Below are 144,179 nucleotides of genomic sequence, written 5' to 3'. Positions count from 1 at the left end.
TCAGTTACATAGACGTCGATAAATCCTATTTCCATGAAAGCAGAGTGGCGCAGCGGAAGTGTGCTGGGCCCATAACCCAGAGGTCGATGGGTCGAAACCATCCTCTGCTAACACTTTTTTTCATCACTCTTAGCTAGGTTTTAGTTAACGCAGATCTACAGGTAAAGTTTGCTGTGGCTTTGCATATACATTTATTAAAAAATTAACCCGTAAAAACAAAGTTTTTCACTATAAATCCTTTATATGCGTGGCGGCTAGAGTCCTCTTGTCCTCTGGCTTGAGATGGCTGCCACCTATGGGTCAGATGAATGGCTGCCACCATTAAGAAATTGGTAATTAAATATAATTTATTTTTTCCTAAAAAGTGTAAAATTTTGGAAAAAAATTTCACCTAAATACATTGTCACGCACAACGAGTCTGTGTGCAAAATGTCAGCTCGATTGGATCACGGGAAGTGGGTTAAAAAACGACCGATAGATTTGCATGGTCGTAAGCAAGCAAGCAAGTGAACTTAATATAAAGGATTTAAAAAGAGCTATGGCATTTGTCGCGATAAACACACAAAACAACCCAGCGACGGATTCGAGCCAGTGGTAAAGCGCGCTTTTAGCACGTGAGAAGTAGTGAGATTGATACCCACATTCTCCAAAGCACAAATGGCTAATGCGTGCCTTGATATTAGCATGTCGAAATAGAGGCAACAAATCAACTTATCGAATGTTGAAAAAGTTATCAATATATTCACAAGGTCAGTCAAAAGATCACAAATGCATTTCTTAACCCTCTATTGATGCAAACATTAAATAATATTTTTCAATATCTTTTCGGCTGCTTTTCAGTTACATAGACGTCGATAAATCCCATTTCCATGAAAGCAGAGTGGCGCAGCGGAAGCGTGCTGGGCCCATAACCCAGAGGTCGATGGATCGAAACCATCCTCTGCTAACACTTTTTTTCATCACTCTTAGCTAGGTTTTAGTTATCGCAGATCTACAGGTAAAGTTTGCTGTGGCTTTGCATAGACATTTATTAAAAAATTTAACCCGTAAAAAGAAAGTTTTTCACTATAAATCCTTTATATGCGTGGCGGCTAGAGTCCTCTCGTCCTCTGGCTTGAGATGGTTGCCACCTATGGATCAGATGAATGGCTGCCACCATTAAGCAATTGGTAATGAAATATAATTTATTTTTTCCTATAAAGTGTAAAATTTTGGAGAAAAAATTTTCACCAAAATACATTGTCACGCACAACGAGTCTGTGTGCAAAATGTCAGCTCGATTGGATCACGGGAAGTGGGTTAAAAAACGACCGAAAGATTTGCATGGTCGTAAGCAAGCAAGCAAGCAAGTGAACTTAATATAAAGGATTTAAAAAGTGCTATGGCATTTGTTGCGATAAACACACAAAACAACCCAGCGAGGGATTCGATCCAGTGGTAAAGCGCGCATTTAGCATGTGAGAAGTAGTGAGATTGATACCCACATTCTCCAAAGCACAAATGGGTAATGCGTGCCTTGATATTAGCATGTAGAAATAGAGGCAACAAATCAACTCATCGAATGTTGAAAAAGTTATCAATATATTCACAAGGTCAGTCAAAAGATTACAAATGAATTTCTTAACCCTCTATTGATGCAAACAATAAAGAATATTTTTCAATATCTTTTCGGCTGCTTATCAGTTACATAGACGTCGATAAATCCTATTTCCATGAAAGCAGAGTGGCGCAGCGGAAGCGTGCTGGGCCCATAACCCAGAGGTCGATGGGTCGAAACCATCCTCTGCTAACACTTTTTTTCATCACTCTTAGCTAGCTTTTAGTTATCGCAGATCTACAGGTAAAGTTTGCTGTGGCTTTGCATATACATTTATTAAAAAATTAACCCGTAAAAACAAAGTTTTTCACTATAAATCCTTTATATGCGTGGCGGCTAGAGTCCTCTTGTCCTCTGGCTTGAGATGGCTGCCACCTATGGGTCAGATGAATGGCTGCCACCATTAAGAAATTGGTAATTAAATATAATTTATTTTTTCCTAAAAAGTGTAAAATTTTGGAAAAAAATTTCACCTAAATACATTGTCACGCACAACGAGTCTGTGTGCAAAATGTCAGCTCGATTGGATCACGGGAAGTGGGTTAAAAAACGACCGATAGATTTGCATGGTCGTAAGCAAGCAAGCAAGTGAACTTAATATAAAGGATTTAAAAAGAGCTATGGCATTTGTCGCGATAAACACACAAAACAACCCAGCGACGGATTCGAGCCAGTGGTAAAGCGCGCTTTTAGCACGTGTGAAGTAGTGAGATTGATACCCACATTCTCCAAAGCACAAATGGCTAATGCGTGCCTTGATATTAGCATGTCGAAATAGAGGCAACAAATCAACTTATCGAATGTTGAAAAAGTTATCAATATATTCACAAGGTCAGTCAAAAGATCACAAATGCATTTCTTAACCCTCTATTGATGCAAACATTAAATAATATTTTTCAATATCTTTTCGGCTGCTTTTCAGTTACATAGACGTCGATAAATCCCATTTCCATGAAAGCAGAGTGGCGCAGCGGAAGCGTGCTGGGCCCATAACCCAGAGGTCGATGGATCGAAACCATCCTCTGCTAACACTTTTTTTCATCACTCTTAGCTAGGTTTTAGTTATCGCAGATCTACAGGTAAAGTTTGCTGTGGCTTTGCATAGACATTTATTAAAAAATTTAACCCGTAAAAAGAAAGTTTTTAACTATAAATCCTTTATATGCGTGGCGGCTAGAGTCCTTTCGTCCTCTGGCTTGAGATGGTTGCCACCTATGGATCAGATGAATGGCTGCCACCATTAAGCAATTGGTAATGAAATATAATTTATTTTTTCCTATAAAGTGTAAAATTTTGGAGAAAAAAAATTCACCAAAATACATTGTCACGCACAACGAGTCTGTGTGCAAAATGTCAGCTCGATTGGATCACGGGAAGTGGGTTAAAAAACGACCGAAAGATTTGCATGGTCGTAAGCAAGCAAGCAAGTGAACTTAATATAAAGGATTTAAAAAGTGCTATGGCATTTGTTGCGATAAACACACAAAATAACCCAGCGAGGGATTCGATCCCGTGGTAAAGCTCGCTTTTAGCATGTGAGAAGTAGTGAGATTGATCCCCACATTTTCCAAAGCACAAATGGGTAATAAGTGATTTTTTAATTAGCATGTAGAAATAGAGGCAACAAATCAACTCATCGAATGTTTAAAAAGTTAACAATATATTCACAAGGTCAAACAAAAGATTACAAATGCATTCTTAACCCTCTATTGATGCAAACAATAAAGAATATTTTTCCATATATTTTCGGCTGCTTATCAGTTACATAGACGTCGATAAAACCCATTTCCAGGAAAGCAGAGTGGCGCAGCGGAAGCGTGCTGGGCCCATAACCCAGAGGTCGATGGATCGAAACCATCCTCTGCTAACACGTTTTTTTTCATCACTTTTAGCTAGGTCATAGTTATAGCAGATTTAAAGGTTAAGTTCGCTGTGGCTTTGCATAGATATTTATTAAAAAGTGCAATGGCATTTGTCTCCATAAACACACAAAATAACCCGGCGTGGGATTAGATCCAGTGGTAAAGCGCGCGTTTAGCATGTGAGAAGTAGTGAGATTGATACCCACATTTTCCAAAGGACAAATGGGTAATGCGTGCCTTGATATTAGCATGTAGAAATAGAGGCAACAAATCAACTTATCGAATGTTGAAAAAGATATCAATATATTGACAAGGTCAGTCAAAAGATTACAAATGCATTTCTTAACCCTCTATTGATGCAAACAATAAAGAATATTTTTCAATATATTTTCGGCTGCTTATCAGTTACATAGACGTCGATAAATCCTATTTCTATGAAAGCAGAGTGGCGCAGCGGAAGCGTGCTGGGCCCATAACCAAGAGGTCGATGGATCGAAACCAATCTCTGCTAACACTTTTTTTCATCACTCTTAGCTAGGTTTTAGTTATCGCAGATCTACAGGTAAAGTTTGCTGTGGCTTTGCATAGACATTTATTAAAAAATTAACCCGTAAAAACAAAGTTTTTCACTATAAATCCTTTATATGCGTGGCGGCTAGAGTCCTCTGGTCCTCTGGCTGAGATGACTGCCACCTATGCGTCAGATGAATGGCTGCCACCATTAAGCAATTGGTAATTAAATAAATAAAAACATTTCCTAAAAAGTGTACAATTTTGGAAAAAATTTCACCAAAATACATTGTCACGCACAACGAGTCTGTGTGCAAAATGTCAGCTCGATTGGATCACGGGAAGTGGGTTAAAAAACGACCGATAGATTTGCATGGTCGTAAGCACACAAGCAAGTGAACTTAATATAAAGGATTTAAAAAGTCCTATGGCATTTGTCGCGATAAACACACAAAACAACCCAGCGAGGGATTCGATCCAGTGGTAAAGCACGCGTTTAGCATGTGAGAAGTAGTGAGATTGATACCTACATTCTCCAAAGCACAAATGGGTAATGCGTGCCTTGATATTAGCATGTAGAAATAGAGGCAACAAATCAACTTATCGAATGTTGAAAAAGTTATCAATATATTCACAAGGTCAGCCAAAAGATTACAAATGAATTTCTTAACCCTCTATTGATGCAAACAATAAAGAATATTTTTCAATATCTTTTCGGCTGCTTATCAGTTACATAGACGTCGATAAATCCTATTTCTATGAAAGCAGAGTGCCGCAGCGGAAGCGTGCTGGGCCCATAACCCAGAGGTCGATGGATCGAAACCATCCTCTGCTAAAACTTTTTTTCATCACTCTTAGCTAGGTTTTAGTTATCGCAGATCTACAGGTAAAGTTTGCTGTGGCTTTGCATAGACATTCATTAAAAAATTAACCCGTAAAAACAAAGTTTGTCAATATAAATCCTTTATATGCGTGGCGGCTAGAGTCCTCTGGTCCTCTGGCTGAGATGGCTGCCACCTATGCGTCAGATGAATGGCTGCCACCATTAAGCAATTGGTAATTAAATACAAAAAAAAAATTCCTAAAAAGTGTAAAATTTTGGAAAAGAAATTTCACCAAAATACATTGTCACGCATAACGAGTCTGTGTGCAAAATGTCAGCTCGATTGGATCACGGGAAGTGGGTAAAAAACGACCGAAAGATTTGCATGGTCGTAAGCAAGCAAGCAAGCAAGTGAACTTAATATAAAGGATTTAAAAAGTGCTATGGCATTTGTCGCGATAAACACACAAAACAACCCAGCGAGGGATTCGATCCAGTGGTAAAGCGCGCGTTTAGCATGAGAGAAGTAGTGAGATTGATACCCACATTCTCCAAAGCACAAATGGGTAATGCGTGCCTTGATATTAGCATGTAGAAATAGAGGCAACAAATCAACTTATCGAATGTTGAAAAAGATATCAATATATTGACAAGGTCAGTCAAAAGATTACAAATGCATTTCTTAACCCTCTATTGATGCAAACAATAAAGAATATTTTTCAATATATTTTCGGCTGCTTATCAGTTACATAGACGTCGATAAATCCTATTTCAATGAAAGCAGAGTGGCGCAGCGGAAGCGTGCTGGGCCCATAACCAAGAGGTCGATGGATCGAAACCAATCTCTGCTAACACTTTTTTTCATCACTCTTAGCTAGGTTTTAGTTATCGCAGATCTACAGGTAAAGTTTGCTGTGGCTTTGCATAGACATTTATTAAAAAATTAACCCGTAAAAACAAAGTTTTTCACTATAAATCCTTTATATGCGTGGCGGCTAGAGTCCTCTGGTCCTCTGGCTGAGATGACTGCCACCTATGCGTCAGATGAATGGCTGCCACCATTAAGCATTTGGTAATTAAATAAATAAAAACATTTCCTAAAAAGTGTACAATTTTGGAAAAAATTTCACCAAAATACATTGTCACGCACAACGAGTCTGTGTGCAAAATGTCAGCTCGATTGGATCACGGGAAGTGGGTTAAAAAACGACCGATAGATTTGCATGGTCGTAAGCACACAAGCAAGTGAACTTAATATAAAGGATTTAAAAAGTGCTATGGCATTTGTCGCGATGAACACACAAAACAACCCAGCGAGGGATTCGATCCAGTGGTAAAGCACGCGTTTAGCATGTGAGAATTAGTGAGATTGATACCCACATTCTCCAAAGCACAAATGGCTAATGCGTGCCTTGATATTAGCATGTAGAAATAGAGGCAACAAATCAACTTATCGAATGTTGAAAAAGTTATCAATATATTCACAAGGTCAGTCAAAAGATTACAAATGAATTTCTTAACCCTCTATTGATGCAAACAATAAAGAATATTTTTCAATATATTTTCGGCTGCTTATCTGTTACATAGACGTCGATAAATCCCATTTCCATGAAAGCAGAGTGGCGCAGCGGAAGCGTGCTGGGCCCATAACCCAGAGGTCGATGGATCGAAACCATCCTCTGCTAACACTTTTTTTCATCACTCTTAGCTAGGTTTTAGTTATCGCAGATCTCCAGGTAAAGTTTGCTGTGGCTTTGCATAGACATTTATTAAAAAATTAACCCGTAAAAACAAAGTTTTTCCACTATAAATACTTTATATGCGTGGCGGCTAGAGTCCTCTGGTCCTCTGGCTGAGATGGCTGCTACCTATGCGTCAGATGAATGGCTGCCACCATTAAGCAATTGGTAATTAAATACATAAAAACTATTCCTAAAAAGTGTAAAATTTTGGAGAAAAAAAATTCACCAAAATACATTGTCACGCATAACGAGTCTGTGTGCAAAATGTCAGCTCGATTGGATCACGGGAAGTGGGTAAAAAACGACCGATAGATTTGCATGGTCGTAAGCAAGCAAGCAAGTGAACTTAATATAAAGGATTTAAAAAGTGCTATGGCATTTGTCGCGATGAACACACAAAACAACCCAGCGAGGGATTCGAGCCAGTGGTAAAGCGCGCTTTTAGCATGTGAGAAGTAGTGAGATTGATACCCACATTCTCCAAAGCACAAATGGCTAATGCGTGCCTTGATATTAGCATGTAGAAATAGAGGCAACAAATCAACTTATCGAATGTTGAAAAAGTTATCAATATATTCACAAGGTCAGTCAAAAGATTACAAATGCATTTCTTAACCCTCTATTGATGCAAACAATACAGAATATTTTTCAATATCTTTTCGGCTGCGTATCAGTTACATAGACGTCGATAAAACCCATTTCCACGAAAGCAGAGTGGCGCAGCGGAAGCTTGCTGGGCCCATAACCAAGAGGTCGATGGATTGAAACCAATCTCTGCTAACACTTTTTTTCATCACTCTTAGCTAGGTTTTAGTTTTAGCAGATTTAAAGGTAAAGTTTGCTGTGGCTTTGCATAGACATTTATTAAAAAGTGCTATGGCATTTGTCGCGATAAACACACAAAATAACCCAGCGAGGGATTCGATCCAGTGGTAAAGCGCGCTTTTAGCATGTGAAAAGTAGTGAGATTGATCCCCACATTCTCCAAAGCACAAATGGGTAATGCGTGCCTTTATATTAGCACTAGCAGAAGTACCCGGCGTTGCCCGGGTGAAAAATATATTTGTTAATAACCTTACATATATACACAGATGGGCTGCTACCCCTGCCCCCCCCCCCCAGCCACGATCTTCTCGGCCGCTGTGCAGTAATATGTACGGCCTATAGTGTGGTGGGGTGTCGAGGCCCAGTACCGTGCAGAGCCTCCGGCCTCGCCTAAATTATCCACCCGGCAGAGGCTGGGTACTGGGGCCGTTACCCACCCCCCCCCCCCCGTGCTACAATAATAGTCTAATCGCTATAAATTTATTATCTACCGACCCTATAATAGTAATTGCACACATTGGGGTGGGGGGGGGAGTGAAGAGGACGTGAAACTTTGATGAATTTACCTCAGAGTCGCGTGTTAATGCGTGCGCATATTTTTAACGGGAATTAAAAATGGCGTCCACCCGCAGCGAATGCGTCGCTAGCCGTTGCCAGGGGCAACCGCCGTGGAAAGCCAAACGGACCAATCGTGTCTCGCAAATCCCTCACATTTCGTCCAATGAAACTGCGTATGGTCCGGCGACACACAGACACACACACAGACAGACAGGCAGACAGACAGACAGATTTGCGATTTTATATATATAGACTAGCAGAAGTACCTGGCGTTGCCCCGGTGAAAAATATATTTCTTACTAACCTTACATATATACACAGATGGGCTGCTACCCCTGCCCCCCCCCCCCCCCCAGCCACGATCTCCTCGGCCGCTGTGCAGTAATATGTACGGCCTATAGTGTGGTGGGGTGTCGAGGCCTAGTACCGTGCAGAGCCTCCGGCCTCGCCTAAATTGCCAACCCTGCTGAGGCTGGGTACTGGGGCCGTTACCCCCCCCCCCCCGCGCTACAATAATACTGTCTAATCGCTATAATTTTATTATCTACCGACCCTATAATAGTAATTGCACACATTGGGGTGGGGGGGGGGGGAGTGAAGAGGACGTGAAACTTTGATGAATTTACCTCAGAGTCGCGTGTTAATGCGTGCGCATATTTTTAACGGGAATTCAAAATGGCGTCCACCCCGCAGCGAATGCGTCGCTACCCGTTGCCAGGGGCAACCGCCGTGGAAAACCAAACAGACCAATCGTGTCTCGCAAATCTATCACATTTCGTTCAATGAAACTGCGTATGGTCCGGCGACAGACAGACAGACAGATTTGCGATTTTATATATATAGATGTAGAAATAGAAGCAACAAATCAACTTATCGAATGTTGAAAAAGTAATCAATATATTCACAAGGTCAGTCAAAAGATTACAAATGAATTTTTTAACCCTCGATTGATGCAAACAATAAAGAATATTTTTCAATATCTTTTCGGCTGCTTATCAGTTACATAGACGTCGATAAAACCATTTCCATGAAAGCAGAGTGGCGCAGCGGAAGGTGCTGGGCCCATAACCCAGAGGTCGATGGATCGAAACCATCCTCTGCTAACACGTTTTTTTTTCATCACTCTTAGCTAGGTTATAGTTGTAGCAGATTTAAAGGTTAAGTTTGCTGTGGCTTTGCATAGATATTTATTAAAAAGTGCTATGGCATTTGTCGCCATAAACACACAAAATAACCCGGCGTGGGATTAGATCCAGTGGTAAAGCGTGCGTTTAGCATGTGAGAAGTAGTGAGATTGATCCCCACATTCTCCAAAGCACAAATGGCTAATGCGTGCCTTGATATTAGCATGTAGAAATAGAGGCAACAAATCAACTTATCGAATGTTGAAAAAGTTATCAATATATTCACAAGGTCAGTCAAAAGATTACAAATGAATTTCTTAACCCTCGATTGATGCAAACAATAAAGAATATTTTTCAACACCTTTTCGGCTGCTTATCAGTTACATAGACGTCGATGAAACCTTTAACATGAAAGCAGAGTGGCGCAGCGGAAGCATGCTGGGCCAATAACCCAGAGGTCGATGGATCGAAACCATCTTCTGCTAACCCATTTTTTTCCATCACTCTTAGCTAGGCTTTAGTTATAGCAGATTTAAAGGTTAAGTTTGCTGTGGCTTTGCATAGCTATTTATTAAAAAGTGCTATGGCATTTGTCGCCATAAACACACAAAATAACCCGGCGTGAGATTAGATCCAGTGGTAAAGCACGCGTTTAGCATGTGAGAAGTAGTGAGATTGATCCCCACATTCTCCAAAGCACAAATGGGTAATAAGTGACTTTTTTATTAGCATGTAGAAATAGAGGCAACAAATCGACTCATCGAATGTTGAAAAAGTTATCAATATATTCACAAGGTCAATGAAAAGATTACAAATGAATTTCTTAACCCTCTATTGATGCAAACAATAAAGAATATTTTTCAATATCTTTTCGGCTGCTTATCAGTTACATAGAAGTCGATAAAACCCATTTCCATGAAAGCAGAGTGGCGCAGCGGAAGCGTGCTGGGCCCATAACCCAGAGGTCGATGGATCGAAACCATCCTCTGCTAACACTTTTTTTCATCACTCTTAGCTAGGTTTTAGTTATCGCAGATCTACAGGTAAAGTTTGCTGTGGCTTTGCATAGACATTTATTAAAAAATTTAACCCGTAAAAACAAAGTTTTTCACTATAAATCCTTTATATGCGTGGCGGCTAGAGTCATCTCGTCCTCTGGCTTGAGATGGCTGCTACCTATGGGTCAGATGAATGGCTGCCACCATTAAGCAATTGTTAATTAAATATAATATATTTTTTCCTAAAAGTGTAAAATTTTGGAAAAAAAATTTCACCAAAATACATTGTCACGCACAACGAGTCTGTGTGCAAAATGTCAGCTCGATTGGATCACGGGAAGTGGGTAAAAAACGACCGATAGATTTGCATGGTCGTAAGCAAGCAAGCAAGTGAACTTAATATAAAGGATTTAAAAAGTGCTATGGCATTTGTCGCGATAAACACACAAAATAACCCAGCGAGGGATTCGATCCAGTGGTAAAGCGCGCTTTTAGCATGTGAGAAGTAGTGAGATTGATCCCCACATTTTCCAAAGCACAAATGGGTAATGCGTGCCTTGATATTAGCATGTAGAAATAGAGGCAACAAATCAACTTATCGAATGTTGAAAAAGTTATCAATATATTCACAAGGTCAAACAAAAGATTACAAATGAATTTCTTAACCCTCTATTGATGCAAACAATAAAGAATATGTTTCAATATCTTTTCGGCTGCTTATCAGTTACATAGACGTCGATAAAGCCTATTTTCATGAAAGCAGAGTGGCGCAGCGGAAGCGTGCTGGGCCCATAACCCAGAGGTCGATGGATTGAAACCATCCTCTGCTAACACGTTTTTTTTCATCACTCTTAGCTAGGTCATAGTTATAGCAGATTTAAAGGTTAAGTTTGCTGTGGCTTTGCATAGATATTTATTAAAAAGTGCAATGGCATTTGTCGCCATAAACACACAAAATAACCCGGCGTGGGATTAGATCCAGTGGTAAAGCGCGCGTTTAGCATGTGAGAAGTAGTGAGATTGATACCCACATTTTCCAAAGCACAAATGGGTAATGCGTGCCTTGATATTAGCATGTAGAAATAGAGGCAACAAATCAACTTATCGAATGTTGAAAAAGTTATCAATATATTCACAAGGTCAGTCAAAAGATTACAAATGAATTTCTTAACCCTCTATTGATGCAAACAATAAAGAATATTTTTCAATATATTTCCGGCTGCTTATCAGTTACATAGACGTCGATAAATCCCATTTCCATGAAAGCAGAGTGGCGCAGCGGAAGCGTGCTGGGCCCATAACCCAGAGGTCGATGGATTGAAACCATCCTCTGCTAACACTTTTTTTCATCACTCTTAGCTAGGTTTTAGTTATCGCAGATCTACAGGTAAAGTTTGCTGTGGCTTTGCATAGACATTTATTAAAAAATTAACCCGTAAAAACAAAGTTTTTCACTATAAATCCTTTATATGCGTGGCGGCTAGAGTCCTCTGGTCCTCTGGCTGAGATGGCTGTCACCTATGCGTCAGATGAATGGCTGCCACCATTAAGCAATTGGTAATTAAATAAATAAAAAATTCCTAAAAAGTGTAAAATTTTTGAAAAAAAAATTCATCAAAATACATTGTCACGCATAACGAGTCTGTGTGCAAAATGTCAGCTCGATTGGATCACGGGAAGTGGGTAAAAAACGACCGATAGATTTGCATGGTCGTAAGCAAGCAAGCAAGTGAACTTAATATAAAGGATTTAAAAAGTGCTATGGCATTTGTCGCGATTAACACACAAAACAACCCAGCGAGGGATTCGAGCCAGTGGTAAAGCGCGCTTTTAGCATGTGAGAAGTAGTGAGATTGATACCCACATTCTCCAAAGCACAAATGGATAATGCGTGCCTTGATATTAGCATGTAGAAATAGAGGCAACAAATCAACTTATCGAATGTTGAAAAAGTTATCAATATATTCACAAGGTCAAACAAAATATTACAAATGAATTTCTTAACCCTCTATTGATGCAAACAATAAAGAATATTTTTCAATATCTTTTCGGCTGCTTATCAGTTACATAGACGTCGATAAATCCTATTTCCATGAAAGCAGAGTGGTGCAGCGGAAGCGTGCTGGGCCCATAACCCAGAGGTCGATGGATCGAAACCAATCTCTGCTAACACTTTTTTTCATCACTCTTAGCTAGGTTTTAGTTATCGCAGATCTACAGGTAAAGTTTGCTGTGGCTTTGCATAGACATTTATTAAAAAGTGCTATGGCATTTGTCGCGATAAACACACAAAACAACCCAGCGAGGGATTCGATCCAGTGGTAAAGCGCGCTTTTAGCATGTGAGAAGTAGTGAGATTGATCCCCACATTTTCCAAAGCACAAATGGGTAATGCGTGCCTTGATATTAGCATGTAGAAATAGAGGCAACAAATCAACTTATCGAATGTTGAAAAAGTTATCAATATATTCACAAGGTCAAACAAAAGATTACAAATGAATTTCTTAACCCTCTATTGATGCAAACAATAAAGAATATGTTTCAATATCTTTTCGGCTGCTTATCAGTTACATAGACGTCGATAAAGCCTATTTTCATGAAAGCAGAGTGGCGCAGCGGAAGCGTGCTGGGCCCATAACCCAGAGGTCGATGGATTGAAACCATCCTCTGCTAACACGTTTTTTTTCATCACTCTTAGCTAGGTCATAGTTATAGCAGATTTAAAGGTTAAGTTTGCTGTGGCTTTGCATAGATATTTATTAAAAAGTGCAATGGCATTTGTCGCCATAAACACACAAAATAACCCGGCGTGGGATTAGATCCAGTGGTAAAGCGCGCGTTTAGCATGTGAGAAGTAGTGAGATTGATACCCACATTTTCCAAAGCACAAATGGGTAATGCGTGCCTTGATATTAGCATGTAGAAATAGAGGCAACAAATCAACTTATCGAATGTTGAAAAAGTTATCAATATATTCACAAGGTCAGTCAAAAGATTACAAATGAATTTCTTAACCCTCTATTGATGCAAACAATAAAGAATATTTTTCAATATATTTCCGGCTGCTTATCAGTTACATAGACGTCGATAAATCCCATTTCCATGAAAGCAGAGTGGCGCAGCGGAAGCGTGCTGGGCCCATAACCCAGAGGTCGATGGATTGAAACCATCCTCTGCTAACACTTTTTTTCATCACTCTTAGCTAGGTTTTAGTTATCGCAGATCTACAGGTAAAGTTTGCTGTGGCTTTGCATAGACATTTATTAAAAAATTAACCCGTAAAAACAAAGTTTTTCACTATAAATCCTTTATATGCGTGGCGGCTAGAGTCCTCTGGTCCTCTGGCTGAGATGGCTGTCACCTATGCGTCAGATGAATGGCTGCCACCATTAAGCAATTGGTAATTAAATAAATAAAAAATTCCTAAAAAGTGTAAAATTTTTGAAAAAAAAATTCATCAAAATACATTGTCACGCATAACGAGTCTGTGTGCAAAATGTCAGCTCGATTGGATCACGGGAAGTGGGTAAAAAACGACCGATAGATTTGCATGGTCGTAAGCAAGCAAGCAAGTGAACTTAATATAAAGGATTTAAAAAGTGCTATGGCATTTGTCGCGATTAACACACAAAACAACCCAGCGAGGGATTCGAGCCAGTGGTAAAGCGCGCTTTTAGCATGTGAGAAGTAGTGAGATTGATACCCACATTCTCCAAAGCACAAATGGATAATGCGTGCCTTGATATTAGCATGTAGAAATAGAGGCAACAAATCAACTTATCGAATGTTGAAAAAGTTATCAATATATTCACAAGGTCAAACAAAATATTACAAATGAATTTCTTAACCCTCTATTGATGCAAACAATAAAGAATATTTTTCAATATCTTTTCGGCTGCTTATCAGTTACATAGACGTCGATAAATCCTATTTCCATGAAAGCAGAGTGGTGCAGCGGAAGCGTGCTGGGCCCATAACCCAGAGGTCGATGGATCGAAACCAATCTCTGCTAACACTTTTTTTCATCACTCTTAGCTAGGTTTTAGTTATCGCAGATCTACAGGTAAAGTTTGCTGTGGCTTTGCATAGACATTTATTAAAAAGTGCTATGGCATTTGTCGCGATAAACACACAAAACAACCCAGCGAGGGATTCGATCCAGTGGTAAAGCGCGCTTTTAGCATGTGAGAAGTAGTGAGATTGATCCCCACATTTTCCAAAGCACAAATGGGTAATAAGTGACTTTTTTTATTAGCATGTAGAAATAGAGGCAACAAATCAACTCGTCGAATGTTTAAAAAGTTAACAATATATTCACAAGGTCAAACAAAAGATTACAAATGAATTTCTTAACCCTCTATTGATGCAAACAATAAAGAATATTTTTCCATATATTTTCGGCTGCTTATCAGTTACATAGACGTCGATGAAACTATTTTCATGAAAGCAGAGTGGCGCAGCGGAAGCGTGCTGGGCCCATAACCCAGAGGTCGATGGATCGAAACCATCCTCTGCTAACACTTTTTTTCATCACTCTTAGCTAGGTTTTAGTTATCGCAGATCTACAGGTAAAGTTTGCTGTGGCTTTGCATAGACATTTATTAAAAAATTAACCCGTAAAAACAAAGTTTTTCACTATAAATCCTTTATATGCGTGGCGGCTAGAGTCCTCTGGTCCTCTGGCTGAGATGGCTGTCACCTATGCGTCAGATGAATGGCTGCCACCATTAAGCAATTGGTAATTAAATAAAAAAAAATTCCTAAAAAGTGTAAAATTTTTGAAAAAAAAATTCATCAAAATACATTGTCACGCATAACGAGTCTGTGTGCAAAATGTCAGCTCGATTGGATCACGGGAAGTGGGTAAAAAACGACCGATAGATTTGCATGGTCGTAAGCAAGCAAGCAAGTGAACTTAATATAAAGGATTTAAAAAGTGCTATGGCATTTGTCGCGATAAACACACAAAATAACCCAGCGAGGGATTCGATCCAGTGGTAAAGCGCGCTTTTAGCATGTGAGAAGTAGTGAGATTGATCCCCACATTTTCCAAAGCACAAATGGGTAATGCGTGCCTTGATATTAGCATGTAGAAATAGAGGCAACAAATCAACTCGTCGAATGTTTAAAAAGTTAACAATATATTCACAAGGTCAAACAAAAGATTACAAATGAATTTCTTAACTCTCTATTGATGCAAACAATAAAGAATATTTTTCCATATATTTTCGGCTGCTTATAAGTTACATAGACGTCGATGAAAACATTTTCATGAAAGCAAAGTGGCGCAGCGGAAGCGTGCTGGGCCCATAACCCAGAGGTCGATGGATCGAAACCATCCTCTGCTAACACGTTTTTTTTCATCACTCTTAGCTAGGTCATAGTTATAGCAGATTTAAAGGTTAAGTTTGCTGTGGCTTTGCATAGATATTTATTAAAAAGTGCAATGGCATTTGTCGCCATAAACACACAAAATAACCCGGCGTGGGATTAGATCCAGTGGTAAAGCGCGCGTTTAGCATGTGAGAAGTAGTGAGATTGATACCCACATTTTCCAAAGCACAAATGGGTAATGCGTGCCTTGATATTAGCATGTAGAAATAGAGGCAACAAATCAACTTATCGAATGTTGAAAAAGTTATCAATATATTCACAAGGTCAGTCAAAAGATTACAAATGAATTTCTTAACCCTCTATTGATGCAAACAATAAAGAATATTTTTCAATATATTTCCGGCTGCTTATCAGTTACATAGACGTCGATAAATCCCATTTCCATGAAAGCAGAGTGGCGCAGCGGAAGCGTGCTGGGCCCATAACCCAGAGGTCGATGGATTGAAACCATCCTCTGCTAACACTTTTTTTCATCACTCTTAGCTAGGTTTTAGTTATCGCAGATCTACAGGTAAAGTTTGCTGTGGCTTTGCATAGACATTTATTAAAAAATTAACCCGTAAAAACAAAGTTTTTCACTATAAATCCTTTATATGCGTGGCGGCTAGAGTCCTCTGGTCCTCTGGCTGAGATGGCTGTCACCTTTGCGTCAGATGAATGGCTGCCACCATTAAGCAATTGGTAATTAAATAAAAAAAAAAATCCTAAAAAGTGTAAAATTTTTGAAAAAAAAATTCATCAAAATACATTGTCACGCATAACGAGTCTGTGTGCAAAATGTCAGCTCGATTGGATCACGGGAAGTGGGTAAAAAACGACCGATAGATTTGCATGGTCGTAAGCAAGCAAGCAAGTGAACTTAATATAAAGGATTTAAAAAGTGCTATGGCATTTGTCGCGATTAACACACAAAACAACCCAGCGAGGGATTCGAGCCAGTGGTAAAGCGCGCTTTTAGCATGTGAGAAGTAGTGAGATTGATACCCACATTCTCCAAAGCACAAATGGCTAATGCGTGCCTTGATATTAGCATGTAGAAATAGAGGCAACAAATCAACTTATCGAATGTTGAAAAAGTTAACAATATATTCACAAGGTCAAACAAAAGATTACAAATGAATTTCTTAACTCTCTATTGATGCAAACAATAAAGAATATTTTTCCATATATTTTCGGCTGCTTATATGTTACATAGACGTCGATGAAAACATTTTCATGAAAGCAAAGTGGCGCAGCGGAAGCGTGCTGGGCCCATAACCCAGAGGTCGATGGATCGAAACCATCCTCTGCTAACACGTTTTTTTTCATCACTCTTAGCTAGGTCATAGTTATAGCAGATTTAAAGGTTAAGTTTGCTGTGGCTTTGCATAGATATTTATTAAAAAGTGCAATGGCATTTGTCGCCATAAACACACAAAATAACCCGGCGTGGGATTAGATCCAGTGGTAAAGCGCGCGTTTAGCATGTGAGAAGTAGTGAGATTGATACCCACATTTTCCAAAGCACAAATGGGTAATGCGTGCCTTGATATTAGCATGTAGAAATAGAGGCAACAAATCAACTTATCGAATGTTGAAAAAGTTATCAATATATTCACAAGGTCAGTCAAAAGATTACAAATGAATTTCTTAACCCTCTATTGATGCAAACAATAAAGAATATTTTTCAATATATTTCCGGCTGCTTATCAGTTACATAGACGTCGATAAATCCCATTTCCATGAAAGCAGAGTGGCGCAGCGGAAGCGTGCTGGGCCCATAACCCAGAGGTCGATGGATTGAAACCATCCTCTGCTAACACTTTTTTTCATCACTCTTAGCTAGGTTTTAGTTATCGCAGATCTACAGGTAAAGTTTGCTGTGGCTTTGCATAGACATTTATTAAAAAATTAACCCGTAAAAACAAAGTTTTTCACTATAAATCCTTTATATGCGTGGCGGCTAGAGTCCTCTGGTCCTCTGGCTGAGATGGCTGTCACCTTTGCGTCAGATGAATGGCTGCCACCATTAAGCAATTGGTAATTAAATAAAAAAAAAATCCTAAAAAGTGTAAAATTTTTGAAAAAAAAATTCATCAAAATACATTGTCACGCATAACGAGTCTGTGTGCAAAATGTCAGCTCGATTGGATCACGGGAAGTGGGTAAAAAACGACCGATAGATTTGCATGGTCGTAAGCAAGCAAGCAAGTGAACTTAATATAAAGGATTTAAAAAGTGCTATGGCATTTGTCGCGATTAACACACAAAACAACCCAGCGAGGGATTCGAGCCAGTGGTAAAGCGCGCTTTTAGCATGTGAGAAGTAGTGAGATTGATACCCACATTCTCCAAAGCACAAATGGCTAATGCGTGCCTTGATATTAGCATGTAGAAATAGAGGCAACAAATCAACTTATCGAATGTTGAAAAAGTTATCAATATATTCACAAGGTCAAACAAAAGATTACAAATGAATTTCTTAACCCTCTATTGATGCAAACAATGAAGAATATTTTTCAATATCTTTTCGGCTGCTTATCAGTTACATAGACGTCGATAAATCCTATTTCTATGAAAGCGGAGTGGTGCAGAGGAAGCGTGCTGGGCCCATAACCCAGAGGTCGATGGATCGAAACCAATCTCTGCTAACACTTTTTTTCATCACTCTTAGCTAGGTTTTAGTTATCGCAGATCTACAGGTAAAGTTTGCTGTGGCTTTGCATAGACATTTATTAAAAAGTGCTATGGCATTTGTCGCCATAAACACACAAAACAACCCAGCGAGGGATTCGATCCAGTGGTAAAGCGCGCTTTTAGCATGTGAGAAGTAGTGAGATTGATCCCCACATTTTCCAAAGCACAAATGGGTAATAAGTGACTTTTTTTATTAGCATGTAGAAATAGAGGCAACAAATCAACTCGTCGAATGTTTAAAAAGTTAACAATATATTCACAAGGTCAAACAAAAGATTACAAATGAATTTCTTAACCCTCTATTGATGCAAACAATAAAGAATATTTTTCCATATATTTTCGGCTGCTTATCAGTTACATAGACGTCGATGAAACTATTTTCATGAAAGCAGAGTGGCGCAGCGGAAGCGTGCTGGGCCCATAACCCAGAGTTCGATGGATCGAAACCATCCTATGCTAACACTTTTTTTCATCACTCTTAGCTAGGTTTTAGTTATCGCAGATCTACAGGTAAAGTTTGCTGTGGCTTTGCATAGACATTTATTAAAAAATTAACCCGTAAAAACAAAGTTTTTCACTATAAATCCTTTATATGCGTGGCGGCTAGAGTCCTCTGGTCCTCTGGCTGAGATGGCTGTCACCTATGCGTCAGATGAATGGCTGCCACCATTAAGCAATTGGTAATTAAATAAAAAAAAATTCCTAAAAAGTGTAAAATTTTTGAAAAAAAAATTCATCAAAATACATTGTCACGCATAACGAGTCTGTGTGCAAAATGTCAGCTCGATTGGATCACGGGAAGTGGGTAAAAAACGACCGATAGATTTGCATGGTCGTAAGCAAGCAAGCAAGTGAACTTAATATAAAGGATTTAAAAAGTGCTATGGCATTTGTCGCGATAAACACACAAAACAACCCAGCGAGGGATTCGATCCAGTGGTAAAGCACGCGTTTAGCATGTGAGAAGTAGTGAGATTGATACCCACATTCTCCAAAGCACAAATGGCTAATGCGTGCCATGATATTAGCATGTAGAAATAGAGGCAACAAATCAACTTATCGAATGTTGAAAAAGTTATCAATATATTCACAAGGTCAGTCAAAAGATTACAAATGCATTTCTTAACCCTCTATTGATGCAAACAATACAGAATATTTTTCAATATATTTTCGGCTGCTTATCAGTTACATAGACGTCGATAAAACCCATTTCCACGAAAGCAGAGTGGCGCAGCGGAAGCGTGCTGGGCCCATAACCAAGAGGTCGATGGATTGAAACCAATCTCTGCTAACACTTTTTTTCATCACTCTTAGCTAGGTTTTAGTTATCGCAGATCTACAGGTAAAGTTTGCTGTGGCTTTGCATAGACATTTATTAAAAAGTGCTATGGCATTTGTCGCGATAAACACACAAAATAACCCAGCGAGGGATTCGATCCAGTGGTAAAGCGCGCTTTTAGCATGTGAGAAGTAGTGAGATTGATCCCCACATTTTCCAAAGCACAAATGGGTAATAAGTGACTTTTTTTATTAGCATGTAGAAATAGAGGCAACAAATCAACTCATCGAATGTTTAAAAAGTTAACAATATATTCACAAGGTCAAACAAAAGATTACAAATGAATTGCTTAACCCTCTATTGATGCAAACAATAAAGAATATTTTTCCATATATTTTCGGCTGCTTATAAGTTACATAGACGTCGATGAAACCATTTTCAAGAAAGCAGAGTGGAGCAGCGGAAGCATGCTGGGCCCATAACCCAGAGGTCGATGGATCGAAACCATCCTCTGCTAACACGTTTTTTTTCATCACTCTTAGCTAGGTCATAGTTACAGCAGATTTAAAGGTTAAGTTTGCTGTGGCTTTGCATAGATATTTATTAAAAAGTGCAATGGCATTTGTCGCCATTAACACACAAAATAACCCGGCGTGGGATTAGATCCAGTGGTAAAGCGCGCGTTTAGCATGTGAGAAGTAGTGAGATTGATACCCACATTTTCCAAAGCACAAATGGGTAATAAGTGACTTTTTTTATTAGCATGTAGAAATAGAGGCAACAAATCAACTCATCGAATGTTTAAAAAGTTAACAATATATTCACAAGGTCAAACAAAAGATTACAAATGAATTTCTTAACCCTCTATTGATGCAAACAATAAAGAATATTTTCCATATATTTTCGGCTGCTTATCAGTTACATAGACGTCGATAAAACCTTTTTTCATGAAAGCAGAGTGGCGCAGCGGAAGCGTGCTGGGCCCATAACCCAGAGGTCGATGGATCGAAACCATTCTCTGCTAACACTTTTTTTCATCACTCTTAGCTAGGTTTTAGTTATCGCAGATCTACAGGTAAAGTTTGCTGTGGCTTTGCATAGACATTTATTAAAAAATTTAACCCGTAAAAACAAAGTTTTTCACTATAAATCCTTTATATGCGTGGCGGCTAGAGTCCTCTCGTCCTCTGGCTTGAGATGGTTGCCACCTATGGATCAGATGAATGGCTGCCACCATTAAGCAATTGGTAATGAAATATAATTTATTTTTTCCTATAAAGTGTAAAATTTTGGGAAAAAATTTTCACCAAAATACATTGTCACGCACAACGAGTCTGTGTGCAAAATGTCAGCTCGATTGGATCCCGGGAAGTGGGTTAAAAAACGACGGAAAGATTTGCATGGTCGTAAGCAAGCAAGCAAGCAAGTGAACTTAATATAAAGGATTTAAAAAGTGCTATGGCATTTGTTGCGATAAACACACAAAACAACCCAGCGAGGGATTCGATCCAGTGGTAAAGCGCGCTTTTAGCATGTGAGAAGTAGTGAGATTGATCCCCACATTTTCCAAAGCACAAATGGGTAATAAGTGACTTTTTTATTAGAAATAGAGGTAACAAATCAACTCGTCGAATGTTTAAAAAGTTAACAATATATTCACAAGGTCAAACAAAAGATTACAAATGAATTTCTTAACCCTCTATTGATGCAAACAATAAAGACTATTTTTCCATATATTTTCGGCTGCTTATCAGTTACATAGACGTCGATAAAACCATTTTCATGAAAGCAGATTGGTGCATCGGAAGCGTGTTGGGCCCATAACCCAGAGGTCGATGGATCGAAACCATCCTCTGCTAACACGTTTTTTTCTTCACTCTTAGATAGATAGATCGTGTATTGTCATTGTCACCAGTACAACGAAATTTAAAATGCTCACCAGTCAGGGCATCATTCATAAATTTAAATTAAATAAAACAAGAAAATAAAAATGAAAAATTAAATGAAAGATAATCAATTTATACTATATATAAAAAACAGCCCAAGTATACCCACATACCCACATAAGGTTACATTTTGTCATTGCACATCTCTATTTCACAGTCAATTGAAAATACTATTACTTAATAATTAATTAGCATTATTGAGTGTGGTGATCGCTGTAGGATAAAAGCTCTGTTTGAATCTGTTTGTCCTTGTTTTGACTGATCTGAATCGTCTGCCTGATAGCAACAGCTCAAACAGTGAGTGTCCAGGGTGAGAAGAGTCCTTTATAATGTTCTGTGCTTTTTTGATGCAACGTGAACTGTGTAGTTCTTCCAGTGTGGGGAGATGGCAGCCGGCGATCTTTTGGGCTGTGTTGATGACCCTCTGGAGCGCTTTCCTCTGAGCCACTGTGCAGCTGGTGTACCATACACAGATGCAGCATGTGAGAATGCTCTCGATGGAGGCTCGGTAGAAGGACACCAGCAGTTTCTGTGTGATGGTATTATTCCTGAGAATTCTCAGGAAGTAAAGTCTCTGCTGGGCCTTTTTCAGAAGCTCAGTGCTGTTGGCGCTCCAGGTCAGGCCCTCCCCAATGTGGACTCCCAGGAAGCAGAAGTCTGCCACCCTCTCCACACAGTCCCCGCTGATGATTAGTGGTGGAGTGTCCGTTTTCTTTCTCCTGTAGTCTATTATGAGCTCCTTGGTCTTTGCGGTGTTAAGGAGCAGGTTGTTGCCCCTGCAGTATGCTGTCAGCCGCTCCACCTCGTCCCTGTAGGCAGACTCATCCCCCCCAGAGATGAGCCCCACCACTGTGGTGTCATCAGCAAACTTCACAATGGTGTTGCTATGGTGGACGGCGGCACAGTCATGTGTGTAGAGGGAGTAGAGCAGGGGGCTCAGTACACAGCCCTGGGGCGAGCCGGTACTGAGGCTCAGGGCTGTGGATGTATGACGGCCCACTCTGACCCTCTGTCTGCGGCCCGAGAGGAAACTATGTATCCACATGCAGGTGGAATGTGGAATCCCCAGGTCGCCCAGTTTTTCCACCAGTTTGTGTGGGAGGATGGTGTTGAACGCAGAACTGTAATCCACGAAGAGCATCCGCACATAGCTCCCCTGCTGCTCCAGGTGTGACAGTGCAGCATGTAGTGCTGTGGCCACGGCGTCCTCCGTGGATCGGTTCGCTCTGTAGGCAAACTGGTGGGGGTCAAGGTTTCGGGGCAAGCTTCCTATGATGTGACTCGGACCAGTTTTTCAAAGCACTTCATCACCACTGGCGTGAGTGCTACTGGCCGGTAGTCGTTGTAGCTGGAAATGTGGGTTTTTTTGGGCAGGGGGACTATGGTGGAGGACTTTAGGCAGGGTGGTAAAGTGGACTGTTCCAGAGACAGGTTGAAAATCCTTGTGAAGACTCCAGCCAGCTCGTCAGCACAGTCCCTCAGCACACGTCCCGGGACGCCATCAGGTCCCGCAGCCTTCCTCGGGTTGACGGCCCGCAGCGTGTGCCTCACCTCATGCTCCTCTACTGTGAGGTTTAAGCTGCTGTGGACCGTGAGGTTTGGTGATGCTGTCCTTTGTGGTGTCACCTCAAAGCGGGCAAAGAAGAGATTCAACTCCTAGGTCATAGTTATAGCAGATTTAAAGGTTAAGTTTGCTGTGGCTTTGCATAGATATTTGTCGCCATAAACACACAAAATAACCCGGCGTGGGATTAGATCCAGTGGTAAAGTGCGCGTTTAGCCTGTGAGAAGTAGTGAGATTGATACCCACATTTTCCAAAGCACAAATGGGTAATGCGTGCCTTGATATTAGCATGTAGAAATAGAGGCAACAAATCAACTTATCGAATGTTGAAAAAGTTATCAATATATTCACAAGGTCAAACAAAAGATTAAAAATGCATTTCTTAACCCTCTATTGATGCAAACAATAAAGAATATTTTTCCATATATTTTCGGCTGCTTATCAGTTACATAGACGTCGATAAAACCCATTTCCATGAAAGCAGAGTGGTGCAGTGGAAGCGTGCCGGGCCCATAACCCAGAGGTCGATGGATCTAAACCATCCTCTGCTAACACTTTTTTTCATCACTCCTAGATAGGTTTTAGTTATCGCAGATCTACAGGTAAAGTTTGCTGTGGCTTTGCATAGACATTTATTAAAAAAATTAACCCGTAAAAACAAAGTTTTTCACTATAAATCCTTTATATGCGTGGCGGCTAGAGTCCTCTCGTCCTCTGGCTTGAGATGACTGCCACCTATGGGTCAGATGATTGCATTGCACCATTAAGCAATTGGTAATTAAATATAATTTTTTTTTTCCTAAAAAGTGTAACATTTTGGGAAAAAAACTTCACCAAATACATTGTCACGCACAACGAGTCTGTGTGCAAAATGTCAGCTCGATTGGATCACGGGAAGTGGGTAAAAAACGACCGATAGATTTGCATGGTCGTAAGCAAGCAAGCAAGTGAACTTAATATAAAGGATTTTAAAAGTGCTATGGCATTTGTTGCGATAAACACACAAAATAACCCAGCGAGGGATTCGATCCAGTGGTAAAGCGCGCTTTTAGCATGTGAGAAGTAATGAGATTGATCCCCACATTTTCCAAAGCACAAATGGGTAATAAGTGACTTTTTTATTAGCATGTAGAAATAGAGGAAACAAATCCACTCATCGAATGTTGAAAAAGTTAACAATATATTCACAAGGTCAAACAAAAGATTACAAATGAATTTCTTAACCCTCTATTGATGCAAACAATAAAGAATATTTTTCCATATATTTTCGGCTGCTTATCAGTTACATAGACGTCGATGAAACCCATTTCCATGAAAGCAGAGTGGCGCAGCGGAAGCGTGCTGGGCCCATAACCCAGAGGTCGATGGATCGAAACCATCCTCTGCTAACACTTTTTTTTCATCACTCTAAGCTAGGTCATAGTTCTAGCAGATTTAAAGGTTAAGTTTGCTGTGGCTTTGCATTGATATTTATTAAAAAGTGCAATGGCATTTGTCGCCATAAACACACAAAATAACCCGGCGTGGGATTAGATCCAGTGGTAAAGCGCGCGTTTAGCATGTGAGAAGTAGTGAGATTGATACCCACATTTTCCAAAGCACAAATGGGTAATGCTTGCCTTGATATTAGCATGTAGAAATAGAGGCAACAAATCAACTTATCGAATGTTGAAAAAGTTATCAATATATTGACAAGGTCAGTCAAAAGATTACAAATGCATTTCTTAACCCTCTATTGATGCAAACAATAAAGAATATTTTTCCATATATTTTCGGCTGCTTATCAGTTACATAGACGTCGATAAAACCCATTTCCATGAAAGCAGAGTGGCGCAGCGGAAGCGTGCTGGGCCCATAACCCAGAGGTCGATGGATCGAAACCATCCTCTGCTAACACGTTTTTTCATCACTCTTAGCTAGGTTTTATTTTTCGCAGATCTACAGGTAAAGTTTGCTGTGGCTTTGCATAGACATTTATTAAAAAATTTAACCCGTAAAAAGAAAGTTTTTCACTATAAATCCTTTATATGTGTGGCGGCTAGAGTCCTCTCGTCCTCTGGCTTGAGATGGTTGCCACCTATGGATCAGATGAATGGCTGCCACCATTAAGCAATTGGTAATGAAATATAATTTATTTTTTCCTATAAAGTGTAAAATTTTGGAGAAAAAAAATTCACCAAAATACATTGTCACGCACAACGAGTCTGTGTGCAAAATGTCAGCTCGATTGGATCACGGGAAGTGGGTTAAAAAACGACCGAAAGATTTGCATGGTCGTAAGCAAGCAACCAAGCAAGTGAACTTAATATAAAGGATTTAAAAAGTGCTATGGCATTTGTTGCGATAAACACACAAAACAACCCAGCGAGGGATTCGATCCAGTGGTATAGCGCGCTTTTAGCATGTGAGAAGTAGTGAGATTGATCCCCACATTTTCCAAAGCACAAATGGGTAATAAGTGACTTTTTTAATAGCATGTAGAAATAGAGGCAACAAATCAACTTATCGAATGTTGAAAAAGTTATCAATATATTGACAAGGTCAGTCAAAAGATTACAAATGCATTTCTTAACCCTCTATTGATGCAAACAATAAAGAATATTTTTCCATATATTTTCGGCTGCTTATCAGTTACATAGACGTCGATAAAACCCATTTCCATGAAAGCAGAGTGGCGCAGCGGAAGCGTGCTGGGCCCATAACCCAGAGGTCGATGGATCGAAACCATCCTCTGCTAACACGTTTTTTTTCATCACTCTAAGCTAGGTCATAGTTCTAGCAGATTTAAAGGTTAAGTTTGCTGTGGCTTTGCATTGATATTTATTCAAAAGTGCAATGGCATTTGTCGCCATAAACACACAAAATAACCCGGCGTGGGATTAGATCCAGTGGTAAAGCGCGCGTTTAGCATGTGAGAAGTAGTGAGATTGATACCCACATTTTCCAAAGCACAAATGGGTAATGCGTGCCTTGATATTAGCATGTAGAAATAGAGGCAACAAATCAACTTATCGAATGTTGAAAAAGTTATCAATATATTGACAAGGTCAGTCAAAAGATTACAAATGCATTTCTTAACCCTCTATTGATGCAAACAATAAAGAATATTTTTCCATATATTTTCGGCTGCTTATCAGTTACATAGACGTCGATGAAACCATTTTCATGAAAGCAGAGTGGCGCAGTGGAAGCGTGCTGGGCCCATAACCCAGAGGTCGATGGATCGAAACCATCCTCTGCTAACACGTTTTTTTTCATCACTCTAAGCTAGGTCATAGTTCTAGCAGATTTAAAGGTTAAGTTTGCTGTGGCTTTGCATTGATATTTATTAAAAAGTGCAATGGCATTTGTCGCCATAAACACACAAAATAACCCGGCGTGGGATTAGATCCAGTGGTAAAGCGCGCGTTTAGCATGTGAGAAGTAGTGAGATTGATACCCACATTTTCCAAAGCACAAATGGGTAATGCGTGCCTTGATATTAGCATGTAGAAATAGAGGCAACAAATCAACTTATCGAATGTTGAAAAAGTTATCAATATATTGACAAGGTCAGTCAAAAGATTACAAATGCATTTCTTAACCCTCTATTGATGCAAACAATAAAGAATATTTTTCCATATATTTTCGGCTGCTTATCAGTTACATAGACGTCGATAAAACCCATTTCCATGAAAGCAGAGTGGCGCAGCGGAAGCGTGCTGGGCCCATAACCCAGAGGTCGATGGATCGAAACCATCCTCTGCTAACACGTTTTTTCATCACTCTTAGCTAGGTTTTAGTTTTCGCAGATCTACAGGTAAAGTTTGCTGTGGCTTTGCATAGACATTTATTAAAAAATTTAACCCGTAAAAAGAAAGTTTTTCACTATAAATCCTTTATATGTGTGGCGGCTAGAGTCCTCTCGTCCTCTGGCTTGAGATGGTTGCCACCTATGGATCAGATGAATGGCTGCCACCATTAAGCAATTGGTAATGAAATATAATTTATTTTTTCCTATAAAGTGTAAAATTTTGGAGAAAAAAAAATCACCAAAATACATTGTCACGCACAACGAGTCTGTGTGCAAAATGTCAGCTCGATTGGATCACGGGAAGTGGGTTAAAAAACGACCGAAAGATTTGCATGGTCGTAAGCAAGCAACCAAGCAAGTGAACTTAATATAAAGGATTTAAAAAGTGCTATGGCATTTGTTGCGATAAACACACAAAACAACCCAGCGAGGGATTCGATCCAGTGGTATAGCGCGCTTTTAGCATGTGAGAAGTAGTGAGATTGATCCCCACATTTTCCAAAGCACAAATGGGTAATAAGTGACTTTTTTAATAGCATGTAGAAATAGAGGCAACAAATCAACTTATCGAATGTTGAAAAAGTTATCAATATATTGACAAGGTCAGTCAAAAGATTACAAATGCATTTCTTAACCCTCTATTGATGCAAACAATAAAGAATATTTTTCCATATATTTTCGGCTGCTTATCAGTTACATAGACGTCGATAAAACCCATTTCCATGAAAGCAGAGTGGCGCAGCGGAAGCGTGCTGGGCCCATAACCCAGAGGTCGATGGATCGAAACCATCCTCTGCTAACACGTTTTTTTTCATCACTCTAAGCTAGGTCATAGTTCTAGCAGATTTAAAGGTTAAGTTTGCTGTGGCTTTGCATAGACATTTATTAAAAAATTTAACCCGTAAAAAGAAAGTTTTTCACTATAAATCCTTTATATGTGTGGCGGCTAGAGTCCTCTCGTCCTCTGGCTTGAGATGGTTGCCACCTATGGATCAGATGAATGGCTGCCACCATTAAGCAATTGGTAATGAAATATAATTTATTTTTTCCTATAAAGTGTAAAATTTTGGAGAAAAAAAATTCACCAAAATACATTGTCACGCACAACGAGTCTGTGTGCAAAATGTCAGCTCGATTGGATCACGGGAAGTGGGTTAAAAAACGACCGAAAGATTTGCATGGTCGTAAGCAAGCAACCAAGCAAGTGAACTTAATATAAAGGATTTAAAAAGTGCTATGGCATTTGTTGCGATAAACACACAAAACAACCCAGCGAGGGATTCGATCCAGTGGTATAGCGCGCTTTTAGCATGTGAGAAGTAGTGAGATTGATCCCCACATTTTCCAAAGCACAAATGGGTAATAAGTGACTTTTTTATTAGCATGTAGAAATAGAGGCAAGAAATCAACTCATCGAATGTTGAAAAAGTTATCAATATATTCTCAAGGTCAGTCAAAAGATTACAAATGCATTTCTTAACCCTCTATTGATGCAAACAATAAAGAATATTTTTCCATATATTTTCGGCTGCTTATCAGTTACATAGACGTCGATGAAACCATTTTCATGAAAGCAGAGTGGCGCAGCGGAAGCGTGCTGGGCCCATAACCCAGAGGTCGATGGATCGAAACCATCCTCTGCTAACACGTTTTTTTTCATCACTCTAAGCTAGGTCATAGTTCTAGCAGATTTAAAGGTTAAGTTTGCTGTGGCTTTGCATTGATATTTATTAGAAAGTGCAATGGCATTTGTCGCCATAAACACACAAAATAACCCGGCGTGGGATTAGATCCAGTGGTAAAGCGCGCGTTTAGCATGTGAGAAGTAGTGAGATTGATACCCACATTTTCCAAAGCACAAATGGGTAATGCGTGCCTTGATATTAGCATGTAGAAATAGAGGCAACAAATCAACTTATCGAATGTTGAAAAAGTTATCAATATATTGACAAGGTCAGTCAAAAGATTACAAATGCATTTCTTAACCCTCTATTGATGCAAACAATAAAGAATATTTTTCCATATATTTTCGGCTGCTTATCAGTTACATAGACGTCGATAAAACCCATTTCCATGAAAGCAGAGTGGCGCAGCGGAAGCGTGCTGGGCCCATAACCCAGAGGTCGATGGATCGAAACCATCCTCTGCTAACACTTTTTTTTCATCACTCTAAGCTAGGTCATAGTTCTAGCAGATTTAAAGGTTAAGTTTGCTGTGGCTTTGCATTGATATTTATTAAAAAGTGCAATGGCATTTGTCGCCATAAACACACAAAATAACCCGGCGTGGGATTAGATCCAGTGGTAAAGCGCGCGTTTAGCATGTGAGAAGTAGTGAGATTGATACCCACATTTTCCAAAGCACAAATGGGTAATGCTTGCCTTGATATTAGCATGTAGAAATAGAGGCAACAAATCAACTTATCGAATGTTGAAAAAGTTATCAATATATTGACAAGGTCAGTCAAAAGATTACAAATGCATTTCTTAACCCTCTATTGATGCAAACAATAAAGAATATTTTTCCATATATTTTCGGCTGCTTATCAGTTACATAGACGTCGATAAAACCCATTTCCATGAAAGCAGAGTGGCGCAGCGGAAGCGTGCTGGGCCCATAACCCAGAGGTCGATGGATCGAAACCATCCTCTGCTAACACGTTTTTTCATCACTCTTAGCTAGGTTTTAGTTTTCGCAGATCTACAGGTAAAGTTTGCTGTGGCTTTGCATAGACATTTATTAAAAAATTTAACCCGTAAAAAGAAAGTTTTTCACTATAAATCCTTTATATGTGTGGCGGCTAGAGTCCTCTCGTCCTCTGGCTTGAGATGGTTGCCACCTATGGATCAGATGAATGGCTGCCACCATTAAGCAATTGGTAATGAAATATAATTTATTTTTTCCTATAAAGTGTAAAATTTTGGAGAAAAAAAATTCACCAAAATACATTGTCACGCACAACGAGTCTGTGTGCAAAATGTCAGCTCGATTGGATCACGGGAAGTGGGTTAAAAAACGACCGAAAGATGTGCATGGTCGTAAGCAAGCAAGCAAGCAAGTGAACTTAATATAAAGGATTTAAAAAGTGCTATGGCATTTGTTGCGATAAACACACAAAACAACCCAGCGAGGGATTCGATCCAGTGGTATAGCGCGCTTTTAGCATGTGAGAAGTAGTGAGATTGATCCCCACATTTTCCAAAGCACAAATGGGTAAAAAGTGACTTTTTTATTAGCATGTAGAAATAGAGGCAAGAAATCAACTTATCGAATGTTGAAAAAGTTATCAATATATTGACAAGGTCAGTCAAAAGATTACAAATGCATTTCTTAACCCTCTATTGATGCAAACAATAAAGAATATTTTTCCATATATTTTCGGCTGCTTATCAGTTACATAGACGTCGATGAAACCATTTTCATGAAAGCAGAGTGGCGCAGCGGAAGCGTGCTGGGCCCATAACCCAGAGGTCGATGGATCGAAACCATCCTCTGCTAACACGTTTTTTTTCATAACTCTAAGCTAGGTCATAGTTCTAGCAGATTTAAAGGTTAAGTTTGCTGTGGCTTTGCATTGATATTTATTAAAAAGTGCAATGGCATTTGTCGCCATAAACACACAAAATAACCCGGCGTGGGATTAGATCCAGTGGTAAAGCGCGCGTTTAGCATGTGAGAAGTAGTGAGATTGATACCCACATTTTCCAAAGCACAAATGGGTAATGCGTGCCTTGATATTAGCATGTAGAAATAGAGGCAACAAATCAACTTATCGAATGTTGAAAAAGTTATCAATATATTGACAAGGTCAGTCAAAAGATTACAAATGCATTTCTTAACCCTCTATTGATGCAAACAATAAAGAATATTTTTCCATATATTTTCGGCTGCTTATCAGTTACATAGACGTCGATGAAACCATTTTCATGATAGCAGAGTGGCGCAGCGGAAGCGTGCTGGGCCCATAACCCAGAGGTCGATGGATCGAAACCATCCTCTGCTAACACGTTTTTTTTCATCACTCTAAGCTAGGTCATAGTTCTAGCAGATTTAAAGGTTAAGTTTGCTGTGGCTTTGCATTGATATTTATTAAAAAGTGCAATGGCATTTGTCGCCATAAACACACAAAATAACCCGGCGTGGGATTTGATCCAGTGGTAAAGCGCGCGTTTAGCATGTGAGAAGTAGTGAGATTGATACCCACATTTTCCAAAGCACAAATGGGTAATGCGTGCCTTGATATTAGCATGTAGAAATAGAGGCAACAAATCAACTTATCGAATGTTGAAAAAGTTATCAATATATTGACAAGGTCAGTCAAAAGATTACAAATGCATTTCTTAACCCTCTATTGATGCAAACAATAAAGAATATTTTTCCATATATTTTCGGCTGCTTATCAGTTACATAGACGTCGATAAAACCCATTTCCATGAAAGCAGAGTGGCGCAGCGGAAGCGTGCTGGGCCCATAACCCAGAGGTCGATGGATCGAAACCATCCTCTGCTAACACGTTTTTTCATCACTCTTAGCTAGGTTTTAGTTTTCGCAGATCTACAGGTAAAGTTTGCTGTGGCTTTGCATAGACATTTATTAAAAAATTTAACCCGTAAAAAGAAAGTTTTTCACTATAAATCCTTTATATGTGTGGCGGCTAGAGTCCTCTCGTCCTCTGGCTTGAGATGGTTGCCACCTATGGATCAGATGAATGGCTGCCACCATTAAGCAATTGGTAATGAAATATAATTTATTTTTTCCTATAAAGTGTAAAATTTTGGAGAAAAAAAAATCACCAAAATACATTGTCACGCACAACGAGTCTGTGTGCAAAATGTCAGCTCGATTGGATCACGGGAAGTGGGTTAAAAAACGACCGAAAGATTTGCATGGTCGTAAGCAAGCAACCAAGCAAGTGAACTTAATATAAAGGATTTAAAAAGTGCTATGGCATTTGTTGCGATAAACACACAAAACAACCCAGCGAGGGATTCGATCCAGTGGTATAGCGCGCTTTTAGCATGTGAGAAGTAGTGAGATTGATCCCCACATTTTCCAAAGCACAAATGGGTAATAAGTGACTTTTTTAATAGCATGTAGAAATAGAGGCAACAAATCAACTTATCGAATGTTGAAAAAGTTATCAATATATTGACAAGGTCAGTCAAAAGATTACAAATGCATTTCTTAACCCTCTATTGATGCAAACAATAAAGAATATTTTTCCATATATTTTCGGCTGCTTATCAGTTACATAGACGTCGATAAAACCCATTTCCATAAAAGCAGAGTGGCGCAGCGGAAGCGTGCTGGGCCCATAACCCAGAGGTCGATGGATCGAAACCATCCTCTGCTAACACGTTTTTTTTCATCACTCTAAGCTAGGTCATAGTTCTAGCAGATTTAAAGGTTAAGTTTGCTGTGGCTTTGCATAGACATTTATTAAAAAAATTAACCCGTAAAAAGAAAGTTTTTCACTATAAATCCTTTATATGTGTGGCGGCTAGAGTCCTCTCGTCCTCTGGCTTGAGATGGTTGCCACCTATGGATCAGATGAATGGCTGCCACCATTAAGCAATTGGTAATGAAATATAATTTATTTTTTCCTATAAAGTGTAAAATTTTGGAGAAAAAAAATTCACCAAAATACATTGTCACGCACAACGAGTCTGTGTGCAAAATGTCAGCTCGATTGGATCACGGGAAGTGGGTTAAAAAACGACCGAAAGATTTGCATGGTCGTAAGCAAGCAACCAAGCAAGTGAACTTAATATAAAGGATTTAAAAAGTGCTATGGCATTTGTTGCGATAAACACACAAAACAACCCAGCGAGGGATTCGATCCAGTGGTATAGCGCGCTTTTAGCATGTGAGAAGTAGTGAGATTGATCCCCACATTTTCCAAAGCACAAATGGGTAATAAGTGACTTTTTTATTAGCATGTAGAAATAGAGGCAAGAAATCAACTTATCGAATGTTGAAAAAGTTATCAATATATTGACAAGGTCAGTCAAAAGATTACAAATGCATTTCTTAACCCTCTATTGATGCAAACAATAAAGAATATTTTTCCATATATTTTCGGCTGCTTATCAGTTACATAGACGTCGATGAAACCATTTTCATGAAAGCAGAGTGGCGCAGCGGAAGCGTGCTGGGCCCATAACCCAGAGGTCGATGGATCGAAACCATCCTCTGCTAACACGTTTTTTTTCATCACTCTAAGCTAGGTCATAGTTCTAGCAGATTTAAAGGTTAAGTTTGCTGTGGCTTTGCATTGATATTTATTAAAAAGTGCAATGGCATTTGTCGCCATAAACACACAAAATAACCCGGCGTGGGATTAGATCCAGTGGTAAAGCGCGCGTTTAGCATGTGAGAAGTAGTAAGATTGATACCCACATTTTCCAAAGCACAAATGGGTAATGCGTGCCTTGATATTAGCATGTAGAAATAGAGGCAACAAATCAACTTATCGAATGTTGAAAAAGTTATCAATATATTGACAAGGTCAGTCAAAAGATTACAAATGCATTTCTTAACCCTCTATTGATGCAAACAATAAAGAATATTTTTCCATATATTTTCGGCTGCTTATCAGTTACATAGACGTCGATAAAACCCATTTCCATGAAAGCAGAGTGGCGCAGCGGAAGCGTGCTGGGCCCATAACCCAGAGGTCGATGGATCGAAACCATCCTCTGCTAACACGTTTTTTCATCACTCTTAGCTAGGTTTTAGTTTTCGCAGATCTACAGGTAAAGTTTGCTGTGGCTTTGCATAGACATTTATTAAAAAATTTAACCCGTAAAAAGAAAGTTTTTCACTATAAATCCTTTATATGTGTGGCGGCTAGAGTCCTCTCGTCCTCTGGCTTGAGATGGTTGCCACCTATGGATCAGATGAATGGCTGCCACCATTAAGCAATTGGTAATGAAATATAATTTATTTTTTCCTATAAAGTGTAAAATTTTGGAGAAAAAAAATTCACCAAAATACATTGTCACGCACAACGAGTCTGTGTGCAAAATGTCAGCTCGATTGGATCACGGGAAGTGGGTTAAAAAACGACCGAAAGATTTGCATGGTCGTAAGCAAGCAAGCAAGCAAGTGAACTTAATATAAAGGATTTAAAAAGTGCTATGGCATTTGTTGCGATAAACACACAAAACAACCCAGCGAGGGATTCGATCCAGTGGTATAGCGCGCTTTTAGCATGTGAGAAGTAGTGAGATTGATCCCCACATTTTCCAAAGCACAAATGGGTAATAAGTGACTTTTTTAATAGCATGTAGAAATAGAGGCAACAAATCAACTTATCGAATGTTGAAAAAGTTATCAATATATTGACAAGGTCAGTCAAAAGATTACAAATGCATTTCTTAACCCTCTATTGATGCAAACAATAAAGAATATTTTTCCATATATTTTCGGCTGCTTATCAGTTACATAGACGTCGATAAAACCCATTTCCATGAAAGCAGAGTGGCGCAGCGGAAGCGTGCTGGGCCCATAACCCAGAGGTCGATGGATCGAAACCATCCTCTGCTAACACGTTTTTTTTCATCACTCTAAGCTAGGTCATAGTTCTAGCAGATTTAAAGGTTAAGTTTGCTGTGGCTTTGCATTGATATTTATTCAAAAGTGCAATGGCATTTGTCGCCATAAACACACAAAATAACCCGGCGTGGGATTAGATCCAGTGGTAAAGCGCGCGTTTAGCATGTGAGAAGTAGTGAGATTGATACCCACATTTTCCAAAGCACAAATGGGTAATGCGTGCCTTGATATTAGCATGTAGAAATAGAGGCAACAAATCAACTTATCGAATGTTGAAAAAGTTATCAATATATTGACAAGGTCAGTCAAAAGATTACAAATGCATTTCTTAACCCTCTATTGATGCAAACAATAAAGAATATTTTTCCATATATTTTCGGCTGCTTATCAGTTACATAGACGTCGATGAAACCATTTTCATGAAAGCAGAGTGGTGCAGCGGAAGCGTGCTGGGCCCATAACCCAGAGGTCGATGGATCGAAACCATCCTCTGCTAACACGTTTTTTTTCATCACTCTAAGCTAGGTCATAGTTCTAGCAGATTTAAAGGTTAAGTTTGCTGTGGCTTTGCATTGATATTTATTAAAAAGTGCAATGGCATTTGTCGCCATAAACACACAAAATAACCCGGCGTGGGATTAGATCCAGTGGTAAAGCGCGCGTTTAGCATGTGAGAAGTAGTGAGATTGATACCCACATTTTCCAAAGCACAAATGGGCAATGCGTGCCTTGATATTAGCATGTAGAAATAGAGGCAACAAATCAACTTATCGAATGTTGAAAAAGTTATCAATATATTGACAAGGTCAGTCAAAAGATTACAAATGCATTTCTTAACCCTCTATTGATGCAAACAATAAAGAATATTTTTCCATATATTTTCGGCTGCTTATCAGTTACATAGACGTCGATAAAACCCATTTCCATGAAAGCAGAGTGGCGCAGCGGAAGCGTGCTGGGCCCATAACCCAGAGGTCGATGGATCGAAACCATCCTCTGCTAACACGTTTTTTCATCACTCTTAGCTAGGTTTTAGTTTTCGCAGATCTACAGGTAAAGTTTGCTGTGGCTTTGCATAGACATTTATTAAAAAATTTAACCCGTAAAAAGAAAGTTTTTCACTATAAATCCTTTATATGTGTGGCGGCTAGAGTCCTCTCGTCCTCTGGCTTGAGATGGTTGCCACCTATGGATCAGATGAATGGCTGCCACCATTAAGCAATTGGTAATGAAATATAATTTATTTTTTCCTATAAAGTGTAAAATTTTGGAGAAAAAAAATTCACCAAAATACATTGTCACGCACAACGAGTCTGTGTGCAAAATGTCAGCTCGATTGGATCACGGGAAGTGGGTTAAAAAACGACCGAAAGATTTGCATGGTCGTAAGCAAGCAACCAAGCAAGTGAACTTAATATAAAGGATTTAAAAAGTGCTATGGCATTTGTTGCGATAAACACACAAAACAACCCAGCGAGGGATTCGATCCAGTGGTATAGCGCGCTTTTAGCATGTGAGAAGTAGTGAGATTGATCCCCACATTTTCCAAAGCACAAATGGGTAATAAGTGACTTTTTTAATAGCATGTAGAAATAGAGGCAACAAATCAACTTATCGAATGTTGAAAAAGTTATCAATATATTGACAAGGTCAGTCAAAAGATTACAAATGCATTTCTTAACCCTCTATTGATGCAAACAATAAAGAATATTTTTCCATATATTTTCGGCTGCTTATCAGTTACATAGACTTCGATAAAACCCATTTCCATGAAAGCAGAGTGGCGCAGCGGAAGCGTGCTGGGCCCATAACCCAGAGGTCGATGGATCGAAACTATCCTCTGCTAACACGTTTTTTTTCATCACTCTAAGCTAGGTCATAGTTCTAGCAGATTTAAAGGTTAAGTTTGCTGTGGCTTTGCATTGATATTTATTCAAAAGTGCAATGGCATTTGTCGCCATAAACACACAAAATAACCCGGCGTGGGATTAGATCCAGTGGTAAAGCGCGCGTTTAGCATGTGAGAAGTAGTGAAATTGATACCCACATTTTCCAAAGCACAAATGGGTAATGCGTGCCTTGATATTAGCATGTAGAAATAGAGGCAACAAATCAACTTATCGAATGTTGAAAAAGTTATCAATATATTGACCAGGTCAGTCAAAAGATTACAAATGCATTTCTTATCCCTCTATTGATGCAAACAATAAAGAATATTTTTCCATATATTTTCGGCTGCTTATCAGTTACATAGACGTCGATGAAACCATTTTCATGAAAGCAGAGTGGCGCAGCGGAAGCGTGCTGGGCCCATAACCCAGAGGTCGATGAATCGAAACCATCCTCTGCTAACACGTTTTTTTTCATCACTCTAAGCTAGGTCATAGTTCTAGCAGATTTAAAGGTTAAGTTTGCTGTGGCTTTGCATTGATATTTATTAAAAAGTGCAATGGCATTTGTCGCCATAAACACACAAAATAACCCGGCGTGGGATTAGATCCAGTGGTAAAGCGCGCGTTTAGCATGTGAGAAGTAGTGAGATTGATACCCACATTTTCCAAAGCACAAATGGGTAATGCGTGCCTTGATATTAGCATGTAGAAATAGAGGCAACAAATCAACTTATCGAATGTTGAAAAAGTTATCAATATATTGACAAGGTCAGTCAAAAGATTACAAATGCATTTCTTAACCCTCTATTGATGCAAACAATAAAGAATATTTTTCCATATATTTTCGGCTGCTTATCAGTTACATAGACGTCGATAAAACCCATTTCCATGAAAGCAGAGTGGCGCAGCGGAAGCGTGCTGGGCCCATAACCCAGAGGTCGATGGATCGAAACCATCCTCTGCTAACACGTTTTTTCATCACTCTTAGCTAGGTTTTAGTTTTCGCAGATCTGCAGGTAAAGTTTGCTGTGGCTTTGCATAGACATTTATTAAAAAATTTAACCCGTAAAAAGAAAGTTTTTCACTATAAATCCTTTATATGTGTGGCGGCTAGAGTCCTCTCGTCCTCTGGCTTGAGATGGTTGCCACCTATGGATCAGATGAATGGCTGCCACCATTAAGCAATTGGTGATGAAATATAATTTATTTTTTCCTATAAAGTGTAAAATTTTGGAGAAAAAAAATTCACCAAAATACATTGTCACGCACAACGAGTCTGTGTGCAAAATGTCAGCTCGATTGGATCACGGGAAGTGGGTTAAAAAACGACCGAAAGATTTGCATGGTCGTAAGCAAGCAACCAAGCAAGTGAACTTAATATAAAGGATTTAAAAAGTGCTATGGCATTTGTTGCGATAAACACACAAAACAACCCAGCGAGGGATTCGATCCAGTGGTATAGCGCGCTTTTAGCATGTGAGAAGTAGTGAGATTGATCCCCACATTTTCCAAAGCACAAATGGGTAATAAGTGACTTTTTTAATAGCATGTAGAAATAGAGGCAACAAATCAACTTATCGAATGTTGAAAAAGTTATCAATATATTGACAAGGTCAGTCAAAAGATTACAAATGCATTTCTTAACCCTCTATTGATGCAAACAATAAAGAATATTTTTCCATATATTTTCGGCTGCTTATCAGTTACATAGACGTCGATAAAACCCATTTCCATGAAAGCAGAGTGGCGCAGCGGAAGTGTGCTGGGCCCATAACCCAGAGGTCGATGGATCGAAACCATCCTCTGCTAACACGTTTTTTTTCATCACTCTAAGCTAGGTCATAGTTCTAGCAGATTTAAAGGTTAAGTTTGCTGTGGCTTTGCATTGATATTTATTAAAAAGTGCAATGGCATTTGTCGCCATAAACACACAAAATAACCCGGCGTGGGATTAGATCCAGTGGTAAAGCGCGCGTTTAGCATGTGAGAAGTAGTGAGATTGATACCCACATTTTCCAAAGCACAAATGGGTAATGCGTGCCTTGATATTAGCATGTAGAAATAGAGGCAACAAATCAACTTATCGAATGTTGAAAAAGTTATCAATATATTGACAAGGTCAGTCAAAAGATTACAAATGCATTTCTTAACCCTCTATTGATGCAAACAATAAAGAATATTTTTCCATATATTTTCGGCTGCTTATCAGTTACATAGACGTCGATAAAACCCATTTCCATGAAAGCAGAGTGGCGCAGCGGAAGCGTGCTGGGCCCATAACCCAGAGGTCGATGGATCGAAACCATCCTCTGCTAACACGTTTTTTCATCACTCTTAGCAAGGTTTTAGTTTTCGCAGATCTACAGGTAAAGTTTGCTGTGGCTTTGCATAGAAATTTATTAAAAAATTTAACCCGTAAAAAGAAAGTTTTTCACTATAAATCCTTTATATGTGTGGCGGCTAGAGTCCTCTCGTCCTCTGGCTTGAGATGGTTGCCACCTATGGATCAGATGAATGGCTGCCACCATTAAGCAATTGGTAATGAAATATAATTTATTTTTTCCTATAAAGTGTAAAATTTTGGAGAAAAAAAATTCACCAAAATACATTGTCACGCACAACGAGTCTGTGTGCAAAATGTCAGCTCGATTGGATCACGGGAAGTGGGTTAAAAAACGACCGAAAGATTTGCATGGTCGTAAGCAAGCAAGCAAGCAAGTGAACTTAATATAAAGGATTTAAAAAGTGCTATGGCATTTGTTGCGATAAACACACAAAACAACCCAGCGAGGGATTCGATCCAGTGGTATAGCGCGCTTTTAGCATGTGAGAAGTAGTGAGATTGATCCCCACATTTTCCAAAGCACAAATGGGTAATAAGTGACTTTTTTATTAGCATGTAGAAATAGAGGCAACAAATCAACTTATCGAATGTTGAAAAAGTTATCAATATATTGACAAGGTCAGTCAAAAAATTACAAATGCATTTCTTAACCCTCTATTGATGCAAACAATAAAGAATATTTTTCCATATATTTTCGGCTGCTTATCAGTTACATAGACGTCGATAAAACCCATTTCCATGAAAGCAGAGTGGCGCAGCGGAAGCGTGCTGGGCCCATAACCCAGAGGTCGATGGATCGAAACCATCCTCTGCTAACACGTTTTTTCATCACTCTTAGCTAGGTTTTAGTTTTCGCAGATCTACAGGTAAAGTTTGCTGTGGCTTTGCATAGACATTTATTAAAAAATTTAACCCGTAAAAAGAAAGTTTTTCACTATAAATCCTTTATATGTGTGGCGGCTAGAGTCCTCTCGTCCTCTGGCTTGAGATGGTTGCCACCTATGGATCAGATGAATGGCTGCCACCATTAAGCAATTGGTAATGAAATATAATTTATTTTTTCCTATAAAGTGTAAAATTTTGGAGAAAAAAAATTCACCAAAATACATTGTCACGCACAACGAGTCTGTGTGCAAAATGTCAGCTCGATTGGATCACGGAAAGTGGGTTAAAAAACGACCGAAATATTTGCATGGTCGTAAGCAAGCAACCAAGCAAGTGAACTTAATATAAAGGATTTAAAAAGTGCTATGGCATTTGTTGCGATAAACACACAAAACAACCCAGCGAGGGATTCGATCCAGTGGTATAGCGCGCTTTTAGCATGTGAGAAGTAGTGAGATTGATCCCCACATTTTCCAAAGCACAAATGGGTAATAAGTGACTTTTTTATTAGCATGTAGAAATAGAGGCAACAAATCAACTTATCGAATGTTGAAAAAGTTATCAATATATTGACAAGGTCAGTCAAAAGATTACAAATGCATTTCTTAACCCTCTATTGATGCAAACAATAAAGAATATTTTTCCATATATTTTCGGCTGCTTATCAGTTACATAGACGTCGATAAAACCCATTTCCATGAAAGCAGAGTGGCGCAGCGGAAGCGTGCTGGGCCCATAACCCAGAGGTCGATGGATCGAAACCATCCTCTGCTAACACGTTTTTTTTCATCACTCTAAGCTAGGTCATAGTTATAGCAGATTTAAAGGTTAAGTTTGCTGTGTCTTTGCATAGATATTTATTAAAAAGTGCAATGGCATTTGTCGCCATAAACACACAAAATAACCCGGCGTGGGATTAGATCCAGTGGTAAAGCGCGCGTTTAGCATGTGAGAAGTAGTGAGATTGATACCCACATTTTCCAAAGCACAAATGGGTAATGCGTGCCTTGATATTAGCATGTAGAAATAGAGGCAACAAATCAACTTATCGAATGTTGAAAAAGTTATCAATATATTCACAAGGTCAAACAAAAGATTACAAATGCATTTCTTAACCTTCTATTGATGCAAACAATAAAGCATATTTTTCCATATATTTTCGGCTGCTTATCAGTTACATAGACGTCGATAAAACCCATTTCCATGAAAGCAGAGTGGCGCAGCGGAAGCGTGCTGGGCCCATAACCCAGAGGTCGATGGATCGAAACCATCCTCTGCTAACATTTTTTTTCATCACTCTTAGCTAGGTTTTAGTTATCGCAGATCTACAGGTAAAGTTTGCTGTGGCGTTGCATAGACGTTTATTAAAAAATTTAACCCGTAAAAAGAAAGTTTTTCACTATAAATCCTTTATATGCATGGCGGCTAGAGTCCTCTCGTCCTCTGGCTTGAGATGGTTGCCACCTATGGATCAGATGAATGGCTGCCACCATTAAGCAATTGGTAATGAAATATAATTTATTTTTTCCTATAAAGTGTAAAATTTTGGGAAAAAAATTTCACCAAAATACATTGTCACGCACAACGAGTCTGTGTGCAAAATGTCAGCTCGATTGGATCACTGGAAGTGGGTTAAAAAACGACCGAAAGATTTGCATGGTCGTAAGCAAGCAAGCAAGCAAGTGAACTTAATATAAAGGATTTAAAAAGTGCTATGGCATTTGTCGCGATAAACACACAAAACAACCCAGCGAGGGATTCGATCCAGTGGTAAAGCGCGCAATTTAGCATGTGAGAAGTAGTGAGAATGATACCCACATTCTCCAAAGCACAAATGGGTAATGCGTGCCTTGATATTAGCATGTAGAAATAGAGGCAACAAATCAACTTATCGAATGTTGAAAAAGTTATCAATATATTCACAAGGTCAATCAAAAGATTACAAATGAATTTCTTAACCCTCTATTGATGCAAACAATAAAGAATATTTTTCAATATCTTTTCGGCTGCTTATCAGTTACATAGACGTCGATAAATCCCATTTCCATGAAAGCAGAGTGGCGCAGCGGAAGCGTGCTGGGCCCATAACCAAGAGGTCGATGGATCGAAACCAATCTCTGCTAACACTTTTTTTCATCACTCTTAGCTAGGTTTTAGTTATCGCAGATCTACAGGTAAAGTTTGCTGTGGCTTTGCATAGACATTTATTAAAAAATTAACCCGTAAAAACAAAGTTTTTCACTATAAATCCTTTATATGCGTGGCGGCTAGAGTCCTCTGGTCCTCTGGCTGAGATGGCTGCCACCTATGCGTCAGATGAATGGCTGCCACCATTAAGCAATTGGTAATTAAATAAATAAAAACATTTCCTAAAAAGTGTACAATTTTGGAAAAAATTTCACCAAAATACATTGTCACGCACAACGAGTCTGTGTGCAAAATGTCAGCTCGATTGGATCACGGGAAGTGGGTTAAAAAACGACCGATAGATTTGCATGGTCGTAAGCACACAAGCAAGTGAACTTAATATAAAGGATTTAAAAAGTGCTATGGCATTTGTCGCGATAAACACACAAAACAACCCAGCGAGGGATTCGATCCAGTGGTAAAGCACGCGTTTAGAATGTGAGAAGTAGTGAGATTGATACCTACATTCTCCAAAGCACAAATGGGTATTGCGTGCCTTGATATTAGCATGTAGAAATAGAGGCAACAAATCAACTTATCGAATGTTGAAAAAGTTATCAATATATTCACAAGGTCAGTCAAAAGATTACAAATGAATTTCTTAACCCTCTATTGATGCAAGCAATAAAGAATATTTTTCAATATATTTTCGGCTGCTTATCAGTTACATAGACGTCGATAAATCCTATTTCTATGAAAGCAGAGTGGCGCAGCGGAAGCGTGCTGGGCCCATAACCCAGAGGTCGATGGATCGAAACCATCCTCTGCTAACACTTTTTTTCATCACTCTTAGCTAGGTTTTAGTTATCGCAGATCTCCAGGTAAAGTTTGCTGTGGCTTTGCATAGACATTTATTAAAAAATTAACCCGTAAAAACAAAGTTTTTCACTATAAATCCTTTATATGCGTGGCGGCTAGAGTCCTCTGGTCCTCTGGCTGAGATGGCTGCCACCTATGCGTCAGATGAATGGCTGCCACCATTAAGCAATTGGTAATTAAATACATAAAAACAATTCCTAAAAAGTGTAAAATTTTGGAGAAAAAAAATTCACCAAAATACATTGTCACGCATAACGAGTCTGTGTGCAAAATGTCAGCTCGATTGGATCACGGGAAGTGGGTAAAAAACGACCTATAGATTTGCATGGTCGTAAGCAAGCAAGCAAGTGAACTTAACATAAAGGATTTAAAAAGTGCTATGGCATTTGTCGCGATGAACACACAAAACAACCCAGCGAGGGATTCGAGCCAGTGGTAAAGCGCGCTTTTAGCATGTGAGAAGTAGTGAGATTGATACCCACATTCTCCAAAGCACAAATGGCTAATGCGTGCCTTGATATTAGCATGTAGAAATAGAGGCAACAAATCAACTTATCGAATGTTGAAAAAGTTATCAATATATTCACAAGGTCAGTCAAAAGATTACAAATGCATTTCTTAACCCTCTATTGATGCAAACAATACAGAATATTTTTCAATATCTTTTCGGCTGCTTATCAGTTACATAGACGTCGATAAAACCCATTTCCACGAAAGCAGAGTGGCGCAGCGGAAGCTTGCTGGGCCCATAACCAAGAGGTCGATGGATTGAAACCAATCTCTGCTAACACTTTTTTTCATCACTCTTAGCTAGGTTTTAGTTTTAGCAGATTTAAAGGTTAAGTTTGCTGTGGCTTTGCATAGACATTTATTAAAAAGTGCTATGGCATTTGTCGCGATAAACACACAAAATAACCCAGCGAGGGATTCGATCCAGTGGTAAAGCGCGCTTTTAGCATGTGAAAAGTAGTGAGATTGATCCCCACATTCTCCAAAGCACAAATGGGTAATGCGTGCCTTTATATTAGCACTAGCAGAAGTACCCGGCGTTGCCCGGGTGAAAAATATATTTGTTAATAACCTTACATATATACACAGATGGGCTGCTACCCCTGCCCCCCCCCCCCCCAGCCACGATCTTCTCGGCCGCTGTGCAGTAATATGTACGGCCTATAGTGTGGTGGGGTGTCGAGGCCCAGTACCGTGCAGAGCCTCCGGCCTCGCCTAAATTACCCACCCGGCTGAGGCTGGGTACTGGGACCGTTACCCACCCCCCCCCCCCCCCCGTGCTACAATAATAGTTTAATCGCTATAAATGTATTATCTACCGACCCCATAATAGTAATTGCACACATTGGGGTGGGGGGGGGGGGAGTGAAGAGGACGTGAAACTTTGATGAATTTACCTCAGAGTCGCGTGTTAATGCGTGCGCATATTTTTAACGGGAATTAAAAATGGCGTCCACCCCGCAGCGAATGCGTCGCTAGCCGTTGCCAGGGGCAACCGCCGTGGAAAGCCAAACGGACCAATCGTGTCTCGCAAATCCCTCACATTTCGTCCAATGAAACTGCGTATGGTCCGGCGACACACAGACACACACACAGACAGACAGGCAGACAGACAGACAGATTTGCGATTTTATATATATAGACTAGCAGAAGTACCTGGCGTTGCCCCGGTGAAAAATATATTTCTTACTAACCTTACATATATACACAGATGGGCTGCTACCCCTGCCCACCCCCCCCCCCCAGCCACGATCTCCTCGGCCGCTGTGCAGTAATATGTACGGCCTATAGTGTGGTGGGGTGTCGAGGCCTAGTACCGTGCAGAGCCTCTGGCCTCGCCTAAATTGCCCACCCTGCTGAGGCTGGGTATTGGGGCCGTTACCCCCCCCCCCCCCCCCCACGCTACAATAATACTGTCTAATCGCTATAATTTTATTATCTACCGACCCTATAATAGTAATTGCACACATTGGGGTGGGGGGGGAGTGAAGAGGACGTGAAACTTTGATGAATTTACCTCAGAGTCGCGTGTTAATGCGTGCGCATATTTTTAACGGGAATTCAAAATGGCGTCCACCCCGCAGCGAATGCGTCGCTACCCGTTGCCAGGTGCAACCGCCGTGGAAAACCAAACAGACCAATCGTGTCTCGCAAATCTATCACATTTCGTTCAATGAAACTGCGTATGGTCCGGCGACAGACAGACAGACAGATTTGCGATTTTATATATATAGATGTAAAAATAGAAGCAACAAATCAACTTTTCGAATGTTGAAAAAGTAATCAATATATTCACAAGGTCAGTCAAAAGATTACAAATGAATTTTTTAACCCTCGATTGATGCAAACAATAAAGAATATTTTTCAATATCTTTTCGGCTGCTTATCAGTTACATAGACGTCGATAAAACCATTTCCATGAAAGCAGAGTGGCGCAGCGGAATGTGCTGGGCCCATAACCCAGAGGTTGATGGATCGAAACCATCCTCTGCTAACACGTCATTTTTTCATCACTCTTAGCTAGGTTATAGTTATAGCAGATTTAAAGGTTAAGTTTGCTGTGGCTTTGCATAGATATTTATTAAAAAGTGCTATGGCATTTGTCGCCATAAACACACAAAATAACCCGGCGTGGGATTAGATCCAGTGGTAAAGCGTGCGTTTAGCATGTGAGAACTAGTGAGATTGATCCCCACATTCTCCAAAGCACAAATGGCTAATGCGTGCCTTGATATTAGCATGTAGAAATAGAGGCAACAAATCAACTTATCGAATGTTGAAAAAGTTATCAATATATTCACAAGGTCAGTCAAAAGATTACAAATGAATTTCTTAACCCTCGATTGATGCAAACAATAAAGAATATTTTTCAACATCTTTTCGGCTGCTTATCAGTTACATAGACGTCGATGAAGCCTTTAACATGAAAGCAGAGTGGCGCAGCGGAAGCATGCTGGGCCAACAACCCAGAGGTCGATGGATCGAAACCATCTTCTGCTAACCCATTTTTTTCCATCACTCTTAGCTAGGCTTTAGTTATAGCAGATTTAAAGGTTAAGTTTGCTGTGGCTTTGCATAGATATTTATTAAAAAGTGCTATGGCATTTGTCGCCATAAACACACAAAATAACCCGGCGTGAGATTAGATCCAGTGGTAAAGCACGCGTTTAGCATGTGAGAAGTAGTGAGATTGATCCCCACATTCTCCAAAGCACAAATGGGTAATAAGTGACTTTTTTATTAGCATGTAGAAATAGAGGCAACAAATCGACTCATCGAATGTTGAAAAAGTTATCAATATATTCACAAGGTCAATGAAAAGATTACAAATGAATTTCTTAACCCTCTATTGATGCAAACAATAAAGAATATTTTTCAATATCTTTTCGGCTGCTTATCAGTTACATAGACGTCGATAAAACCCATTTCCATGAAAGCAGAGTGGCGCAGCGGAAGCGTGCTTGGCCCATAACCCAGAGGTCGATGGATCGAAACCATCCTCTGCTAACACTTTTTTTCATCACTCTTAGCTAGGTTTTAGTTATCGCAGATCTACAGGTAAAGTTTGCTGTGGCTTTGCATAGACATTTATTAAAAAATTTAACCCGTAAAAACAAAGTTTTTCACTATAAATCCTTTATATGCGTGGCGGCTAGAGTCATCTCGTCCTCTGGCTTGAGATGGCTGCTACCTATGGGTCAGATGAATGGCTGCCACCATTAAGCCATTGTTAATTAAATATAATATATTTTTTCCTAAAAGTGTAAAATTTTGGAAAAAAAATTTCACCAAAATACATTGTCACGCACAACGAGTCTGTGTGCAAAATGTCAGCTCGATTGGATCACGGGAAGTGGGTAAAAAACGACCTATAGATTTGCATGGTCGTAAGCAAGCAAGCAAGTGAACTTAATATAAAGGATTTAAAAAGTGCTATGGCATTTGTCGCGATAAACACACAAAACAACCCAGCGAGGGATTCGATCCAGTGGTAAAGCACGCGTTTAGCATGTGAGAAGTAGTGAGATTGATACCCACATTCTCCAAAGCACAAATGGCTAATGCGTGCCTTGATATTAGCATGTAGAAATAGAGGCAACAAATCAACTTATCGAATGTTGAAAAAGTTATCAATATATTCACAAGGTCAGTCAAAAGATTACAAATGCATTTCTTAACCCTCTATTGATGCAAACAATACAGAATATTTTTAAATATCTTTTCGGCTGCGTATCAGTTACATAGACGTCGATAAAACCCATTTCCACGAAAGCAGAGTGGCGCAGCGGAAGCTTGCTGGGCCCATAACCAAGAGGTCGATGGATTGAAACCAATCTCTGCTAACACTTTTTTCATCACTCTTAGCTAGGTTTTAGTTTTAGCAGATTTAAAGGTTAAGTTTGCTGTGGCTTTGCATAGACATTTATTAAAAAGTGCTATGGCATTTGTCGCGATAAACACACAAAATAACCCAGCGAGGGATTCGATCCAGTGGTAAAGCGCGCTTTTAGCATGTGAAAAGTAGTGAGATTGATCCCCACATTCTCCAAAGCACAAATGGGTAATGCGTGCCTTTATATTAGCACTAGCAGAAGTACCCGGCGTTGCCCGGGTGAAAAATATATTTGTTAATAACCTTACATATATACACAGATGGGCTGCTACCCCTGCCCCCCCCCCCCCCCAGCCACGATCTTCTCGGCCGCTGTGCAGTAATATGTACGGCCTATAGTGTGGTGGGGTGTCGAGGCCCAGTACCGTGCAGAGCCTCCGGCCTCGCCTAAATTACCCACCCGGCTGAGGCTGGGTACTGGGACCGTTACCCACCCCCCCCCCCCCCCGTGCTACAATAATAGTTTAATCGCTATAAATGTATTATCTACCGACCCCATAATAGTAATTGCACACATTGGGGTGGGGGGGGGAGTGAAGAGGACGTGAAACTTTGATGAATTTACCTCAGAGTCGCGTGTTAATGCGTGCGCATATTTTTAACGGGAATTAAAAATGGCGTCCACCCCGCAGCGAATGCGTCGCTAGCCGTTGCCAGGGGCAACCGCCGTGGAAAGCCAAACGGACCAATCGTGTCTCGCAAATCCCTCACATTTCGTCCAATGAAACTGCGTATGGTCCGGCGACACACAGACACACACACAGACAGACAGGCAGACAGACAGACAGATTTGCGATTTTATATATATAGACTAGCAGAAGTACCTGGCGTTGCCCCGGTGAAAAATATATTTCTTACTAACCTTACATATATACACAGATGGGCTGCTACCCCTGCCCCCCCCCCCCCCCCCCCAGCCACGATCTCCTCGGCCGCTGTGCAGTAATATGTACGGCCTATAGTGTGGTGGGGTGTCGAGGCCTAGTACCGTGCAGAGCCTCTGGCCTCGCCTAAATTGCCCACCCTGCTGAGGCTGGGTATTGGGGCCGTTACCCCCCCCCCCCCCCCGCGCTACAATAATACTGTCTAATCGCTATAATTTTATTATCTACCGACCCTATAATAGTAATTGCACACATTGGGGTGGGGGGGGAGTGAAGAGGACGTGAAACTTTGATGAATTTACCTCAGAGTCGCGTGTTAATGCGTGCGCATATTTTTAACGGGAATTCAAAATGGCGTCCACCCCGCAGCGAATGCGTCGCTACCCGTTGCCAGGTGCAACCGCCGTGGAAAACCAAACAGACCAATCGTGTCTCGCAAATCTATCACATTTCGTTCAATGAAACTGCGTATGGTCCGGCGACAGACAGACAGACAGATTTGCGATTTTATATATATAGATGTAGAAATAGAAGCAACAAATCAACTCATCGAATGTTGAAAAAGTAATCAATATATTCACAAGGTCAGTCAAAAGATTACAAATGAATTTTTTAACCCTCGATTGATGCAAACAATAAAGAATATTTTTCAATATCTTTTCGGCTGCTTATCAGTTACATAGACGTCGATAAAACCATTTCCATGAAAGCAGAGTGGCGCAGCGGAATGTGCTGGGCCCATAACCCAGAGGTTGATGGATCGAAACCATCCTCTGCTAACACGTTTTTTTTTCATCACTCTTAGCTAGGTTATAGTTATAGCAGATTTAAAGGTTAAGTTTGCTGTGGCTTTGCATAGATATTTATTAAAAAGTGCTATGGCATTTGTCGCCATAAACACACAAAATAACCCGGCGTGGGATTAGATCCAGTGGTAAAGCGTGCGTTTAGCATGTGAGAAGTAGTGAGATTGATCCCCACATTCTCCAAAGCACAAATGGCTAATGCGTGCCTTGATATTAGCATGTAGAAATAGAGGCAACAAATCAACTTATCGAATGTTGAAAAAGTTATCAATATATTCACAAGGTCAGTCAAAAGATTACAAATGAATTTCTTAACCCTCGATTGATGCAAACAATAAAGAATATTTTTCAACATCTTTTCGGCTGCTTATCAGTTACATAGACGTCGATGAAGCCTTTAACATGAAAGCAGAGTGGCGCAGCGGAAGCATGCTGGGCCAACAACCCAGAGGTCGATGGATCGAAACCATCTTCTGCTAACCCATTTTTTTCCATCACTCTTAGCTAGGCTTTAGTTATAGCAGATTTAAAGGTTAAGTTTGCTGTGGCTTTGCATAGATATTTATTAAAAAGTGCTATGGCATTTGTCGCCATAAACACACAAAATAACCCGGCGTGAGATTAGATCCAGTGGTAAAGCACGCGTTTAGCATGTGAGAAGTAGTGAGATTGATCCCCACATTCTCCAAAGCACAAATGGGTAATAAGTGACTTTTTTATTAGCATGTAGAAATAGAGGCAACAAATCGACTCATCGAATGTTGAAAAAGTTATCAATATATTCACAAGGTCAATGAAAAGATTACAAATGAATTTCTTAACCCTCTATTGATGCAAACAATAAAGAATATTTTTCAATATCTTTTCGGCTGCTTATCAGTTACATAGACGTCGATAAAACCCATTTCCATGAAAGCAGAGTGGCGCAGCGGAAGCGTGCTGGGCCCATAACCCAGAGGTCGATGGATCGAAACCATCCTCTGCTAACACTTTTTTTCATCACTCTTAGCTAGGTTTTAGTTATCGCAGATCTACAGGTAAAGTTTGCTGTGGCTTTGCATAGACATTTATTAAAAAATTTAACCCGTAAAAACAAAGTTTTTCACTATAAATCCTTTATATGCGTGGCGGCTAGAGTCATCTCGTCCTCTGGCTTGAGATGGCTGCTACCTATGGGTCAGATGAATGGCTGCCACCATTAAGCAATTGTTAATTAAATATAATATATTTTTTCCTAAAAGTGTAAAATTTTGGAAAAAAAATTTCACCAAAATACATTGTCACGCACAACGAGTCTGTGTGCAAAATGTCAGCTCGATTGGATCACGGGAAGTGGGTAAAAAACGACCGATAGATTTGCATGGTCGTAAGCAAGCAAGCAAGTGAACTTAATATAAAGGATTTAAAAAGTGCTATGGCATTTGTCGCGATAAACACACAAAACAACCCAGCGAGGGATTCGATCCAGTGGTAAAGCACGCGTTTAGCATGTGAGAAGTAGTGAGATTGATACCCACATTCTCCAAAGCACAAATGGCTAATGCGTGCCTTGATATTAGCATGTAGAAATAGAGGCAACAAATCAACTTATCGAATGTTGAAAAAGTTATCAATATATTCACAAGGTCAAACAAAAGATTACAAATGAATTTCTTAACCCTCTATTGATGCAAACAATAAAGAATATTTTTCAATATCTTTTCGGCTGCTTATCAGTTACATAGACGTCGATAAAGCATATTTCCATGAAAGCAGAGTGGTGCAGCGGAAGCGTGCTGGGCCCATAACCCAGAGGTCGATGGATCGAAACCATCCTCTGCTAACACTTTTTTTCATCACTCTTAGCTAGGTTTTAGTTATCGCATATCTACAGGTAAAGTTTGCTGTGGCTTTGCATAGACGTTTATTAAAAAGTGCTATGGCATTTGTCGCGATAAACACACAAAATAACCTAGCGAGGGATTCGATCCAGTGGTAAAGCGCGCTTTTAGCATGTGAGAAGTAGTGAGATTGATCCCCACATTTTCCAAAGCACAAATGGGTAATGCGTGCCTTGATATTTGCATGTAGAAATAGAGGCAACAAATCAACTTATCGAATGTTGAAAAAGTTATCAATATAGTCACAAGGTAAAACAAAAGATTACAAATGCATTTCTTAACCCTCTATTGATGCAAACAATAAAGAATATTTTTCCATATATTTTCGGCTGCTTATCAGTTACATAGACGTCGATGAAACCATTTTCATGAAAGCAGAGTGGCGCAGCGGAAGCGTGCTGGGCCCATAACCCAGAGGTCGATGGATCGAAACCATCCTCTGCTAACACGTTTTTTTTCATCACTTTTAGCTAGGTCATAGTTCTAGCAGATTTAAAGGTTAAGTTTGCTGTGGCTTTGCATAGATATTTATTAAAAAGTGCAATGGCATTTGTCGCCATAAACACACAAAATAACCCAGCGTGGGATTAGATCCAGTGGTAAAGCACGCGTTTAGCATGTGAGAAGTAGTGAGATTGATACCCACATTCTCCAAAGCACAAATGGCTAATGCGTGCCTTGATATTAGCATGTAGAAATAGAGGCAACAAATCAACTTATCGAATGTTTAAAAAGTTATCAATATATTCACAAGGTCAAACAAAAGATTACCAATGCATTTCTTAACCCTCTATTGATGCAAACAATAAAGATTATTTTTCCATATATTTTCGGCTGCTTATCAGTTACATAGACGTCGATAAAACCCATTTCCATGAAAGCAGAGTGGCGCAGCGGAAGCGTGCTGGGCCCATAACCCAGAGGTCGATGGATCGAAACCATCCTCTGCTAACACTTTTTTTCATCACTCTTAGCTAGGTTTAGTTATCGCAGATCTACAGGTAAAGTTTGCTGTGGCTTTGCATAGACATTTATTAAAAAATTGTAACCCGTAAAAACAAAGTTTTTCACTATAAATCCTTTATATGCGTGGCGGCTAGAGTCCTCTCGTCCTCTGGCTTGAGATGGTTGCCACTTATGGATCAGATGAATGGCTGCCACCATTAAGCAATTGGTAATGAAATATAATTTATTTTTTCCTATAAAGTGTAAAATTTTGGAGAAAAAAAATTTCACCAAAATACATTGTCACGCACAACGAGTCTGTGTGCAAAATGTCAGCTCGATTGGATCACGGGAAGTGGGTTAAAAAACGACCGAAAGATTTGCATGGTCGTAAGCAAGCAAGCAAGTAAGTGAACTTAATATAAAGGATTTAAAAAGTGCTATGGCATTTGTTGCGATAAACACACAAAACAACCCAGCGAGGGATTCGATCCAGTGGTAAAGCGCGCATTTAGCATGTGAGAAGTAGTGAGATTGATCCCCACATTTTCCAAAGCACAAATGGGTAATAAGTGACTTTTTTATTAGCATGTAGAAATAGAGGCAACAAATCAACTCATCGAATGTTTAAAAAGTTAACAATATATTCACAAGGTCAAACAAAAGATTACAAATGAATTTCTTAACCCTCTATTGATGCAAACAATAAAGAATATTTTTCCATATATTTTCGGCTGCTTATCAGTTACATAGACGTCGATGAAACCATTTTCATGAAAGCAGAGTGGCGCAGCGGAAGCGTGCTGGGCCCATAACCCAGAGGTCGATGGCTCGAATCCATCCTCTGCTAACACGTTTTTTTTCATCACTCTAAGCTAGGTTATAGTTATAGCAGATTTAAAGGTTAAGTTTGCTGTGGCTTTGCATAGATATTTATTAAAAAGTGCAATGGCATTTGTCGCCATAAACACACAAAATAACCCGGCGTGGGATTAGATCCAGTGGTAAAGCGCGCGTTTAGCATGTGAGAAGTAGTGAGATTGATACCCACATTCTCCAAAGCACAAATGGGTAATGCGTGCCTTGATATTAGCATGTAGAAATAGAGGCAACAAATCAACTTATCGAATGTTGAAAAAGTTATCAATATATTCACAAGGTCAGTGAAAAGATTACAAATGAATTTCTTAACCCTCTATTGATGCAAACAATAAAGAATATTTTTCAATATCTTTTCGGCTGCTTATCAGTTACATATACGTCGATAAAACCCATTTCCATGAAAGCAGAGTGGCGCAGCAGAAGTGTGGTGGGCCCATAACCCAGAGATCGATGGATCGAAACCAATCTCTGCTAACGCTTTTTTTCAACACTCTTAGCTAGGTTTTAGTTATCGCAGATCTACAGGTAAAGTTTGCTGTGGCTTTGCATAGACATTTATTAAAAAGTGCTATGGCATTTGTCGCGATAAACACACAAAATAACCCAGCGAGGGATTCGATCCAGTGGTAAAGCGCGCTTTTAGCATTTGAGAAGTAGTGAGATTGATCCCCACATTTTCCAAAGCACAAATGGGTAATGCGTGCCTTGATATTAGCATGTAGAAATAGAGGCAACAAATCAGCTCGTCGAATGTTTAAAAAGTTAACAATATATTCACAAGGTCAAACAAAAGATTACAAATGAATTTCTTAACCCTCTATTGATGCAAACAATAAAGAATATTTTTCCATATATTTTCGGCTGCTTATAAGTTACATAGACGTCGATGAAAACATTTTCATGAAAGCAGAGTGGCGCAGCGGAAGCGTGCTGGGCCCATAACCCAGAGGTCGATGGATCGAAACCATCCTCTGCTAACACGTTTTTTTTCATCACTCTTAGCTAGGTCATAGTTATAGCAAATTTAAAGGTTAAGTTTGCTGTGGCTTTGCATAGATATTTATTAAAAAGTGCAATGGCATTTGTCGCCATAAACACACAAAATAACCCGGCGTGGGATTAGATCCAGTGGTAAAGCGCGCGTTTAGCATGTGAAAAGTAGTGAGATTGATACCCACATTTTCCAAAGCACAAATGGGTAATGCGTGCCTTGATATTAGCATGTAGAAATAGAGGCAACAAATCAACTTATCGAATGTTGAAAAAGTTATCAATATATTCACAAGGTCAGTCAAAAGATTACAAATGAATTTCTTAACCCTCTATTGATGCAAACAATAAAGAATATTTTTCAATATATTTCCGGCTGCTTATCAGTTACATAGACGTCGATAAATCCCATTTCCATGAAAGCAGAGTGGCGCAGCGGAAGCGTGCTGGGCCCATAACCCAGAGGTCGATGGATTGAAACCATCCTCTGCTAACACTTTTTTTCATCACTCTTAGCTAGGTTTTAGTTATCGCAGATCTACAGGTAAAGTTTGCTGTGGCTTTGCATAGACATTTATTAAAAAATTAACCAGTAAAAACAAAGTTTTTCACTATAAATCCTTTATATGCGTGGCGGCTAGAGTCCTCTGGTCCTCTGGCTGAGATGGCTGTCACCTATGCGTCAGATGAATGGCTGCCACCATTAAGCAATTGGTAATTAAATAAAAAAAAAATTCCTAAAAAGTGTAAAATTTTGGAAAAAAAAATTCATCAAAATACATTGTCACGCATAACGAGTCTGTGTGCAAAATGTCAGCTCGATTGGATCACGGGAAGTGGGTAAAAAACGACCGATAGATTTGCATGGTCGTAAGCAAGCAAGCAAGTGAACTTAATATAAAGGATTTAAAAAGTGCTATGGCATTTGTCGCGATAAACACACAAAACAACCCAGCGAGGGATTCGAGCCAGTGGTAAAGCGCGCTTTTAGCATGTGAGAAGTAGTGAGATTGATACCCACATTCTCCAAAGCACAAATGGCTAATGCGTGCATTGATATTAGCATGTAGAAATAGAGGCAACAAATCAACTCGTCGAATGTTTAAAAAGTTAACAATATATTCACAAGGTCAAACAAAAGATTACAAATGAATGTCTTAACCCTCTATTGATGCAAACAATAAAGAATATTTTTCCATATATTTTCGGCTGCTTATCAGTTACATAGACGTCGATGAAACTATTTTCGTGAAAGCAGAGTGGCGCAGCGGAAGCGTGCTGGGCCCATAACCCAGAGGTCGATGGATCGAAACCATCCTCTGCTAGCACTTTTTTTCATCACTCTTAGCTAGGTTTTAGTTATCGCAGATCTACAGGTAAAGTTTGCTGTGGCTTTGCATAGACATTTATTAAAAAATTAACCCGTAAAAACAAAGTTTTTCACTATAAATCCTTTATATGCGTGGCGGCTAGAGTCCTCTGGTCCTCTGGCTGAGATGGCTGTCACCTATGCGTCAGATGAATGGCTTCCACCATTAAGCAATTGGTAATTAAATTTAAAAAAAAATCCTAAAAGTGTAAAATTTTTGAAAAAAAAATTCATCAAAATACATTGTCACGCATAACGAGTCTGTGTGCAAAATGTCAGCTCGATTGGATCACGGGAAGTGGGTAAAAAACGACCGATAGATTTGCATGGTCGTAAGCAAGCAAGCAAGTGAACTTAATATAAAGGATTTAAAAAGTGCTATGGCATTTGTCGCGATAAACACACAAAACAACCCAGCGAGGGATTCGATCCAGTGGTAAAGCACGCGTTTAGCATGTGAGAAGTAGTGAGATTGATACCCACATTCTCCAAAGCACAAATGGCTAATGCGTGCCTTGATATTAGCATGTAGAAATAGAGGCAACAAATCAACTTATCGAATGTTGAAAAAGTTATCAATATATTCACAAGGTCAGTCAAAAGATTACAAATGCATTTCTTAACCCTCTATTGATGCAAACAATACAGAATATTTTTCAATATATTTTCGGCTGCTTATCAGTTACATAGACGTCGATAAAACCCATTTCCACGAAAGCAGAGTGGCGCAGCGGAAGCGTGCTGGGCCCATAACCAAGAGGTCGATGGATTGAAACCAATCTCTGCTAACACTTTTTTTCATCACTCTTAGCTAGGTTTTAGTTTTAGCAGATTTAAAGGTTAAGTTTGCTGTGGCTTTGCATAGACATTTATTAAAAAGTGTTATGGCATTTGTCGCGATCAACACACAAAATAACCCAGCGAGGGATTCGATCCAGTGGTAAAGCGCGCTTTTAGCATGTGAAAAGTTGTGAGATTGATCCCTACATTCTCCAAAGCACAAATGGGTAATGCGTGCCTTTATATTAGCACTAGCAGAAGTACCCGGCGTTGCCCGGGTGAAAAATATATTTGTTAATAACCTTACATATATACACAGATGGGCTGCTACCCCTGCCCCCCCCCCCAGCCACGATCTCCTCGGCCGCTGTGCAGTAATATGTACGGCCTATAGTGTGGTGGGGTGTCGAGGCCCAGTACCGTGCAGAGCCTCCGGCCTCGCCTAAATTGCCCACACGGCTGAGGCTGGGTACTGGGGCCGTTACCCTCCCCCCCCCCGCGCTACAATAATACTGTCTAATCGCTATAATTTTATTATCTACCGACCCTATAATAGTAATTGCACACATTGGGGGTGGGGGGGGAGTGAAGAGGACGTGAAACTTTGATGAATTTACTTCAGAGTCGCGTGTTAATGCGTGCGCATATTTTTAACGGGAATTAAAAATGGCGTCCACCCCGCAGCGAATGCGTCGCTAGCCGTTGCCAGGAGCAACCACCGTGGAAAGCCAAACGGACCAATCGTGTCTCGCAAATCCCTCACATTTCGTCCAATGAAACTGCGTATGGTCCGGCGACACACAGACACACACACAGACAGACAGGCAGACAGACAGACAGATTTGCGATTTAATATATATAGACTAGCAGAAGTACCCGGCGTTGCCCCGGTGAAAAATATATTTCTTACTAACCTTACATATATACACAGATGGGCTGCTACCCCTGCCCCCCCCCCCCCAGCCATGATCTCCTCGGCCGCTGTGCAGTAATATGTACGGCCTATAGTGTGGTGGGGTGTCGAGGCCTAGTACCGTGCAGAGCCTCCGGCCTCGCCTAAATTGCCCTCCCTGCTGAGGCTGGGTACTGGGGCCGTTACCCCCCCCCCCCCGCGCTACAATAATACTGTCTAATCGCTATAATTTTATTATCTACCGACCCTATAATAGTAATTGCACACATTGGGGTGGGGGGGGGGAGTGAAAAGGACGTGAAACTTTGATGAATTTACCTCAGAGTCGCGTGTTAATGCGTGCGCATAATTTTAACGGGAATTAAAAATGGCGTCCACCCCGCAGCGAATGCGTCGCTACCCGTTGCCAGGGGCAACCGCCGTGGAAAACCAAACAGACCAATCGTGTCTCGCAAATCCATCACATTTCGTTCAATGAAACTGCGTATGGTCCGGCGACAGACAGACAGACAGATTTGCGATTTTATATATATAGATGTAGAAATAGAAGCAAAAAATCAACTTATCGAATGTTGAAAAAGTAATCAATATATTCACAAGGTCAGTCAAAAGATTACAAATGAATTTTTTAACCCTCGATTGATGCAAACAATAAAGAATATTTTTCAATATCTTTTCGGCTGCTTATCAGTTACATAGACGTCGATAAAACCATTTCCATGAAAGCAGAGTGGCGCAGCGGAAGCTTGCTGGGCCCATAACCCAGAGGTCGATGGATCGAAACCATCCTCTGCTAACACGTTTTTTTTCATCACTCTTAGCTAGGTCATAGTTATAGCAGATTTAAAGGTTAAGTTTGCTGTGGCTTTGCATAGATATTTATTAAAAAGTGCAATAACATTTGTCGCCATAAACACACAAAATAACCCAGCGTGGGATTAGATCCAGTGGTAAAGCGCGCGTTTAGCATGTGATAAGTAGTGAGATTGATACCCACATTTTCCAAAGCACAAAAGGGTAATGCGTGCCTTGATATTAGCATGTAGAAATAGAGGCAACAAATCAACTTATCGAATGTTGAAAAAGTTATCAATATATTCACAAGGTCAAACAAAAGATTACAAATGCATTTCTTAACCCTCTATTGATGCAAACAATAAAGAATATTTTTCCATATATTTTCGGCTGCTTATCAGTTACATAGACGTCGATAAAACCCATTTCCATGAAAGCAGAGTGGCGCAGCGGAAGCGTGCTGGGCCCATAACCCAGAGGTCGATGGATCGAAACCGTCCTCTGCTAACACTTTTTTTCATCACTCTTAGCTAGGTTTTAGTTATCGCAGATCTACAGGTAAAGTTTGCTGTGGCTTTGCATAGACATTTATTAAAAAGTGCTATGGCATTTGTCGCGATAAACACACAAAATAACCCAGCGAGGGATTCGATCCAGTGGTAAAGCGCGCTTTTAGCATGTGAGAAGTAGTGAGATTGATCCCCACATTTTCCAAAGCACAAATGGGTAATAAGTGACTTTTTTTATTAGCATGTAGAAATAGAGGCAACAAATCAACTCATCGAATGTTTAAAAAGTTAACAATATATTCACAAGGTCAAACAAAAGATTACAAATGAATTGCTTAACCCTCTATTGATGCAAACAATAAAGAATATTTTTCCATATATTTTCGGCTGCTTATAAGTTACATAGACGTCGATGAAACCATTTTCATGAAAGCAGAGTGGCGCAGCGGAAGCATGCTGGGCCCATAACCCAGAGGTCGATGGATCGAAACCATCCTCTGCGAACACGTTTTTTTTCATCACTCTTAGCTAGGTCATAGTTACAGCAGATTTAAAGGTTAAGTTTGCTGTGGCTTTGCATAGATATTTATTAAAAAGTGCAATGGCATTTGTCGCCATTAACACACAAAATAACCCGGCGTGGGATTAGATCCAGTGGTAAAGCGCGCGTTTAGCATGTGAGAAGTAGTGAGATTGATACCCACATTTTCCAAAGCACAAATGGGTAATAAGTGACTTTTTTTATTAGCATGTAGAAATAGAGGCAACAAATCAACTCATCGAATGTTTAAAAAGTTAACAATATATTCACAAGGTCAAACAAAAGATTACAAATGAATTTCTTAACCCTCTATTGATGCAAACAATAAAGAATATTTTTCCATATATTTTCGGCTGCTTATCAGTTACATAGACGTCGATAAAACCCTTTTCCATGAAAGCAGAGTGGCGCAGCGGAAGCTTGCTGGGCCCATAACCCAGAGGTCGATGGATCGAAACCATTCTCTGCTAACACTTTTTTTCATCACTCTTAGCTAGGTTTTAGTTATCGCAGATCTACAGGTAAAGTTTGCTGTGGCTTTGCATAGACATTTATTAAAAAATTTAACCCGTAAAAACAAAGTTTTTCACTATAAATCCTTTATATGCGTGGCGGCTAGAGTCCTCTCGTCCTCTGGCTTGAGATGGTTGCCACCTATGGATCAGATGAATGGCTGCCACCATTAAGCAATTGGTAATGAAATATAATCTATTTTTTCCTATAAAGTGTAAAATTTTGGAAAAAAAATTTCACCAAAATACATTGTCACGCACAACGAGTCTGTGTGCAAAATGTCAGCTCGATTGGATCCCGGGAAGTGGGTTAAAAAACGACCGAAAGATTTGCATGGTCGTAAGCAAGCAAGCAAGCAAGTGAACTTAATATAAAGGATTTAAAAAGTGCTATGGCATTTGTTGCGATAAACACACAAAACAACCCAGCGAGGGATTCGATCCAGTGGTAAAGCGCGCTTTTAGCATGTGAGAAGTAGTGAGATTGATCCCCACATTTTCCAAAGCACAAATGGGTAATAAGTGACTTTTTTATTAGCATGTAGAAATAGAGGTAACAAATCAACTCGTCGAATGTTTAAAAAGTTAACAATATATTCACAAGGTCAAACAAAAGATTACAAATGAATTTCTTAACCCTCTATTGATGCAAACAATAAAGACTATTTTTACATATATTTTCGGCTGCTTATCAGTTACATAGACGTCGATAAAACCATTTCATGAAAGCAGATTGGTGCATCGGAAGCGTGTTGGGCCCATAACCCAGAGGTCGATGGATCGAAACCATCCTCTGCTAACACGTTTTTTTCTTCACTCTTAGATAGATAGATCGTTTATTGTCATTGTCACCAGTACAACGAAATTTAAAATGCTCATCAGTCAGGGCATCATTCATAAATTTAAATTAAATAAAACAAGAAAATAAAAATGAAAAATTAAATGAAAGATTATCAATTTATACTATATATAAAAAACAGCCCAAGTATACCCACATACCCACATAAGGTTACATTTTGTCATTGCACATCTCTATTTCACAGTCAATTGAAAATACTATTACTTAATAATTAATTAGCATTATTGAGTGTGGTGATCGCTGTAGGATAAAAGCTCTGTTTGAATCTGTTTGTCCTTGTTTTGACTGATCTGAATCGTCTGCCTGATAGCAACAGCTCAAACAGTGAGTGTCCAGGGTGAGAAGAGTCCTTTATAATGTTCTGTGCTTTTTTGATGCAACGTGAACTGTGTAGTTCTTCCAGTGTGGGGAGATGGCAGCCGGCGATCTTTTGGGCTGTGTTGATGACCCTCTGGAGCGCTTTCCTCTGAGCCACTGTGCAGCTGGTGTACCATACACAGATGCAGCATGTGAGAATGCTCTCGATGGAGGCTCGGTAGAAGGACACCAGCAGTTTCTGTGTGATGGTATTATTCCTGAGAATTCTCAGGAAGTAAAGTCTCTGCTGGGCCTTTTTCAGAAGCTCAGTGCTGTTGGCGCTCCAGGTCAGGCCCTCCCCAATGTGGACTCCCAGGAAGCAGAAGTCTGCCACCCTCTCCACACAGTCCCCGCTGATGATTAGTGGTGGATTGTCCGTTTTCTTTCTCCTGTAGTCTATTATGAGCTCCTTGGTCTTTGCGGTGTTAAGGAGCAGGTTGTTACCCCTGCAGTATGCTGTCAGCCGCTCCACCTCGTCCCTGTAGGCAGACTCATCCCCCCCAGAGATGAACCCCACCACTGTGGTGTCATCAGCAAACTTCACAATGGTGTTGCTATGGTGGACGGCGGCACAGTCATGTGTGTAGAGGGAGTAGAGCAGGGGGCTCAGTACACAGCCCTGGGGCGAGCCGGTACTGAGGCTGAGGGCTGTGGATGTATGACGGCCCACTCTGACCCTCTGTCTGCGGCCCGAGAGGAAACTATGTATCCACATGCAGGTGGAATGTGGAATCCCCAGGTCGCCCAGTTTTTCCACCAGTTTGTGTGGGAGGATGGTGTTGAACGCAGAACTGTAATCCACGAAGAGCATCCGCACATAGCTCCCCTGCTGCTCCAGGTGTGACAGTGCAGCATGTAGTGCTGTGGCCACGGCGTCCTCCGTGGATCGGTTCGCTCTGTAGGCAAACTGGTGGGGGTCAAGGTTTCGGGGCAAGCTTCCTATGATGTGACTCGGACCAGTTTTTCAAAGCACTTCATCACCACTGGCGTGAGTGCTACTGGCCGGTAGTCGTTGTAGCTGGAAATGTGGGTTTTTTTGGGCAGGGGGACTATGGTGGAGGACTTTAGGCAGGGTGGTAAAGTGGACTGTTCCAGAGACAGGTTGAAAATCCTTGTGAAGACTCCAGCCAGCTCGTCAGCACAGTCCCTCAGCACACGTCCCGGGACGCCATCAGGTCCCGCAGCCTTCCTCGGGTTGACGGCCCGCAGCGTGTGCCTCACCTCATGCTCCTCTACTGTGAGGTTTAAGCTGCTGTGGACCGTGAGGTTTGGTGATGCTGTCCCTTGTGGTGTCACCTCAAAGCGGGCAAAGAAGAGATTCAACTCCTAGGTCATAGTTATAGCAGATTTAAAGGTTAAGTTTGCTGTGGCTTTGCATAGATATTTGTCGCCATAAACACACAAAATAACCCGGCGTGGGATTAGATCCAGTGGTAAAGCGCGCGTTTAGCATGTGAGAAGTAGTGAGATTGATACCCACATTTTCCAAAGCACAAATGGGTAATGCGTGCCTTGATATTAGCATGTAGAAATAGAGGCAACAAATCAACTTATCGAATGTTGAAAAAGTTATCAATATATTCACAAGGTCAAACAAAAGATTAAAAATGCATTTCTTAACCCTCTATTGATGCAAACAATAAAGAATATTTTTCCATATATTTTCGGCTGCTTATCAGTTACATAGACGTCGATAAAACCCATTTCCATGAAAGCAGAGTGGTGCAGTGGAAGCGTGCTGGGCCCATAACCCAGAGGTCGATGGATCTAAACCATCCTCTGCAAACACTTTTTTTCATCACTCCTAGATAGGTTTTATTTATCGCAGATCTACAGGTAAAGTTTGCTGTGGCTTTGCATAGACATTTATTAAAAAAATTAACCCGTAAAAACAAAGTTTTTCACTATAAATCCTTTATATGCGTGGCGGCTAGAGTCCTCTCGTCCTCTGGCTTGAGATGACTGCCACCTATGGGTCAGATGATTGCATTGCACCATTAAGCAATTGGTAATTAAATATAATTTTTTTTTTCCTAAAAAGTGTAACATTTTGGAAAAAAAACTTCACCAAATACATTGTCACGCACAACGAGTCTGTGTGCAAAATGTCAGCTTGATTGGATCACGGGAAGTGGGTAAAAAACGACCGATAGATTTGCATGGTCGTAAGCAAGCAAGCAAGTGAACTTAATATAAAGGATTTAAAAAGTGCTATGGCATTTGTTGCGATAAACACACAAAACAACCCAGCGAGGGATTCGATCCAGTGGTAAACGCGCTTTTAGCATGTGAGAAGTAGTGAGATTGATCCCCACATTTTCCAAAGCACAAATGGGTAATAAGTGACTTTTTTATTAGCATGTAGAAATAGAGGTAACAAATCAACTCGTCGAATGTTTAAAAAGTTAACAATATATTCACAAGGTCAAACAAAAGATTACAAATGAATTTCTAAACCCTCTATTGATGCAAACAATAAAGACTATTTTTCCATATATTTTCGGCTGCTTATCAGTTACATAGACGTCGATAAAAACATTTTCATGAAAGCAGATTGGTGCATCGGAAGCGTGTTGGGCCCATAACCCAGAGGTCGATGGATCGAAACCATCCTCTGCTAACACGTTTTTTTCTTCACTCTTAGATAGATAGATCGTTTATTGTCATTGTCACCAGTACAACGAAATTTAAAATGCTCACCAGTCAGGGCATCATTCATAAATTTAAATTAAATAAAACAAGAAAATAAAAATGAAAAATTAAATGAAAGATAATCAATTTATACTATATATAAAAAACAGCCCAAGTATACCCACATACCCACATAAGGTTACATTTTGTCATTGCACATCTCTATTTCACAGTCAATTGAAAATACTATTACTTAATAATTAATTAGCATTATTGAGTGTGGTGATCGCTGTAGGATAAAAGCTCTGTTTGAATCTGTTTGTCCTTGTTTTGACTGATCTGAATCGTCTGCATGATAGCAACAGCTCAAACAGTGAGTGTCCAGGGTGAGAAGAGTCCTTTATAATGTTCTGTGCTTTTTTGATGCAACGTGAACTGTGTAGTTCTTCCAGTGTGGGGAGATGGCAGCCGGCGATCTTTTGGGCTGTGTTGATGACCCTCTGGAGCGCTTTCCTCTGAGCCACTGTGCAGCTGGTGTACCATACACAGATGCAGCATGTGAGAATGCTCTCGATGGAGGCTCGGTAGAAGGACACCAGCAGTTTCTGTGTGATGGTATTATTCCTGAGAATTCTCAGGAAGTAAAGTCTCTGCTGGGCCTTTTTCAGAAGCTCAGTGCTGTTGGCGCTCCAGGTCAGGCCCTCCCCAATGTGGACTCCCAGGAAGCAGAAGTCTGCCACCCTCTCCACACAGTCCCCGCTGATGATTAGTGGTGGAGTGTCCGTTTTCTTTCTCCTGTAGTCTATTATGAGCTCCTTGGTCTTTGCGGTGTTAAGGAGCAGGTTGTTGCCCCTGCAGTATGCTGTCAGCCGCTCCACCTCGTCCCTGTAGGCAGACTCATCCCCCCCAGAGATGAGCCCCACCACTGTGGTGTCATCAGCAAACTTCACAATGGTGTTGCTATGGTTGACGGCGGCACAGTCATGTGTGTAGAGGGAGTAGAGCAGGGGGCTCAGTACACAGCCATGGGGCGAGCCGGTACTGAGGCTCAGGGCTGTGGATGTATGACGGCCCACTCTGACCCTCTGTCTGCGGCCCGAGAGGAAACTATGTATCCACATGCAGGTGGAATGTGGAATCCCCAGGTCGCCCAGTTTTTCCACCAGTTTGTGTGGGAGGATGGTGTTGAACGCAGAACTGTAATCCACGAAGAGCATCCGCACATAGCTCCCCTGCTGCTCCAGGTGTGACAGTGCAGCATGTAGTGCTGTGGGCACGGCGTCCTCCGTGGATCGGTTCGCTCTGTAGGCAAACTGGTGGGGGTCAAGGTTTCGGGGCAAGCTTCCTATGATGTGACTCGGACCAGTTTTTCAAAGCACTTCATCACCACTGGCGTGAGTGCTACTGGCCGGTAGTCGTTGTAGCTGGAAATGTGGGTTTTTTTGGGCAGGGGGACTATGGTGGAGGACTTTAGGCAGGGTGGTAAAGTGGACTGTTCCAGAGACAGGTTGAAAATCCTTGTGAAGACTCCAGCCAGCTCGTCAGCACAGTCCCTCAGCACACGTCCCGGGACGCCATCAGGTCCCGCAGCCTTCCTCGGGTTGACGGCCCGCAGCGTGTGCCTCACCTCATGCTCCTCTACTGTGAGGTTTAAGCTGCTGTGGACCGTGAGGTTTGGTGATGCTGTCCCTTGTGGTGTCACCTCAAAGCGGGCAAAGAAGAGATTCAACTCCTAGGTCATAGTTATAGCAGATTTAAAGGTTAAGTTTGCTGTGGCTTTGCATAGATATTTGTCGCCATAAACACACAAAATAACCCGGCGTGGGATTAGATCCAGTGGTAAAGCGCGCGTTTAGCATGTGAGAAGTAGTGAGATTGATACCCACATTTTCCAAAGCACAAATGGGTAATGCGTGCCTTGACATTAGCATGTAGAAATAGAGGCAACAAATCAACTTATCGAATGTTGAAAAAGTTATCAATATATTCACAAGGTCAAACAAAAGATTAAAAATGCATTTCTTAACCCTCTATTGATGCAAACAATAAAGAATATTTTTCCATATATTTTCGGCTGCTTATCAGTTACATAGACGTCGATAAAACCCATTTCCATGAAAGCAGAGTGGTGCAGTGGAAGCGTGCCGGGCCCATAACCCAGAGGTCGATGGATCTAAACCATCCTCTGCTAACACTTTTTTTCATCACTCCTAGATAGGTTTTAGTTATCGCAGATCTACAGGTAAAGTTTGCTGTGGCTTTGCATAGACATTTATTAATAAAATTAACCCGTAAAAACAAAGTTTTTCACTATAAATCCTTTATATGCGTGGCGGCTAGAGTCCTCTCGTCCTCTGGCTTGAGATGACTGCCACCTATGGGTCAGATGATTGCATTGCACCATTAAGCAATTGGTAATTAAATATAATTTTTTTTTTCCTAAAAAGTGTAACATTTTGGAAAAAAAACTTCACCAAATACATTGTCACGCACAACGAGTCTGTGTGCAAAATGTCAGCTCGATTGGATCACGGGAAGTGGGTAAAAAACGACCGATAGATTTGCATGGTCGTAAGCAAGCAAGCAAGTGAACTTAATATAAAGGATTTAAAAAGTGCTATGGCATTTGTCGCGATGAACACACAAAATAACCCAGCGAGGGATTCGATCCAGTGGTAAAGCGCGCTTTTAGCATGTGAGAAGTAGTGAGATTGATCCCCACATTTTCCAAAGCACAAATGGGTAATACGTGACTTTTTTTATTAGCATGTAGAAATAGAGGCAACAAATCAACTCATCGAATGTTTAAAAAGTTATCAATATATTCACAAGGTCAAACAAAAGATTACAAATTAATTTCTTAACCCTCTATTGATGCAAACAATAAAGAATATTTTTCCATATATTTTCGGCTGCTTATCAGTTACATAGACGTCGATGAAACCATTTTCATTAAAGCAGAGTGGCGCAGCGGAAGCGTGCTGGGCCCATAACCCAGAGGTCGATGGCTCGAAACCATCCTCTGCTTACACGTTTTTTTTCATCACTCTTAGCTAGGTCATAGTTCTAGCAGATTTAAAGGTTAAGTTTGCTGTGGCTTTGCATTGATATTTATTAAAAAGTGCAATGGCATTTGTCACCATAAACACACAAAATAACCTGGCGTGGGATTAGATCCAGTGGTAAAGCGCGCGTTTAGCATGTGAGAAGTAGTGAGATTGATACCCACATTTTCCAAAGCACAAATGGGTAATGCGTGCCTGGATATTAGCATGTAGAAATAGAGGCAACAAATCAACTTATCGAATGTTGAAAAAGTTATCAATATAGTCACAAGGTAAAACAAAAGATTACAAATGCATTTCTTAACCCTCTATTGATGCAAACAATAAAGAATATTTTTCCATATATTTTCGGCTGCTTATCAGTTACATAGACGTCGATAAAACCCATTTCCATGAAAGCAGAGTTGCGCAGCGGAAGCGTGCTGGGCCCATAACCGAGAGGTCGATGGATCGAAACCATCCTCTGCTAACACTTTTTTTCATCACTCTTAGCTAGGTTTTAGTTATCGCAGATCTACAGGTAAAGTTTGCTGTGGCTTTGCATAGACATTTATTAAAACATTTAACCCGTAAAAAGAAAGTTTTTCACTATAAATCCTTTATATGCGTGGCGGCTAGAGTCCTCTCGTCCTCTGGCTTGAGATGGTTGCCACCTATGGATCAGATGAATGGCTGCCACCATTAAGCAATTGGTAATGAAATATAATTTTTTTTTTATAAAGTGTAAAATTTTGCAGAAAAAAAATTCACCAAAATACATTGTCACGCATAACGAGTCTGTGTGCAAAATGTCAGCTCGATTGGATCACGGGAAGTGGGTTAAAAAACGACCGAAAGATTTGCATGGAAGTAAGCAAGCAAGCAAGCAAGTGAACTTAATATAAAGGATTTAAAAAGTGCTATGGCATTTGTTGCGATAAACACACAAAATAACCCAGCGAGGGATTCGATCCAGTGGTAAAGCGCGCTTTTAGCATGTGAGAAGTAATGAGATTGATCCCCACATTTTCCAAAGCACAAATGGGTAATAAGTGACTTTTTTATTAGCATGTAGAAATAGAGGCAACAAATCAGCTCATCGAATGTTGAAAAAGTTAACAATATATTCACAAGGTCAAACAAAAGATTACAAATGAATTTCTTAACCCTCTATTGATGCAAACAATAAAGAATATTTTTCCATATATTTTCGGCTGCTTATCAGTTACATAGACGTCGATGAAACCATTTTCATGAAAGCAGAGTGGCGCAGCGGAAGCATGCTGGGCCCATAACCCAGAGGTCGATGGATCGAAACCATCCTCTGCTAACACGTTTTTTTTCATCACTCTAAGCTAGGTCATAGTTCTAGCAGATTTAAAGGTTAAGTTTGCTGTGGCTTTGCATTGATATTTATTAAAAAGTGCAATGGCATTTGTCGCCATAAACACACAAAACAACCCAGCGAGGGATTCGATCCAGTGGTATAGCGCGCTTTTAGCATGTGAGAAGTAGTGAGATTGATCCCCACATTTTCCAAAGCACAAATGGGTAATAAGTGACTTTTTTATTAGCATGTAGAAATAGAAGCAACAAATCAACTTATCGAATGTACAAAAAGTTAAAAATATATTCACAAGGTCAAACAAAAGATTACAAATGAATTTCTTAACCCTCTATTGATGCAAACAATAAAGAATATTTTTCCATCTTAATTTTAGAACTTTCGTGACTGCAGGAATTATTATTTGTTTCATTCGGTTAAGTCACGTCTAAAGATAAAATAATAAATTAAATTAAATAATAGAATACGACGTTTCGATTGCAACACAAGCAATCATCATCAGGTATAATGAAATAGCGACATAAAATCTAACCAGAAAACTATAGACAGACATATTGCAGACAGATATCACCAAGATACATAGCGAGAGCAACACAGGTAACAGAGAGGGGTGATCGTCTCTGTGTGGTGGCCTTAAATAGACAGAGGGGGGGGCGGAGGCAGAGAGAGGGAGGAGGGTTAGAGAAAAAATTAGCATATCAATGAGTGGTCAACAGACGTGGTGCTGCAAATGCGATGGCACGGCAAGCAAGCCTGAAAATCAGGAGAAGGACACACTAAAATTAAATAACCTAGTAAAATATCGAAATGTAATGTAATACAACACAGAGGGTCGGTCAACACACAATTAACGCATAGCCTGGTTGATTACGTATTTCAAAAATTGCTAAGTTAGAATTTAAGTGTGAACAATCTCTGCCTGTGTCCTCTCTTTAGATTGTTCACACTTAAATTCTAACTTAGCAATCTTTGAAATACGTAATCAACCAGGCTATGCGTTAATTGTGTGTTGACCGACCCTCTGTGTTGTATTACATTACATTTCGATATTTTACTAGGTTATTTAATTTTAGTGTGTCCTTCTCCTGATTTTCAGGCTTGCTTGCCGTGCCATCGCATTTGCAGCACCACGTCTGTTGACCACTCATTGATATGCTAATTTTTTCTCTAACCCTCCTCCCTCTCTCTGCCTCCGCCCCCCCCCCTCTGTCTATTTAAGGCCACCACACAGAGACGATCACCCCTCTCTGTTACCTGTGTTGCTCTCGCTATGTATCTTGGTGATATCTGTCTGCAATATGTCTGTCTATAGTTTTCTGGTTAGATTTTATGTCGCTATTTCATTATACCTGATGATGATTGCTTGTGTTGCAATCGAAACGTCGTATTCTATTATTTAATTTAATTTATTATTTTATCTTTAGACGTGACTTAACCGAAAGAAACAAAAAATATTTTTCCATATATTTTCGGCTGCTTATCAGTTACATAGACGTCGATGAAACCATTTTCATGAAAGCAGAGTGGCGCAGCGGAAGCGTGCTGGGCCCATAACCCAGAGGTCGATGGATCGAAACCATCCTTTGCTAACACGTTTTTTTTCATCACTCTAAGCTAGGTCATAGTTCTAGCAGATTTAAAGGTTAAGTTTGCTGTGGCTTTGCATTGATATTTATTAAAAAGTGCAATGGCATTTGTCGCCATAAACACACAAAATAACCCGGCGTGGGATTAGATCCAGTGGTAAAGCGCGCGTTTAGCATGTGAGAAGTAGTGAGATTGATCCCCACATTTTCCAAAGCACAAATGGGTAATGCGTGCCTTGATATTAGCATGTAGAAATAGAGGCAACAAATCAACTTATCGAATGTTGAAAAAGTTATCAATATATTGACAAGGTCAGTCAAAAGATTACAAATGCATTTCTTAACCCTCTATTGATGCAAACAATAAAGAATATTTTTCCATATATTTTCGGCAGCTTATCAGTTACATAGACGTCGATAAAACCCATTTCCATGAAAGCAGAGTTGCGCAGCGGAAGCGTGCTGGGCCCATAACCGAGAGGTCGATGGATCGAAACCATCCTCTGCTAACACTTTTTTCATCACTCTTAGCTAGGTTTTAGTTATCGCAGATCTACAGGTAAAGTTTGCTGTGGCTTTGCATAGACATTTATTAAAACATTTAACCCGTAAAAAGAAAGTTTTTCACTATAAATCATTTATATGCGTGGCGGCTAGAGTCCTCTCGTCCTCTGGCTTGAGATGGTTGCCACCTATGGATCAGATGAATGGCTGCCACCATTAAGCAATTGGTAATGAAATATAATTTTTTTTTTATAAAGTGTAACATTTTGCAGAAAAAAAATTCACCAAAATACATTGTCACGCACAACGAGTCTGTGTGCAAAATGTCAGCTCGATTGGATCACGGGAAGTGGGTTAAAAAACGACCGAAAGATTTGCATGGAAGTAAGCAAGCAAGCAAGCAAGTGAACTTAATATAAAGGATTTAAAAAGTGCTATGGCATTTGTTGCGATAAACACACAAAATAACCCAGCGAGGGATTCGATCCAGTGGTAAAGCGCGCTTTTAGCATGGGAGAAGTAATGAGATTGATCCCCACATTTTCCAAAGCACAAATGGGTAATAAGTGACTTTTTTATTAGCATGTAGAAATAGAGGCAACAAATCAGCTCATCGAATGTTGAAAAAGTTAACAATATATTCACAAGGTCAAACAAAAGATTACAAATGAATTTCTTAACCCTCTATTGATGCAAACAATAAAGAATATTTTTCCATATATTTTCGGCTGCTTATCAGTTACATAGACGTCGATGAAACCATTTTCATGAAAGCAGAGTGGCGCAGCGGAAGCATGCTGGGCCCATAACCCAGAGGTCGATGGATCGAAACCATCCTCTGCTAACACGTTTTTTTTCATCACTCTAAGCTAGGTCATAGTTCTAGCAGATTTAAAGGTTAAGTTTGCTGTGGCTTTGCATTGATATTTATTAAAAAGTGCAATGGCATTTGTCGCCATAAACACACAAAACAACCCAGCGAGGGATTCGATCCAGTGGTATAGCGCGCTTTTAGCATGTGAGAAGTAGTGAGATTGATCCCCACATTTTCCAAAGCACAAATGGGTAATAAGTGACTTTTTTATTAGCATGTAGAAATAGAAGCAACAAATCAACTTATCGAATGTACAAAAAGTTAAAAATATATTCACAAGGTCAAACAAAAGATTACAAATGAATTTCTTAACCCTCTATTGATGCAAACAATAAAGAATATTTTTCCATCTTAATTTTAGAACTTTCGTGACTGCAGGAATTATTATTTGTTTCATTCGGTTAAGTCACGTCTAAAGATAAAATAATAAATTAAATTAAATAATAGAATACGACGTTTCGATTGCAACACAAGCAATCATCATCAGGTATAATGAAATAGCGACATAAAATCTAACCAGAAAACTATAGACAGACATATTGCAGACAGATATCACCAAGATACATAGCGAGAGCAACACAGGTAACAGAGAGGGGTGATCGTCTCTGTGTGGTGGCCTTAAATAGACAGAGGGGGGGGCGGAGGCAGAGAGAGGGAGGAGGGTTAGAGAAAAAATTAGCATATCAATGAGTGGTCAACAGACGTGGTGCTGCAAATGCGATGGCACGGCAAGCAAGCCTGAAAATCAGGAGAAGGACACACTAAAATTAAATAACCTAGTAAAATATCGAAATGTAATGTAATACAACACAGAGGGTCGGTCAACACACAATTAACGCATAGCCTGGTTGATTACGTATTTCAAAGATTGCTAAGTTAGAATTTAAGTGTGAACAATCTCTGCCTGTGTCCTCTCTTTAGATTGTTCACACTTAAATTCTAACTTAGCAATCTTTGAAATACGTAATCAACCAGGCTATGCGTTAATTGTGTGTTGACCGACCCTCTGTGTTGTATTACATTACATTTCGATATTTTACTAGGTTATTTAATTTTAGTGTGTCCTTCTCCTGATTTTCAGGCTTGCTTGCCGTGCCATCGCATTTGCAGCACCACGTCTGTTGACCACTCATTGATATGCTAATTTTTTCTCTAACCCTCCTCCCTCTCTCTGCCTCCGCCCTCCCCCCCCCTCTGTCTATTTAAGGCCACCACACAGAGACGATCACCCCTCTCTGTTACCTGTGTTGCTCTCGCTATGTATCTTGGTGATATCTGTCTTTAATATGTCTGTCTATAGTTTTCTGGTTAGATTTTATGTCGCTATTTCATTATACCTGATGATGATTGCTTGTGTTGCAATCGAAACGTCGTATTCTATTATTTAATTTAATTTATTATTTTATCTTTAGACGTGACTTAACCGAAAGAAACAAAAAATATTTTTCCATATATTTTCGGCTGCTTATCAGTTACATAGACGTCGATGAAACCATTTTCATGAAAGCAGAGTGGCGCAGCGGAAGCGTGCTGGGCCCATAACCCAGAGGTCGATGGATCGAAACCATCCTCTGCTAACACGTTTTTTTTCATCATCTAAGCTAGGTCATAGTTCTAGCAGATTTAAAGGTTAAGTTTGCTGTGGCTTTGCATTGATATTTATTAAAAAGTGCAATGGCATTTGTCGCCATAAACACACAAAATAACCCGGCGTGGGATTAGATCCAGTGGTAAAGCGCGCGTTTAGCATGTGAGAAGTAGTGAGATTGATACCCACATTTTCCAAGGCACAAATGGGTAATGCGTGCCTTGATATTAGCATGTAGAAATAGAGGCAACAAATCAACTTATCGAATGTTGAAAAAGTTATCAATATATTGACAAGGTCAGTCAAAAGATTACAAATGCATTTCTTAACCCTCTATTGATGCAAACAATAAAGAATATTTTTCCACATATTTTCGGCTGCTTATCAGTTACATAGACGTCGATAAAACCCATTTCCATGAAAGCAGAGTGGCGCAGCGGAAGCGTGCTGGGCCCATAACCCAGAGGTCGGTGGATCGAAACCATCCTCTGCTAACACGTTTTTTCATCACTCTTAGCTAGGTTTTAGTTTTCGCAGATCTACAGGTAAAGTTTGCTGTGGCTTTGCATAGACATTTATTAAAAAATTTAACCCGTAAAAAGAAAGTTTTTCACTATAAATCCTTTATATGTGTGGCGGCTAGAGTCCTCTCGTCCTCTGGCTTGAGATGGTTGCCCCCTATGGATCAGATGAATGGCTGCCACCATTAAGCAATTGGTAATGAAATATAATTTATTTTTTCCTATAAAGTGTAAAATTTTGGAGAAAAAAAATTCACCAAAATACATTGTCACGCACAACGAGTCTGTGTGCAAAATGTCAGCTCGATTGGATCACGGGAAGTGGGTTAAAAAACGACCGAAAGATTTGCATGGTCGTAAGCAAGCAAGCAAGCAAGTGAACTTAATATAAAGGATTTAAAAAGTGCTATGGCATTTGTTGCGATAAACACACAAAACAACCCAGCGAGGGATTCGATCCAGTGGTATAGCGCGCTTTTAGCATGTGAGAAGTAGTGAGATTGATCCCCACATTTTCCAAAGCACAAATGGGTAATAAGTGACTTTTTTATTAGCATGTAGAAATAGAGGCAACAAATCAACTTATCGAATGTTGAAAAAGTTATCAATATATTGACAAGGTCAGTCAAAAGATTACAAATGCATTTCTTAACCCTCTATTGATGCAAACAATAAAGAATATTTTTCCATATATTTTCGGCTGCTTATCAGTTACATAGACGTCGATAAAACCCATTTCCATGAAAGCAGAGTGGCGCAGCGGAAGCGTGCTGGGCCCATAACCCAGAGGTCGATGGATTGAAACCATCCTCTGCTAACACGTTTTTTCATCACTCTTAGCTAGGTTTTAGTTTTCGCAGATCTACAGGTAAAGTTTGCTGTGGCTTTGCATAGACATTTATTAAAAAATGTAACCCTTAAAAAGAAAGTTTTTCACTATAAATCCTTTATATGTGTGGCGGCTAGAGTCTTCTCGTCCTCTGGCTTGAGATGGTTGCCACCTATGGATCAGATGAATAGCTGCCACCATTAAGCAATTGGTAATGAAATATAATTTATTTTTTCCTATAAAGTGTAAAATTTTGGAGAAAAAAAACTTCACCAAATACATTGTCACGCACAACGAGTCTGTGTGCAAAATGTCAGCTCGATTGGATCACGGGAAGTGGGTAAAAAACGACCGATAGATTTGCATGGTCGTAAGCAAGCAAGCAAGTGAACTTAATATAAAGGATTTAAAAAGTGCTATGGCATTTGTTGCGATAAACACACAAAACAACCCAGCGAGGGATTCGATCCAGTGGTAAAGCGCGCTTTTAGCATGTGAGAAGTAGTGAGATTGATCCCCACATTTTCCAAAGCACAAATGGGTAATAAGTGACTTTTTTATTAGCATGTAGAAATAGAGGTAACAAATCAACTCGTCGAATGTTTAAAAAGTTAACAATATATTCACAAGGTCAAACAAAAGATTACAAATTAATTTCTTAACCCTCTATTGATGCAAACAATAAAGACTATTTTTCCATATATTTTCGGCTGCTTATCAGTTACATAGACGTCGATAAAACCATTTTCATGAAAGCAGAGTGGCGCAGCGGAAGCGTGCTGGGCCCATAACCCAGAGGTCGATGGATCGAAACCATCCTCTGCTAACACGTTTTTTTCTTCACTCTTAGATAGATAGATAGATCGTTTATTGCCATTGTCACCAGTACAACGAAATTTAAAATGCTCACCAGTCAGGGCATCATTCATAAATTTAAATTAAATAAAACAAGAAAATAAAAATAAAAATTAAATGAAAGATAATCAATTTATACTATATATAAAAACAGCCCAAGTATACCTTACATACCCACATAAGGTTACATTTTGTCATTGCACATCTCTATTTCACAGTCAATTGAAAATACTATTACTTAATAATTAATTAGCATTATTGAGTGTGGTGATCGCTGTAGGATAAAAGCTCTGTTTGAATCTGTTTGTCCTTGTTTTGACTGATCTGAATCGTCTGCCTGATAGCAACAGCTCAAACAGTGAGTGTCCAGGGTGAGAAGAGTCCTTTATAATGTTCTGTGCTTTTTTGATGCAACGTGAACTGTGTAGTTCTTCCAGTGTGGGGAGATGGCAGCCGGCGATCTTTTGGGCTGTGTTGATGACCCTCTGGAGCGCTTTCCTCTGAGCCACTGTGCAGCTGGTGTACCATACACAGATGCAGTATGTGAGAATGCTCTCGATGGAGGCTCGGTAGAAGGACACCAGCAGTTTCTGTGTGATGTTATTATTCCTGAGAATTCTCAGGAAGTAAAGTCTCTGCTGGGCCTTTTTCAGAAGCTCAGTGCTGTTGGCGCTCCAGGTCAGGCCCTCCCCAATGTGGACTCCCAGGAAGCAGAAGTCTGCCACCCTCTCCACACAGTCCCCGCTGATGATTAGTGGTGGAGTGTCCGTTTTCTTTCTCCTGTAGTCTATTATGAGCTCCTTGGTCTTTGCGGTGTTAAGGAGCAGGTTGTTGCCCCTGCAGTATGCTGTCAGCCGCTCCACCTCGTCCCTGTAGGCAGACTCATCCCCCCCAGAGATGAGCCCCACCACTGTGGTGTCATCAGCAAACTTCACAATGGTGTTGCTATGGTGGACGGCGGCACAGTCATGTGTGTAGAGGGAGTAGAGCAGGGGGCTCAGTACACAGCCCTGGGGGGAGCCGGTACTGAGGCTCAGGGCTGTGGATGTATGACGGCCCACTCTGACCCTCTGTCTGCGGCCCGAGAGGAAACTATGTATCCACATGCAGGTGGAATGTGGAATCCCCAGGTCGCCCAGTTTTTCCACCAGTTTGTGTGGGAGGATGGTGTTGAACGCAGAACTGTAATCCACGAAGAGCATCCGCACATAGCTCCCCTGCTGCTCCAGGTGTGACAGTGCAGCATGTAGTGCTGTGGCCACGGCGTCCTCCGTGGATCGGTTAGCTCTGTAGGCAAACTGGTGGGGGTCAAGGTTTCGGGGCAAGCTTCCTATGATGTGACTCCGGACCAGTTTTTCAAAGCACTTCATCACCACTGGCGTGAGTGCTACTGGCCGGTAGTCGTTGTAGCTGGAAATGTGGGTTTTTTTGGGCAGGGGGACTATGGTGGAGGACTTTAGGCAGGGTGGTATAGTGGACTGTTCCACAGACAGGTTGAAAATTCTTGTGAAGACTCCAGCCAGCTCGTCAGCACAGTCCCTCAGCACACGTCCCGGGACGCCATCAGGTCACGCAGCCTTCCTCGGGTTGACGGCCCGCAGCGTGTGCCTCACCTCATGCTCCTCTACTGTGAGGTTTAAGCTGCTGTGGACCGTGAGGTTTGGTGATGCTGTCCCTTGTGGTGTCACCTCAAAGCGGGCAAAGAAGAGATTCAACTCCTAGGTCATAGTTATAGCAGATTTAAAGGTTAAGTTTGCTGTGGCTTTGCATAGATATTTATTAAAAAGTGCAATGGCATTTGTCGCCATAAACACACAAAATAACCCGGCGTGGGATTAGATTCAGTGGTAAAGCGCGCGTTTAGCATGTGAGAAGTAGTGAGATTGATACCCACATTTTCCAAAGCACAAATGGGTAATGCGTGCCTTGATATTAGCATGTAGAAATAGAGGCAACAAATCAACTTATCGAATGTTGAAAAAGTTATCAATATATTCACAAGGTCAAACAAAAGATTACAAATGCATTTCTTAACCCTCTATTGATGCAAACAATAAAGAATATTTTTCCATATATTTTTGGCTGCTTATCAGTTACATAGACCTCGATAAAACCCATTTCCATGAAAGCAGAGTGGTGCAGTGGAAGCGTGCTGGGCCCATAACCCAGAGGTCGATGGATCTCAACCATCCTCTGCTAACACTTTTTTTCATCACTCTTAGCTAGGTTTTAGTTATCGCAGATCTACAGGTAAAGTTTGCTGTGGCTTTGCATAGACATTTATTAAAAAATTTAACCCGTAAAAACAAAGTTTTTCACTATAAATCCTTTATATGCGTGGCGGCTAGAGTCCTCTCGTCCTCTGGCTTGAGATGGTTGCCACCTATGTATCAGATGAATGGCTGCCACCATTAAGCAATTGGTAATAAAATATAATTTATTTTTTCTTAAAAAGTGTAACATTTTGGAAAAAAATATTCACCAAAATACATTGTCACGCACAACGAGTCTGTGTGCAAAATGTCAGCTCGATTGGATCACGGGAAGTGGGTTAAAAAACGACCGAAAGATTTGCATGGTCGTAAGCAAGCAAGCAAGCAAGTGAACTTAATATAAAGGATTTAAAAAGTGCTATGGCATTTGTTGCAATAAACAAACAAAACAACCCAGCGAGGGATTCGATCCAGTGGTAAAGCGCGCTTTTAGCATGTGAGAAGTAGTGAGATTGATACCCACATTCTCCAAAGCACAAATGGGTAATGCGTGCCTTGATATTAGCATGTAGAAATAGAGGCAACAAATCAACTTATCGAATGTTGAAAAAGTTATCAATATATTCACAAGGTCAGTCAAAGGATTACAAATGAATGTCTTAACCCTCTATTGATGCAAACAATAAAGAATATTTTTCAATATCTTTTCGGCTGCTTATCAGTTACATAGACGTCGATAAAACCCATTTCCATGAAAGCAGAGTGGCGCAGCAGAAGCGTGCTGGGCCGATAACCCAGAGGTCGATGGATCGAAACCAATCTCTGCTAACACTTTTTTTCATCACTCTTAGCTAGGTTTTAGTTATTGCAGATCTACAGGTAAAGTTTTCTGTGGCTTTGCATAGACATTTATTAAAAAGTGCTATGGCAATTGGTTCTTTACCCTTCTATCTGGCAACAAAACTGACACCTTTTTACAAGGAGTCATGTTTGCATAGACCGCAATACCTGCAGTCATAATACAAACAAAAGAACATAACTCTGATAATGTGCACTGTCCTTAAAGTTGATTGATCCACACCCGAGACAGCTTTCCTTAGAGCCTAGTCTCATATGGGTTGGACCAGATGACGCCAAAAGGCGCACAACTCAAAGACAATGCACCATCAGAGTATGAGAGCTCGGGGCAAGCATCTACACTATGGGAACCTCATTTGCCAGTAAAAATATGATAATTGGTTCTTTACCCTTCTATCTGGCAACAAAACTGACACCTTTTTACAAGGAGTCATGTTTGCATAGACCGCAATACCTGCAGTCATAATACAAACAAAAGAACATAACTCTGATAATGTGCACTGTCCTTAAAGTTGATTGATCCACACCCGAGACAGCTTTCCTTAGAGCCTAGTCTCATATGGGTTGGACCAGATGACGCCAAAAGGCGCACAACTCAAAGACAATGCACCATCAGAGTATGAGAGCTCGGGGCAAGCATCTACACTATGGGAACCTCATTTGCCAGTAAAAATATGATAATTGGTTCTTTACCCTTCTATCTGGCAACAAAACTGACACCTTTTTACAAGGAGTCATGTTTGCATAGACCGCAATACCTGCAGTCATAATACAAACAAAAGAACATAACTCTGATAATGTGCACTGTCCTTAAAGTTGATTGATCCACACCCGAGACAGCTTTCCTTAGAGCCTAGTCTCATATGGGTTGGACCAGATGACGCCAAAAGGCGCACAACTCAAAGACAATGCACCATCAGAGTATGAGAGCTCGGGGCAAGCATCTACACTATGGGAACCTCATTTGCCAGTAAAAATATGATAATTGGTTCTTTACCCTTCTATCTGGCAACAAAACTGACACCTTTTTACAAGAGTCATGTTTGCATAGACCGCAATACGTGCAGTCATAATACAAACAAAAGAACATAACTCTGATAATGTGCACTGTCCTTAAAGTTGATTGATCCACACCCGAGACAGCTTTCCTTAGAGCCTAGTCTCATATGGGTTGGACCAGATGACGCCAAAAGGCGCACAACTCAAAGACAATGCACCATCAGAGTATGAGAGCTCGGGGCAAGCATCTACACTATGGGAACCTCATTTGCCAGTAAAAATATGATAATTGGTTCTTTACCCTTCTATCTGGCAACAAAACTGACACCTTTTTACAAGGAGTCATGTGTGCATAGACCGCAATACCTGCAGTCATAATACAAACAAAAGAACATAACTCTGATAATGTGCACTGTCCTTAAAGTTGATTGATCCACACCCGAGACAGCTTTCCTTAGAGCCTAGTCTCATATGGGTTGGACCAGATGACGCCAAAAGCCGCACAACTCAAAGACAATGCACCATCAGAGTATGAGAGCTCGGGGCAAGCATCTACACTATGGGAACCTCATTTGCCAGTAAAAATATGATAATTGGTTCTTTACCCTTCTATCTGGCAACAAAACTGACACCTTTTTACAAGGAGTCATGTTTGCATAGACCGCAATACCTGCAGTCATAATACAAACAAAAGAACATAACTCTGATAATGTGCACTGTCCTTAAAGTTGATTGATCCACACCCGAGACAGCTTTCCTTAGAGCCTAGTCTCATATGGGTTGGACCAGATGACGCCAAAAGGTGCACAACTCAAAGACAATGCACCATCAGAGTATGAGAGCTCGGGGCAAGCATCTACACTATGGGAACCTCATTTGCCAGTAAAAATATGATAATTGGTTCTTTACCCTTCTATCTGGCAACAAAACTGACACCTTTTTACAAGAGTCATGTTTGCATAGACCGCAATACCTGCAGTCATAATACAAACAAAAGAACATAACTCTGATAATGTGCACTGTCCTTAAAGTTGATTGATCCACACCCGAGACAGCTTTCCTTAGAGCCTAGTCTCATATGGGTTGGACCAGATGACGCCAAAAGGCGCACAACTCAAAGACAATGCACCATCAGAGTATGAGAGCTCGGGGCAAGCATCTACACTATGGGAACCTCATTTGCCAGTAAAAATATGATAATTGGTTCTTTACCCTTCTATCTGGCAACAAAACTGACACCTTTTTACAAGGAGTCATGTGTGCATAGACCGCAATACCTGCAGTCATAATACAAACAAAAGAACATAACTCTGATAATGTGCACTGTCCTTAAAGTTGATTGATCCACACCCGAGACAGCTTTCCTTAGAGCCTAGTCTCATATGGGTTGGACCAGATGACGCCAAAAGCCGCACAACTCAAAGACAATGCACCATCAGAGTATGAGAGCTCGGGGCAAGCATCTACACTATGGGAACCTCATTTGCCAGTTAAAATATGATAATTGGTTCTTTACCCTTCTATCTGGCAACAAAACTGACACCTTTTTACAAGGAGTCATGTTTGCATAGACCGCAATACCTGCAGTCATAATACAAACAAAAGAACATAACCCCACACCTTTCCATTCACACCCCGACTGCCTTCTCCTTCCGGTTTAGCCGCTTAAGGACCCCCTACCTTTCACCCACGTCACCTGGCTCCGCCTCCTCGTGACGTCACATCCGGAAGGTCGCTTTCGCCCGCATTACACCGGTATTGATGCAACCAATGAAAATGTTTCAATATCTTTTCTGCACCTCATCAGGTACATAGACGTCGATAACAGCCATTTACAAGAAATCAGAGTGGCACAGTGGAAGCGTGATGGGTCCATTACCCACAGGTCGATGGATCGATGCCATTCTATGCGATCTGGCTTACTGTATCGCTTAGGTCGTTTTTAATTAATCGCAGATTTAAAGGCTAAGTTTGTTCTTATTTTGCTAAATATTTTTCAAAAAGTGCTTTGGCCTATGTCGAGATATCATCCAAAACAGCTCATCGGGGAATTAGCTCAAGTGGTAGAGCGCTCGCTTAGCATGTGAGAGGTAGTGGGATCGATGCCCACATTCTCCAAAGCACAAATGGACAATTTCCATTTTTATTGTTAGCGTGTATAAATTGAGTAAACATATGAACGTGTCGAATGCTTAAAACGTTATCAATATATTTGTAATGTAGTAACTCGGCGGGAGACGACTTCACGGGTAACACACTCTTTATTTTATCAAACTCGTTCACAGGTGACTAACACCTACTTTGTATCTCGGGTGACAACCACCCACTTAGTATCTCGGGTGACAAACACCCACTTAGTATCTCGGGTGACAAACACCCACTTAGCTACTTGGCGACTAACGCCCACTGAGCTACTCGGATGACCAACATCCACTCAGTATCTCGGGTGACAAACACCCACTTAGCTACTCGGCGACTAACGCCACTGAGCTACTCGGATGACCAACATCCACTTAGCTACTCGGCGACTAACGCCACTGAGCTACTCGGGACACTCCCTGCCCGGGGTATCCGTCTCGACTGTGGGTCCCCAGCCCGACCCACGGGGGGCGTCGGACCCCGGGTCCCACAGCCTCGCCTCCGAGCCACACAGGGCCCCGGTCCCCACAAGGACCGCGGGACTAGGGGTCTCGTGGCACTAGGTCTTCAGCTCCGTCTTCGGGTCTTCAACTGGGTAACTCTCCCCGAGTGCTCTCGCGCGTCCCCCTTTATACCCCACCTGCGGACGTCGCTGCGAGCACCCACTTATTCGACCAATCGCCGGGCGCTGGCTACGATCCTCTTTTCCCACATCTCATCGTGCCTCACCACTCACGCCGCGCCGCCCCGTCATCTGTCACTCCCGGCGCGCGCGTCCACACCACGCCCACAACGCGTGCCCAACCCCGCACCCCGCGCCGCCCCGTGATCCATCACTGTCACAGTCGGCGCACGTCAATACCACCACTACATATTCACAAGGTCAATTAAGTTATTACAAATGAATTTCTTAACCAGGTATTGATGCAACCAATGATAATTTTTCACTATCTTTTCTGCACCTCATAACGTACATGGACGTCGATAACAACCATTTACAAGAAATCAGAGTGTCACAGCGGAAGCGTGATGGGTCCATTACCCACAGGTCGATGGATCGAAGCCAATGCTATCTGGATTCCTGTATCGCTTAGGTCGGTTTTAATTTATCGCAGATTTAAAGGTGAAGTTTGTTCTTATTTTGCTAAATATTTTTCAAAAAGTGCTATGGCCTATGTCGAGATATCATCCACAACAGCTCAGCGGGGAATTAGCTCAAGTTGGAGAGTGCTCGCTTAGCATGCGAGAGGTAGTGGGATCGATGCCCACATTCTCCAAAGCACATATGGACAAGTTCCTTTTTTTGATATCATAAAAAAATTGAGTAAACATATGAACGTATCTAAATGTTTAAAAAGTTATCAATATATTCACAAGGTCAATCAAAATATTAGAAATGAATTTCTTAACCTTGTATTGATGCAAACAATAATCATTTTTAAATATCTTTTCTGCTCTTCTTAGGTTTTTTCGGTAAAGTCACGTAGAAAGTAAAATAAAATAAAAACAAAAATCACGACGTTTCGGAGGCAACACAAGTCTCCGTCATCAGGTGGGACCGTCACAGCCAGATTAGCTGTATCAAGTGAGGCAATGATTCAAGATGTAATCCCTTAAAAGCGAGTTGAGGGGGGAGGGAGAGGGAGGGGGGAGCTCATCAGACTATGGTAGCCAATGAAAGGAACGTATCGGGAGGGAGGGGGGGCGAGGCCAAAAGAGTGGGCGATGGACGTGGAAGCGCTTGTGCGCAAGCGGCCAATTACTGCACACGCCAACACAATGGAGCGATTGTGCGCAAGCGGCCAGCCACTGCACCCGCCAACACAATGGGCAGAGAGGAGGAGGGGAGGTCTAATACACATGATAGACAAAAGAACGAAAATGATGATGGGTACAAACTTAGGGGGAGCTCATCAGACTATGGTAGCCAATGAATGGAACGTATCGGGAGGGAGGGGGGGGCGGGGGGGGGGGCGAGGCCAAAAGGGTGGGCGACGGACGTGGAAGCGCTTGTGCGCAAGCGGCCAATTACTGCACACGCCAACACAATGGAGAGAGAGGGGGAGGGGGGGGTCTGATACACATGTAATAAAAGACTTGACCACGATCTCTGGCTCAGTGTCCTTTATTCGGTCCGTACTGCGTTCCCACACGGCTGTCTCTCTTATTCTCTCTGTGCTGGTTCCGATGTCACTCCAGTCCACATCAGCAGCCCCGCTGCTGTTCTTGTCGCTCTTGCAGCCCCACAGCAGCTCCGCTGCTGTACTCTCACACAGCTCCCTTGGCTGTTCCTGCTGCAGCTCTGACAGCCTCGTGCTGTCTCGCCTTCTCGTCGCTCCTGCGACTCTTGGCAGCCACTCCGCTGCCCCTCACACACAGCCTTACTGCCTATCTCTATCTGCAGCTTTACACCTCCCAGTAGCTCCCTACTGTTCCCAGGGTTGGCTCCCGCTTCTGACGGTGCCCCCTCGGCTCGTACGCCCGCGTGGCCCCACACCTTTCCATTCACACCCCGACTGCCTTCTCCTTCCGGTTTACCCGCTTAAGGACCCCCTACCTTTCACCCACGTCACCTGGCTCCGCCTCCTCGTGACGTCACATCCGGAAGGTCGCTTTCGCCCGCATTACACCACCCTCCCCCATAGAAAAAACCCAGCCGACCTCGGCTGAACAACACCAAAGCGTAATGCGGTGAACCGACCTTCCCCCTCAAAGGACACTAAGCATGCAATATAACAACAAGAACAACACACAAGTAACATCGACGAACGTACGAAAGCATGCGATAAATACGACGGCAAGAACAAGAACAATAACAACATACAATCAACGAAACGTAAGCGATTTGGAACGAGTGCGGGTCGCCGGCCCGTCCCGGACGGTCGGCGGCCCACTTGTAGAACGGGGACGCGATGGAACACGAGAAATGACAGGGGGTAATTCCCCTGCTGCGATTGGAAGTCCACCGACATCTCGTGTCCCTGACGAATCAGTCTTGGTCGTATTCCGCGAATGCGCCTGCAGCGGGGTCGGAAGGGTCGCCGGGCTTGAAGGTCCCGCAGCCCTGGCAGGCGCCCTCCGAACAGGCCCACTCCTCCCCCGCGGTGTCACGGTCGGCCTGTCTGGAACAGGTACGACAGGCGCTCTAGCAAGATCAATGGACGCAGGCGGGGAAGAGTCAGAGTCAGCAGCAACAGACCCCGGCAAGGCAACATTGGGAGATGACGCATCACGTAGGGGAGCAACATATGGTTTCAACCGCGACGTATGAACAAACCAACGGCGAGAACCAAACTGAACGCGCGCCGACTGTGGATTGGGAACCTCAATGAGGCGCACAGGACCATGCCAAGGTTTGTGCAATTTAGGAGAGGTCCCCGGCCGCACCTGCGGGCAATGGAGCCAGGCCAGGTCTCCCACCTTCCAGGGGCACTCCCCCTCAGACCGCCGAGCATACCGCTCGTTCCGGGCCTGGGCTTTGGCCGTAGCCACGCGGGCGTTTTCCCGCGCCTCCGTAACCCGGCGAACCGTGTCCTGAATGTATTCAGGGAGTGGTTTACGAGGTCCCTTCACCCCAGTACCCAATTGCACATCCACCGGAGGCACGTTTTCCCGACCATACATAAGGTAAAACGGCGAATACCCTGTAGCCGCATGGGGCGTCATCCTGTACGCCGAAAGCACTCCGGGGATGTGCAGATCCCAATCCGATTGCTGTTCACTCACAGTATGGCAAAGCATGGCAGACAATGTCCTGTTCAGCCGCTCAACCATACCATCCGTCTGCGGATGGTATGGAGATGTCCGTATCTTCTTAGTCCCAAGGCCTGCGCACACTTCAGCCAATAATTTAGAAGAGAAATTTTGGCCCTGGTCCGTGAGGAGTCTCTCCGGCGCCCCCTTGTCCATAATGTACCCAAACAAAAAGGCGTCGGTGATGGCCGCGGCCGACTGATCGGGCAACGGCCAGGCCATCGGCCAACGGGAGAGATACTCAACCCCTACCAGCAAATATTTATTTCCCCTCGCCGATGGTGGGAAGGGTCCCAATATGTCCAGTGCCACCAATTCATTGACTCGAGACACCTGAATCGACTGGAGAGGCGGCACGTAAGGATGTTTAGGCGGCTTACGCCGGGCGCATTCAGGGCACGCACGCACGTGCCCTACGACATCTGTCGCCATGCCGTGCCAAAAATAATGACGTTGTAACGTCAACAAGGTCTTCTGCACCCCTAAATGCAATAGTGTGTCACAATGGAGAGTTCTAATCAACTCAAATCGCAAGGACGTTGGTACCACCACACGCCAGCTTTCCTGGAACCTTTCTTGCCACATAAGCAGACCATCTCGGAGAGCGGTTCGCGGCCCCACAGCCGAACTCGGACTCCCATTGTCCCTCATAGACCGCTTCCGCATGGACAACAACGACTCGTCCATCATCTGTTCCCGAATCCAGACAGACCGCGGCAGATTCAAAACCCCATCAGTCGGTCCCGGTTCCATCGGAGTATCCGACTTCCCGACGGCCAACGTAAGCGGCTGAGGGGGGTTCAGAATCGGCGAACACCTATGCGTCCCCGACGCACATTTACAAGGGGCGCGCCCTGGTAATCTGGAAAGTGCGTCAGCGTTCGCATGGCGCACTCCCTTCCGATGTTGAATTTGGAAGGAAAATTCCTGCAGCGTGTCCAACCAACGTGCCCACTGTCCCGATGGCTGGTCCATTTTAAGTGCATATTGCAAGGCCGCATGATCCGTACGCACAATAAAAGAACGACCGTAAAGGTACGGTCGAAATTGCCGTAGGAAAAAAACAACCGCCAAAAGTTCTCTACGAGTGACACAGTAGCGTGTTTCCGCAGGCGACAAGACTCGGCTACCATACGCCACGACGCGCTCTACGCCCCCTTTAGACTGTGATAATACCGCCCCAATACCTGTGTCACTCGCGTCCGTATCAAGAATGAAAGGGCGATCAAAATCGGGATAATCCAATGTCGGGGCCGTAGCCAATAGATCACGCAGACTCCGAAAGGCCGCCTCTTCCGGCTCTCCCCAAACAAATTTCCGTCCTTTACCCGTAAGGAGATGCAAGGGCCTCGCAATCGTCGCAAACCCCGGCACAAATCTTCGGTAATACGAGGCAAATCCCAAAAAGCGCCGAACATCCCCCACAGAGGCCGGAGTCGGCCAATCCCGGACACACGCCGTCTTTTCCGGATCCGTGGACACCCCCTCTGCACTCACAATGTGCCCCAAATAACGGACGGACCGTTGCAGTAGGTGGCATTTCTTTGGTTTGAATTTCAAATTGGCAGAGCGCATCCTCGTGAACACTGTCTCCAGCCGCGTTAAATGTTCCTCAAATGTGCGGCTGAACACAATAATATCGTCCAAATATATAAGACACGTCTCCCACTGCAACCCCGTCAAAACGAGCTCCATCAATCTTTGAAATGTAGCAGGGGCCGCATTCAATCCCATCGGGAGGCAGTTGAATTGAAATAACCCCTGCGGCGTACGGAATGCGGTTTTCTCCCGTGAGGACTCGTCAAGGGGAAGCTGCCAAAATCCCGAAGAGAGGTCCAGTGTGGAAAAGAACTTAGCCCCCGACAATGCGTCAAGGGAGTCGTCCATACGCGGCAGGGGGTACGCATCTGCCACCGATATCTTATTCAATTTCCGGAAATCGACACAAAATCGCAAGTTGCCATCCTTTTTCTTAACCAAGACCACAGGAGCGCCCCATGGGCTGTTAGATGGCGATATAATGTCCGCAGCCAACATGTCTTCCACCGCCCCCCGAACGTGTTCTCGCTCCGCTGGACTCATCCGATGCGAATTTAACCGAATAGGGGCAGCGTCGCCCGTCTCAATGTGATGGGAAAGCAACGATGTGCGTCCCAAATCCAAATCGTCGGAGCTGAACACATCCGAATACGTCAGCAACAATTTACGCAGCGCATCACGTTGCCCCACGGACAGGGAAGAATTTTCGTCACATAAGGTAGCGATCCAACGATTATCCGAACCCCTTGGCTCGGAAACACCAGCGACCACTCCCCGGCGATGCGGACAATCGTGCGTCGCAAACGCCGTAGTGGCATGTGCCACAACCGTACCGGCCGGAACCCGGATGTTTTCCACCCCCGCATTAAGCACCTGTAAAACCGGTAATTGATCCGGCCGGACGATGGTCTGTGCCCCAACTAACGCCAATCCCGTTGTTATCGTGGCGGATGGTGACAACAAGACCCCTAATGCTCCTAGCCGATTGGGCAGGGGCTTCCGATACCGCAAGGATATAAGCATCTGTGAACCAGGTGGGATGTCCACAGATGCGACGGACAGCGCCTGCACCTGTACGGCCGAAGCAGGTCGCCCCCAGGGCGACGGCAGAAACGAGATTCGACGGCCCCCCGGCAATTCAATACAATTCTCATTGATTTTAATCAAAATGGGCATCTTAGCCAAAAAATCCGTGCCTAGTAAGCAAGGAACCGCCAAAGATCTCGATATTAACACAACGCCCGAAGCCGACACATCCCCTATAGATATCTTAGCATCCACCTGGCCCACGATACCCATACTACCCCCGTTCGCAGCGACGCAAGACCCATAAACCGGACGCACAGCCCCCGGCGGAATGCCCAACAGATGGAAAATGACATCCGATATAATAGTCGCAGACGCTCCCGAGTCGACCAAAATGCGCACGTCCACACCTTGTATGGACCCCGGTACAGTGGACGAACCCGTAGCGGCCGCGACAACTCTCCGTGCCAATTTGCGCCACTGCGTAACTGAATGACAAGGCCCCGTCGATGGCTTTTCTTTAACGACAACAATAGGATCGCGCAACAAAGGTGGTGGGTGAGGTGTAAAGCCTTGCCGAGTGTCTGGTGCGTGCCGACAAGCCTGTTTCGGAGGTTCCTTGGTCGGCTTGTCCGGTGTTGTGGGCTCCTGCTGCGGCGGACCCGGGAAGCGGGCCCAGCAATCTTTGGCGTAATGGCCCCTACGGCCGCAGCGGAAGCAATCGGCCTCGTTGCGCCGAAGCGCAGGTCTTGCATCCCGGCGGCCCCGTCCCGATGGCGTAGCGCGCGGCCCCTGCCTTCCGCGTCCCGACCATGGAGAGGAGGCAGCCGTCAGCTCCTGTGGACCCCGCTCATCCGGCACATAGATCGCCCTTGTGGGGTCCCACCCCATCGCGCCTCCTTCCTTGACGGGCCCACTCGTCCATGCCGCCACTTGCTTCCAGCGACGGAGATTAAACTGCGCATCCAGACACTTTGCTGCCGCCCGGGACGTGAGCTTCTCATGCCCACACACAGGCATGGGGATCCCCAGATCCCGAGACAGCTCCAGCATTTTTCCCAATATGAGAGGCTCGAGCAGATCCTGTGGCGTGTCAGGATATGCTGCCATGGCCAGCTCCAACACCGCACCCCTGAACGCCACGGGCGATTCTTCGGGTGCTCGTTGTCGTTGAGCGAATCGCCGATGCGCGTCGTCAGGTGGCTCATAGGCGTCGGCCATTTCCTCAAAAACTCCACATAAAGTCTTCTTCTTATCGGCCGTTATGGAACGGAAAAATCGAACAGATTCGTCGTCCAGTAGAGTCGGCAACACTTCCAAGGCCTCCGCATCGGTCCATCTTGCTGAACGAACCGCCGCCAAAAATCGGCAGGCGAAAGCGCTCCAATCGCCCCCGATAGAGAATTCCTTAACTGTAGTAAGGTGGCGACTCCGACTCCTCTTTACGCCGTCTTCCAATGATGGTTGTTCTGGAGGCAAATTCAAAATGGCGTCGGCCCGCGGCGTGGCCAAGATGGCGGTTTGGCGCCGCGGAGCGCGCAAGATGGCGTCTTCCTGCCGCGTGGCCAATGGCGGCGGCAGGGCAGGCAACGTGGCGGCCCGTGGAGCACCTTCTCGTTCCATCGTCGTCCTTGGCGTAACGAGGTGACATAGATGCGCCAGGACGTCCTTGAGTGTCTCCAGTTGTTCTGCCACCTGTTGCCATCTTTGGTCAGCGTCCGATGTTGTTGACGGACCCGCCATCGCGCCGACATCTTCCACGCCCGTCCCCGTGCTCGCCTCAGCAGGGCTCTCCTCCACCACCCCAGCAGAATCCGTGGTCGGAGGGAATTCGTCGTCGTCGGACGAAGAAGCCGATGCTGGCGCCGGGGGAATTTTCTTCCTTACTTGCTTAGACATGCCGTTTCACTTCTGACCCCAGTGTAATAAAAGACTTGACCACGATCTCTGGCTCAGTGTCCTTTATTCGGTCCGTACTGCGTTCCCACACGGCTGTCTCTCTTATTCTCTCTGTGCTGGTTCCGATGTCACTCCAGTCCACATCAGCAGCCCCGCTGCTGTTCTTGTCGCTCTTGCAGCCCCACAGCAGCTCCGCTGCTGTACTCTCACACAGCTCCCTTGGCTGTTCCTGCTGCAGCTCTGACAGCCTCGTGCTGTCTCGCCTTCTCGTCGCTCCTGCGACTCTTGGCAGCCACTCCGCTGCCCCTCACACACAGCCTTACTGCCTATCTCTATCTGCAGCTTTACACCTCCCAGTAGCTCCCTACTGTTCCCAGGGTTGGCTCCCGCTTCTGACGGTGCCCCCTCGGCTCGTACGCCCGCGTGGCCCCACACCTTTCCATTCACACCCCGACTGCCTTCTCCTTCCGGTTTACCCGCTTAAGGACCCCCTACCTTTCACCCACGTCACCTGGCTCCGCCTCCTCGTGACGTCACATCCGGAAGGTCGCTTTCGCCCGCATTACACACATGATAGACAAAAGAACGAAAATGCCCATGTTTATACCAATGCTGGCTAAACAATGAAGAGAGTACTGTTAAAATAACTGGGGATGTTAACACTCGGTAAAGTACAGTAAAATAGTGCCTGTCAGATAAGATGGTCCAAAAAATTTGTGATTAAGTCTTTTTTGCGTGGTTGATAACATCTTTCCAATGGTTACTAAGTTTGTACCCATCATCACGGTTGAAATTATGTCTGTGTTTGTATATTTGTATGGCTTCGTGTACAAACCTTTGATGGTAGCCGGGAGGTTTGCATAGAACCTTGGTCTCGGAAAAGACAATTTCATGAGAGCCCACCGAGTTGTAGCAATGATCGGCCACGGCAGAAGAACCAGTTCTGCCGTGTTTCAGATCTGACTTGTGCTCGCGGACACGATCAGAAACATGACGTTTCGTTTCTCCAATGTAGCAATCACCACAAATGCAACTCAATTTGTAGACTCCAGGATACTGTAAGTCAGGAACGACATCCTTCACAGATGGAATCAGATCACGGATTTTATGCACTGTACTGAATCGGACTTGGATCTTATGTTTGTTTAGAATTTTGGAGATCTTTTGGAAAGATGTTATCAACCACGCAAAAAAGACTTAATCACAAATTTTTTGGACCATCTTATCTGACAGGCACTATTTTACTGTACTTTACCGAGTGTTAACATCCCCAGTTATTTTAACAGTACTCTCTTCATTGTTTAGCCAGCATTGGTATAAACATGGGCATTTTCGTTCTTTTGTCTATCATGTGTATCAGACCCCCCCCTCCCCCTCTCTCTCCATTGTGTTGGCGTGTGCAGTAATTGGCCGCTTGCGCACAAGCGCTTCCACGTCCGTCGCCCACCCTTTTGGCCTCGCCCCCCCCCCCGCCCCCCCCTCCCTCCCGATACGTTCCATTCATTGGCTACCATAGTCTGATGAGCTCCCCCTAAGTTTGTACCCATCATCATTTTCGTTCTTTTGTCTATCATGTGTATTAGACCTCCCCTCCTCCTCTCTGCCCATTGTGTTGGCGGGTGCAGTGGCTGGCCGCTTGCGCACAATCGCTCCATTGTGTTGGCGTGTGCAGTAATTGGCCGCTTGCGCACAAGCGCTTCCACGTCCATCGCCCACTCTTTTGGCCTCGCCCCCCCTCCCTCCCGATACGTTCCTTTCATTGGCTACCATAGTCTGATGAGCTCCCCCCTCCCTCTCCCTCCCCCCTCAACTCGCTTTTAAGGGATTACATCTTGAATCATTGCCTCACTTGATACAGCTAATCTGGCTGTGACGGTCCCACCTGATGACGGAGACTTGTGTTGCCTCCGAAACGTCGTGATTTTTGTTTTTATTTTATTTTACTTTCTACGTGACTTTACCGAAAAAACCTAAGAAGATGATTCCTTGCAGTCACGAAAGCTTCAAATCTATCTTTTCTGCTGCCTATCCGTTACATGGACGTCATTGATATCCATGTCATTGAAAGCAGAGCAGCACAGAAGAAGCGTGCTGGGTCCATTACCCAGAGGTGGATGGATCGAAACCAGTTTATGCGATCTGGCTTCCTCCTGTATTGCTTAGGTCAGTTTTTATTTATCGCAGAAAATTAAAGAACACGTTCCTTCGGAGTGGGGAGGTAGGAACTTGGTTGAACAGCGTAATCATGCGATCCGTGTCACGTGGTGCTGAGCCCGCCCGAAGCACTCTATGAAATACAAATCGAGGGCGTGGCTATGCACGACAGACAGACAAATACTCCCGAGTGGGCAGTGTGGAACTGTTGTTCCTCCCTGTATTAAGTTTGTTCTTATTTTGCTAAAATATTTTTCAAAAATTGCCATGGCCTATGTTGAGATAGCATCCAAGACAGCCCAGTGGGGAATTAGCTCAAGTGGTAGAGCGCTCGCTTAGCATGTGAGAGGTAGTGGGATCGATGCACACATTCTCCAAAGCACATATGGGCAAGTTTCATTTTTTGTTAGCGTGTATAAATTGAGTAAACATATGAACGTGTCGAATGTTTTAAACGGTTTCAATATATTCACAAGGTCAATTAAATTATTACAAATTAATTTCTTAACCCGGTATTGATGCAACCAATGATAATGTTTCAATATCCTTTCTGCACCTTGTCAGGGACATGGACGTCGATAATAGCCATTCATGAAAGCAGAGTGGTGAAGCGGAAGCGTGCTGGACCCTTTACCCAGAGGTCAATGGATCCAAACCAGTCTATGCTAACTGGTTTCCTGAATCTCTTAGGTCGGTTTTTATTCATCGCATATTTTAAGGTAAAGTTTGTTCTTTTTGCCTAAATATTTTCCAAAATGTCGAGATAAACATCCAAGACAGCCCAGCGGGGAATTAGCTCAAGTGGTAGAGCGCATCTTTTAGCATGCGAGAGGTAGTGGGATCGATGCCCACATGAACGTGTCGAATGCTTAAAACGTTATCAATATATTCACAAGCTCAATTAAATTATTACAAATGAATTTCTTCACCAGGTATTTGTGCAACCAATGATAGTTTTAAAATATATTTTCTGCACCTTATCAGGTACATGGACGTCGATAACAGCCAGTTACAAGAAAGCCAAGTGGCACAGCGGAAGCGTGATGGGTCCATTACCCACAGGTCGATGGATCGAAGCCAATGCTATCTGGCTTCCTGTATTGCTTAGGTCGGTTTTAATTCCTCGAAGATTTAAAGGTCAAGTTTGTTATTTTGCTAAATATTTTTAAAAAAGTGCTATAGCCTATGTCGAGATATCATCCACGACAGCTCAGCGGGCAATTAGCTCAAGTGGTAGAGCGCTTGCTTAGCATGCGAGAAGTAGTGGGATCGATGCCCACATTCTCCAAAGCACATATGGACATGTTCCATTTTTTTTGTTAGCGTGTATGAATTGAGTAAACATATGAACGTGTCGAATGCTCTAAACGTTATCAATATATTCACAAGGTGAATTAAATTATTACAAATGCATTTTTTAACCCGGTATTGATGCAACCAATGAAAATGTTTCAATATCTTTTCTGCACCTCATCAGGTACATAGACGTCGATAACAGCCATTTACAAGAAATCAGAGTGGCACAGTGGAAGCGTGATGGGTCCATTACCCACAGGTCGATGGAGCGAAGCCAGTCTATGCGATCTGGCTTCCTGTATCGCTTAGGTCGTTTTTAATTTATCGCAGATTTAAAGGCTAAGTTTGTTCTTATTTTGCTAAATATTTTTCAAAAAGTGCTTTGGCCTATGTCGAGATATCATCCAAAACCGCCCAGCGGGGAATTAGCTCAAGTGGTAGAGCGCTCGCTTAGCATGCGAGAGGTAGTGGGATCGATGCCCACATTCTCCAAAGCACAAATGGACAATTTCCATTTTTATTGTTAGCGTGTATAAATTGAGTAAACATATGAACGTGTCGAATGCTTTAAACGTTATCAATATATTCACAAGGTCAATTAAATTATTACAAATGAATTTCTTCACCCGGTATTTGTGCAAACAATGATAGTTTTACAATATATTTTCTGCACCTCATCAGGTACATGGACGTCGTTAACAGCCAGTTACAAGAAATCAGAGTGGCACAGCGGAAGCGTGATGGGTCCATTACCCACAGGTCGATGGATCGAAGCCAAGGCTATCTGGATTCCTGTATCGCTTTGGTCAGTTTTAATTTATCGCAGATTTAAAGGTCAAGTTTGTTATTATTTTGCTAAATATTTTTCAAAAAGTGCTATGGCCTATGTCGGGATGTCATCCACGACAGCTCAGCGGGGAATTAGCTCAAGTGGTAGAGCGCTCGCTTAGCATGTGAGAGGTAGTGGGATCGATGCCCACATTCTCCAAAGCACAAATGGACAATTTCCATTTTAATTGTTAGCGTGTATAAATTGAGTAAACATATGAACGTGTCGAATGCTTTAAACGTTATCAATATATTCACAAGGTCAATTAAATTATTACAAATGAATTTCTTCACCCGGTCTTTGTGCAAACAATGATAGTTTTAAAATATATTTTCTGCACCTCATCAGGTACATGGACGTCGATAACAGCCAGTTACAAGAAATCAGAGTGGCACAGCGGAAGCGTGATGGGTCCATTACCCACAGGTCGATGGATCGAAGCCAAGGCTATCTGGATTCCTGTATCGCTTTGGTCAGTTTTAATTTATCGCAGATTTAAAGGTCAAGTTTGTTATTATTTTGCTAAATATTTTTCAAAAAGTGCTATGGCCTATGTCGGGATGTCATCCACGACAGCTCAGCGGGGAATTAGCTCAAGTGGTAGAGCGCTCGCTTAGCATGTGAGAGGTAGTGGGATCGATGCCCACATTCTCCAAAGCACATATGGGCAAGTTTCATTTTTTGTTAGCGTGCATAAATTGAGTAAACATATGAACGTGTCGAATGTTTTAAACGGTTTCAATATATTCACAAGGTCAATTAAATTATTACAAATGAATTTCTTCACCCGGTATTTGTGCAAACAATGATAGTTTTAAAATATATTTTCTGCACCTCATCAGGTACATGGACGTCGATAACAGCCAGTTACAAGAAATCAGAGTGGCACAGCGGAAGCGTGATGGGTCCATTACCCACAGGTCGATGGATCGAAGCCAAGGCTATCTGGATTCCTGTATCGCTTTGGTCAGTTTTATTTTATCGCAGATTTAAAGGTCAAGTTTGTTATTATTTTGCTAAATATTTTTCAAAAAGTGCTATGGCCTATGTCGGGATGTCATCCACGACAGCTCAGCGGGGAATTAGCTCAAGTGGTAGAGCGCTTGCTTAGCATGTGAGAGGTAGTGGGATCGATGCCCACATTCTCCAAAGCACATATGGGCAAGTTTCATTTTTTGTTAGCGTGTATAAATTGAGTAAACATATGAACGTGTCGAATGTTTTAAACGGTTTCAATATATTCACAAGGTCAATTAAATTATTACAAATTAATTTCTTAACCCGGTATTGATGCAACCAATGATAATGTTTCAATATCCTTTCTGCACCTTGTCAGGGACATGGACGTCGATAATAGCCATTCATGAAAGCAGAGTGGTGAAGCGGAAGCGTGCTGGACCCTTTACCCAGAGGTCAATGGATCCAAACCAGTCTATGCTAACTGGTTTCCTGTATCTCTTAGGTCGGTTTTTATTCATCGCATATTTTAAGGTAAAGTTTGTTCTTCTTTTGCCTAAATATTTTCCAAAATGTCGAGATAAACATCCAAGACAGCCCAGCGGGGAATTAGCTCAAGTGGTAGAGCGCATCTTTTAGCATGCGAGAGGTAGTGGGATCGATGCCCACATGAACGTGTCGAATGCTTAAAACGTTATCAATATATTCACAAGTTCAATTAAATTATTACAAATGAATTTCTTCACCAGGTATTTGTGCAACCAATGATAGTTTTAAAATATATTTTCTGCACCTTATCAGGTACATGGACGTCGATAACAGCCAGTTACAAGAAAGCCAAGTGGCACAGCGGAAGCGTGATGGGTCCATTACCCACAGGTCGATGGATCGAAGCCAATGCTATCTGGCTTCCTGTATTGCTTAGGTCGGTTTTAATTCCTCGAAGATTTAAAGGTCAAGTTTGTTATTTTGCTAAATATTTTTAAAAAAGTGCTATAGCCTATGTCGAGATATCATCCACAACAGCTCAGCGGGCAATTAGCTCAAGTGGTAGAGCGCTTGCTTAGCATGCGAGAGGTAGTGGGATCGATGCCCACATTCTCCAAAGCACATATGGACATGTTCCATTTTTTTTTGTTAGCGTGTATGAATTGAGTAAACATATGAACGTGTCGAATGCTTAAAACGTTATCAATATATTCACAAGGTGAATTAAATTATTACAAATGCATTTTTTAACCCGGTATTGATGCAACCAATGAAAATGTTTCAATATCTTTTCTGCACCTCATCAGGTACATAGACGTCGATAACAGCCATTTACAAGAAATCAGAGTGGCACAGTGGAAGCGTGATGGGTCCATTACCCACAGGTCGATGGAGCGAGGCCAGTCTATGCGATCTGGCTTCCTGTATCGCTTAGGTCGTTTTTAATTTATCGCAGATTTAAAGGCTAAGTTTGTTCTTATTTTGCTAAATATTTTTCAAAAAGTGCTTTGGCCTATGTCGAGATATCATCCAAAACAGCCCGGCGGGGAATTAGCTCAAGTGGTAGAGCGCTCGCTTAGCATGCGAGAGGTAGTGGGATCGATGCCCACATTCTCCAAAGCACAAATGGACAATTTCCATTTTTATTGTTAGCGTGTATAAATTGAGTAAACATATGAACGTGTCGAATGCTTTAAACGTTATCAATATATTCACAAGGTCAATTAAATTATTACAAATGAATTTCTTCACCCGGTCTTTGTGCAAACAATGATAGTTTTAAAATATATTTTCTGCACCTCATCAGGTACATGGACGTCGATAACAGCCAGTTACAAGAAATCAGAGTGGCACAGCGGAAGCGTGATGGGTCCATTACCCACAGGTCGATGGATCGAAGCCAAGGCTATCTGGATTCCTGTATCGCTTTGGTCAGTTTTAATTTATCGCAGATTTAAAGGTCAAGTTTGTTATTATTTTGCTAAATATTTTTCAAAAAGTGCTATGGCCTATGTCGGGATGTCATCCACGACAGCTCAGCGGGGAATTAGCTCAAGTGGTAGAGCGCTCGCTTAGCATGTGAGAGGTAGTGGGATCGATGCCCACATTCTCCAAAGCACATATGGGCAAGTTTCATTTTTTGTTAGCGTGTATAAATTGAGTAAACATATGAACGTGTCGAATGTTTTAAACGGTTTCAATATATTCACAAGGTCAATTAAATTATTACAAATGAATTTCTTCACCCGGTATTTGTGCAAACAATGATAGTTTTAAAATATATTTTCTGCACCTCATCAGGTACATGGACGTCGATAACAGCCAGTTACAAGAAATCAGAGTGGCACAGCGGAAGCGTGATGGGTCCATTACCCACAGGTCGATGGATCGAAGCCAAGGCTATCTGGATTCCTGTATCGCTTTGGTCAGTTTTATTTTATCGCAGATTTAAAGGTCAAGTTTGTTATTATTTTGCTAAATATTTTTCAAAAAGTGCTATGGCCTATGTCGGGATGTCATCCACGACAGCTCAGCGGGGAATTAGCTCAAGTGGTAGAGCGCTTGCTTAGCATGTGAGAGGTAGTGGGATCGATGCCCACATTCTCCAAAGCACATATGGGCAAGTTTCATTTTTTGTTAGCGTGTATAAATTGAGTAAACATATGAACGTGTCGAATGTTTTAAACGGTTTCAATATATTCACAAGGTCAATTAAATTATTACAAATTAATTTCTTAACCCGGTATTGATGCAACCAATGATAATGTTTCAATATCCTTTCTGCACCTTGTCAGGGACATGGACGTCGATAATAGCCTTTCATGAAAGCAGAGTGGTGAAGCGGAAGCGTGCTGGACCCTTTACCCAGAGGTCAATGGATCCAAACCAGTCTATGCTAACTGGTTTCCTGTATCTCTTAGGTCGGTTTTTATTCATCGCATATTTTAAGGTAAAGTTTGTTCTTCTTTTGCCTAAATATTTTCCAAAATGTCGAGATAAACATCCAAGACAGCCCAGCGGGGAATTAGCTCAAGTGGTAGAGCGCATCTTTTAGCATGCGAGAGGTAGTGGGATCGATGCCCACATGAACGTGTCGAATGCTTAAAACGTTATCAATATATTCACAAGTTCAATTAAATTATTACAAATGAATTTCTTCACCAGGTATTTGTGCAACCAATGATAGTTTTAAAATATATTTTCTGCACCTTATCAGGTACATGGACGTCGATAACAGCCAGTTACAAGAAAGCCAAGTGGCACAGCGGAAGCGTGATGGGTCCATTACCCACAGGTCGATGGATCGAAGCCAATGCTATCTGGCTTCCTGTATTGCTTAGGTCGGTTTTAATTCCTCGAAGATTTAAAGGTCAAGTTTGTTATTTTGCTAAATATTTTTAAAAAAGTGCTATAGCCTATGTCGAGATATCATCCACGACAGCTCAGCGGGCAATTAGCTCAAGTGGTAGAGCGCTTGCTTAGCATGCGAGAGGTAGTGGGATCGATGCCCACATTCTCCAAAGCACATATGGACATGTTCCATTTTTTTTGTTAGCGTGTATGAATTGAGTAAACATATGAACGTGTCGAATGCTTAAAACGTTATCAATATATTCACAAGGTGAATTAAATTATTACAAATGCATTTTTTAACCCGGTATTGATGCAACCAATGAAAATGTTTCAATATCTTTTCTGCACCTCATCAGGTACATAGACGTCGATAACAGCCATTTACAAGAAATCAGAGTGGCACAGTGGAAGCGTGATGGGTCCATTACCCACAGGTCGATGGAGCGAAGCCAGTCTATGCGATCTGGCTTCCTGTATCGCTTAGGTCGTTTTTAATTTATCGCAGATTTAAAGGCTAAGTTTGTTCTTATTTTGCTAAATATTTTTCAAAAAGTGCTTTGGCCTATGTCGAGATATCATCCAAAACAGCCCGGCGGGGAATTAGCTCAAGTGGTAGAGCGCTCGCTTAGCATGCGAGAGGTAGTGGGATCGATGCCCACATTCTCCAAAGCACAAATGTACAATTTCCATTTTTATTGTTAGCGTGTATAAATTGAGTAAACATATGAACGTGTCGAATGCTTTAAACGTTATCAATATATTCACAAGGTCAATTAAATTATTACAAATGAATTTCTTCACCCGGTATTTGTGCAAACAATGATAGTTTTAAAATATATTTTCTGCACCTCATCAGGTACATGGACGTCGATAACAGCCAGTTACAAGAAATCAGAGTGGCACAGCGGAAGCGTGATGGGTCCATTACCCACAGGTCGATGGATCGAAGCCAAGGCTATCTGGATTCCTGTATCGCTTTGGTCAGTTTTAATTTATCGCAGATTTAAAGGTCAAGTTTGTTATTATTTTGCTAAATATTTTTCAAAAAGTGCTATGGCCTATGTCGGGATGTCATCCACGACAGCTCAGCGGGGAATTAGCTCAAGTGGTAGAGCGCTCGCTTAGCATGTGAGAGGTAGTGGGATCGATGCCCACATTCTCCAAAGCACATATGGGCAAGTTTCATTTTTTGTTAGCGTGTATAAATTGAGTAAACATATGAACGTGTCGAATGTTTTAAACGGTTTCAATATATTCACAAGGTCAATTAAATTATTACAAATTAATTTCTTAACCCGGTATTGATGCAACCAATGATAATGTTTCAATATCCTTTCTGCACCTTGTCAGGGACATGGACGTCGATAATAGCCATTCATGAAAGCAGAGTGGTGAAGCGGAAGCGTGCTGGACCCTTTACCCAGAGGTCAATGGATCCAAACCAGTCTATGCTAACTGGTTTCCTGAATCTCTTAGGTCGGTTTTTATTCATCGCATATTTTAAGGTAAAGTTTGTTCTTCTTTTGCCTAAATAATTTCCAAAAAGTCCAGATTAACATCCAAGACAGCCCAGTGGGGATTTAGCTCAAGTGGTAGAGCGTGTGCTTAGCATGTGAGAGGTAGTGGGATCGATGCACACATTCTCCAAAGCACAAATGGACAATTTCCATTTTTATTGATAGCGTGTATAAATTGAGTAAACATATGAACGTGTCGAATGCTTTAAACGTTATCAATATATTCACAAAGTCAATTAAATTATTACAAATGAATTTCTTCACCCGGTATTTGTGCAAACAATGATAGTTTTAAAATATATTTTCTGCACCTCATCAGGTACATGGACGTCGATAACAGCCAGTTACAAGAAAGCAGAGTGGCACAGCGGAAGCGTGATGGATCCATTACCCACAGGGCGATGGATCGAAGCCAATGCTATCTGGCTTCCTGTGTTGCTTAGGTCGGTTTTAATTTATCGAAGATTTAAAGGTCAAGTTTGTTCTTATTTTGCTAAATATTTTTTAAAAAGTGCTATAGCCTATGTCGAGAGATCATCTATGACAGCTCAGCGGGGAATTAGCTCAAGTGGTAGAGCGCTCGCTTAGCATGTGAGAGGTAGTGGGATCGATGCCCACATTCTCCAAAGCACATATGGACAAGTTCCATTTTTTTTGTTAGCGTGTATGAATTGAGTATACATATGAACGTGTCGAATGCTTAAAACGTTATCAATATATTCACAAGGTGAATTAAATTATTACAAATGCATTTTTTAAACCGGTATTGATGCAACCAATGAAAATGTTTCAATATCTTTTCTGCACCTCATCAGGTACATAGACGTCGATAACAGCCATTTACAAGAAATCAGAGTGGCACATTGGAAACGTGATGGGTCCATTACCCACAGGTCGATGGATCGAAGCCAGTCTATGCGATCTGGCTTCCTGTATCGCTTAGGTCGTTTTTAATTTATCGCAGATTTAAAGGCTAAGTTTGTTCTTATTTTGCTAAATATTTTTCAAAAAGTGCTTTGGCCTATGTCGAGATATCATCCAAAACAGCCCAGCGGGGAATTAGCTCAAGTGCTAGAGCGCTCGCTTAGCATGCGAGAGGTAGTGGGATCGATGCCCACATTCTCCAAAGCACAAATGGACAATTTCCATTTTTATTGATAGCGTGTATAAATTGAGTAAACATATGAACGTGTCGAATGCTTTAAACGTTATCAATATATTCACAAGGTCAATTAAATTATTACAAATGAATTTCTTCACCCGGTATTTGTGCAAACAATGATAGTTTTAAAATATATTTTCTGCACCTCATCAGGTACATGGACGTCGATAACAGCCAGTTACAAGAAAGCAGAGTGGCACAGCGGAAGCGTAATGGGTCCGTTACCCACAGGTCGATGGATCAAAGCCAATGCTATCTGGCTTCCTGTATTGCTTAGGTCGGTTTTAATTTATCGAAGATTTAAAGGTCAAGTTTGTTCTTATTTTGCTAAATATTTTTAAAAAAATTGCTATAGCCTATGTCGAGAGATCATCCACGACAGCTCAGCGGGGAATTAGCTCAAGTGGTAGAGCGCTCGCTTAGCATGTGAGAGGTAGTGGGATCGATGCCCACATTCTCCAAAGCACATATGGACAAGTTCCATTTTTTTTGTTGGCGTGTATGAATTGAGTAAACATATGAACGTGTCGAATGCTTAAAACGTTATCAATATATTCACAAGGTGAATTAAATTATTACAAATGCATTTTTTAACCCGGTATTGATGCAACCAATGAAAATGTTTCAATATCTTTTCTGCACCTCATCAGGTACATAGACGTCGATAACAGCCATTTTCAAGAAATCAGAGTGGCACAGTGGAAGCGTGATGGGTCCATTACCCACAGGTCGATGGATCGAAGCCAGTCTATGCGATCTGGCTTCCTGTATCGCTTAGGTCGTTTTTAATTTATCGCAGATTTAAAGGCTAAGTTTGTTCTTATTTTGCTAAATATTTTTCAAAAAGTGCTTTGGCCTATGTCGAGATATCATCCAAAACAGCCCAGCGGGGAATTAGCTCAAGTGGTAGAGCGCTCGCTTAGCATGCGAGAGGTAGTGGGATCGATGCCCACATTCTCCAAAGCACAAATGGACAATTTCCATTTTATTGTTAGCGTGTATAATATGAGTAAACATATGAACGTGTCGAATGCTTTAAACGTTATCAATATATTCACAAGGTCAATTAAATGATTACAAATGAATTTCTTCACCCGGTATTTGTGCAAACAATGATAGTTTTAAAATATATTTTCTGCACTTCATCAGGTACATGGACGTCGATAACAGCCAGTTACAAGAAATCAGAGTGGCACAGCGGAAGCGTGATGGGTCCATTACCCACAGGTCGATGGATCGAAGCCAAGGCTATCTGGATTCCTGTATCGCTTTGGTCAGTTTTAATTTATCGCAGATTTAAAGGTCAAGTTTGTTATTATTTTGCTAAATATTTTTCAAAAAGTGCTATGGCCTATGTCGGGATGTGATCCACGACAGCTCAGCGGGGAATTAGCTCAAGTGGTAGAGCGCTCGCTTAGCATGTGAGAGGTAGTGGGATCGATGCCCACATTCTCCAAAGCACATATGGGCAAGTTTCATTTTTTGTTAGCGTGTATAAATTGAGTAAACATATGAACGTGTCGAATGTTTTAAACGGTTTCAATATATTCACAAGGTCAATTAAATTATTATAAATTAATTTCTTAACCCGGTATTGATGCAACCAATGATAATGTTTCAATATCCTTTCTGCACCTTGTCAGGGACATGGACGTCGATAATAGCCATTCATGAAAGCAGAGTGGTGAAGCGGAAGCGTGCTGGACCCTTTACCCAGAGGTCAATGGATCCAAACCAGTCTATGCTAACTGGTTTCCTGAATCTCTTAGGTCGGTTTTTATTCATCGCATATTTTAAGGTAAAGTTTGTTCTTCTTTTGCCTAAATATTTTCCAAAATGTCGAGATAAACATCCAAGACAGCCCAGCGGGGAATTAGCTCAAGTGGTAGAGCGCATCTTTTAGCATGCGAGAGGTAGTGGGATCGATGCCCACATGAACGTGTCGAATGCTTAAAACGTTATCAATATATTCACAAGTTCAATTAAATTATTACAAATGAATTTCTTCACCAGGTATTTGTGCAACCAATGATAGTTTTAAAATATATTTTCTGCACCTTATCAGGTACATGGACGTCGATAACAGCCAGTTACAAGAAAGCCAAGTGGCACAGCGGAAGCGTGATGGGTCCATTACCCACAGGTCGATGGATCGAAGCCAATGCTATCTGTCTTCCTGTATTGCTTAGGTCGGTTTTAATTCCTCGAAGATTTAAAGGTCAAGTTTGTTATTTTGCTAAATATTTTTAAAAAAGTGCTATAGCCTATGTCGAGATATCATCCACGACAGCTCAGCGGGGAATTAGCTCAAGTGGTAGAGCGTGTGCTTAGCATGTGAGAGGTAGTGGGATCGATGCACACATTCTCCAAAGCACATATGGACAAGTTCCATTTTTTTTGTTAGCGTGTATGAATTGAGTAAACATATATGAACGTGTCGAATGCTTAAAACGTTATCAATATATTCACAAGGTGAATTAACTTATTACAAATGAATTTTTTAACCCGGTATTGATGCAACCAATGAAAATTTTTCAATATCTTTTCTGCACCTCATCAGGTACATAGACGTCGATAACAGCCATTTACAAGAAATCAGAGTGGCACAGTGGAAGCGTGATGGGTCCATTACCCACAGGTCGATGGATCGAAGCCAGTCTATGCGATCTGGCTTCCTGTATCGCTTAGGTCGTTTTTAATTTATCGCAGATTTAAAGGTTAAGTTTGTTCTTATTTTGCTAAATATTTTTCAAAAAGTGCTTTGGCCTATGTCGAGATATCATCCAAAACAGCCCAGCGGGGAATTAGCTCAAGTGCTAGAGCGCTCGCTTAGCATGCGAGAGGTAGTGGGATCGATGCCCACATTCTCCAAAGCACAAATTGACAATTTCCATTTTTATTGATAGCGTGTATAAATTGAGTAAACATATGAACGTGTCGAATGCTTTAAACGTTATCAATATATTCACAAGGTCAATTAAATTATTACAAATGAATTTCTTCACCCGGTATTTGTGCAAACAATGATAGTTTTAAAATATATTTTCTGCACCTCATCAGGTACATGGACGTCGATAACAGCCAGTTACAAGAAAGCAGAGTGGCACAGCGGAAGCGTGATGGATCCATTACCCACAGGGCGATGGATCGAAGCCAATGCTATCTGGCTTCCTGTGTTGCTTAGGTCGGTTTTAATTTATCGAAGATTTAAAGGTCAAGTTTGTTCTTATTTTGCTAAATATTTTTTAAAAAGTGCTATAGCCTATGTCGAGAGATCATCTACGACAGCTCAGCGGGGAATTAGCTCAAGTGGTAGAGCGCTCGCTTAGCATGTGAGAGGTAGTGGGATCGATGCCCACATTCTCCAAAGCACATATGGACAAGTTCCATTTTTTTTGTTAGCGTGTATGAATTGAGTAAACATATGAACGTGTCGAATGCTTAAAACGTTATCAATATATTCACAAGGTGAATTAAATTATTACAAATGCATTTTTTAAACCGGTATTGATGCAACCAATGAAAATGTTTCAATATCTTTTCTGCACCTCATCAGGTACATAGACGTCGATAACAGCCATTTACAAGAAATCAGAGTGGCACAGTGGAAACGTGATGGGTCCATTACCCACAGGTCGATGGATCGAAGCCAGTCTATGCGATCTGGCTTCCTGTATCGCTTAGGTCGTTTTTAATTTATCGCAGATTTAAAGGCTAAGTTTGTTCTTATTTTGCTAAATATTTTTCAAAAAGTGCTTTGGCCTATGTCGAGATATCATCCAAAACAGCCCAGCGGGGAATTAGCTCAAGTGGTAGAGCGCTCGCTTAGCATGCGAGAGGTAGTGGGATCGATGCCCACATTCTCCAAAGCACAAATGGACAATTTCCATTTTTATTGTTAGCGTGTATAAATTGAGTAAACATATGAACGTGTCGAATGCTTAAAACGTTATCAATATATTCACAAGGTCAATTAACTTATTACAAATGAATTTCTTCACCCGGTATTTGTGCAAACAATGATAGGTTTAAAATATATTTTCTGCACCTCATCAGGTACATGGACGTCGATAACAGCCAGTTACAAGAAAGCAGAGTGGCACAGCGGAAGCGTGATGGGTCCATTACCCACAGGTCGATGGATCGAAGCCAATGCTATCTGGATTCCTGTATCGCTTTGGTCAGTTTTAATTTATCGCAGATTTAAAGGTCAAGTTTGTTATTATTTTGCTAAATATTTTTCAAAAAGTGCTATGGCCTATGTCGAGATGTCATCCACAACAGCTCAGCGGGGAATTAGCTCAAGTGGTAGAGCGCTCGCTTAGCATGTGAGAGGTAGTGGGATCGATGCCCACATTCTCCAAAGCACATATGGGCAAGTTTCATTTTTTGTTAGCGTGTATAAATTGAGTAAACATATGAACGTGTCGAATGTTTTAAACGGTTTCAATATATTCACAAGGTCAATTAAATTATTACAAATTAATTTATTAACCCGGTATTGATGCAACCAATGATAATGTTTCAATATCCTTTCTGCACCTTGTCAGGGACATGGACGTCGATAATAGTTATTCATGAAAGCAGAGTGGTGAAGCGGAAGCATGCTGGACCCTTTACCCAGAGGTCAATGGATCCAAACCAGTCTATGCTAACTGGTTTCCTGAATCTCTTAGGTCGGTTTTTATTCATCGCATATTTTAAGGTAAAGTTTGTTCTTCTTTTGCCTAAATATTTTCCAAAAAGTCGAGATAAACATCCAAGACAGCCCAGCGGGGAATTAGCTCAAGTGGTAGAGCGCATCTTTTAGCATGCGAGAGGTAGTGGGATCGATGCCCACATATGAACGTGTCGAATGCTTAAAACGTTATCAATATATTCACAAGTTCAATTAAATTATTACAAATGAATTTCTTCACCAGGTATTTGTGCAACCAATGATAGTTTTTAAATATATTTTCTGCACCTTATCAGGTACATGGACGTCGATAACAGCCAGTTACAAGAAAGCCAAGTGGCACAGCGGAAGCGTGATGGGTCCATTACCCACAGGTCGATGGATCCAAGCCAATGCTATCTGGCTTCCTGTATTGCTTAGGTCGGTTTTAATTAATCGAAGATTTAAAGGTCAAGTTTGTTCTTATTTTGCTAAATATTTTTTAAAAAGTGCTATAGCCTATGTCGAGATATCATCCACGACAGCTCAGCGGGGAATTAGCTCAAGTGGTAGAGCCCTCGCTTAGCATGCGAGAGGTAGTGGGATCGATGCCCACATTCTCCAAAGCACATATGGACAAGTTCAATTTTTTTTTTTGCGTGTATAAATTGAGTAAACATATGAACGTGTCGAATGTTTAAAACGGTATCAATATATTCACAAGGTCAATTAAATTATTACAAATGACCCGCCGGCCGGGCAGGAGCCGCAACCAACCTCGTCACGCCAGGCGCCGCCGCTGCCGCCAAAACCCCCAGGGCTAAACACCCAACACGGAGAGCAGGGGGCAGGACGGCCGCGTCGGCTGGGGCCCGTCGACAAGTTCGTGGCCGAGGAAGAAGATTGGGAGGGGTTTGTCCGCCAATTCGAGGCTGCCTTCCACGCTCTCGAGTGGACAGACGAAGAGGCATTACGAGCTTTGCCATGCGTTCTGGGCGAAGAGGCACTCTCCTCTTACACCTCCCTTCCCTCGCACAGCAAGACCACACTACAGGTGGCCTACGAGGCTTTGGGGGAGATCTATTGCCCGGCGGAAGGAGCCTTTAAACGGTTCCAGTACCGCCAGCGAGGGGCTAGAGAATCCCCTTTAGCCTACAGGGGTGCGCTGCTCATGTTGGCGAGGAGGGCTTTCCCTTGCCTGGCTGAAGAGGCGCTCGAGGACCTCGTGGTCGAGCACCTCATCGCCTACGCTTGACGCGCCGGCGTTGTAATGCCTGTGGTGACGCCGGAGGAACGCACCTCGCTGTGGGCAGCCCGGACCATCCAAGCCCACGAGCAGGTCATGGGCCGGGCGCCACCCGTGGGCCGGGTGGCTGGCGCGGCGGGGGGAAACAGCCGAGCCGTTGCCGCGGCGCTACTGGGTCCAGTGACACCAACTGCCGAACCTGCACCATCGCCACAGGCTGCCTGTGGGGCAGCTGGGAACAGACCCCTGACGTCTGAGCCGGAGCCATTGCTGCGGGAGGTGTACGCGGCGATCCGGGGACTGGTGGAGCAGAGGCACCAGGGGCGCGACCAGCCGCCGCGTCGCTTGCAGCCGCCTCGACAACATCGCGCCGAGCCAGCCCGACGGAACGCCCCGTGGGTCTGCCACCATTGTGGTCGAGAGGGGCATGTGGCGAGGGGGTGCCGCACAGAGCCGGAGGCCGCCATCGCCACCTGGAACCCGCCGGGGCAGGAATGCCGACAGGATCCAGGCGAGTGACGCCGTCCCGCCCGGCCTCTCGGTCGGGCCGAGCAATTACAACCCCGACGCCGCGAACTCACCGGGGGTCTCCTCAGGGTGGGCGCCGTCGTTGTCGTTCCCCGGTCCCCACTGTCCTGGTCGGGGGAAGGGGATCGCACCAGGGATAGCGCCGGGCCGGTGATCGCGTCGCGACCAGAAGTGGTGTTGCATCCGGAAGTGGCGTCGCGAACGGACGTGACGTTGCATCCGGAAGTGACGTCGCGGCTGGAAGTAACGTCGCGGCCGAAAGTGGTGTCGCGGATCGCGCCGGGAATTGCGCCGGGGCCGGGGACCGCGCCGGGAATCGCGCCGGGGCCGGGGACTGCGCCGGGGATCGCGCCGAGGCGGGGACCGCGCCGGAAATCGCGCCGAGGCCGGGAGGGATGTCGCGACCGGACGTGGCGTCGCGGGCGGAAGTGACGTCGCGGGCGGAAGTGACGTCGTGGATGGAAGTGAGGTCGCGGGCGGAAGTGAGGTTGTTGGTGGTAGTGAGGTCGCGGTCGGAAGTGAGGTCGCGGGCGGAAGTGAGGTCGCGGCCGGGAGTGACGCCTCGGCCGGACGTGATGTCGCGGCCGGACGAGCCGTTGCGAGCGGGCGTGGTTTCGCGGGCGGACGTGACGTCACAACCGGAAGTGCCGTCACTAGTTACCTGCGACGCCGGCGAGTTGCCAGGGGCAACGGCCCTTGGGCTGAGGCAGCACACAAAATTTACATTGCGCCCTGGAGCAGTTCCACGGGCCGCCTCACCACCGCTTTGCGGCGGAGCGAGACGGGACCACGGGGACCACGCCCCCGTGACAAAGGAAGGGTAGGGGAGAAGGGAGGGGCTCACGGGAAGGGCCACCCCCCAGTCCCCACCGCCCCCTACAATGGGGGGCCCCCCCCACACCACAAGGGGAGCCCATCCTACGTCACCAAGGGGGGGCAATTTGCACCACATAGAGAGCCCAGGCCGCAACCCAGGGGGAAGCCCACACTATGTAACAAGGGCGCGTTCACCCTGCTGCGACGCACTCCAACGGGAGGAACCCCATCTTCGGTCCATTCACATCCATCCCCCATCATCTCACCATGCACCGCAGGATATCGAGACGCCGCCTGGTCAGTGGCCGGACACAGCCACACAATGGAGCAAGCTGGCAAGGCAGGTGGTAGCGGCCACGTCAGGAACCTCGGTCCTGGTCGGTGAAATCGCGGGAGTGTCGGCACGTATCTTGGTTGATACGGGGGCATCAGCCACGATGATCTCGAGCACCATGCACGAGATGCTGCCGGATAAAATCCGACCTCTTGTCCCCGTCAAGACGACGTTCATTGCAGCAAATGGAGGCAGCATGGGCTTCCTAGGCCAGGTTGAAGCCCCGATACAGATTGGGCAGCTTTCGGTAGCAGGACCCATCCTTGTCTCCGCAACGTTGCCCGTACCCTGCATGTTGGGGATGGACTTTCTGAGGCGGATGCCAATGAAAATCGATCTGGCCAATGGGCGGGTGGAAGTCCAGGGAACGCATCTCCATTTTCTAAAGGCGGAGGGGGCCAGCCGGGGTTTACCCTACGTGCAGGCTCGGGTCAGTAAGTCTGTCTCCATTTCCCCGGCAACCCAGATGTTAATTCCGCTGCGATATCGGTCCCTCCTCGTGACAGCCCAACCGGACTCACCCATCCTGGTGTCTCCGGCGTCAGCTGCCATGGATCGCCATGCGCTGGTGGGAGCCGAAACTATTGTACAGAGGAACCAGCATCTGTTCATTCAGGTGCTGAACACCTCCGATAGAACAGCGATGGTGCAGGAGGGGAACAGTTCTGGCCCATGTTAGTCCCTTGTCACTAGGAGCCCCAGGGACAGAGCCCGAGCTTGTGGGCAGCATCAGCCAGTCCGAGGACAGAGGGGCTGATTAGTGGATGGACCAGCTGGCGGGGCCTGAGCCGGGATTGCCGCCCGACCAGAATCACCAGCTGCACTCGTTATTGCATGAGTTCTCGGACGTGTTCAGCCGGGGACCGTTCGACCTAGGGCGCACAAATCTGTCACAGCACCACATCAACACGGGAGACGCCGCACCCCTGCGCCAAAACACATATAGAATGAGCCCAATGGAAAAAGGGCACATTCAACAAGCGGTGCAGGAGATGCTGCGGGCCGACATAATTTCGCCATCCTCGTGTCCCTGGGGGGCACCGGTGGTCCTTGTCAAGATGTCAGACAGATCACTGAGATTCTGTGTGGATTTCCGACGCCTCAATGCCGTCACGCTGGCCGACGCATATCCCCTACCACGTATCGACGACTCATTGGATGCACTGGTGGGAGCAACATTTTTCAGTACGCTGGATTTATTGTCCGGGTTCTGGCAGGTCCCACTAGACGCGGACTCCCGGCCTAAAACAGCGTTCCGGACACCACAGGGCCTGTTCGAGTTCAACTGCCTGCCTATGGGCCTCCAGACTGCGCCGGCGACGTTCCAACGCATAATGGAGTTGGCCTTAGCAGGCCTCCAATGAGAAACGTGCCTCATCTACCTGGATGACGTCATTGTCTTCAGCCGATCATTCGAGGAACACATTGACCGATTACATCAGGTATTCCTGCGGTTCCGGAATGCGAACTTGAAGCTCAAGCCGTCGAAGTGCCACCTTATGCAGTCGTCGGTACGCTACTTGGGCCATGTCGTCAGTGAGTCTGGAGTGGCTACAGACCCGGAAAAGACGGCCTGCGTGAGGGCCTGGACTGTTCCCACAACGGTTCCAGAGGTACGCCGGTTTGTGGGTTTCGTTTCTTACTATCGCCGGTTTGTACCCAACTTCGCAACCATTGCCAAGCCCTTGCACGTGTTGACGGCGAAGAACCAGAGGTTTTATTGTGGCCCTCTGGAGGAAGAGGCATTCCAGCAGCTGCGCTCACGTCTGACAGATGCACCACCATTGGCCTTTCCGGATTTTGGCCTCCCCTTTATCCTGGACACGGACGCCAGCGATGTGGGCATCGGCAGTGTTTTTTCGCAAGTCCAGCAGGGTCGGGAGGTGGTTATCGCCTACGGTAGTCGCGTGCTTTCATCAGCGGAGCAGCGCTACTGCGTCACACGTAGGGAACTCCTGGCAGTCGTTCACTTCGTGCAGCAATTCCGACCCTACCTGTATGGTCGCAAATTTACGGTCCGCACTGACCACGCAGCTTTGCAGTATTCGCTCCGCATAGACCGGGCCAGCTGGCCAGATGGATAGAGCGCCTGCAGGAGTACAGGTACCAAGTGGTGCATCGCAAAGGGACCAGACACGCCAACGCAGACGCATTGTCCCGACTGGCGCCCCAGGGCCCTTGTGCATGCACCACAGGCTGGAGGGGACGGTCATCGCTCCCGTACGCACGGCGGAGGGCACACAGGGTGAGGTCCAGCTGACCGACCACGACCTGGGGCTGACCTTGGACGATTGGAGATGGCTACAGCTGGAGGAAGCCCCACTGCGAATGCTACGTACCTCAGCAGAGGCAGGAGGAGAGGAGTACATCGTATGGGAGGACCTCCTTATGCGATGGGACCCGACAGGGCGCCGGCGATGCCTGGTAGTTCCGGAGTCGCTGCGTCAACAATTGGTTATGGACGTACACGGCCGCCAGCTGCTGCACCTGGCGGGGCGGAAGACACTGTACACATTACAGGGTCGGTACTTTTGGCCAGGTATGACCGCTGACATGCATCGATGGGTCGCTACCTGCGTCGAATGTGCGCGGCGAAAACCGCCACCCCGGGTAAGCCGGGCACCCCTACAGCCCATCACGGTGACCAGGGTCAACGAATTGGTTGCGTTGGACATCCTGGGACCTCTGGCAGTCACGCCACGGGGAAATAAATACCTGTTGGTCAGAGTCGAGTACTGCACGAGGTGGCCGATGGCGTGGGCCCTCCCGGACCAAACGGCACAGACCATCGCCGATGCCTTCGTGGGAGGCTATGTCCTTGATAAGGGGGCACCGGAGTGGTTGCTCACGGATCAGGGCAGGAATTTCTTCTCACGGCTATTGAAGGACGTCTGCTCTATCCTGGGCACTAAAAAGGTCCGAACATCTCCGTATCATCCCCAGACCGATGGGATGGTAGAGCGGCTTAACCTCACCATAACGGCCATGCTGTCCCAAGTGGTGGACGAAAACCACTCTGACTGGGACCTCCACATTCCATCGGTCTTAGCGGCGTACAGGGTGGCCCCGCACGCGGCAACAGGGTTCTCACCGTTTTTCCTGATGTACGGACGGGATCCCGTTCCGCCTATTGAGGTGCAGCTGACGGACGTTCCCGCAAGAGCTGACGCATGGCCGAAGGCACTAAAGACCTCCCTCATTTATTTGAGAGAGGCCCGCCAAGCAGCCGAGGCCACATCGGCCACGAGCCAAGAGAGTAATGTACGGATGGCCTCTCACCAAAGCTGCACCGACCCTGGAAAGGGCCGGTCGAGGTCATTAAAGCACTCCGACCGCAGTGCGTCCAGGTCCAACTGGGTAAGCGACGATGGTTTGTACACCCAACCCGCCTTAAGCCATACATCTCTCCACCGTCATCTCCACCAACATCACCACCAACATCACTGCCAACATCATCATCATCATCCCTACCCAGGCCAAGGTCGCCGACCACCCCGCGCCGACCGGCAGGGGGTTCGGTGCCCTGTGTTCCCGTGTCACCTACAGCACCCCATGTGAGGCCGGACGGAGCGACGGCACGAGCGGGGGCCGGAGAGACAGCGGCGCCAGGCAAGGTGACACCGGCACCACCGAACCAGGGACCGCGACGAGAGGGCCTTCGAAGGAGGGGGCCGCCACGGTCATCTGCTGCCTGTGGATGTCCGGGCTGTTACGGGACGCTGGCTGGAGACCTGGGCAGGTCGCGCAATTGATTTTGTTGTGTTATATTGCATTGTATGGTTGTGGGGGGGTTAAGGGCTGTCGACACTGTCAGTGGTGGGAGACATGGGGAAACTTAAATGGTCCTTGGAGGAGGCAGAACCGAGGACGGTTATTTTCACCGGGGGGGGGGGGGGGGGTGACGTAGGGGTGTCAGGGGAAGGATTCCCACCAATAGGAGGGTTAGTGGGAGGGGTGATCGAGTAGATATAAGGGGAGAACGTGCGGGAAGAAGGGGCCTTTGGCGGGAACGAAATTGGGACGGCTGGGGACAGGTGTGGATGGGAGAAAAGGATTAAAAGACGAAACCCCTGCAATCTTGTGTCAGCTCTCCTTTACAGGTACATAGACGTCAATAACAGCCAGTTACAAGAAAGCAGAGTGACACACGGAAGCGTGATGGGTCCGTTACCCACAGGTCGATGGATCGAAGCCAGTCTATGCGAGCTGGCTTCCTCTATCGCTTAGGTCGGTTTTAACTTATCGCAGATTTAAAGGTCAAGTTTGTTTTTATTTTGCTAAATATTTTTCAAAAAGTGCTATGACCTATGTCGAGATATCATCCACGACAGCCCAGCGGGGAATTATCTCAAGTGCTAAAGCGCTCGCTTAGCATGCGAGAGGTAGTGAGATTGATGCCCACATTTTCCAAAGCACATATGGACAAGTTCCATTTTTTTTGTTAGCGTGTATAAATTCAGTAAACATATGAATGTGTCGAATGTTTAAAACGTTATCAATATATTCACAAGGTCAATTAAATTATTACAAAGAATTTCTTAACCCGGTATTGATGCAACCAATGATAATGTTTCAATATCTTTTCTGCACCTTATCATGGACATGGACGTCGATTATAGCCATTTCATGAAAGCAGAGTGGTGAAGCGGAAGCGTGCTGGACCCTTTACCCAGAGGTCAATGGATCCAAACCAGTCTATGCTAACTGGTTTCCTGTATCTCTTAGGTCGGTTTTTATTCATCGCAGATTTTTAGGTAAAGTTTCTTCTTGTTTTGTCTAAATATTTTCCAAAAAGTCGAGATAAACATCCAAGACAGCCCAGCGGGGAATTAGCTCAAGTGGTAGAGCGCAGCTTTTAGCATGCGAGAGGTAGTGGGATCGATGCCCACATATGAACGTGTCGAATGCTTAAAACGTTATCAATATATTCACAAGTTCAATTAAATTATTACAAATGAATATCTTTACCCGGTATTGGTGCAAACAATGATAGTTTTTAAATATATTTTCTGCACCTTATCAGGTACATGGACGTCGATAACAGCCAGTTACAAGAAAGCAGAGTGGCACAGCGGAAGCGTGATGGGTCCATTACCCACAGGTCGATGGATCGAAGCCAGTCCATGCTATCTGGCTTCCTGTATCGCTTAGGTCGGTTTTAATTTATCGCCGATTTAAAGGTGAAGTTTGTTCTTATTTTGCTAAATATTTTTCAAAAAGTGCTATGGCCTATGTCGAGATAAACATCCAAGACAGCCCAGCGGGGAATTAGCTCAAGTGGTAGAGTGCTCGCTTAGCATGCGAGAGGTAGTGGGATCGATGCCCACATTCTCCAAAACACATATGGACAACTTCCATTTTTTGTTTGTTAGCGTGTATAAATTCAGTAAACATATGAACGTGTCGAATGTTTAAAACGTTATCAATATATTCACAATGTCAATTAAATTATTACAAATGAATTTCTTAACCCGGTATTGATGCAACCAATGATAATTTTTCAATATATTTTCTGCACCTTATCAGGTACATGGACGTCGATAACAGCCATTTTCAAGAAAGCAGAGTGTCACAGCGGAAGCGTGATGAGTCCATTACCCACAGGTCGATGGATCGAAGCTAGTCTATGCGATCTGGATTCCTGTATCGCTTAGGTCGGTTTTGATTTATCGCAGATATAAAGATGAAGTTTGTTCTTATTTTGCTAAATATTTTTCAAAAAGTGCTTTGGCCTATGTCGAGATATCATCCACGATAGCCCAGCGGGGAATTAGCGCAAGTGGTTTAGCGCTCGCTTAGCCTGCGAGAGGTAGTGGGATCGATGCCCACATTCTCCAAAGCACATATGAACAACTTCCATTGTTTTTTGTTAGCGTGTATAAATTGAGTAAACATTTGAACGTGTCGAATGTTTAAAACGTTATCAATATATTCACAAGGTCAATTAAATTATTACAAATGAATTTCTTAACCCGGGATTGATGCAACCAATGATAATGTTTCAATATCTTTTCTGCACCTCATCAGGTACATGGACGTCGATAACAGCCATTTACAAGAAAGCAGAGTGTCACAGCGGAAGCGTGATGGGTCCATTACCCACAGTTCGATGAATCGAAGCCAGTCTATGCGATCTGGCTTCCTGTATCGCTTAGGTCTGTTTTAATTTATCGCAGATTTAAAGGTGAAGTTTGTTCTTATTTTGCTATCTATTTATCAAAAAGTGCTTTGGCCTATGTCGAGATATCATCCACGCCAGCCCAGCGGGGAATTAGCACAAGTGGTAGAGCGCTCGCTTAGCATGCGAGAGATAGTGGGATCGATGCCCACATTCTCCAAAGCACATATGGACAACTTCCATTTTTTGTTTGTTAGCGTGTATAAATTGAGTAAACATTTGAACGTGTCGAATGTTTTAAACGTTATCAATATATTCACAAGGTTAATCAAAATATTACAAATGAATTTATTCACCAGGTATTTGTGCAAACAATGATAGTTTTTTAATATATTTTCTGCACCTTATCAGGTACATATACGTCGATAACAGCCAGTTACAAGAAAGCAGAGTGGCACAGAGGAAGCGTGATGGGTCCATTACCCACAGGTCGATGGATCGAAGCCAGTCCGTGCGATCTGGCTTCCTGTATCCTTTAAGTCGGTTTTAATTTATCGCAGATTTAAAGGTGAAGTTTGTTCCTATTTTGCGAACTATTTTTAAAAAAGTGCTATGGCCTATGTCGAGATAAACATCCAAGACAGCCCCGCGGAGAATTAGCTCAAGTGGTAGAGCGCTCGCTTAGCATGCGAGAGGTAAGTGGGATCGATGCCCACATTCTCCAAAACACATATGGACAAGTTCCATTTTTTGTTTGTTAGCGTGTATAAATTGAGTAAACATATGAACGTGTCGAATGTTTATAACGTTATCAATATATTCACAAGGTCAATTAAATTATTACAAATGAATTTCTTAACCCGGTATAGATGCAACCAATGATAATTTTTCAAAATCTTTTCTGCACCTCATCAGGTACATGGACGTCGATAACAGCCATTTTCAAGAAAGCAGAGTGTCACAGCGGAAGCGTGATGAGTCCATTACCCACAGGACGATGGATCGAAGCCAGTCTATGCGATCTGGCTTCCTGTATCGCTTAGGTCGGTTTTAATTTATCGCAGATATCAAGGTGAAGTTTGTTCTTATTTTGCTAAATATTTTTCAAAAAGTGCTATGGCCTATGTCGAGATATCATCCACGACAGCCCAGCGTGGAATTAGCTCAAGTGGTTTAGCGCTCGCTTAGCATGCGAGAGGTAGTGGGATCGATGCCCACATTCTCCAAAGCACATGAACAAGTTCCATTTTTTTTGTTAGCGTGTATAAATTGAGTAAACATGTGAACGTGTCGAATGTTTAAAACGTTATCAATATATTCACAAGGTCAATTAAATTATTTCAAATGAATTTCTTAACCCGGTATTGATGCAACCAATGATAATGTTTCAATATGTTTTCTGCACCTTATCAGGGACATGGACGTCGATAATAGCCATTTCATGAAAGCAGAGTGGTGAAGCGGAAGCGTGCTGGACCCTTTACCTAGAGGTCAATGAATCCAAACCAGTCTATGCTAACTGGTTTCCTGTATCTCTTAGGTCGGTTTTTATTCATCGCAGATTTCAAGGTAAAGTTTCTTCTTCTTTTGTCTAAATATTTTCCAAAAAGTCGAGATAAACATCCAAGACAGCCCAGCGGGGAATTAGCTCAAGTGGTAGAGCGCTTGCTTAGCATGCGAGAGTTAGTGGGTTCGATGCCCACATTCTCCAAAACACATATGGACAAGTTCCATTTTTTGTTTGTTAGCGTGTATAAATTGAGTAAACATATGAACGTGTCGAATGTTTAAAACGTTATCAATATATTCACAAGGTCAATTAAGTTATTACAAATGAATTTCTTAACCAGGTATTGATGCAACCAATGATAATTTTTCAATATCTTTTCTGCACCTCATCACGTACATGGACGTCGATAACAACCATTTACAATAAATCAGTGTCACAGCGGAAGCGTGATGGGTCCATTACCCACAGGTCGATGGATCGAAGCCAGTCTATACGATCTGGCTTCCTGTATCGCTTAGGTCGGTTTTAATTTATCGCCGATTTAAAGGTGAAGTTTGTTGTTATTTTGCTAAATATTTTTCAAAAAGTGCTATGGCCTATGTCGAGATAAACATCCAAGACAGCCCAGCTGGGATTAGCTCAAGTGGTAGAGCACTTGCTTAGCATGCGATAGGTAGATGGGATCGATGCCCACATTCTCCAAAACACATATGGACAAGTTCCTTTTTTGTTTGTTAGCGTGTATAAATTGAGTAAACATATGAACGTGTCGAATGTTTAAAACGTTATCAATATATTCACAAGGTCAATTAAATTATTACAAATGAATTTCTTAACCCGGTATTGATGCAACCAATGATAATGTTTAAACATATCATCTGCACCTTATCAGGGACATGGACGTCGATAATAGCCATTTCATGAAAGCAGAGTGGTGAAGCGGAAGCGTGCTGGACCATTTACCCAGAGATCAATGGATCCAAACCAGTCTATGCTAACAGGTTTCCTGTATCTCTTATGTCGGTTTTTATTCATCGCAGATTTTAAGGTAAAGTTTCTTCTTCTTTTGTCTAAATATTTTCCAAAAAGTCGAGATAAACATCCAAGACAGCCCAGCGGGGAATTAGCTCAAGTGGTAGAGCGCTTGCTTAGCATGCGAGAGTTAGTGGGTTCGATGCCCACATTCTCCAAAACACATATGGACAAGTTCCATTTTTTGTTTGTTAGCGTGTATAAATTGAGTAAATATATGAACGTGTCGAATGTTTAAAACGTTATCAATATATTCACAAGGTCAATTAAGTTATTACAAATGAATTTCTTAACCAGGTATTGATGCAACCAATGATAATTTTTCAATATCTTTTCTGCACCTCATCACGTACATGGACGTCGATAACAACCATTTACAAGAAATCAGTGTCACAGCGGAAGCGTGATGGGTCCATTACCCACAGGTCGATGGATCGAAGCCAGTCTATACGATCTGGCTTCCTGTATCGCTTAGGTCGGTTTTAATTTATCGCCGATTTAAAGGTGAAGTTTGTTCTTATTTTGCTAAATATTTTTCAAAAAGTGCTATGGCCTATGTCGAGATAAACATCCAAGACAGCCCAGCTGGGATTAACTCAAGTGGTAGAGCACTTGCTTAGCATGCGATAGGTAGATGGGATCGATGCCCACATTCTCCAAAACACATATGGACACGTTCCTTTTTTGTTTGTTAGCGTGTATAAATTGAGTAAACATGAACGTGTCGAATGTTTAAAACGTTATCAATATATTCACAAGGTCAATTAAATTATTACAAATGAATTTCTTAACCCGGTATTGATGCAACCAATGATAATGTTTAAACATATCATCTGCACCTTATCAGGGACATGGACGTCGATAATAGCCATTTCATGAAAGCAGAGTGGTGAAGCGGAAGCGTGCTGGACCATTTACCCAGAGATCAATGGATCCAAACCAGTCTATGCTAACAGGTTTCCTGTATCTCTTATGTCGGTTTTTATTCATCGCAGATTTTAAGGTAAAGTTTCTTCTTCTTTTGTCTAAATATTTTCCAAAAAGTCGAGATAAACATCCAAGACAGCCCAGCGGGGAATTAGCTCAAGTGGTAGAGCGCTTGCTTAGCATGCGAGAGTTAGTGGGTTCGATGCCCACATTCTCCAAAACACATATGGACAAGTTCCATTTTTTGTTTGTTAGCGTGTATAAATTGAGTAAACATATGAACGTGTCGAATGTTTAAAACGTTATCAATATATTCACAAGGTCAATTAAGTTATTACAAATGAATTTCTTAACCAGGTATTGATGCAACCAATGATAATTTTTCAATATCTTTTCTGCACCTCATCACGTACATGGACGTCGATAACAACCATTTACAAGAAATCAGTGTCACAGCGGAAGCGTGATGGGTCCATTACCCACAGGTCGATGGATCGAAGCCAGTCTATACGATCTGGCTTCCTGTATCGCTTAGGTCGGTTTTAATTTATCGCCGATTTAAAGGTGAAGTTTGTTCTTATTTTGCTAAATATTTTTCAAAAAGTGCTATGGCCTATGTCGAGATAAACATCCAAGACAGCCCAGCTGGGATTAGCTCAAGTGGTAGAGCACTTGCTTAGCATGCGAAAGGTAGATGGGATCGATGCCCACATTCTCCAAAACACATATGGACAAGTTCCTTTTTTGTTTGTTAGCGTGTATAAATTGAGTAAACATATGAACGTGTCGAATGTTTAAAACGTTATCAATATATTCACAAGGTCAATTAAATTATTACAAATGAATTTCTTAACCCGGTATTGATGCAACCAATGATAATGTTTAAACATATCATCTGCACCTTATCAGGGACATGGACGTCGATAATAGCCATTTCATGAAAGCAGAGTGGTGAAGCGGAAGCGTGCTGGACCATTTACCCAGAGATCAATGGATCCAAACCAGTCTATGCTAACAGGTTTCCTGTATCTCTTATGTCGGTTTTTATTCATCGCAGATTTTAAGGTAAAGTTTCTTCTTCTTTTGTCTAAATATTTTCCAAAAAGTCGAGATAAACATCCAAGACAGCCCAGCGGGGAATTAGCTCAAGTGGTAGAGCGCTTGCTTAGCATGCGAGAGTTAGTGGGTTCGATGCCCACATTCTCCAAAACACATATGGACAAGTTCCATTTTTTGTTTGTTAGCGTGTATAAATTGAGTAAACATATGAACGTGTCGAATGTTTAAAACGTTATCAATATATTCACAAGGTCAATTAAGTTATTACAAATGAATTTCTTAACCAGGTATTGATGCAACCAATGATAATTTTTCAATATCTTTTCTGCACCTCATCACGTACATGGACGTCGATAACAACCATTTACAAGAAATCAGTGTCACAGCGGAAGCGTGATGGGTCCATTACCCACAGGTCGATGGATCGAAGCCAGTCTATACGATCTGGCTTCCTGTATCGCTTAGGTCGGTTTTAATTTATCGCCGATTTAAAGGTGAAGTTTGTTCTTATTTTGCTAAATATTTTTCAAAAAGTGCTATGGCCTATGTCGAGATAAACATCCAAGACAGCCCAGCTGGGATTAGCTCAAGTGGTAGAGCACTTGCTTAGCATGCGAAAGGTAGATGGGATCGATGCCCACATTCTCCAAAACACATATGGACAAGTTCCTTTTTTGTTTGTTAGCGTGTATAAATTGAGTAAACATATGAACGTGTCGAATGTTTAAAACGTTATCAATATATTCACAAGGTCAATTAAATTATTACAAATGAATTTCTTAACCCGGTATTGATGCAACCAATGATAATGTTTAAACATATCATCTGCACCTTATCAGGGACATGGACGTCGATAATAGCCATTTCATGAAAGCAGAGTGGTGAAGCGGAAGCGTGCTGGACCATTTACCCAGAGATCAATGGATCCAAACCAGTCTATGCTAACAGGTTTCCTGTATCTCTTATGTCGGTTTTTATTCATCGCAGATTTTAAGGTAAAGTTTCTTCTTCTTTTGTCTAAATATTTTCCAAAAAGTCGAGATAAACATCCAAGACAGCCCAGCGGGGAATTAGCTCATGTGGTAGAGGGATCGATGCCCACATTCTCCAAACCACATATGGACAAGTTCCATTTTTTTGTTAGCATGTATAAATTGAGTAAACATATAAACGTGTCGAATGTTTTAAACGTCATCAATATATTCACAAGGTTAATCAAAATATTACAAATGAATTTCTTCACCCGGTATTGATGCAACCAATGATAATGTTTCAACATATTATCTGCACCTTATCAGGTACATGGACGTCGATAACTGCCAGTTACAAGAAAGCAGAGTGGCACAGCGGAAGCGTTATAGGTCCATTACCCACTGGTCGACGGATCGAAGCCAGTCTATGCGATCTGGCTTCCTGTATCTCTTAGGTCGGTTTTTATTCATCGCAGATTTTAAGGTAAAGTTTCTTCTTCTTTTGTCTAAATATTTTCCAAAAAGTCGAGATAAACATCCAAGACAGCCCTGCAGGGAATTAGCTCAAGTGGTAGAGCGCTTGCTTAGCATGCGAGAGTTAGTGGGTTCGATGCCCACATTCTCCAAAACACATATGGACAAGTTCCATTTTTTGTTTGTTAGCGTGTATAAATTGAGTAAACATATGAACGTGTCGAATGTTTAAAACGTTATCAATATATTCACAATGTCAATTAAATTATTACAAATGAATTTCTTAACCCGGTATTGATGCAACCAATGATAATTTTTCAATATCTTTTCTGCAACTCATCAGGTACATGGACGTCAATAACAGCCATTTTCAAGAAAGCAGAGTGTCACAGCGGAAGCGTGATGAGTCCATTACCCACAGGTCGATGGATCGAAGCCAGTCTATGCGATCTGGCTTCCTGTATCGCTTAGGTCGGTTTTAATTTATCGCAGATTTAAAGGTGAAGTTTGTTCTTATTTTGCTAAGTATTTTTCAAACAGTGCTATGGCCTATGTCGAGATATCATCCACGGCAGCCCAGCGGGGAATTAGCTCAAGTGGTTTAGCGCTCGCTTAGCATGCGAGAGGTAGTTTGATCGATGCCCACATTCTCCAAAGCACATATGAACAAGTTCCATTTTTTTTGTTAGCGTGTATAAATTGAGGAAACATTTGAACGTGTCGAATGTTTAAAACGTTATCAATATATTCACAAGGTCAATTAAATTATTACAAATGAATTTCTTAACCCGGTATTGATGCAACCAATGATAATGTTTAAACATATCATCTGCACCTTATCAGGGACATGGACGTCGATAATAGCCATTTCATGAAAGCAGAGTGGTGAAGCGGAAGCGTGCTGGACCATTTACCCAGAGATCAATGGATCCAAACCAGTCTATGCTAACAGGTTTCCTGTATCTCTTATGTCGGTTTTTATTCATCGCAGATTTTAAGGTAAAGTTTCTTCTTCTTTTGTCTAAATATTTTCCAAAAAGTCGAGATAAACATCCAAGACAGCCCAGCGGGGAATTAGCTCAAGTGGTAGAGCGCTTGCTTAGCATGCGAGAGTTAGTGGGTTCGATGCCCACATTCTCCAAAACACATATGGACAAGTTCCATTTTTTGTTTGTTAGCGTGTATAAATTGAGTAAATATATGAACGTGTCGAATGTTTAAAACGTTATCAATATATTCACAAGGTCAATTAAGTTATTACAAATGAATTTCTTAACCAGGTATTGATGCAACCAATGATAATTTTTCAATATCTTTTCTGCACCTCATCACGTACATGGACGTCGATAACAACCATTTACAAGAAATCAGTGTCACAGCGGAAGCGTGATGGGTCCATTACCCACAGGTCGATGGATCGAAGCCAGTCTATACGATCTGGCTTCCTGTATCGCTTAGGTCGGTTTTAATTTATCGCCGATTTAAAGGTGAAGTTTGTTCTTATTTTGCTAAATATTTTTCAAAAAGTGCTATGGCCTATGTCGAGATAAACATCCAAGACAGCCCAGCTGGGATTAGCTCAAGTGGTAGAGCACTTGCTTAGCATGCGATAGGTAGATGGGATCGATGCCCACATTCTCCAAAACACATATGGACACGTTCCTTTTTTGTTTGTTAGCGTGTATAAATTGAGTAAACATGAACGTGTCGAATGTTTAAAACGTTATCAATATATTCACAAGGTCAATTAAATTATTCCAAATGAATTTCTTAACCCGGTATTGATGCAACCAATGATAATGTTTAAACATATCATCTGCACCTTATCAGGGACATGGACGTCGATAATAGCCATTTCATGAAAGCAGAGTGGTGAAGCGGAAGCGTGCTGGACCATTTACCCAGAGATCAATGGATCCAAACCAGTCTATGCTAACAGGTTTCCTGTATCTCTTATGTCGGTTTTTATTCATCGCAGATTTTAAGGTAAAGTTTCTTCTTCTTTTGTCTAAATATTTTCCAAAAAGTCGAGATAAACATCCAAGACAGCCCAGCGGGGAATTAGCTCAAGTGGTAGAGCGCTTGCTTAGCATGCGAGAGTTAGTGGGTTCGATGCCCACATTCTCCAAAACACATATGGACAAGTTCCATTTTTTGTTTGTTAGCGTGTATAAATTGAGTAAACATATGAACGTGTCGAATGTTTAAAACGTTATCAATATATTCACAAGGTCAATTAAGTTATTACAAATGAATTTCTTAACCAGGTATTGATGCAACCAATGATAATTTTTCAATATCTTTTCTGCACCTCATCACGTACATGGACGTCGATAACAACCATTTACAAGAAATCAGTGTCACAGCGGAAGCGTGATGGGTCCATTACCCACAGGTCGATGGATCGAAGCCAGTCTATACGATCTGGCTTCCTGTATCGCTTAGGTCGGTTTTAATTTATCGCCGATTTAAAGGTGAAGTTTGTTCTTATTTTGCTAAATATTTTTCAAAAAGTGCTATGGCCTATGTCGAGATAAACATCCAAGACAGCCCAGCTGGGATTAGCTCAAGTGGTAGAGCACTTGCTTAGCATGCGAAAGGTAGATGGGATCGATGCCCACATTCTCCAAAACACATATGGACAAGTTCCTTTTTTGTTTGTTAGCGTGTATAAATTGAGTAAACATATGAACGTGTCGAATGTTTAAAACGTTATCAATATATTCACAAGGTCAATTAAATTATTACAAATGAATTTCTTAACCCGGTATTGATGCAACCAATGATAATGTTTAAACATATCATCTGCACCTTATCAGGGACATGGACGTCGATAATAGCCATTTCATGAAAGCAGAGTGGTGAAGCGGAAGCGTGCTGGACCATTTACCCAGAGATCAATGGATCCAAACCAGTCTATGCTAACAGGTTTCCTGTATCTCTTATGTCGGTTTTTATTCATCGCAGATTTTAAGGTAAAGTTTCTTCTTCTTTTGTCTAAATATTTTCCAAAAAGTCGAGATAAACATCCAAGACAGCCCAGCGGGGAATTAGCTCATGTGGTAGAGGGATCGATGCCCACATTCTCCAAACCACATATGGACAAGTTCCATTTTTTTGTTAGCATGTATAAATTGAGTAAACATATAAACGTGTCGAATGTTTTAAACGTCATCAATATATTCACAAGGTTAATCAAAATATTACAAATGAATTTCTTCACCCGGTATTGATGCAACCAATGATAATGTTTCAACATATTATCTGCACCTTATCAGGTACATGGACGTCGATAACTGCCAGTTACAAGAAAGCAGAGTGGCACAGCGGAAGCGTTATAGGTCCATTACCCACTGGTCGACGGATCGAAGCCAGTCTATGCGATCTGGCTTCCTGTATCTCTTAGGTCGGTTTTTATTCATCGCAGATTTTAAGGTAAAGTTTCTTCTTCTTTTGTCTAAATATTTTCCAAAAAGTCGAGATAAACATCCAAGACAGCCCTGCAGGGAATTAGCTCAAGTGGTAGAGCGCTTGCTTAGCATGCGAGAGTTAGTGGGTTCGATGCCCACATTCTCCAAAACACATATGGACAAGTTCCATTTTTTGTTTGTTAGCGTGTATAAATTGAGTAAACATATGAACGTGTCGAATGTTTAAAACGTTATCAATATATTCACAATGTCAATTAAATTATTACAAATGAATTTCTTAACCCGGTATTGATGCAACCAATGATAATTTTTCAATATCTTTTCTGCAACTCATCAGGTACATGGACGTCAATAACAGCCATTTTCAAGAAAGCAGAGTGTCACAGCGGAAGCGTGATGAGTCCATTACCCACAGGTCGATGGATCGAAGCCAGTCTATGCGATCTGGCTTCCTGTATCGCTTAGGTCGGTTTTAATTTATCGCAGATTTAAAGGTGAAGTTTGTTCTTATTTTGCTAAGTATTTTTCAAACAGTGCTATGGCCTATGTCGAGATATCATCCACGGCAGCCCAGCGGGGAATTAGCTCAAGTGGTTTAGCGCTCGCTTAGCATGCGAGAGGTAGTTTGATCGATGCCCACATTCTCCAAAGCACATATCAACAAGTTCCATTTTTTTTGTTAGCGTGTATAAATTGAGGAAACATTTGAACGTGTCGAATGTTTAAAACGTTATCAATATATTCACAAGGTCAATTAAATTATTACAAATGAATTTCTTAACCCGGTATTGATGCAACCAATGATAATGTTTCAATATCTTTTCTGCACCTCATCAGGTACATGGACGTCGATAACAGCCATTTACAAGAAAGCAGAGTGTCACAGCGGAAGCATGATGGGTCCATTACCCACAGGTCGATGGATCGAAGCCAGTCTATGCGATCTGGCTTCCTGTATCGCTTAGGTCGGTTTTAATTTATCGCAGATATAAAGGTGAAGTTTGTTCTTATTTTGCTAGGTATTTTTCAAAAAGTGCTATGGCCTATGTCGAGATATCATCCACGACAGCCCAGCGGGGAATTAGCTCAAGTGGTAGAGCGCTCGCTTAGCATGCGAGAGATAGTGGGATCGATGCCCACATTCTCCAAAGCACATATGGACAAGTTCCATTTTTTGTTTGTTAGCGTGTATAAATTGAGTAAACATTTGAACGTGTCGAATGTTGAAAACGTTATCAATATATTCACAATGTCAATTAAATTATTACAAATGAATTTCTTAACCTGGTATTGATGCAACCAATGATAATTTTTCAATATCTTTTCTGCACCTCATCAGGTACATGGACGTCGATAACAGCCATTTACAAGAAATCAGAGTGTCACAGCGGAAGCGTGATGGGTCAATTACCCACAGGTCGATGGATCGAAGCCAGTCTATGCGATCTGGCTTCCTGTATCGCTTAGGTCGGTTTTAATTTATCGCAGATTTAAAGGTGAAGTTTGTTCTTATTTTGCTAAATATTTTTCAAAAAGTGCTATGGCCTATGTCGAGATATCATCCACGACAGCCCAGCGGGGAATTAGCTCAAGTGGAAGAGCGCTCGCTGAGCATGCGAGAGATAGTGGGATCGATGCCCACGTTCTCCAAAGCACATATGAACAAGTTCAATTTTTTGTTTGTTAGCGTGCATAAATTGATTAAACATTTGAACGTGTCGAATGATTAAAACGTTATCAATATATTCACAATGTCAATTAAATTATTACTAATTAATTTCTTAACCCGGTATTGATGCAACCAATGATAATTTTTCAATATCTTTTCTGCACCTCATCAGGTACATGGACGTCGATAACAGCCATTTACAAGAAAGCAGAGTGTCACAGCGGAAGCGTGATGGGTCCATTACCCACAGGTCGATGGATCGAAGCCAGTCTATGCGATCTGGCTTCCTGTATCGCTTAGGTCGGTTTTAATTTATCGCAGATTTAAAGGTGAAGTTTGTTCTTATTTTGCTAAATATTTTTCTAAAAGTGCTATGGCCTATGTCGAGATAAACATCCAAGACAGCCCAGCGGGGAATTAGCTCAAGTGGTAGAGCGCTCGCTTAGCATGCGAGAGGTAGTGGGATTGATGCCCACATTCTCCAAAACAAATATGGACAAGTTACATTTTTTGTTTGTTAGCGTGTATAGATTGAGTAAACATATGAACATGTCGAATGTTTAAAACGTTATCAATATATTCACAAGGTCAATTAAATTATTACAAATTAATTTCTTAACCCGGTATTGATGCAACCAATGATAATTTTTCAATATTTTTTCTGCACCTCATCAGGTACATGAACGTCGATAACAGCCATTTTCAAGAAAGCAGAGTGTCACAGCGGAAGCGTGATGAGTCCATTACCGACAGGTCGATGGATCGAAGCCAGTCTATGCGATCTGGCTTCCTGTATCGCTTAGGTCGGTTTTAATTTATCGCAGATATAAAGGTGAAGTTTGTTCTTATTTTGCTAAGTATTTTTCAAAAAGTGCTATGGCCTGTGTCGAGATATCATCCACGACAGCCCAGCGGGGAATTAGCTCAAGTGGTAGAGCGCTCGCTTAGCATGCGAGAGATAGTGGGATCGATGCCCACATTCTCCAAAGCACATATGGACAAGTTCCATTTTTTGTTTGTTAGCGTGTATAAATTGAGTAAACATTTGAACGTGTCGAATGTTGAAAACGTTATCAATATATTCACAATGTCAATTAAATTATTACAAATGAATTTCTTAACCTGGTATTGATGCAACCAATGATAATTTTTCAATATCTTTTCTGCACCTCATCAGGTACATGGACGTCGATAACAGCCATTTTCAAGAAAGCAGAGTGTCACAGCGGAAGCGTGATGGGTCAATTACCCACAGGTCGATGGATCGAAGCCAGTCTATGCGATCTGGCTTCCTGTATTGATTAGGTCGGTTTTAATTTATCGCAGATTTAAAGGTGAAGTTTGTTCTTATTTTGCTAAATTTTTTCAAAAAGTGCTATGGCCTATGTCGAGATATCATCCAAGACAGCCCAGCAGGGAATTAGCTCAAGTGGTAGAGCGCTCGCTTAGCATCCGAGAGGTAGTGGGATCGATGCCCACATTCTCCAATGCACATATGAACAAGTTCCATTTTTTTTGTTAGCGTTGTTGTGTATATGCCCCCCTTTTTAATATTTAAAATTAAATTTTTTTTAAGAATTATTCTGCCAACATAGATAATATCATTTTTTTTAATAGACGCGGCAACGTGGGAACGAACACGCCCCCACACTCCCACAGAGGCCCCCACACACTAACACAGATGTGCGCACACCTCATTTCAAAGGAAAGAGGGCATGAAAGAAGGGTAATCAAGATCATAAAAACTCCCCGAATTTCACACAGGAGGAACAAGGGAGGGGGGAATGGCAGGCAGAGGGTCGAAATGACACCCTCTCGTAAAAAAAACCTTGCAGGGCCGGGCACCGCGGAGGAAGAGATGGTTATGTTTTTAACAAAGAAACAGCATTGACGGCAAAAAGCACACACGGGTCTTTGAACCATGTTAGATGCACAAGTAAACTTAGCCATGAAGATTAAGCAAACAGTATCCATCCTCACTCCAATTGGAAAGCAGACTACAGTCTGCATCAAAATCGCGACTCATCATTGTTAATTAAATACTGACATTATTTACCTTTAAATAATTTCTACACGGCCGGGCCGAAGCATCGAAGAACAATTATGGCATCTATTTCGCTCCAAAACAAAATTCCTAGCCGGGATAGCAGATTAAATAATCACAAGAAGTCAAATAATAAGTACGGAATTAAAGTGAATATCCTAGGAGCTAACGGCGAATAAGGCTCTCAAAATTAACCAAACACAACGACCCAGGTGAAGCAGCAACACGACCGTCTTTGTCTTTCCGAGAGGATCTCCACACGCAGGCACAAAGCAAGGAAATGAGACCAATAAAACTCCCGGGAAATGGCTCAAAGGAAATTAACACGCTCTGGGAAATAAATAAATAAGCGCATGCGCCGGGTGCTTCCACCGTGGAAACAACCGTCTTTGTCTTCCCACAACACGGACAGCAAAAATTGCACACGCAAGGAATAACATCTCCATGAGAGATCGGGTCACGATGAAACATCGGGAACACGGTTTCGGCATAACTGGGGCATAATGGAATAAGTCGCATTTCAACTTCCAAACCAAAACAACTTAAGCTGTGTGAGACAAAAGATATGATCCCCGAGCGAGGGCGGAGATAATTAAGCTCGCTTAACGCGTAGGTTGTCGCGACAAATATTATTCAGTAACAAAAACATGGATTCGAATATCTCTTTTATATATATAGAACTCGACGCGAATCATCGGTCTGGCTAATGGATATCTTCGTTGGCGCCGTCACGAGCCCCCCCCCTTCCAGAACGACACACAGCTGTGTCTTCAAAGCTAATAAACACACGGACAAACACGCACGCGAAACACACGGACGGACACACACACACACGGATGCAGATGGCCCCACCCACAAGAAGGTTTTATGACAGACTTTGAACAACTCGGGAAACTGAGTGGATATTCTCGATATAAGCCAAAAAAAAATCCATTCAACACAGATCGTCAGGGCCTCTGGCCCCATCACACAGATCGTCAGGGCCTCTGGCCCCATCACACATCGTCAGCGCCTCTGGCCCCATCACTTTGTCAGGGCCACGGGCCCCACCAAACAGATCCTCACCGAGGCTCCGGCCTCCATCTCTCTCACCGGGGCTCAGGCCCCCCATCTCATCTCGTCGCCAACAACAAAGGAGCTCTTCCGTCATCCAGAATGACGATGTTCGCGGGGTAGCGACGTGCATTGACAAGCTGAGGTCTGCACCACCTAAGAAGAATTACTACACTGAGCCGCCGAGCTGCGAGTGAAACGGACGGAGATTCCAGCTATCACTCTCGAGCCAACAACTTCAACCCAACGTCAATACCAGCAACGAACGAAAGCATCGTTCATCGCCAGAGCGACAACCAACGAGAACCGACTCGTCATCCAGCAGTGGAGAGAAAGAGCGAGCCACCGCGCCGTCAGCTACAAGAGCGCGCCACCGCGCCGTCAGCTACCGAGATCGCGCCACCGCGCCGTCAGCTACAAGAGCGTGCCACCGCGCCGTCAGCTACCGAGATCGCGCCACCGCGCCGTCAGCTACCGAGAGCGCGACACCGCGCCGTCAGCTACAAAGAACGCGCCACCGCGCCGTCAGCTACCGAGGGCCGCCAAGCGCCGCCAAGCGCCGCCGCTCACCTCCCTGCGGAGAAAGTCGCGGCTGCAACCCGCACGGGCGAGAGGAATCTGCGAACCAGGGTCGTATCACCTCCCCCACTCACAACCTCCAGGAAGCACATACACACACACGCACACACCTACTTCCCGCGGGGCATGCAAGAATTTATCCAAGAGACAATCCACCTCTCTCACAATGGGACCAACCCTAGACAATCATCAGAAGACTAATTATAAAGTTTGAACACCAGCTGGCCGTAAGGAATCGTGGCCCTCTGAGTAATTAAGAATCCGTCGGTTATAAGAGGGTGAAGTTTTTTTTTCTTGCTTTTTTTTTGTTTCTCTTATCGCATAAACGACCAATAGATTCGTCGATGCAAACTAAAACCCTCGAAATCCTCATTGCGAATCGACCGTGCACAAAGAGAGAAAATCTTGTCAAACCAGTTTTCTTTGTCTTAGAGTCTCGCCGAAGAATTAATTTAAAAAATATGACTCGCTCTCCCCACACCCGCCCTCACATAGACCTTCGCCTCTGGGATACAATAAGTGCTGTTTATTACCGCAAAATGAAGTGTGTCATGCTTGTTTTCAAACTCGGCCAGTCGCCGATTGTGATCGATACAAAAACGAACTAATGAGATGCCTGGTGGAGAGGTAGAGGTTACGATTGCATAATAATTTTTGGTCATTCAGTTCGTTAAATGCACAATATCGAAAATGCATAAGAGTTTTGAGTTATTCAATTTAGTAAATGCATAAGTGTTTATTCATTCATTTTAGTCAAGGCTTAATCTCGTAATTGCATAAGAATTTTAGTTATCCATATTAGTCGAATGCACAATATCGAAAATGCATAAGAGTTTTGAGTTATTCAATTTAGTAAATGCATAAGTGTTTATTCATTCATTTTAGTCAATGCTTAATCTCGTAATTGCATAAGAATTTTAGTTATCCATATTAGTCGAATGCACAATATCGAAAATGTATAAGAGTTTTGAGTTATTCAATTTAGTAAATGCATAAGTGTTTATTCATTCATTTTAGTCAATGCTTAATCTCATAATTGCATAAGAATTTTAGTTATTCATATTAATCGAATGCATGATATCGCAAATGCATAAGAGTTTGGTTATTCATGAATTATTGACGCATGTTCGACCTGCATGATAGAATGTCACATGCTTGTTAGAATAAAATTGCTTAACACCAACTGTTCGAGTGCTTCTTTCCAAGTCCATGCAAAACCATCTTATTCTTGATAACTGTATCCTGTGATGAGATATGAAAATGGAGACCTAAATATCATAACACACACTAGGATAATCGGTAAACGTTTAATCATTGATCATCGTGTTATCCTGATTGACATAACTCTGGATAAACGAAGCTGAGCCTAATTACCACAACTGCTCACATTAACATCATCGCAAGCATCCGCATAAATTACTACGATTATCTCCGCGATTATCATAATTTATGCATACAATTACTCACACCATCATAATTTATGCATATCATTACACGCATTATCATAATTTATGCATATTAATACACACATTAACATAATTAATGCGATTTGCGCATTTTTCGGAAAATTATTAAATTTTATTATTTTCATCAAATTTCATAACTCCAACACATACAACATAATGGGTGGCTCGTCCGGGATTTTTCACAGACAGTGTTTTGCATGGATGAAGGAATGAATCACTTCGTGTTAACCAGAATATCGTGACTAAACATTGCATTGTGATTGTAAACGGGCGTAAAACAAAAAAAACGCCCTCTAAGGTTAAAACCCAGAATAGCAGGTTGAAACAGAGACAGTGGAATTAAGATAATATCGTATCAAACCGATTGCACCCTGTGATAAATGGTGTTAGAGGTACGCACACTGAATCGGAAAATTACAGAATAGCTCGAGTCAAACTGACCACACTCTGTGAGATAATTGTTTTATATGCACTCTGAAAGGAAAGGTCAAAGTAACTCCTGCCACTTGAGATGATAGGATTAAGAATAATTTTTGAATGGGTTACGGGATACGGGGAGCTCGTATTAAAATGTACCGACCAATCTGTTACAAAGCAGTACAGTCAGAGAGACATATGGGAAGGGAGCTGTATCGATAACACGAACACACCTCGGGGGAAACTAATTGACTGGATAAAATGTAACGAAGGCGAACACGATGCAAAAGCTGCAGAGAAGGCAGGACAGGACTCATTCCTTTTCACACAGGCATACAGACAGGGATTGTGGAATGAAGGAAAATTCGGAAAGGAAACAGGAGAGAAATCGTCTCTAATAAACGAGGAAAAATGTCCTCACACCATCGTAAGGGAGGAGAAATCAGTGCTCGCGACATCAGCGAAACTCACAGACGTTGATCCACAGAATAAATATGGAAGTAACAGTAAATCACACTCGTGGGTACGTGGACAGAGTCCAGGGACTGATCGCAAACAAATTATGGATATCGAACAAAAGGTCCTTGACAAAGGGAAACCCTCACAATTCGAGATAAGGGAGGGAGAGATACATATGCAAACAAAAACATGTGAGACTGACAACTTCACAGATAGAGGGAGGCAAAATGTTAAAGTAAAGTCGACTGGACATGCTCCACTAAGGGCAGAGGCAAAAACTGAAGGGAAATGGCAACACGAGCGACACAGCACCGGGCGCGCACACAAAAAATACACGCCACTTAAACACAAGCGACACAGCACAGATAAAAGTGACAGATTGCCTGATGATAACTTGTTTTATGATGACGCTGAAGGCGATCAACTTTCGGAATACTTATTCAACAGTAAAACCCTTAAATTGATGGACAAGGCTCTAGTCAGAATTCCCGATTTTGACCCACACAATAAGACTATGGATATCCACACACATATCGCAACAGTGGAAGAGGAGGCAATGATTAGAGGGCTGAGGAGACGGGATGAAAAAGCGAGTTTGTTGAAACGGAGCTTACAGAAAGAATCTATTCCATGGGTAAAGTCACTACCACACAAGGTTAGAAATGATTTTAAACAACTGAGCCTGGCAGTGATTCGGAAGTTTGGAGAATATTCGACACTCACTGAGGGGTTTTATGCTGTAAAATCGATGACCCAGGGCATGGACCAAGATCCACGTGACTACCTCGTACAATTTAAAAGAGCGTATTACGCAGGCGATGTGAATCAATACCACGAAGGAGATAACATGTTCAAAATTATGTTTTTTGAATCCTTGAGCCCAGAGATTACAGAAAGGGTGAGAATGGTTTTGAATCCAGAAACCGCATCCTTACGCCGCATAGAGAGCAAGGCATACATGGCATGGTTATACAGAGCTAAGAATCGTAATTCGGATCCAGAACACAGGGAGAGGGATAAGGAACCCAGCCTCTCAGAGAGGAATAAAAATCACCGAACAGTCCCACAATGCCTAGAAGAGCAAACACACACGTACCTGTGGCAAAATAAACCAGAGAGAGGTTGGCACGAGAATGAGAGCGGCACAAAGCCGAACATTCAGAGGAATCGCAGGAGGGGGAGGTTCAGAACAGAACCATACCAACACCCCATCCCACGACACACACAAGGTCAAAATTACCCACAAAGATGGCGAAGTAACAATCCAAAAAAAAATTGGCACCCAAATGGGAAAAACACTGGGCCAAAATGTACGAGAATCGCAGGAGGGAGAGGTTCAGAGCAGAACCATATCAACACCCCATCCCACGACACACGCAAGGTTCAAATTACGCACAGAGATGGCAAGATAACCACCTAGCGGGAAGGTGTTACATAAACCGCGGAGGTATGGATGCGAACATGCAGAAGAATCGTAGGATGAGAGGTCAAACACAATCGATCCAATTCCGACCAATTCCTCCACCGGCTATACCAGGAGGGAATAGAGGAATAACACAGAATGCGGTCCAAATACATGATAAACAACCCACAGTGAGCGCGAGCGAGCGGCCAAAACGCGCCCCACCCGCCGAGGTATTAAACCCGGAGCTCAATGAGAAATACAGGCAGGCTGCAAGTGACAGGGCGGGCAAAAACGCGGACAGTGCTCCCGTAAATGACGCGCGGATCGAATACAAGGACAGGGTTGCATTGAAGCGTGATCGGACAGTACAAAGAGAGAACACAGAGACACGCCCTGAGGAGCGCAGGCGTGAGCCTTTGAATGAAAAATATCCAAGGGAAACCAAAATGTATGTGGATCGGAGTGCTAAAATGGAGACGAATGTTCATGACATATCGGGAATGGTGTTAAAATCTAACACACTCGTAAAAACAAAGAGGGCAACATTACGAGGGACAGAATTAAATCGACACACAAACTCGGCAAATGTGCATGTAATCGCAGAGAGAGCGAATGCCACGAACCAAGTGTCAAAGTGGGTTGTGTGCGCGAATTCTGATTATGTACAGCACAATTTTTCACCACACACTCCCACGACGCGAGAGAGTGAGAGAGGAAATTACAAAAACGAACCCGAAAACCGTGATCGAATTATCAAAGTGATAAGTGGTAAACCAGGCAACATGAGGAAGGTAACGCATAAATGCGTTCGAAACCGCTACCTAGCGTTTCCCAGGATTTAACAAAAACAAAAATGAATATTCGTCGGAATTATGATGTACGAGAACCAATGTAACGCAATATCGATGTTAACGGTTGTTATTTCCTTTGCTAATTCAGATGTAACCAGATTAAGATTGTAATACGTGCACGCGCGTTGTAAGAAATAACCGCCGAGAGTAAGGGCGGCTGATGGGATGCATGACATAAAAAGGGGGCATTACTTTGTTTGAAAATTCGCCAGTGGCCAAATCGACCCCTGATAATTTTCAAAAGGGCGGACTGTTGTGTATATGCCCCCCTTTTTAATATTTAAAATTAATTTTTTTTTTAAAATTATTCTGCCAACATAGATAATATCATTTTTTTTAATAGACGCGGCAACGTGGGAACGAACACGCCCCCACACTCCCACAGAGGCCCCCACACACTAACACAGATGTGCGCACACCTCATTTCAAAGGAAAGAGGGCATGAAAGAAGGGTAATCAAGATCATAAAAACTCCCCGAATTTCACACAGGAGGAACAAGGGAGGGGGGAATGGCAGGCAGAGGGTCGAAATGACACCCTCTCGTAAAAAAAACCTTGCAGGGCCGGGCACCGCGGAGGAAGAGATGGTTATGTTTTTAACAAAGAAACAGCATTGACGACAAAAAGCACACACGGGTATTTGAACCATGTTAGATGCACAAGTAAACTTAGCCATGAAGATTAAGCAAACAGTATCCATCCTCACTCCAATTGGAAAGCAGACTACAGTCTGCACCAAAATGGCGACTCATCATTGTTAATTAAATACTGACATTATTTACCTTTAAATAATTTCTACACGGCCGGGCCGAAGCATCGAAGAACAATTATGGCATCTATTTCGCTCCAAAACAAAATTCCTAGCCGGGATAGCAGATTAAATAATCACAAGAAGTCAAATAATAAGTACGGAATTAAAGTGAATATCCTAGGAGCTAACGGCGAATAAGGCTCTCAAAATTAACCAAACACAACGACCCAGGGGAAGCAGCAACACGACCGTCTTTGTCTTTTCGAGAGGATCTCCACACGCAGGCACAAAGCAAGGAAATGAGACCAATAAAACTCCCGGGCAATGGCTCAAAGGAAATTAACACGCTCTGGGAAATAAATAAATAAGCGCATGCGCCGGGTGCTTCCTCCGTGAAAACAACCGTCTTTGTCTTCCCACAACACGGACAGCAAAAATTGCACACGCAAGGAATAACATCTCCATGAGAGATCGGGTCACGATGAAACATCGGGAACACGGTTTCGGCATAACTGGGACATAATGGAATAAGTCGCATTTCAACTTCCAAACCAAAACAACTTAAGCTGTGTGAGACAAAAGATATGATCCCCGAGCGAGGGCGGAGATAATTAAGCTCGCTTAACGCGTAGGTTGTCGCGACAAATATTATTCGGTAACAAAAACATGGATTCGAATATCTCTTTTATATATATAGAACTCGACGCGAATCATCGGTCTGGCTAATGGATATCTTCGTTGGCGCCGTCACGAGCCCCCCCCCTTCCAGAACGACACACAGCTGTGTCTTCAAAGCTAATAAACACACGGACAAACACGCACGCGAAACACACGGACGGACACACACACACACGGATGCAGATGGCCCCACCCACAAGAAGGTTTTATGACAGACTTTGAACAACTCGGGAAACTGAGTGGATATTCTCGATATAAGCCAAAAAAAAATCCATTCAACACAGATCGTCAGGGCCTCTGGCCCCATCACACAGATCGTCAGGGCCTCTGGCCCCATCACACATCGTCAGGGCCTCTGGCCCCATCACTTTGTCAGGGCCACGGGCCCCACCAAACAGATCCTCACCGAGGCTCCGGCCTCCATCTCTCTCACCGGGGCTCAGGCCCCCCATCTCATCTCGTCGCCAACAACAAAGGAGCTCTTCCGTCATCCAGAATGACGATGTTCGCGGGGTAGCGACGTGCATTGACAAGCTGAGGTCTGCACCACCTAAGAAGAATTACTACACTGAGCCGCCGAGCTGCGAGTGAAACGGACGGAGATTCCAGCTATCACTCTCGAGCCAACAACTTCAACCCAACGTCAATACCAGCAACGAACGAAAGCATCGTTCATCGCCAGAGCGACAACCAACGAGAACCGACTCGTCATCCAGCAGTGGAGAGAAAGAGCGAGCCACCGCGCCGTCAGCTACAAGAGCGCGCCACCGCGCCGTCAGCTACCGAGATCGCGCCACCGCGCCGTCAGCTACAAGAGCGTGCCACCGCGCCGTCAGCTACCGAGATCGCGCCACCGCGCCGTCAGCTACCGAGAGCGCGACACCGCGCCGTCAGCTACAAAGAACGCGCCACCGCGCCGTCAGCTACCGAGGGCCGCCAAGCGCCGCCAAGCGCCGCCGCTCACCTCCCTGCGGAGAAAGTCGCGGCTGCAACCCGCACGGGCGAGAGGAATCTGCGAACCAGGGTCGTATCACCTCCCCCACTCACAACCTCCAGGAAGCACATACACACACACGCACACACCTACTTCCCGCGGGGCATGCAAGAATTTATCCAAGAGACAATCCACCTCTCTCACAATGGGACCAACCCTAGACAATCATCAGAAGACTAATTATAAAGTTTGAACACCAGCTGGCCGTAAGGAATCGTGGCCCTCTGAGTAATTAAGAATCCGTCGGTTATAAGAGGGTGAAGTTTTTTTTTGTTTCTCTTATCGCATAAACGACCAATAGATTCGTCGATGCAAACTAAAACCCTCGAAATCCTCATTGCGAATCGACCGTGCACAAAGAGAGAAAATCTTGTCAAACCAGTTTTCTTTGTCTTAGAGTCTCGCCGAAGAATTAATTAAAAAAATCTGACTCGCTCTCCCCACACCCGCCCTCACATAGACCTTCGCCTCTGGGATACGATAAGTGCTGTTTATTACCGCAAAATGAAGTGTGTCATGCTTGTTTTCAAACTCGGCCAGTCGCCGATTGTGATCGATACAAAAACGAACTAATGAGATGCCTGGTGGAGAGGTAGAGGTTACGATTGCATAATAATTTTTGGTCATTCAGTTCGTTAAATGCACAATATCGAAAATGCATAAGAGTTTTGAGTTATTCAATTTAGTAAATGCATAAGTGTTTATTCATTCATTTTAGTCAAGGCTTGATCTCGTAATTGCATAATAATTTTAGTTATCCATATTAGTCGAATGCACAATATCGAAATGCATAAGAGTTTTGAGTTATTCAATTTAGTAAATGCATAAGTGTTTATTCATTCATTTTAGTCAATGCTTAATCTCGTAATTGCATAAGAATTTTAGTTATCCATATTAGTCGAATGCACAATATCGAAAATGCATAAGAGTTTTGAGTTATTCAATTTAGTAAATGCATAAGTGTTTATTCATTCATCTTAGTCAATGCTTAATCTCGTAATTGCATAAGGATTTTAGTTATTCATATTGTAATAAAAGACTTGACCACGATCTCTGGCTCAGTGTCCTTTATTCGGTCCGTACTGCGTTCCCACACGGCTGTCTCTCTTATTCTCTCTGTGCTGGTTCCGATGTCACTCCAGTCCACATCAGCAGCCCCGCTGCTGTTCTTGTCGCTCTTGCAGCCCCACAGCAGCTCCGCTGCTGTACTCTCACACAGCTCCCTTGGCTGTTCCTGCTGCAGCTCTGACAGCCTCGTGCTGTCTCGCCTTCTCGTCGCTCCTGCGACTCTTGGCAGCCACCCCGCTGCTCCTCACACACAGCCTTACTGCCTATCTCTATCTGCAGCTTTACACCTCCCAGTAGCTCCCTACTGTTCCCAGGGTTGGCTCCCGCCTCTCACGGTGCCCCCTCGGCTCGAACGCCCGCGTGGCCCCACACCTTTCCATTCACACCCCGACTGCCTTCTCCTTCCGGTTTACCCGCTTAAGGACCCCCTACCTTTCACCCACGTCACCTGGCTCCGCCTCCTCGTGACGTCACATCCGGAAGGTCGCTTTCGCCCGCATTACACCACCCTCCCCCATAGAAAAAACCCAGCCGACCTCGGCTGAACAACACCAAAGCGTAATGCGGTGAACCGACCTTCCCCCTTAAAGGACACTAAGCATGCAATATAACAACAAGAACAACACACAAGTAACATCGACGAACGTACGAAAGCATGCGATAAATACGACGGCAAGAACAAGAACAATAACAACATACAATCAACGAAACGTAAGCAATTTGGAACGAGTGCGGGTCGCCGGCCCATCCCGGACGGTCGGCGGCCCACTTGTAGAACGGGGACGCGATGGAACACGAGAAATGACAGGGGGTAATTCCCCTGCTGCGATTGGAAGTCCACCGACATCTCGTGTCCCTGACGAATCAGTCTTGGTCGTATTCCGCGAATGCGCCTGCAGCGGGGTCGGAAGGGTCGCCGGGCTTGAAGGTCCCGCAGCCCTGGCAGGCGCCCTCCGAACAGGCCCACTCCTCCCCCGCGGTGTCACGGTCGGCCTGTCTGGAACAGGTACGACAGGCGCTCCAGCAAGATCAATGGACGCAGGCGGGGAAGAGTCAGAGTCAGCAGCAACAGACCCCGGCAAGGCAACATTGGGAGATGACGCATCACGTAGGGGAGCAACATATGGTTTCAACCGCGACGTATGAACAAACCAACGGCGAGAACCAAACTGAACGCGCGCCGACTGTGGATTGGGAACCTCAATGAGGCGCACAGGACCATGCCAAGGTTTGTGCAATTTAGGAGAGGTCCCCGGCCGCACCTGCGGGCAATGGAGCCAGGCCAGGTCTCCCACCTTCCAGGGGCACTCCCCCTCAGACCGCCGAGCATACCGCTCGTTCCGGGCCTGGGCTTTGGCCGTAGCCACGCGGGCGTTTTCCCACGCCTCCGTAACCCGGCGAACCGTGTCCTGAATGTATTCAGGGAGTGGTTTACGAGGTCCCTTCACCCCAGTACCCAATTGCACATCCACCGGAGGCACGTTTTCCCGACCATACATAAGGTAAAACGGCGAATACCCTGTAGCCGCATGGGGCGTCATCCTGTACGCCGAAAGCACTCCGGGGATGTGCAGATCCCAATCCGATTGCTGTTCACTCACAGTATGGCAAAGCATGGCAGACAATGTCCTGTTCAGCCGCTCAACCATACCATCCGTCTGCGGATGGTATGGAGATGTCCGTATCTTCTTAGTCCCAAGGCCTGCGCACACTTCAGCCAATAATTTAGAAGAGAAATTTCGGCCCTGGTCCGTGAGGAGTCTCTCCGGCGCCCCCTTGTCCATAATGTACCCAAACAAAAAGGCGTCGGTGATGGCCGCGGCCGACTGATCGGGCAACGGCCAGGCCATCGGCCAACGGGAGAGATACTCAACCCCTACCAGCAAATATTTATTTCCCCTCGCCGATGGTGGGAAGGGTCCCAATATGTCCAGTGCCACCAATTCATTGACTCGAGACACCTGAATCGACTGGAGAGGCGGCACGTAAGGATGTTTAGGCGGCTTACGCCGGGCGCATTCAGGGCACGCGCGCACGTGCCCTACGACATCTGTCGCCATGCCGTGCCAAAAATAATGACGTTGTAACGTCAACAAGGTCTTCTGCACCCCTAAATGCAATAGTGTGTCACAATGGAGAGTTCTAATCAACTCAAATCGCAAGGACGTTGGTACCACCACACGCCAGCTTTCCTGGAACCTTTCTTGCCACATAAGCAGACCATCTCGGAGAGCGGTTCGCGGCCCCACAGCCGAACTCGGACTCCCATTGTCCCTCATAGACCGCTTCCGCATGGACAACAACGACTCGTCCATCATCTGTTCCCGAATCCAGACAGACCGCGGCAGATTCAAAACCCCATCAGTCGGTCCCGGTTCCATCGGAGTATCCGACTTCCCGACGGCCAACGTAAGCGGCTGAGGGGGGTTCAGAATCGGCGAACACCTATGCGTCCCCGACGCACATTTACAAGGGTCGCGCCCTGATAATCTGGAAAGTGCGTCAGCGTTCGCATGGCGCACTCCCTTCCGATGTTGAATTTGGAAGGAAAATTCCTGCAGCGTGTCCAACCAACGTGCCCACTGTCCCGATGGCTGGTCCATTTTAAGTGCATATTGCAAGGCCGCATGATCCGTACGCACAATAAAAGAACGACCGTAAAGGTACGGTCGAAATTGCCGTAGGAAAAAAACAACCGCCAAAAGTTCTCTACGAGTGACACAGTAGCGTGTTTCCGCAGGCGACAAGACTCGGCTACCATACGCCACGACGCGCTCTACGCCCCCTTTAGACTGTGATAATACCGCCCCAATACCTGTGTCACTCGCGTCCGTATCAAGAATGAAAGGGCGATCAAAATCGGGATAATCCAATGTCGGGGCCGTAGCCAATAGATCACGCAGACCCCGAAAGGCCGCCTCTTCCGGCTCTCCCCAACCAAATTTCCGTCCTTTACCCGTAAGGAGATGCAAGGGCCTCGCAATCGTCGCAAACCCGGCACAAATCTTCGGTAATACGAGGCAAATCCCAAAAAGCGCCGAACATCCCCCACAGAGGCCGGAGTCGGCCAATCCCGGACACACGCCGTCTTTTCCGGATCCGTGGACACCCCCTCTGCACTCACAATGTGCCCCAAATAACGGACGGACCGTTGCAGTAGGTGGCATTTCTTTGGTTTGAATTTCAAATTGGCAGAGCGCATCCTCGTGAACACTGTCTCCAGCCGCGTTAAATGTTCCTCAAATGTGCGGCTGAACACAATAATATCGTCCAAATATATAAGACACGTCTCCCACTGCAACCCCGTCAAAACGAGCTCCATCAATCTTTGAAATGTAGCAGGGGCCGCATTCAATCCCATCGGGAGGCAGTTGAATTGAAATAACCCCTGCGGCGTACGGAATGCGGTTTTCTCCCGTGAGGACTCGTCAAGGGGAAGCTGCCAAAATCCCGAAGAGAGGTCCAGTGTGGAAAAGAACTTAGCCCCCGACAATGCGTCAAGGGAGTCGTCCATACGCGGCAGGGGGTACGCATCTGCCACCGATATCTTATTCAATTTCCGGAAATCGACACAAAATCGCAAGTTGCCATCCTTTTTCTTAACCAAGACCACAGGAGCGCCCCATGGGCTGTTAGATGGCGATATAATGTCCGCAGCCAACATGTCTTCCACCGCCCCCCGAACGTGTTCTCGCTCCGCTGGACTCATCCGATGCGAATTTAACCGAATAGGGGCAGCGTCGCCCGTCTCAATGTGATGGGAAAGTAACGATGTGCGTCCCAAATCCAAATCGTCGGAGCTGAACACATCCGAATACGTCAGCAACAATTTACGCAGCGCATCACGTTGCCCCACGGACAGGGAAGAATTTTCATCACATAAGGTAGCGATCCAACGATTATCCGAACCCCTTGGCTCGGAAACACCAGCGACCACTCCTCAGCGATGCGGACAATCGCGCGTCGCAAACGCCGTAGTGGCATGTGCCACAACCGTACCGGCCGGAACACGGATGTTTTCCACCCCCGCATTAAGCACCTGTAAAACCGGTAATTGATCCGGCCGGACGATGGTCTGTGCCCCAACTAACGCCAATCCCGTTGTTATCGTGGCGGATGGTGACAACAAGACCCCTTGTGCTCCTAGCCGATTGGGCAGGGGCTTCCGATACCGCAAGGGTATAAGCATCTGTGAACCAGGTGGGATGTCCACAGATGCGACGGACAGCGCCTGCACCTGTACGGCCGAAGCAGGTCGCCCCCAGGGCGACGGCAGAAACGAGATTCGACGGCCCCCCGGCAATTCAATACAATTCTCATTGATTTTAATCAAAATGGGCATCTTAGCCAAAAAATCCGTGCCTAGTAAGCAAGGAACCGCCAAAGATCTCGATATTAACACAACGCCCGAAGCCGACACATCCCCTATAGATATCTTAGCATCCACCTGGCCCACGATACCCATACTACCCCCGTTCGCAGCGACGCAAGACCCATAAACCGGACGCACAGCCCCCGGCGGAATGCCCAACAGATGGAAAATGACATCCGATATAATAGTCGCAGACGCTCCCGAGTCGACCAAAATGCGCACGTCCACACCTTGTATGGACCCCGGTACAGTGGACGAACCCGTAGCGGCCGCGACAACTCTCCGTGCCAATTTGCGCCACTGCGTAACTGAATGACAAGGCCCCGTCGATGGCTTTTCTTTAACGACAACAATAGGATCGCGCAACAAAGGTGGTGGGTGAGGTGTAAAGCCTTGCCGAGTGTCTGGTGCGTGCCGACAAGCCTGTTTCGGAGGTTCCTTGGTCGGCTTGTCCGGTGTTGTGGGCTCCTGCTGCGGCGGACCCGGGAAGCGGGCCCAGCAATCTTTGGCGTAATGGCCCCTACGGCCGCAGCGGAAGCAATCGGCCTCGTTGCGCCGAAGCGCAGGTCTTGCATCCCGGCGGCCCCGTCCCGATGGCGTAGCGCGCGGCCCCGGCCTTCCGCGTCCCGACCATGGAGAGGAGGCAGCCGTCAGCTCCTGTGGACCCCGCTCATCCGGCACATAGATCGCCCTTGTGGGGTCCCACTCCATCGCGCCTCCTTCCTTGACGGGCCCACCCGTCCATGCCGCCACTTGCTTCCAGCGACGGAGATTAAACTGCGTATCCAGACACTTTGCTGCCGCCCGGGACGTGAGCTTCTCATGCCCACACACAGGCATGGGGATCCCCAGATCCCGAGACAGCTCCAGCATTTTTCCCAATATGAGAGGCTCGAGCAGATCCTGTGGCGTGTCAGGATATGCTGCCATGGCCAGCTCCAACACCGCACCCCTGAACGCCACGGGCGATTCTTCGGGTGCTCGTTGTCGTTGAGCGAATCGCCGATGCGCGTCGTCAGGTGGCTCATAGGCGTCGGCCATTTCCTCAAAAACTCCACATAAAGTCTTCTTCTTATCGGCCGTTATGGAACGGAAAAATCGAACAGATTCGTCGTCCAGTAGAGTCGGCAACACTTCCAAGGCCTCCGCATCGGTCCATCTTGCTGAACGAACCGCCGCCAAAAATCGGCAGGCGAAAGCGCTCCAATCGCCCCCGATAGAGAATTCCTTAACTGTAGTAAGGTGGCGACTCCGACTCCTCTTTACGCCGTCTTCCAATGATGGTTGTTCTGGAGGCAAATTCAAAATGGCGTCGGCCCGCGGCGTGGCCAAGATGGCGGTTTGGCGCCGCGGAGCGCGCAAGATGGCGTCTTCTTGCCGCGTGGCCAATGGCGGCGGCAGGGCAGGCAACGTGGCGGCCCGTGGAGCACCTTCTCGTTCCATCGTCGTCCTTGGCGTAACGAGGTGACATAGATGCGCCAGGACGTCCTTGAGTGTCTCCAGTTGTTCTGCCACCTGTTGCCATCTTTGGTGAGCGTCCGATGTTGTTGACGGACCCGCCATCGCGCCGACATCTTCCACGCCCGTCCCCGTGCTCGCCTCAGCAGGGCTCTCCTCCACCACCCCAGCAGAATCCGTGGTCGGAGGGAATTCGTCGTCGTCGGACGAAGAAGCCGATGCTGGCGCCGGGGGAATTTTCTTCCTTACTTGCTTAGACATGCCGTTTCACTTCTGACACCAGTGTAATAAAAGACTTGACCACGATCTCTGGCTCAGTGTCCTTTATTCGGTCCGTACTGCGTTCCCACACGGCTGTCTCTCTTATTCTCTCTGTGCTGGTTCCGATGTCACTCCAGTCCACATCAGCAGCCCCGCTGCTGTTCTTGTCGCTCTTGCAGCCCCACAGCAGCTCCGCTGCTGTACTCTCACACAGCTCCCTTGGCTGTTCCTGCTGCAGCTCTGACAGCCTCGTGCTGTCTCGCCTTCTCGTCGCTCCTGCGACTCTTGGCAGCCACCCCGCTGCTCCTCACACACAGCCTTACTGCCTATCTCTATCTGCAGCTTTACACCTCCCAGTAGCTCCCTACTGTTCCCAGGGTTGGCTCCCGCCTCTCACGGTGCCCCCTCGGCTCGTACGCCCGCGTGGCCCCACACCTTTCCATTCACACCCCGACTGCCTTCTCCTTCCGGTTTACCCGCTTAAGGACCCCCTACCTTTCACCCACGTCACCTGGCTCCGCCTCCTCGTGACGTCACATCCGGAAGGTCGCTTTCGCCCGCATTACACCATTAATCGAACGCATGATATCGCAAATGCATAGGGGTTTGGTTATTCATGAATTATTGACTCATGTTCGACATGCATGATAGAATGTCACATGCTTGTTAGAATAAAATTGCTTAACACCAACTGTTCGAGTGCTTCTTTCCAAGTCCATGCAAAACCATCTTATTCTTGATAACTGTATCCTGTGATGAGATGTGAAAATGGAGACCTAAATATCATAACACACACTAGGATAATCGGTAAACGTTTAATCATTGATCATCGTGTTATCCTGATTGACATAACTCTGGATAAACGAAGCTGAGCCTAATTACCACAACTACTCACATTAACATCATCGCAAGCATCCGCATAAATTACTACGATTATCTCCGCGATTATCATAATTTATGCATACAATTACTCAACCATCATAATTTATGCATATCATTACACACATTATCATAATTTATGCATGTTAATACACACATTAACATAATTAATGCGATTTGCGCATTTTTCAGAAAATTATTAATTTTTATTATTTTCATCAAAATTTCTTAACTCCAAGACATACAACAGCGTGTATACATTGAGTAAACATATGAACGTGTCGAATGTTTAAAACGTTATCAATATATTCACAAGGTCAATTAAATTATTACAAATTAATTTTTTAACCCGGTATTGATGCAACCAATGATAATGTTTCAATATCTTTTCTGCACCTCATCAGGTACATGGACGTCGATAACAGCCATTTACAAGAAAGCAGAGTGTCACAGCGGAGGCATGATGGGTCCATTACCTACAGGTCGATGGATCGAAGCCAGTCTATGCGATCTGGCTTCCTGTATCGCTTAGGTCGGTTTTAATTTATCGCAGATTTAAAGGTGAAGTTTGTTCTTATTTTGCTAAATATTTTTCAAAAAGTGCTATGGCCTATGTTGAGATATCATCCACGACAGCCCAGCGGGGAATTAGCTCAAGCGGTAGGGCGCTCGCTGAGCATGCGAGAGATAGTGGGATCGATGCCCACATTCTCCAAAGCACATATGGACAAGTTCCATTTTTTGTTTGTTAGCGTGTATAAATTGAGTAAACATTTGAACGTATCGAATGTTTTAAACGTTATCAATATATTCACAAGGTTAATCAAAATATTACAAATGAATTTCTTCACCAGATATTTGTGCAAACAATGATAGTTTTTTAATATATTTTCTGCACCTTATCAGGTACATGGACGTCGATAACAGCCAGTTACAAGAAAGCAGAGTGGCACAGCGGAAGCGTGATGGGTCCATTACCCACAGATCGATGGATCGAAGCCAGTCCATGCGATCTGGCTTCCTGTATCCTTTAAATCGGTTTTAATTTATCGCAGACTTAAAGGTGAAGTTTGTTCCTATTTTGCTAAATATTTTTCAAAAAGTGCTATGGCCTATGTCGAGATAAACATCCAAGACAGCCCCGCGGGGAATTAGCTCAAGTGGTAGAGCGCTCGCTTAGCATGCGAGAAGTAGTGGGATCGATGCCTACATTCTCCAAAACACATATGGACAAGTTCCAATTTTTTGTTTGTTAGCGTGTATAAATTGAGTACACATATGAACGTGTCGAATGTTTAAAACGTTATCAATATATTCACAAGGTCAATTAAATTATTACAAATGAATTTCTTAACCCGGTATTGATGCAACCAATGATAATTTTTCAATATCTTTTCTGCACCTCATCAGGTA

The 144,179-nt window shown here is 43.0% G+C and overlaps 25 non-coding genes across 25 annotated transcripts; all 25 read left to right on the top strand.

The window, feature by feature from the left end:
* Nucleotides 1–26,068: 26,068 nt before the first annotated feature.
* TRNAM-CAU (transfer RNA methionine (anticodon CAU)) lies at nucleotides 26,069–26,140 on the top strand. Its single transcript has one exon. It is a non-coding gene; the product is annotated as a tRNA-Met (tRNA).
* A 25,930-nt stretch (nucleotides 26,141–52,070) lies between these two features.
* On the top strand, nucleotides 52,071–52,142 carry TRNAM-CAU (transfer RNA methionine (anticodon CAU)). Its single transcript has one exon. It is a non-coding gene; the product is annotated as a tRNA-Met (tRNA).
* A 937-nt stretch (nucleotides 52,143–53,079) lies between these two features.
* TRNAM-CAU (transfer RNA methionine (anticodon CAU)) lies at nucleotides 53,080–53,151 on the top strand. Its single transcript has one exon. It is a non-coding gene; the product is annotated as a tRNA-Met (tRNA).
* Nucleotides 53,152–54,417: 1,266 nt separating this feature from the next.
* TRNAM-CAU (transfer RNA methionine (anticodon CAU)) lies at nucleotides 54,418–54,489 on the top strand. The gene has a single exon. It is a non-coding gene; the product is annotated as a tRNA-Met (tRNA).
* Nucleotides 54,490–57,456: 2,967 nt separating this feature from the next.
* Nucleotides 57,457–57,528, top strand: TRNAM-CAU (transfer RNA methionine (anticodon CAU)). The gene has a single exon. It is a non-coding gene; the product is annotated as a tRNA-Met (tRNA).
* A 13,760-nt stretch (nucleotides 57,529–71,288) lies between these two features.
* On the top strand, nucleotides 71,289–71,360 carry TRNAM-CAU (transfer RNA methionine (anticodon CAU)). Its single transcript has one exon. It is a non-coding gene; the product is annotated as a tRNA-Met (tRNA).
* A 2,115-nt stretch (nucleotides 71,361–73,475) lies between these two features.
* On the top strand, nucleotides 73,476–73,547 carry TRNAM-CAU (transfer RNA methionine (anticodon CAU)). The gene has a single exon. It is a non-coding gene; the product is annotated as a tRNA-Met (tRNA).
* Nucleotides 73,548–79,691: 6,144 nt separating this feature from the next.
* On the top strand, nucleotides 79,692–79,764 carry TRNAA-AGC (transfer RNA alanine (anticodon AGC)). The gene has a single exon. It is a non-coding gene; the product is annotated as a tRNA-Ala (tRNA).
* A 12,107-nt stretch (nucleotides 79,765–91,871) lies between these two features.
* TRNAA-AGC (transfer RNA alanine (anticodon AGC)) lies at nucleotides 91,872–91,944 on the top strand. The gene has a single exon. It is a non-coding gene; the product is annotated as a tRNA-Ala (tRNA).
* Nucleotides 91,945–92,367: 423 nt separating this feature from the next.
* TRNAA-AGC (transfer RNA alanine (anticodon AGC)) lies at nucleotides 92,368–92,440 on the top strand. Its single transcript has one exon. It is a non-coding gene; the product is annotated as a tRNA-Ala (tRNA).
* A 423-nt stretch (nucleotides 92,441–92,863) lies between these two features.
* On the top strand, nucleotides 92,864–92,936 carry TRNAA-AGC (transfer RNA alanine (anticodon AGC)). Its single transcript has one exon. It is a non-coding gene; the product is annotated as a tRNA-Ala (tRNA).
* Nucleotides 92,937–94,771: 1,835 nt separating this feature from the next.
* Nucleotides 94,772–94,844, top strand: TRNAA-AGC (transfer RNA alanine (anticodon AGC)). The gene has a single exon. It is a non-coding gene; the product is annotated as a tRNA-Ala (tRNA).
* A 423-nt stretch (nucleotides 94,845–95,267) lies between these two features.
* On the top strand, nucleotides 95,268–95,340 carry TRNAA-AGC (transfer RNA alanine (anticodon AGC)). Its single transcript has one exon. It is a non-coding gene; the product is annotated as a tRNA-Ala (tRNA).
* A 1,834-nt stretch (nucleotides 95,341–97,174) lies between these two features.
* TRNAA-AGC (transfer RNA alanine (anticodon AGC)) lies at nucleotides 97,175–97,247 on the top strand. The gene has a single exon. It is a non-coding gene; the product is annotated as a tRNA-Ala (tRNA).
* A 423-nt stretch (nucleotides 97,248–97,670) lies between these two features.
* TRNAA-AGC (transfer RNA alanine (anticodon AGC)) lies at nucleotides 97,671–97,743 on the top strand. Its single transcript has one exon. It is a non-coding gene; the product is annotated as a tRNA-Ala (tRNA).
* A 907-nt stretch (nucleotides 97,744–98,650) lies between these two features.
* TRNAA-AGC (transfer RNA alanine (anticodon AGC)) lies at nucleotides 98,651–98,723 on the top strand. Its single transcript has one exon. It is a non-coding gene; the product is annotated as a tRNA-Ala (tRNA).
* A 924-nt stretch (nucleotides 98,724–99,647) lies between these two features.
* On the top strand, nucleotides 99,648–99,720 carry TRNAA-AGC (transfer RNA alanine (anticodon AGC)). Its single transcript has one exon. It is a non-coding gene; the product is annotated as a tRNA-Ala (tRNA).
* Nucleotides 99,721–100,147: 427 nt separating this feature from the next.
* Nucleotides 100,148–100,220, top strand: TRNAA-AGC (transfer RNA alanine (anticodon AGC)). The gene has a single exon. It is a non-coding gene; the product is annotated as a tRNA-Ala (tRNA).
* Nucleotides 100,221–100,642: 422 nt separating this feature from the next.
* On the top strand, nucleotides 100,643–100,715 carry TRNAA-AGC (transfer RNA alanine (anticodon AGC)). Its single transcript has one exon. It is a non-coding gene; the product is annotated as a tRNA-Ala (tRNA).
* A 1,838-nt stretch (nucleotides 100,716–102,553) lies between these two features.
* TRNAA-AGC (transfer RNA alanine (anticodon AGC)) lies at nucleotides 102,554–102,626 on the top strand. The gene has a single exon. It is a non-coding gene; the product is annotated as a tRNA-Ala (tRNA).
* A 427-nt stretch (nucleotides 102,627–103,053) lies between these two features.
* Nucleotides 103,054–103,126, top strand: TRNAA-AGC (transfer RNA alanine (anticodon AGC)). Its single transcript has one exon. It is a non-coding gene; the product is annotated as a tRNA-Ala (tRNA).
* A 423-nt stretch (nucleotides 103,127–103,549) lies between these two features.
* TRNAA-AGC (transfer RNA alanine (anticodon AGC)) lies at nucleotides 103,550–103,622 on the top strand. Its single transcript has one exon. It is a non-coding gene; the product is annotated as a tRNA-Ala (tRNA).
* Nucleotides 103,623–112,102: 8,480 nt separating this feature from the next.
* TRNAA-AGC (transfer RNA alanine (anticodon AGC)) lies at nucleotides 112,103–112,175 on the top strand. Its single transcript has one exon. It is a non-coding gene; the product is annotated as a tRNA-Ala (tRNA).
* An 11,262-nt stretch (nucleotides 112,176–123,437) lies between these two features.
* Nucleotides 123,438–123,510, top strand: TRNAA-AGC (transfer RNA alanine (anticodon AGC)). Its single transcript has one exon. It is a non-coding gene; the product is annotated as a tRNA-Ala (tRNA).
* Nucleotides 123,511–124,944: 1,434 nt separating this feature from the next.
* On the top strand, nucleotides 124,945–125,017 carry TRNAA-AGC (transfer RNA alanine (anticodon AGC)). Its single transcript has one exon. It is a non-coding gene; the product is annotated as a tRNA-Ala (tRNA).
* The last annotated feature ends 19,162 nt before the right edge of the window (nucleotides 125,018–144,179 follow it).

This window comes from Lampetra planeri, chromosome 16 (genome assembly GCF_965212315.1).
Source record: "Lampetra planeri chromosome 16, kcLamPlan1.2.h2, whole genome shotgun sequence".
Taxonomy (NCBI): Eukaryota; Metazoa; Chordata; class Hyperoartia; order Petromyzontiformes; family Petromyzontidae; genus Lampetra; species Lampetra planeri.
This window is presented reverse-complemented; position numbering and strand designations above follow the sequence as displayed.